Raw genomic sequence first — 114,537 nt, 5'->3', positions numbered from 1 at the left:
GTGTGATCTCGGCTCACTACAACCTCTGCCTCCCAGGTTCAAGCGATTCTCTTGCCTCAGCCTCCCAAGTAGCTAGGACTACAGGCACCTGCCACCACGTCTGGCTGATTTTTGTATCTTTAGTAGAGATGGGGTTTCACCATGTTGTCTCGAACTCCTGGCCTCAAGTGATCCACCTGCCTCGGCCTTCCAAAGTGCTGGGATTACATGGATGAGCCACTGTTCCCAGCCAGCATGAGCATCCTTGATTCAGCAAAATGAGCAAGTGCAAGCCTTCCTTGGGTTGCTAGATATTTTCGTAGAAGAGCCCAGCAAGATCATCACATTTTAGTAGGCCTAGTTAGTAAGTGGTGATCAGAGCCAATGGAGTCCCTCTTGGATAGAAATAGCCATAAGGTCAGATAGCTGTTTCTCAAACTAAACTTTTGGAGGATGTGGGGGGTTGAGGAGACATAGTTTCGCTCTATTGCTCAGGCTGGAGTGCTGGGAGTGCTGTGGTATGATCCTGGCTCATTGCAGCCTTGACCTCCCAGGCTTCTAAAGTTCTGGGATTACAGGCATCGATCACTGTGCCCAACCTAGAGGCTTCTGCTTGTAGCTAACAGCACTTTTGTTTTTGTTTTTGTTTTTGAGACGGAGTCTCCCTCAGTTGCCCAGGCTGGAGTGCAGTGGTGCGATCTCGGCTCTCGGCAAGCTCTGCCTCCCGGGTTCACGCCATTTTCCTGCCTCAGCCTCCTGAGTAGCTGGGACTGCAGGCGCCCGCCACTACACCCTGCTAATTTTTTTGTGTTTTTAGTAGAGACGGGGTTTCACCGTGTTAGCCAGGATGGTCTCGATCTCCTGACCTCGTGATCCCCCTGTCTCGGCCTCCCAAAGTGCTGGGATTACAGGCGTGAGCCACCGCGCCCAGCTGCTAACAGCATTTTTTAAAGTTTCCCATTGTTTTAGTGACAGGAAGTATACTGTTCCCCCTTCCCCTCATTTTGTAGACTGACCACAAGTCAGAGATTATTTTACCAGAAACTTTTTTTGGGGGGTTATTTTTTTTTTTGACACGGTCTCACCCAGTCACCCAAGCTGGAGTGCAGTGGCATGATCACGGCTCACCACAGCCTCAGCCTCCCATGTCAGCCTCCCAAGTAGCTGGGACTGTAGGCCTGCGCCATCACACCCAGCTAATTTTTGTGTTTTTTTTGTAGAGATGGGGTTTTGCCTTGTTGCCCAGGCTGATCTGAAACTCCTGGGCTTCTAAAGTGCTAGGATTACAGGCATGAGCCACTGGGCCGGGCCCTTTTTTTATTTTTTTAAAGGAAAAATGACTGAGAAGGATGGCTTGTGCTTGTGAGGAGGAAGGGGATGCATTCATGGAATTCCCCAGCTCAGGAACTATTTCCAATCAATTTCCTGGTAGTTAAAACACTTCCTTGGCACCCCTGTTGTCATCTGTTGAAGAAATGTGGGCCAGAGGACACACTAGAGATGCTGGAATCGGGTGTCCAGAAAGGACACAAAACTGCCCTGTGGCAATGACACAATTTTTGTCAACTTTGGTTTCTTATCTATCTCAAAGTATTATAGTGAGGATTCCAGGAGAGACACCCAGAGGATCATGTGGTGGGCCTTAGATTTCATTCGTGTAATGAGTATTGAGCAACAGCTATTGGGTGGCGTGACTGACTGGATGGATGAATAAGGTGAAGATCTGGGCGCCAGGACTGGCTTTCTCAGGCAATTCCGTGATGAGGGGGCGGGTCTCGAGGTAGGTACCACGTGCACCTACTCGAGATTCTGCACCTACCCGGGGTTTTGACTGCCGGCCACGCGAGTTTGGCACGCCGGATGTGACGTCACCACCCGGTGGTTCCCGGAACCTGGCGGTGGGACCGGAAATCAAGTCTACAAGGCGGGGGAGTGCACAGATGACCGGAAGCGTGCCCTGGCGGCGCTGCCAGCCCCAGCTGGGAGCTGGTAGGGGAGTGCGAGGAAGGCGGGACGCAGGGCGGAGCCGCTGCAGGGGCGGGGCCTGCGGACAGGAGCCGGGGTTTGGGGCGGGAACCCCTCGTCCCCTGCAGACCCCGCCTGCTCGGGCGCGGGCGGCGGCGCGGCCATGAAGCTGAAGCTGAAGAACGTGTTTCTCGCCTACTTCCTGGTGTCGATCGCCGGCCTCCTCTACGCGCTGGTACAGCTCGGTGAGCGGGGCGGGGCGGGGGTGCGGCGGGCTGGCCCGAGGGCGCCCGCCGCCGTGCATCCCGCCCTGGGGATGAACCCCCGGCAAACACCATTCATCCGCTCGGCCCTCCGGACAGCTCTGCGGCCTCAGGCGCACTGCCCTCTATAGAACGCACCGCGGCTACCCGCCGCACCTCGGATGAAATCCAGACTCCTTCCCAGAGCCTGCAAGGCCCCGCATGATCCTGCTGCCGTCCGCCTCTCCCAACCCCATTTCCACCCCTCTCCCTCGCTCTGCTGCAGCCAGACTGGCTTGCTGACAGTTTCTCGAAAACCCCACGCTCATTACTCTCTCAAGCACTTAACTTGTTCCCTCTGCTTGGGGTGCTTTGCTTCCAGCGTTTCCCGGGCTGCCTCTTTCTCATCCTTCAGGTCTTAGCTCAAATGTCACCTCCTCAGAGAGGCCTTCCCTGACCACCATAGCTAAAGTTACCATTCTTAATTCCATTCCCTTTTATTCTCTATCCGGATTATTTTCTTCATGGCCCCATCACAGTTTGTAATAATGTTATTAATTTGTTTCTTTGCTTAGTGTCTGCTTCCTCCACTAAACAGAAAGCTCGATGAGGGCAGGGACTGTGTCTGTTTTGTTCCCTGCTGTATCCCCAGCACCTAAGGCAGTGCCTCCTAGGAAGAGTATTCAATAAATATTTATCCTACGATGGAATCAATGAATTTAACAATGAGTCTTTGGTCACCTAGCCAAGGGAATGGATCGAACCCTGCCCCTTATGCAAAGATTTAGGGACAGTGCCACTGCGTTATCCTCAGGTATTTGAAAGACCGTCCAAAAGGGGTTCCATAGTGTAATGGTTAGTTGGCACCTTGGACTCTGAAAAGACTGTCCTGTTTAAGGACATGAGCTTGTTAGAAGCCCAGAAGGCAAAATTAGGACCAGCAGGTAGAAAAGATGGAATCAGCTCAATATCCAACATAAAATTGTAACAATGGAATTTATTAAAGTTGGAGAGGGTCTGCTGCTTGAGGCAGTGAGTTTCCCACACGAGAGGTATAGAAAAGGCTACTAGGGAAGTCATAAGGGGATACCTGCATTGGTTAGGAATTAATGAGACGATTACGGCCCTTTGGGATGCTGAACATTCTGCGGTTCTCTGTCCCCACCTTCTTTCCCCATTAATGCTTCCTGGGACCAGGCCAGCCATGTGACTGCCTTCCTCCCCTGCGGGCAGCAGCCGAGCAGCTACGGCAGAAGGATCTGAGGATTTCCCAGCTGCAAGCGGAACTCCAACGGCCACCCCCTGCCCCTGCCCAGCCCCCTGAACCCGAGGCCCTGCCTACTATCTATGTTGTTACCCCCACCTATGCCAGGTATGGGCTCTGGTGCACTCAAGAGGTCTGCGTTGTCCAAGAAGTTGGAGTTGATGATGAGGAGTTTGGGGAGGCACTGGGCTAGGAGTTGTTCCTCAAACTAGGGCATGCCAAAGACAGGATAAATGAACCACATTTATACTCAAATATTTGTGGGAAAATAGTTCTTTTTCAGGCTGGGTGTGGTGGCTCATGCCTGTAATCCCAGCACTTTGGGAGGCCGAGGCGGGTGGATCACCTGAGGTCGGGAGTTCGAGACCAGCCTGGCCAACATGGCAAAACCCCGTCTCTACTAAAAATACAAAATTAGCCAGGCGTGGTGGCGCATGCCTATAATCCCAGCTACTGGGGAGGCTGAGGCAGGAGAATCCCTTGAACCTGAGAGGCGGAGGTTGCAGTGAGCTGAGAGTGCGCTATTGCACTCCAGCCTGGGCAACAAGAGTGAAACTCCATCTCAAAAACAAAACAAAACAAAAGAAAAAAGAAAAAAAAATAGTTCTTTTTCTAGAAGGAAAATACAAAATTTCTACCAAATTATAAGATAGAACAATAACATTTCAAAGAAATTTTGAGCTTGGCAGTGAATTAACTCTCTCTCCTTAGGGACCGTTTGGCAAGAAAGTTAAAACCCCCTGATTAAAGTTGAAAGGGCTTGTCTGGGCGCAGTGGCTCACGCCTGTAATCCCAGCACTTTGGGAGCCCGAGGCTGGCGGATCGCCTGAGCTCAGGAGTTTGAGACCAGCCTGGGCAACATGGTGAAACTCTCGTCTCTGCAAAAAAAAAAAAAAAATACAAAAGTTAGCTAGGCGTGATGGTGCATGCCTGTAATCTCAGCTACTCTGGAGGCTGAGGTGGGAAGATTGCTTGATCCTGGGCGGCGGAGGTTGCAGTGAGTGGAGATCATGCAGCCTGGGCGACAGAGCCCATTTCAAAAAAAAAAAAAAGTTGAAAGTGCTTGGCCTGATAGTCATACTAGGGTCCAGAAATAGTTATACCAGCTGTTACTTATAGTGTGTTTACTCTCTAGCAGGCACTGTATTTAGTGATTTACATTTGCTTTTGTTTTAAATCAAATGTAATTGGTTTTACTAATAAAACCAATTGGGGAATGTGGTTTCGGATCTGTAGCCATAAGGGTGTTAATACATCTTCTGGGAATCAGATGGCTGTCCCATTCACGCATAGGAAGCTCTAGACCCCACCTGCGACATGCACACATACATGCACACACAACCAGCCCTGGGACAGGCAGGTAGATCTGAAGGATAAAGAAGTACAGAAGAGGCCAAGCCCCACGTTCCACATTCCTGGTTTGTTCCTTTTTTTTTTTTCTTCCCCCTGCCTCCCCGCAACACCGAGATGGAGTCTTGCTCTGTTGCCCAGGCTGGAGTGCAGTGGTGTGATCTTGGCTCACTGCAACCTCCACCTCCCGGGTTCAAGCGATTCTCCTGCCTCAGCCTCCCGAGTAGCTGGGATTACAGGCGTGCACCACCACGCCAGGCTAATTTTTTTTTTTTTTTTTCGAGATGGAGTCTCACTCTGTCGCCCAGGCTGGAGTGCAATGGCACGATCTCGGCTCACTGCAACCTCCACCTCCCGGATTGAAGCAATTCTCCTGCCTCAGCCCCCCGAGTAGCTGGGGTTACAAGCATGCACCACCACACCCGGCTAATTTTTTGTATCTTTAGTAGAGATGGGGTTTCACCATGTTGGCCAGGCTGGTCTGGAACTCCTGACTTCGTGTTCCGCCTGCTTCGGCCTCTCAAAGTGCTGGGATTACAGGCGTGAGCCACCATGCCTGGCCAGTAATTTTTTGTATTTTACTTTTGTATTTTTTTTTTTTTTGAGATGGAGTCTTGCTCTGTCATCTAGGCTGGAGTGCAATGGCGTGATCTTGGCTCACTGCAAGCTCTGCCTCCCGGGTTCACGCCATTCTCCTGCCTCAGCCTCCCAAGTAGCTGGGACTACAGGTGCCCACCACCACACCCAGCTAATTTTTTATATTTTTAGTAGAGATGGGGTTTCACCGTGTTAGCCAGGATGGTCTCGATCTCCTGACCTCATGATCCACCTGCCTCGGCTTCCCAAAGTGCTGGGATTACAGGTGTGAGCCACCATCCCCAGCTCTTATTTAATCTTTAAAACAACATTGTTATAAAGTACTGTTATTCCCATTTTACAGTTGAGGAAACTGAGGCTTAGGGAGATTGAGCCATTTTCCCAAATTGTCTCACATAATAAGTTACAAAACTGGATTTCAAACCCAGATCTACCTGATCCCAAAGCCTGTGCCCTTAATTTGTTTTTGTTTTTTTTTTTTGAGACAGAGTTTCGCTCTTGTCGCTCAGGCTGGAGCGCAGTGGCACAATCTCGGCTCACTGCAACCTCCGCCTCCCGGGTTCAAGCGATTCTTCTGCCTCAGCCACCCGAGTAGCTAGGATTACAGGTGACTGCCACCATGCCTGGGTAATTTTTTGTATTTTTAATAGAGACGGGGTTTCGCCATGTTGGGCAGGCTGGTCTCGAACTCCTAACCTCAGGTGATCCGCCCACCTCGGCCTCCTAAAGTGCTGGGATTATAGGCGTGAGCCAACATGCCTGGCCTTTTTTTTTTTTTTTTTTTTTTTGAGATGGAGTTTTGCTGTTATCACTGAGGCTGGAGTGAAATGGTGCGATCTCAGCTCACTCTAACCTCCTCCTTCCAGGTTCAAGCGATTCTCCTGCCTCAGCCTCCCAAGTAGCTGAGATTACAGGCATGTGCCACTACACCCAGCAAATTTTTGTATTTTTTTAGTAGAGATGGGGTTTCACCATATTGGCCAGGCTGGTCTGGAACTCCAGACCTCAGGTAATTCACCTGCCTCAGCCTCCCAAAGTGTTATTATAGGTGTGAGCCACCATGCCTGGCCCTGTGCCCTTAATTTATAGTTTCCCACAGCCTGAGCTCTGGAGTTGAGGTGGGTGATGGACATGGACCGGAAGAACAGGGCAGGTGAGTGTTAGCATGAAGTTGACAGGCAAGAAAGAGGGAGTTTAGGCATTGGTTGGGAAGGGCCACAGGAGACGCAGGCAGTGGCCCAGGAGAAGCTGTCTGCCCTGGCTGGAGCGGGCAAATGGTGCCTGCCCCTTTTCCTTGTGCTGCATCTCTCCCCTGCAGGCTGGTACAGAAGGCAGAGCTGGTACGACTGTCCCAGACACTGAGCCTGGTGCCCCGGCTGCATTGGCTGCTGGTGGAGGATGCTGAGGGTCCCACCCCGCTGGTCTCAGGGCTGCTGGCTGCCTCTGGCCTCCTCTTCACACACCTAGTGGTCCTCACGCCCAAAGCCCAGCGGCTTCGGGAGGGCGAGCCTGGCTGGGTTCATCCCCGTGGTGTCGAGCAGCGGAACAAGGCCCTGGACTGGCTCCGGGGCAGAGGGGGTGCTGTGGGTGGGGAGAAGGACCCACCACCACCAGGGACCCAAGGAGTCGTCTACTTTGCTGACGATGACAACACCTACAGCCGGGAGCTGTTTGAGGAGGTGAGCACCAGGATGGGGATGGGCAAGAGACCAGGTGCGGCCAGCTTCATTCATTACCTTGGTTAGCAGTGTTGCCGTTGGCTGCTGGGTGAGGGGCTGGAAGCAGTGGGGCAGAGTGAGCCAGGTGGCTCTTTCTGCTGCTCCCTTCCCCGGACCACCCCTCTGTTTCTTCTCTCCCGACCTCCGTTAGATGCGCTGGACCCGTGGTGTCTCAGTGTGGCCTGTGGGGCTGGTGGGCGGCCTGCGATTCGAGGGCCCTCAGGTACAGGATGGCCGGGTAGTGGGCTTCCACACAGCATGGGAGCCCAACAGGCCCTTTCCTGTGGATATGGCTGGATTTGCTGTGGCCCTGCCCTTGCTGTTAGATAAGCCCAATGCCCAATTTGATTCCACCGCTCCCCGGGGCCACCTGGAGAGCAGTCTTCTGAGCCACCTTGTGGATCCCAAGGACCTGGAGCCACGGGCTGCCAACTGCACTCGGGTAAGGGAATGGAGATGGGCATAGAAACCTGGCTCTGGGATGGACAGGTGATGGGGGAGGTACAGTGAGACCCTGGGAATGGGTGGTTTAACCAGGAGGGACTCTCCAGATCTCTGATCAGCCTTGCTGACTCTACTGAAGGGGAAGCTGGGAACTAGCGGGGGAAAGTGGTCTCCTGCCACTCTGCCCCGAGTTCTGGGAACCCATGTGGCACAGAGAGGATGAAGGAATAAGGCCCTGTTTGTTGTTTTTTTTTTTTTTTTGAGACAGAGTCTCGCTGTGTCACCCAGGCTGGAGTGCAGTAGCGCAATCTTGGCTTACTGCAAGCTCCGCCTCCCGAGTTCACACCATTCTCCTGCCTCAGCCTTCCAAGTAGCTGGGACTACAGGCGCCCGCCACCACGCCCGGCTAATTTTTTTGTGTTTTTGGTAGTGACGGGGTTTCACGGTGTTAGCCAGGATGGTCTCAATCTCCTGACCTCGTGATCTGCCTTCCTCGGCCTCCCAAAGTGTTGGGGTTAAAGGCGTGAGCCACATGCCCGGCCAAGGCCTGGTTTTAGAGGCACTAAGTCTTCCTCCACCCTGCCCTTTACACTTTGAAGCCTATACTGTATATGTCGATAGGGTTAGAGAATCCATTCCAGGCTCGGGGACCCAGAGGCCTGGCTGCAGCTGGGCCTGGCTCTCACTGCATCCCTCCTGGCACAGGTACTGGTGTGGCATACACGGACAGAGAAGCCCAAGATGAAGCAGGAGGAGCAGCTGCAGCGGCAGGGCCGGGGCTCAGACCCAGCAATTGAGGTGTGATGGCGGCCCCACCCCAACTACCACCTCTTTTCAGGCACAGACCTTGTGGGACTGGGCCCCAGGCCTGCCCAGGATGTGGTTTTCCAAGTCCTGACCCTTGGAGCCAGAAGTGGCCCCTCTGCCCCTCCAGGCCCAGGGCATGGTCCTGCTGCTTCATCCCTCCCCTAGCCTGCCGTGTGGCACTGCCCACAGGCTGGGGACAAGCAGCCCTTGTATTGAGTCAGGTTGGCCCTGTCTAGGGTGGAACAGAAGGACAGATGGACCCAGGAGGGAGGGCAGCTGAGTAACTGGGTAACTTATTGGGGCTGGGCATGCACTGGGGGGCTGGAGGAGCTGGGCTGGACCCTCCCCACCTGAGCATGCTGACCCCCTTCCTACCTCCAGAATAAAGAATCTCAACCTGGAGGGGCCTCTTGTTTTCCTTTGCTTCTTACATTGGGTTCTTGCTTTCTGATCCTTACAGATGTGGGCTCCTGTTGCTGCACAGGTCGAGCCAGGGTCCAAACTTTGGAGTCCTGGCTGCTCCATCAGACAGAAATCAGTTCTCCCAGGCCCCCATCCCCTTGACAAGAAAAAGCAATTGCTTCCATCCAAAAACTTTATTGAGTCTATATCAGAATCAGCCTCCAGGCCTTCTCATGTCACTTTCCCATCACTCTGTTCTTTGCTGTTCCCTGGTGGTTCTGACTACAAGGGCTAGGCCCTAGGACATCCGGTTTTCTTTCTTACCCCAGTCCAGCTCGCTGACTATCCTTAGGCCCTCTAATCCTACGATCCCCCCAACCTGGAGCCTTGGTAAGGAGTTGTGAGGTTTTCAGACTTGTCCATCCCTCCCTCTTCCTCACCCCAAGCTCCAGGCCTCTAGGCCTCAGATAGATCCTCCTTGGGAGGTGCTTCTGCTGGTGGGGCCTCCTCAGGTGCTGGCCTGCAGGCAACCCCTCCCTGTAGCCATGCTGTTTTCAGCATATCTTTCAGCCCACTGGGAAAGAGATAGCCCTGGGTCTCTCCTCCCGCATCAATGACCCCTCCAAGCCCCTCCAGTGCTGTTTGCAGGTACCGCAGGCCAAGGAGCACCAGAGCCTATGGGGGAAGCAAGGGGAAAGAGTCAGGGAGAGTCAGCGGTTCCAAGAGGCCCAGGGTTGGAGGCAGGGAGGAGTCCCGGGTGGAAGGAGGTGTCAGATGCTTTGCTGACTCACCTGCAGTAGGAAGGTGACAGCCAGCATGCTACCCAGTGTGCCTGCCAAGTCCTGCAAGTGCTCCAGCAGCACCTCATGGCACCCTTGGGCCCAGAGGTTTTGGTTGGGTTGTCGGGGATCGAACAGGGGGTGGGCGTAGGAGTCTGAAAGACGGTTTTGCAGGCAAGGCCGGGGTGAGTGGGGGTTGCAACAGGAGAAAGGGACCCCATCAGTCAGGTATAGGCCTTCTACATTGCTCTGGATCCGGCTGCAAAGGGAGGGACAGAGGGGTTAGGATGTCTGGAGATAGAGGCCTGGGGGAGGGACTGAAGGGCACAGGTGTTCAGAAGGGAAAAAGAATAGTAAAACATTTACTGACTGCTGTACTATGTGCCAGCCAAGCATAATTCACATCTTCACAACAACTCTATCAGATAAGTACTATTATTTCCATTTTACAGGTGAAGGAATGGGCCCAGGGTGGTTTGGTAACATGCCCTGGGTTTCACAGCTAATAAATGGCAGAGCTGTAACCAGTCTCTCAGCCACTGTGTTCTACTTATTGCCCCTCTGAGCGAGGTGGGGATTCAAGGCAGCAGGAGGGAGCCTGTCCAGGGAGGAGGAGGAGGAGGAAGGGAGACGCAAATCACTCACTCAGCCACATCCCGGTCACCGGGGTCCAGGTAACGGCTGCTGACCCACTGGACCCCAAACCAATCCTTGTACCCGTGGCGCCCGCAGCAGTGGTACCTCAGTTGCAGCTCATCCACCAGCCTTTTGGCCTGACAGTGCCCAGGCACCTCTGTGTCCTTGTAGTGAGCCAAGGCAGTCACCAGGCCCTCCTCCAGCGCCTCATCCAGACTCCCAGGCAAAGCCAGGGCTAGCCCGAGGGCGACGACCAGGAGCCCCCCCCCACCAGCCGTGCCAGCCACCAGCAGCGGGCCCAGGACCCCTCGCCAGGGAGGGTATAGAGCTGCATTCAGACTTGCCCGGCTGGCTCCTACACCCACTAGTCCTGTGCCCAGAGCCACCGCGCCCGCTGCCAGGGCAGCCTGGGGCAGGACAGGGAACTGACAGGAGGGAGCCAGGAAGGTGCCAAGGTGCCTTAGCTGGACCAGGAGGTGCCCACTACAGAGGAGGATGACGCCACCAGCCAGCGCCAGCAGCCAGGAGAGGAGCCAGAGCCCTTGTGCCAGGCGGATGCGGGGCTGCAGGGGCAGCACCAGGGGCAACACCGGCGCCATCTCCCATCTCTGCCCAAGGGAGTGCAGAGGTGTCAGGGATGGAAGCTGGCTGGGGCAGGATGCTGAGTCAGCCCGGCCCGGCTTGAGCTGGGCTAATGCCACCCTGACCCCAATACCCTGAGCATCCTCCCATCCTCAGCCCTAATAACCCGCCGCCCTGTCAGCCCCAATACAAGATGCCTTGGCCTTGCCCCTTAGGAGAAACTCCGCCCCTAGGCCGAGGGCCCGTTTTGTGACCCCGCCCCTGCCCCTCGCGGAAGTGGTGGGGTTGGTCCGCTCAACCCTGAGGGGTTAGGGGCTGGGGGGCGGAGATCTCGGGGCGGGCGCTCCCTTCCCCGTCCCCTGGGAATCCGGGGGCGGGGATCCGGGAAGGGCCTGGAGCCGGAGGCCGGGAGTAGGCCAGGGGGTCAGCCGGCTAGCCCCGCCCCCGTACTGAGCGGCGAGGCCCGGACAGGGAGGGGTTACCAAGCGGCCCGGCCCCCCCTCGGGCCCGCCCCCCCTCCCGCGCTTCCTGGCGGCTCCGCGTCCGGCGCCTGTTTGTGCTGCGGCGCTGTGGCACCGGACGGCCCTGCCACCCCACCCCCGGGAGCCGAGAGCGGCCCCGGGAGAGTCCGAGGGCCCGGGGGGGTCTGGAGACTGCGGCCCCGGGCCCACAGCGCCCCCTCCAGGCCCCTTCCCCGCGCCCGACAGCGCCCCCTCGGGGTGGTGGTACGGCGCCCTTCGCGCGCGCCCCGGGGTGCTTCCCCTTCCCCTCTCCCCGGCCGTGGCCCCCGCGGCTTAGACGCCTCCTCCGCCGCCGCCGCTCGGAGCAACCCGGGGGCCGGATGGACGGGGCCGCGGGGCCCGGTGAGTACGGGGCGGGGCGGGCAGCGTGCCCCTTCCCGGAGCGCCCGGCTCGTCGGGTTATGCCAGAGCTGGACGGCTGTCTGGAGGCGTCCCCGCGTGCTCCTCCGCCCCAGGGGCTCCGAGCATCCTCCACAGTTCCTCCGGTCGCCCTCCCTAGTTGCTTGGGTCTTGCTGTCACTTCGGGCTTCCCCAGCGTCATTCTACGCCCCACGTAACTCCGGGCCCCTAGATGTTTCCCTGCCCCCTGCGTTACTCCGGGCCTCTTCTCGTGGTATTTCAGGTCTTTTTCCTTCTGACCCCCACTGCCCCCTGAGACCTTCACTGTGACTCTGCTCACCACCCCACACTCTCTCCTGTCACTCTGGATCTCTTTTCCTGTACTCTGGGTCCTCAGTATGACTCCATTCCCGCACTCCGTCCTCTCTCCTGGTGTTCCCCCGGCTCAGTTACTCAGCTTTCGCTGGAGACCTGAGCTTGCTGGGGGCCCGTGGGGAGGGCTGCGGTCCCTCCCCTCACCAGTGCGGCGCCTCTCTCTGTGGCTCCCACGTTCCTCGGCAGTTCTCCATATTTCCCCCCCGGTACTCCATGGTACTCCCAGTCTTTGCGGAGGCTGAGACGGCAGCAGGAAGGGAGCTTTGCCAGGTTTCTCGCCTGCCCTGCCAGAAGGAGGCCCTTGATCCTTTACCACCGTCTCCTCCCCTCTGGACGAGCATTCAAGCCTGGGGCTGCCTGAAAGGGGCAGTCCTACCGGACACATGTAAAGTTGTGGGGAGACAGAATCCCCTCTACGCTTTCTTCAGGTGATGGGTACATTCTGAGTACCTCTTGCCCTTTTCTCAGGTGACGGCCCTGCTCGGGAGGCCCTCCAGTCTCTGAGCCAGCGGCTTCGGGTGCAGGAGCAGGAGATGGAACTGGTAAAGGCAGCCCTGGCAGAAGCCCTTCGCCTGCTGCGGCTGCAGGTGCCCCCTTCCTCCCTGCAGGGCTCTGGCACACCAGCTCCTCCGGGGGACAGGTATGCATGTCATCACACCCCATTTTTCCTCATCCTTGGGGCCTCTGGGGCTTCAGGTTAATTCAACATCTCTCCAGCAGTCTTGCAGCCCCCCCAGGACTGCCACCCACGTGCACCCCTTCCTTGGTGAGCCGAGGCACCCAGACGGAGACAGAGGTGGAGCTCAAGTCATCCCCTGGACCCCCTGGCCTGAGCAATGGACCCCCAGCCCCTCAGGGGGCCAGCGAAGAGCCTAGTGGGACCCAATCTGAAGGAGGGGGCAGCAGCAGCAGTGGTGCTGGCTCCCCTGGCCCCCCGGGGATCCTCAGGCCCCTGCAGCCCCCACAGCGTGCTGACACGTAGGTGTCCTGTGGCCCTGTGGCGGAAGCTGGGAGGGGTGGTAGGATTGCAGAGTACATTTGGAGGGAATGACCTTCACTATGCCCCCACCAGGCCGCGAAGAAATTCTTCCTCCTCCTCATCCCCCTCAGAGCGGCCTCGGCAGAAGCTCTCCAGGAAGGCAATCTCCTCCGCCAACCTGTTAGTGCGGTCCGGGAGCACAGAGAGGTGGGTGAGGCTTCCCCTCAACCCACCCCGCCCCAGGCGCAGGCTCTCGACTTTCCATATCCCTCACCTCACATCCCTGGTTGGGGTGGGGGGACCTGATTGCCCAACAGGAATAAAGAAACAAACACTCCTGGGGCGCCTGCTGTGTACCGGGCACTGTGCTAAACCCTCGACCTCCTCCATCTCAGTCAGTCCCCACAACATCCTTGGGGGTTAGGTGGTCTCATGCTGCTCATTGCACAGGTGAGGAAGCAGGCTCAGAGAGGGTAAGTCATTTGCCTGGGGTCACACAGCTAGAGTCAGGATTTGAACCTAACTCTTCCTGACTCCAGTTCCCCTACCCTTTCCACTACATCACAGCACACCTTCTGCGATCCCAAGAGGCTTTTCTAGAAGCTTCCATGGCTTTCATGGACGGCTGTCCCTAGAGCTTCAGCCCTCTTTCCGCTGGATCTACCAACTACCAATCTATTAATACTTACTTCTAGAGGGCAAGGGGACATCCTAGTGGCCGGATGTAGTTGCCTCAGAGTATGTATGGGCCCCAGGACACCCGGATGTTCATTCTAGCCCTGTCCTTGGCCTGTGCTTTATTCTCTGAAGAGACAGTATCACCTTACTGTTATCTAACGACAGGAATCTCTGGAGAGATGTGGACTTTCTTGCTTGCCTCCCGGATCCCTGAGAGGCGGAGCTGGTGTACATTCTCGACTCCCTTTGGTCCCATTTTACGGATGGGGAAATGAAAAGGTCAATAGCGAGGCCTAGTGGCGCATACGTGTAATCCCAGCAGGAGAATTGCTTGAACCCAGGAGGCGGAGGTTGCAGTGAGCTGAGGTCGCACCACTGCACTCCACTCCAGCCTGGGTGACAGAGCGAGACTGAGGCCTGGTGGTCTGGAGGAGAGAAAGGGCTCTGGCACCCTGCACTGCCTCTTCCAAGCTTTGTGGCCTTGTGCTGTGCGCTCAGCCCCTTCAGCTTCAATCTTTTTATCTCTTAAATGGAACTAAAAGTACTCCATCTACTCACGAAGCAAACTACAGGCTTGCAGAAGTGACTGTGGTTTCTGCAGTGACCTCTTTTCTTGTGTCCTGCCCCTCCCCGCTTAGGTCTTGGGACCTGACCCCAATCCCTGTGCTTTCTGTCTTCCCAACAGCCGTGGGGGAAAAGACCCCCTCTCCAGCCCTGGGGGCCCTGGATCTCGGAGGAGCAATTACAATTTGGGTATGTAAAGAGGGACAGAGAGGAAAACTTGGATGGCAGGGTTAGGATTTGGGCTGTAGCCCCAGGAGCTATTTTGGGTAGGTGTGGTGGGTAGGGTTCTGCTCTGTCTTTCCTGGAAGGGGGTAGTTGACACCACCCCTTTTCTCTGTAGAAGGCATCTCAGTGAAGATGTTCCTTCGAGGGCGCCCCATTACCATGTACATCCCGTCTGGCATCCGCAGCCTTGAGGAGCTGCCGAGTGGCCCACCGCCAGAGACCCTCAGCCTTGACTGGGTGTATCCTGCCCCCTCCAGTCCCATGAGAACCACCTTTCTCACCTTGGGACCCCTCTTACCTTTACAGTTTTCTCCTGGGTCTATGGGGACAAGGAGCCTTCTAGATCCTCTCCTACCATCATTCTGCTCTAGGCCCTGCCAGCCAGAAGCTCTGTCTTTCTCCCCTCTTCCTCCTCCTACCCTTGATCTAACCCTTTCCTTGACCGTGATCTCCACCCCAGTTATGGGTACAGGGGTCGTGACTCCCGCTCTAATCTGTTTGTGCTGCGCTCTGGGGAGGTGGTCTACTTTATCGCCTGTGTGGTGGTGCTGTACCGGCCTGGAGGAGGCCCAGGGGGTCCTGGAGGTGGCGGCCAGAGACATTACCGGGGGCACACAGACTGCGTTCGATGGTGAGGAGTCCGGGGCTGGTGGGCTTGGCAGGAAGAGGGTCTGGGGGGATGGAGAAGCAGGAGAAAAGAGTTGCCTTGCTGCTCTGCAAGCTTGGAGAAGGTGTCTTGGATGGTCTTGAGAGACCCTTTCCCTAGAGTGTCTTCCCCCTGCCTTAGCCTTGCTGTTCACCCTGATGGTGTTCGGGTAGCCTCGGGACAGACAGCTGGAGTGGATAAGGATGGAAAGGTAAGGCCAAAGTCAGGGAGCAGGCAGACATGCTGTAATTGCACTCCAATTTTGCTTCACACTTGTGACTCTTCCTCCACCAGCCCCTGCAGCCTGTGGTTCACATCTGGGACTCAGAGACGCTGTTGAAACTGCAGGAGATTGGACTGGGGGCCTTCGAGCGGGGTGTTGGGGCCCTGGCCTTTTCAGCTGCGGTGAGCTGGCCCTGAAGCCTCTAGACCCCCATTCTTGCCTAGGAACCCCACTCTTGCATGTCACCAGGAAGCCTTGGAAGTTCTGGCCTTCCTGAACCCCACCCAGCTGGTTCTCTTGAGAAAGGGCCATGTGTGTCAACTTCTTCTGCCCTCTCCATCTGTGATGGTACCTCCTAACCTAATGACCATGAACCCCTGGACCTCCAGGGTTCACTCTGCACCTCCTATGTGTCACCCTTCTTCAGGATCAGGGTGCCTTTCTTTGTGTGGTGGATGATTCCAATGAGCACATGCTGTCGGTGTGGGACTGCAGCCGGGGAATGAAGCTGGCTGAGATCAAGGTGAGGAGTCCATGTGGCTTGGAGGGGCTCTGAGGTTGGGGGTGGGAGTGGTGGAGTGCAGGGAGCTCCAGACTCACCCATACATTTCCTTCCTTTTTGGCTGGGTCACATGGGGCAAATCTCCTAGCTTCTCTGACCCTTAGTTTCTTCATTTGTGACATGGGTTCTGACCTTATGAGGGATAATGTGTTAGGTATTAGGGTGATTAATTATGATTGATAGGGAATAGTGCTCTTAGGGGACCAGGGTTTTGAAAGAAGGGTTGTCCTGGGGTTTCTGGACCTCTGCCAGCCAGCTGTCATGATGCAAATTGAGGAGAGTCAAGTAGAATGAAGGTACCCAGGGCTTGGGGTGGCTGAATCTAGTGTCTTCCCTTCAGAGTACAAATGACTCAGTCCTGGCCGTTGGCTTCAACCCTCGTGACAGCAGCTGCATCGTCACCAGTGGGAAATCTCACGTCCACTTCTGGAATTGGAGTGGTGGAGTAGGGGTTCCTGGGAATGGGACCCTTACCCGGAAACAGGGTGTCTTTGGGGTGAGGCATGGATAAGTGGAAAGTGATGGGGAGGGCAGAGTGGAAGAGGAAGCACTGGGCTGAGTACTATGGACCCTGAGGTTCCCTAACCCCCACCTGCCCCTGTGACCTTTTTTTTTTTTTCTTTTGAGACGGAGTCTTGCTCTTGTCACCCAGGCCAGAGTGCAATGGCAAGATCTCGGCTCACTGCAACCTCCGCCTCCTGGGTTCGAGCAATTCTCCTGCCTCAGCCTCCCGGAGTAGCTGGGATTACAGATGCGCGCCGGCTGATTTTTGTATTTTTAATAGAGATACAGTTTCATCATGTTGGCCATCGTGCCCGTTTTTTTTTTTGTTGTTTTTTTTGTTTTTGAGACAGTGCCTTGCTCTATCACCCAGGCTGGAGTGCAGTGCGGGATTTCACCATATTGGCCAGGCTGGTCACAAACTCCTGGCCTCAGGTGACCCGCCCGCCTTGGCCTCCCAAAGTGCTGGGATTACAGGCATGAGCCACTGCACCTGGCCTGCCCTGCAACTTTTAATCTTTGCCCTTCCCTTTGACCTCTACTGTCTGCTCTCCCCTCCCACTAGAAATACAAGAAACCCAAGTTTATCCCTTGCTTTGTGTTCCTTCCGGATGGAGACATTCTCACTGGAGACTCAGAGGGGAACATTCTCACCTGGGGGCGGAGCCCTTCAGATTCCAAGACCCCAGGCAGGGGTGGCGCCAAAGGTATGTGGCTGGGAGGGGCATCTGGGAAGTGTAGTACTCCAGAGGTTCTGTGGGAACAGAGGAAAGGGTTTCCCATTCCCATCTTTTTTTTTTTTTTTTTTTGAGATGAGGTCTTACTCTGTTGCCCAGGCTGGATTGCAGTGGCACGATCTTGGTTCACTGCAATCTCTGCCTCCCAGGTTCAAGTGATCCTCCTTCCTCAGTCTCCCAAGTAGCTGGAAGTACAGGCGCACGCCACCACGCCCAGCTAATTTTTGTATTTTTAGTAGAGATGGGGTTTTGCCATGTTGGCCAGGCTGGTCTCGAATTCCTGACCTCAGGTGATCCGCCCGCCTTGGCCTCCCAAAGTGCTGGGATTACAGGCGTGAGCCACGGCGCCCAGCCAGGTTTCCCACCTTTTTACCTTGAGAGTTGATAGTTCTCTTGGGGGCTAGTCTAGAAGCATGTGGGCAACACAGCAAAGGAGAAACGGCTGGAGCTTTGTGTTTGCCAGATCGCAGGTTCAGATTCCAGTTTTGCTATTAGTTGCCTTGCCTTTAGGAAGTTATCTCATTTCTGTGAGTCTCAGTTGTCCTGTTTGTAAAATGGGGAGAATAACAGATGTGTTGGCAGTATGAGGATGAGACATAGTAGTCAGTGCATGCAATGGCTGGGAGTTCTTACTGTATTGCGACAGCCAAGCTGGCCCTGTTTCTCACTCCCCTGCACCCCCAAAACATGATCTATCTGGGGCTTTGCCAACAGAGACCTATGGGATTGTGGCCCAGGCTCACGCTCATGAAGGTTCTATCTTCGCCTTGTGTCTCCGGAGGGACGGGACAGTGCTGAGTGGTGGCGGGCGGGACCGCCGGCTGGTACAGTGGGGGCCCGGGTTGGTGGCCCTCCAGGAGACTGAGGTGAGGGCTGGGCTGGGGTCAAGGGAGCGAGGGAGAAGAGCAATAGTCAGTGGGCTCTTGACATTCTGCTACCACTCTGCAGATTCCCGAGCACTTTGGGGCCGTGCGAGCCATTGCTGAAGGGCTTGGCTCTGAGCTGCTGGTGGGAACCACGAAGAATGCATTGCTGAGGGGAGATCTGGCCCAGGGCTTCTCCCCTGTAATCCAGGTTGGGAGTTAAGGGCTCAGGGGAGGAAGGGACAAAGGGGTGTGAGAGAGGGGCAGGAGTGACAGTCATGCTGTGCTGCAGGGCCACACTGATGAGCTCTGGGGGCTCTGCACACACCCCTCCCAGAACCGCTTCCTCACCTGCGGCCACGACCGGCAGCTCTGCCTGTGGGATGGGGAGAGCCATGCACTGGCCTGGAGCATCGACCTCAAGGTAGAGCCCTGTGCCCCTGGATCCCCCATGCCACACCCACCAGGACACCTGTGGCCACCACGCCTTCCCCAGCACCTTGCCTTCTGCCTCCCAGAGGTGGCCAGTTTGTACTGGTATGGCTGCACTGGCTACTCAAATATTATTTTTTCTGTACTGATTGGTAAAAGCTGATGCTTCTAGTACCACCTGGGCACTCCCTGCCGCCCCCAGAACCCCTCAGACTTCCTCTTGGTCCAGCACCTAAATGGTTAATCTCCAGCACAGCTATTGGCATCAGTTCTGTGGTTAAATATTTTGGTATCACTCCCTGTTCAGGCTCCAGTGATACCCGGGTATCCCTTCCCTCTCTTCCCATCTTCTCCTTGGGAGTAAGTGGCTTTGAAGTTAGGAGGACAAGGGGTTCACTCTGGTTCCCTCACTAGAAAGACATCATCTTGAATTCACCTTCTCCCCTCTCCCAGGAGACTGGTCTCTGTGCTGACTTCCACCCGAGTGGGGCAGTTGTGGCCGTAGGACTGAACACGGGGAGGTGAGAGAGAGCCAGGACTCCCAGGAGGGAAAGCAGGGAGGTCTGGGAAGGGTTCCTGGTACTGGGGGAGTGGGCGAGAGTGACCACCTCTACCCAGGAGCCACCTGCGCCTTGGCACTTCTCTGTGCCTCTCCCTGCAGCCCCTGCCACCCGGGCTCCCCTCCTCTTCTGTGGTAACCGTTTCTCCCCCTCCCCCAACCAGTGTCTCCTCCAAGCCTGGGAGTGGAGGAGGCAGCAGCCCAGGATAGAGAAACAGTGGGAATGGGAGGGGCATAGACAAACACAGGGAAGTGACAGGCTTCCAGCTTGCACAGTGCCTTTGTAGTCGGCCCCTGGTCTGTAGTTTCAGATTCCTTTTTCAGACGACATCAGAAGCCCCTCAGCCTTTATCCACACTTAGCTCCTTCCCATTTCTCAGCATAAGAATGCAGTGGTGGCCAGGTGCGGTGGCTCACGCCTGTAATCCTAGCGCTTTGGGAGCTGAGGCGGGTGGATCACTTGAGGTCAGGAGTTCAAGACCAGCCTGGCCAACATGGTGAAACCTCGTCTCCACTAAAAATACAAAAATTAGACGGGCATGGTGGTACGCACCTGTAATTCTAGCTACTCAGGAGGCTGAGGCATGAGAATCACTTGAACCCAGGAGGTGGAGGTTGCGGTGAGATCTTGCCACTGCACTCCAGCCTGGGTGACAGAGTGAGACTCTGTCTCAAAACAACAACAACAACAACAACAAACTAAAAAAGAAGAATGCAGTTGTGACCTGTCTTCTACATCAGAGCCTTTCTGTGTGTGTCTCTGAGCTTCTCTTATTTGCCATCCCCAAGCCTACCCAGGGTGGCCTCCCTGAGGGTCTCCTTACATCCTGCCTTTTCGTCTTCCTATCTGCCTCCACTTCCCTCCCTTCCAGGTGGTTGGTTTTGGACACAGAGACCAGAGAGATCGTGTCTGATGTCATTGATGGCAATGAGCAGCTCTCAGTGGTCCGGTACAGCCCAGGTGGGAGCCACCCCAACCCTGGACTCACATGCGTCCCTGGCCCTTCCCTCTCTGAGTGACTGTATTTGCAGATGGGTTGTACCTGGCCATTGGTTCCCATGACAACGTGATCTACATCTATAGTGTTTCCAGTGATGGTGCCAAATCCAGCCGCTTTGGCCGCTGTATGGTGAGGAAGTTGGGGCGTGTGGTGGGGCATGATAACAGCTGCGAAACTCAGGGAGACCCCTGATGCATCAAGGGGGCTCTGGGGATGGGAAATGGATGGGATACTTTAAAACTCTTGACCTTTGCTCCCAGGGTCACTCCAGCTTCATCACTCATCTTGACTGGTCCAAGGATGGGAATTTCATCATGTCCAATTCTGGGGACTATGAGATTCTTTACTGTGAGTGGCAGTGGAGCAGGACATGGGGAGAGGGTAATTGGAGTGGGTTTTGTGTAGGGGGGGCTGTTAGAGGTGTTGTTAGATAAGGAAGTGGAGATGGGGTTAAAGTGGAGTTGGAATTATATGTAGGAGAAATTTTGTGATTTGGAAACAACTAGTTTCATACCATGTCTTGTTGACTTCAGGGAGTTCAAAAATGCACTAAGAAAAGATTGGGAAAAGTTTCTCAGGGCAAGTGTGGAGCACTTGACTTATCTAGGGAGGAGGAACTCATGGAAGCTGTTAGAACTTCAGCCAGAGCTCAGGACAGGACGCACACAGGGTGGGTTTCACAGGGGGAGGAGGTGATGCTACTACGGTGACCAGATCACATGCCATCGCCGGGTTTCATGCCAGTCTTTCTAGTCTGGCTTTCCCTGGCATCTTCCCTACTGAGGGCAGGGTGAGAGCTGAGCTGGGCGGGCTCCTTCTCCCCAGGGGACGTGGCTGGAGGCTGCAAGCAGCTGAAGAATCGCTATGAGAGCCGAGACCGGGAATGGGCTACCTACACCTGTGTGCTGGGTTTTCACGTCTACGGTGAGCAGGGGCGTGGAACCCTGCTGGAAGGGTGGGGGACAAGGTGGAGCCCAGTTTGGGCTTGGAACGCTGGGCGTGTGTCGTTGGGTGAGAGTCCAGAAACCTGAAGATCCAGCCCAGGAGGCCCCTCCGGCCCTCGGGACCGGGAAGGCTTGCCTGGAACGCGGCAGTGGGTGGCCGCGGCTGCCGGAGCGCCTGAAATGGTGTAGCTCTGGGCCGTGGGTGGCGGTGGGTAGGAGGTCGGGCTGAGGCCGGCCGCTGTGCTAGGCGTCTGGCCGGACGGCTCCGATGGGACCGACATCAACTCCCTGTGCCGCTCCCACAACGAGCGCGTGGTGGCGGTGGCCGACGACTTCTGCAAAGTGCATCTCTTCCAGTACCCGTGCGCTCGTGCCAAGGTGAGGCCGCGGGGATCGCCGGGGTGGGACCGGTGGGCCCGAGGGCTCAGCCGCCACCGCAACTCTTCCCTCCGGCCCAGGCGCCGAGCCGCATGTACGGGGGCCACGGCAGCCACGTGACCAGCGTCCGATTCACGCACGACGACTCGCACCTCGTCTCGCTGGGCGGCAAGGACGCCAGCATCTTCCAGTGGCGAGTGCTGGGCGCTGGGGGCGCGGGGCCGGCGCCCGCCACGCCCTCTCGAACCCCCTCCCTGTCCCCCGCCTCCTCCCTCGACGTTTGATCGCTGCCTGGCGGGACCGACTGGCCCGGCGGCGTGGCCCCGCCCCGCCCCGCCCTGCCCTTCCCTGCCCTAATCCCCCACGACTAGGGGCCGACTCTTTCCTCGACTGACTTCGAGACATTCCCGATCGCGCATTTCCCTGGAGGGCGCGAACGGCGCCCCTGCACACACTGTTTAGACCCGCTGGCTGAGCCGGGCAGCCCCAGCCTAGGCCTTGACTCCCGCTGCCTGCTGAGGGGCAATAAACCAGAACCAAAGTCGCCTCCCGGTGCTTTTGTGGGGCGCTGCCGGGCGCCTCCGGGGCCCTGTGGGGTGGGGACGAAGGAAAAGAGGCGTGCGGAAAGGGTAAGGGAGCGTAGATCATTTATGCAAATGACAGGCAAAGCCGCTTGCAAATAACCTGGCGAAGCGCTAAGGCGCGCGAGTCTTTGGGGCGGGAGGAGGAGCTGCAGGGCTGCAGCGAGGACAGAGTTAAGCCCGACTCCTCTCCCACCCTCGGAAAAGGGGGTGGGGCCGAGCTGCGAAGGAAATAGCCGAGCGGTTGCCCGACAGGAGCCGAACTTCTTCCGGAAGTAGCCGATCTGCGGGGTCTCGCTCTCCGGCCTGAGCCGAGCAGTGGGCCTTGTTCTCCGGATCGGCCGAAGGTGTTCCGGAAGGAGGCGAACCCTGAGGCGGGCCCGGCAAGCCTTCCCTGCGGCCGGCAGAGCCCAACGACTAGTGGGACTCCGCGGGGGCGGGGGTAGCTGGAGCCTGGCTCTGGCCTGGCAGGAGCCGAGCTCGTTCCGGAAGAAGCCGAGCGGACGGGGGCCAGCCTCAGCGTCCCGGGAGTGAGGCGATAGCTGCGGCGGCGACAGCGCGGGCCGGGATGAACCGCGACGGCTGAGGCAGCGGAGGTGCCGGCTGCGCGGGCCCCAGTGAGACTCTCTCGAAGCGCCAGCCCACCGTTCGGGGCTTTGCCTCGAGCCGAGCCCTGCCCCCGCGAGCCTCCCGGACCCCTTTGTGCGGCCGGAGGCGGCGGCGGGAACGGCCATGGCGGCCAACATGTACCGGGTGGGAGGTGAGTACCGGGCGCAGGGGTACGGGGCCCAGGGCGGGAGAGGTTGGGGTCGGGACCTGAGGGGCTCGGCACCGGGTGGCGCGAGGCGCAGCGTATGGGGCAGCGTGGACCGGAGCGCGGACCGGAACCGGAACCGGGAGACGAGGAGAGAGGGTGCGGGGAACCGCGACGCGGCAGGGCTCCGAGACTCCCAGAGAGAAGCTGCGGGCAGCCCCGACGGCACTTTCGGGGCTGCGTCGGGGGCTCCCCGGGGCACGGAGTGGCCTTCGGAAACCGGTTCCGAAGGAGCTGACAGGGTAGGGAGGGAACGCGAGGGGCTGGGGCGACGGCTTTGCCACCGCGGGGGAGCCGCCCGGAGGTTTCCTCTTCCCAGGCGTTATTGTGCGCCTCGGTTCGAAAAGGTAGGGGCCCTGCGCTAGAGCGAACAATTACTTCGCCGCGACTGGGGTGCAACTCATCGCTGAGTTGTGGGGACTGCAGGGGAACCCCTGCTTCTTGCCTCTTCCTTAAGGCTCTCTTTTGAGTAAAGGATCTAATTTTAGAACTAGGTGCGGTGGGGATGGGGGACATCCTTATTTTCTCTTAGTCTGTCCACTTTCACATCTCAGCGCCCTTTCTACCTGAATCCTTATCTCCTTTTGATCCACTCAGGCCAACTTTCTCTCCTACCCTGGTGCTCTTCGTCTCCCATCTCCTCTGATCTTCGTGGTTCTCCCCCCTCCCTTCCCTTACAGATTACGTCTATTTTGAGAACTCTTCCAGCAATCCTTACCTGGTTAGACGGATTGAGGAGCTCAACAAGGTGAGTGGAGCAGAATCCCTCTCCCTCCCTCCCGCAGTGGTCTCTTCCGAGGTTTCTAACTTCTGGTGGAAGAGAGGATCCTATACTAAGTACCCATTCATATTCGTTCATTCATTCATTGGATGTATTCAGGAAAGGCTATTGAGAGGTTAGCAGGAACTTTACTATTCTGTCTCTTGGGGGCAAAGGAAAGGGATTTGGAAGTCTATCCTTGAATGTAAGTCTTTACTTATATTTTCTTGGGCTTTTTAATTTAGGTCCCTCTGAAACTTACTGTTATTTGTCTCTTTGTGCATTTCTGTTCCCAGATGATCAATTTCCACTGCTACGTTGTTTTGTTTTTGTTTTTTTCCTCCCCTTAGACTGCAAATGGAAATGTGGAGGCAAAGGTTGTCTGTCTTTTCCGGCGCAGGGACATTTCTAGTAGCCTCAACAGCCTGGCTGATAGTAATGCCAGTGAGTATCTTCCTCCCTTTCTTTTTCTCCTACCCATGATCTGAGGCCTGGGCATGTCCCTGCAGGTATTTCCCCTGGTAGCATGCCCAAGGCAGAGGTGTGAGTTTGGGGGTGGGAAATGCCTGGCCTGAGGAGGGAGGCCTGTTTTTACATGTTGGGGTTGGAAGCAGGGTGGAGAGATTGTGATAAGGAAAGCGATAATATGGTTTGTATATGAGAGTAAGAGAGAGATGATAACGTTTAGAGTATGAGGACGAGCTTTAGAGAAACAATGGTTTTCTAAAGGGGGGCAGTTTGGGGTACATTGAGACAGTAGGTGATGACTGAAGGTCAACGTGAAGAGGAAGACATTGTACTGAGAAGCCTGCGTAACAGAGAAGCAGGCTTATTTTGTAATCACAAGGTGATGAGAGTACCTGGAAGTTAGAAGATGGCTGGAAGTTTTCTTGCGCTTTTTAATTTCTCACCTCGCCCATTTCCCCGCCCGCCCCCCTCCATTTTACATCTTTCCCTTTTCATTTTTCCCTATCTTCATTCTCTTTAAGGTCTCATCTTTTTTTAAAAAACATATTTTCCTTAGCTTCTTTTTCCTTTCCTGCTTTGGTTTTCTTTTTCCTTCCTTTTGTTCCACCTTTCTAAATTATTTTCCTTTTTCAGACTGCTCTGGGTGAGAAGGGGTTAAAGAGGAGCCCGGCTTACCAAGTTCCTTGGCCCTTTAGGGTTTCCAGCCCCATCTGGCAGGGGCTGACCTTGGCCTTGTCCAATCAGAAGGGGTGTTGGGGGTGTGGTCCCCCTTGCCTCAGCACAGGGTTTCCGGAGCACACAAGCGAGGGGTGGAGCCTACTGCACAACCCCCCCTTCTCCCTGAGGTTGGGAACAATACACCAATGAGCCTGGGGCTGAGGCTCTTCTGCCCCCTCCCACTTTGGTTGGCGCCTAGCCAGGTTAACCCCTTCCGCTAGGTTTCAGGGCAAGCTGCAGCTCCTTGGGGAGGAAGGTGTTGGCACTGGCTTGAGAGGTGTTGTCCTTGGAAACCCCAGGAACTATTATTAGCCAAGTAGAAAATGAGGGATAGTTAGGGCTGCATGTGATGTTTTAGAGCAAAGAGTCTCCTGAAATTGAAAAGAACTGGTAAACACAGTCTTGTGTGATATTTTTTCATCTTGAGTTCCTGGACCTCAGGCTGGTTTAGCAAGAAAGAGACAAGTGTGATGTTCTTGCTGGCCCGTTGTGGACTTTGGTGTCTGAGTACTGGCAGCTGGGTAGCGATGTATTTCTAGAGCATTCTTCGTACTCTCAGCAGTTCTTCTCTAAAAGCATTACTGATAGAGTTGGGAGCATCTATGATGGGGCATAGAGCTAAGAAGGAAAGCTGGTAGGGTAAGGGTATAGAAGGCAGACGCCTGGGAAATGTGAGAAAAAAACAGCCAAGATAGGAAATATTTTCCCTGAGTTAGAGTTTCCCGGGTGGTGTTTTGCTGGATCCATTTCTGACTTGGTTTCTTCCTCCTTAATCTCCCAGGGGAGTTTGAAGAGGAATCAAAGCAGCCAGGGGTGTCTGAGCAGCAGCGCCATCAACTGAAGCACCGGGAACTTTTTCTTTCTCGGCAATTTGAATCATTACCAGCCACCCACATACGGTACAGGACAACTGGGGCCAGCATAGCCTGCATGCACTTACGTAGAAGATGGAGAGAAGGAGGTGGTATTGAGAGATGCTGTGGGGAGGGAGAGTGGGGCTCACCGGGGTTTTCCAATCTCTCTCCTATAGGGGGAAATGCAGTGTGACCCTCTTGAATGAGACAGATATCTTGAGCCAGTACCTGGAAAAGGAGGTGAGAAAGAGATGTTGAGAGAAGAGCGAGGGGAATGGGTATTGCCCACAAAAGGGAGGGGGAAAGGAGCACAATGATGAGGTACAGGGTTGCCAGACTGCCAGTCATGGAAACTCAGATACACCTCCCTCCCCGCCGCCTATGTGGATTGCTGCCTTGCTTACCTTGTCTCTCCCCAACTCCAGGACTGCTTTTTTTACTCACTGGTGTTTGACCCCGTGCAGAAGACACTTCTCGCTGATCAGGGCGAGATTAGAGTTGGTTGCAAATACCAAGCTGAGATCCCAGATCGCCTAGTAGAGGGTAAGCAACAGGACAAGACTGTACGGCTACCAGGTTGTCTAATTCCAAGGGGCACTTTAACATTATAGTCTCTGTGAATGGCGTCACCTGGGGTTGTGCAGTGCACTGTCTGCAGGGCTCTCTGCCATGACCCTGACAGAATGGGCCTGTAGGAACCTGAAAAGGGAAAATGGGAACAGTTGGGAAGAGAAGTCGGAGAGTTGATAGAATCCAAGCAGAAGAAGAGAAGGAGGAGGTGCTATTGTGAATGAAAAGACACCAACTATTTCCCCCTGCCCTCTCCCTGTTGATGCCATTGTTCTCTTCTCCAGGAGAATCTGATAATCGGAACCAGCAGAAGATGGAGATGAAGGTCTGGGACCCAGACAACCCTCTCACAGACCGGCAGATTGACCAGTTTCTTGTGGTGGCCCGGTGAGGGGTGGGTGGATAGGGAAGATGGGCTGGGGGAGGTGTGGACATTGTTCTGAGTCCCATGGTTCTTAGAGATGGACTTTATTTCTTTCATTGCCAAGGATGTTTTCCTTCTTTCTCCTTTGGCTTAATTTCCCAGCCCACTTGGGCTTTTGAATTTTCTTTCGCTTTTGACTTCTCAATTTCTCCCTTAGAGCTGTGGGAACCTTTGCAAGAGCCCTAGATTGCAGCAGCTCCATTCGGCAGCCAAGCTTGCACATGAGTGCAGCTGCTGCCTCCCGAGATATCACCCTGGTGAGCAGAAGTTGGTGGGTAGTTGGGCAGGCTGGGTTTTCTGGGGACTTGCAGAGCCTGGGGACAGAAGAGGAGGGTATCTCTGAGGGAGTGGGAGTGTTTTTTTTTGTTTTTTTGTTTTGTTTTGAGAGGAGTCTTGCTCTGTCACCCAGGCTGGAGTGCAGTGGCGCAATCTCAGCTCACTGCAAGCTCCGCCTCCCGGGTTCACACCATTCTCCTGCCTCAGCCTCCCGAATAGCTGGGACTACAGGCACCTGCCACCATGCCTGGCTAATTTTTTTGTATTTTTAGTAGAGACGGGGTATCACCGTTTTAGCCAGGATGATCTCGATCTCCTGACCTCATGATCTGCCCGCCTCCGCTTCCCAAAGTGCTGGGATTATGGGTGTGAGCCACCGCGCCCGGCCGGGAGTGGGAGTGTTAAGGAGCAGGAAGGGAGTGGTGCCAAAAGTTTCAGGTCCTCAGTTGCTCTCCGTCTTCCCCGTAGTTTCACGCCATGGATACCTTGCAAAGGAACGGCTACGACCTGGCTAAGGCCATGTCGACCCTGGTACCCCAGGGAGGCCCGGTGCTGTGTCGGGATGAGATGGAGGAATGGTCAGCCTCAGAGGCCATGCTATTTGAGGAGGCCCTAGAGAAGTATGGGAAGGACTTCAATGATATTCGCCAGGATTTTGTAAGTGAATGGCACTAGGAGGAGAAGTGGGAGAGATGACAGGTGAGGGAACCAGGACCTGGGGCCAGATGCCAGCTCATTCTTCCTCCCTCTGCCCCCCTTAGCTACCCTGGAAGTCACTTGCCAGCATAGTCCAGTTTTATTACATGTGGAAAACCACAGACCGGTATATTCAGCAGGTATCATCTGGGCTGGGGAGAGTGGACCATAGGCTACCTGCTGACCTCTGCCTTTGAAGTTGATGACATTCTCCCTGCTATGAGGCTCTGATCCTTCTCTTTCTTTTTATCTTCTTACAGAAAAGGTTGAAAGCTGCTGAAGCAGACAGCAAACTGAAACAGGTCTACATCCCCACCTAGTAAGTGTGGTGGGTAGGGGAGACCAGAGTGTTTTCCTTCCCTTCCCCTAACTTGTGCCTTCCTCAGTGATTGGGGGTGGGCAGGAGGTAGGGGCACACTGAGAGTGGAAATTGATTCTTTTCCTTGACCACTTTCTTGTTTTTTTCCCTTCTCCTCGCCTTCCCCGTTAGCACTAAGCCAAACCCTAACCAGATCATTTCTGTGGGTTCAAAACCTGGCATGAATGGGGCTGGATTTCAGAAGGGCCTGACTTGTGAGAGTTGCCACAGTGAGTTACGGGGGCACCGGGATGGTGGGGATGGGTGGAAGGCCTGCTGTGGCTCAAGAATCTGAGGGGCTTAGGTAGTATGCTTCTTCCCTGTCCCCCTCCTCTCCGTACTCTACAGCCACACAGTCTGCTCAGTGGTATGCCTGGGGCCCACCTAACATGCAGTGCCGCCTCTGTGCTTCCTGTTGGATCTACTGGAAGAAGTATGGGGGACTGAAGACCCCAACTCAGCTTGAGGGGGCCACTCGGGGCACCACGGTAAGGATCACTGGGAAGAAAAGCAGGGGAGAGCAGTAAGCATATTGATGTGAGCTTAGGTGAAGGCCAGAATATTCAACTCTTTATATGGTGATGGTTTGATGGACGGGGTGCTTGATGCTGGTTGGGGAGACACATAGGCCAAGAGGTCAGTAAAGAGATTAGACAGGAATAAATTGTCCCCTGCAGGGAATGGAAGAAAGAAGGGAGCCTCAGTGCTGATTTCTGCTCTCTCTCTTTCCTATGCTCTTCTTCTAGGAGCCGCACTCAAGGGGTCATTTATCCAGACCTGAAGCTCAAAGTCTCTCTCCTTACACAACCAGCGCCAACAGGGCCAAGCTACTGGCTAAGAACAGACAAACTTTCCTGCTTCAGACCACAAAGCTGACCCGTCTTGCCAGACGCATGTGCAGGGACCTATTACAGCCAAGGAGGGCTGCCCGACGGCCTTATGCTCCTATCAATGCCAATGCCATCAAAGCAGAGTGTAAGGGCAGGGAGTGGTGGGACTGGTGGTGGGTTTCGGATTGCTCTGCCCAGAGACCGTTGTTTCTCTGGATGTCTAATAACAGGAGGGATAGTAGGCCACAGATAATTTTTTTAAGATTAGAGTTGGCTTCTGGCCTCAGAGGAGACCTGAATGGTGAAGCCCTTCAGAAGCTTTCTTCTTTGTTCTCCAGGCTCCATTCGACTTCCTAAGGCCGCCAAGACTCCATTGAAGATTCACCCTCTGGTGCGGCTGCCCCTGGCAACTATCGTCAAAGATCTGGGTATGGGATGGGGACCAGTGAGGTTGGCGTCAGGCTCCCAGTCCTTTCCCTGTCTGACATCTCTCCCCTTGCTTTATTTCTTCCTCATAGTGTCCTCAGAGATTTAGTCTAACAAACTGTACTTTTGTTGTTTAATAATTTTTTTTGTAAACTATTCAGTATTACTGTACTGATTTGATAAGGTCATACTGATATTTGAAATACTAGTGATAGCTTGCTAGAACATTCCCCCATTGCTACTTTTGGGGATGCCCAGGTAAACTGCTGGTCCAGGGAAGAGAGATGGAAGTAACAAAGGGGAACTGCGTGGGAAGAAAAGGTGCAAAAGTTTTCTGTTTTTTTCCAGTGGCCCAGGCACCCCTGAAACCAAAAACACCTCGGGGTACCAAGACACCGATCAACAGAAACCAGCTGTCCCAGAACCGGGGACTGGGGGGCATTATGGTGAAACGGGCCTATGAGACTGTGAGTTGACAGAAAGGGGTGGGCCAGATTGAGTTGGGTGGGCTTTTGTCTCTCATAGGAGTCTGAGAGGGTCCCTTCCCTCATTGTGCCATCCTACCCCTTTTCTAGATGGCAGGGGCAGGGGTTCCTTTCTCTGCCAATGGAAGGCCTCTGGCTTCAGGGATTCGTTCAAGCTCACAGCCAGCAGCCAAGCGTCAGAAACTAAACCCAGCTGATGCCCCCAATCCTGTGGTGTTTGTGGCCACAAAGGATACCAGGTAGGGCGTCTACCATGGGAGGGGCTGAGAGGGACAGTCCAGGCTGGTGAGTGTGGGGAGTAGGAGTATCAGAGCAAGAGCTCCAGGAAAGTTGTGGATGCAGGGTGGGGATGCCAGAAAAGAATGGGCCAGAAGGCATAATTGCAGTGTGGGGCTTCACCTGGAGGTCTTAATGTTCTCTAAGCCTTTTCTGTTTCCCACTTGCTCTTTCTGGCCAGGGCCCTACGGAAGGCTCTGACCCATCTGGAAATGCGGCGAGCTGCTCGCCGACCCAACTTGCCCCTGAAGGTGAAGCCAACGCTGATTGCAGTGCGGCCCCCTGTCCCTCTACCTGCACCCTCACATCCTGCCAGCACCAATGAGCCTATTGTCCTGGAGGACTGAGCACCTGTGGGGAAGGGAGGTGGGCTGAGAGGTAGAGGTGGATGCCCAGGGCACCCAAACCTCCCTTCCCTTTCGTGTCGAAGGGAGTGAGGAGTGAATTAAGGAAGAGAGCAAGTGAGTGTGTGTCCCTGGAGGGGTTGGGCGCCCTCTGGTGTTACCACCTCGAGACTTGTCTCATGCCTCCATGCTTGCCGATGGAGGACAGACTGCAGGAACTTGGCCCATGTGGGAACCTAGCCTGTTTTGGGGGGTAGGACCCACAGATGTCTTGGACAGTTTTGGGGGGAGGGTTTTTTAATTTTTTAAAAATTTTGCCTCCCTTTGTGAAAGGGGATGGGGAGGGGAAGAGTAAACAGGTAACAGGTGGTGGTACCTGGTTGGGGGAGGGGGGCGTGCACTGCCATGTCTTTTTTTTTTTTTTTTTTTCCTAATTGGGGGTTTCTCTTTCTGTCCGGTGTCCGGACTTTCCTAATTGGAGTTTGAGGCCCCTAAGCTGGCATCAACCCCAGGCCACGCTCGCTCTTTCCTTCCCTCCCCTCCCCCTCTGCCTTTTGTACGCCAGTTCTCAGAAATAAAGATCTTTTGTCCGTTTTTTTAACCTCGGATTCTGTAATTGGTTCTTATAGTAACAAATAAAAAGCTGTTTTCTTCAGCTTCTCCTGGCTCAGCTGTTCTTTGCCATGGGTGTGTGTTGTGTGTGTGTTGGGGGTGTCTTTGAGAGGGAAAATAAAGGACAAAGGACAACGAAGGAGGTACAGATGGTTCTTGCCCTGGGAACAGCTTTATGAGATAGGCAGCCTGGACCCAGGCGGCTTGCTCCAGCTAGCCTTCTTGTGGGACCCAAACTGCTCCCCAGCTCCCAGTGGTGCTGGAGCTCAAGAACCATCTTGGCCCAGATTCATTCAAAGGAGTTGAGATGAGCTTTCTGGATGACTGGTGGCCTCCATAGGAAAGGGGAATGGGGGTGTTTCTTCCTCTGTTTCCCACCTCTTACTCCCCTCTCCCTTTTGTTTAAGGAATTCTGGAAGTTGCTAGCAGCCAGGGTAACATGTATACCCCCTTGGGGGTGGTGGTGGGGTTATAGGAGGATCCCCTCACCTAGCTGTGTGGTGTATTTGGCAGACGAGAATTCTACCACTGAACCACCCTAGCACCTCTGGGTGTATGTGTACAGCCTGCTGCTTCAGGATCCTCAAGGCCAGTCTCAGCAACTGCCTTGATATCCCGATCCACTGTAGCACTGTTTCCTGCCTTAAAGGTTTGGGACACTGAGATTAGATGCCTGAGCTGGGCCCATTAGAAGGAACACCTTAGGATAGAGAACAAGAAGTTCAGCCTGCTATGTGCTCCTTGGGCACTTCCTTTAGAGATGGGAAACAGCCTCAACAGTTGTGACTTGCTCAAGGTCAAAGACCTTGGTGTCTGCCTTAGGTCCACTGCTCTTTGCGCCATTCAAAGCTGTGGGCTGATAACCACAGCACAAGCTGCTGAGCCCATCTGATAGTCCTCTCCACCTCGTTATGGTCCCTGTCCCTAGGGCATCCCCAGCTCCCAGTAGTCCCTCCCTGTCCTGAGCCTACACCTCGGCGGTGTTGGGATGAACTGACAATTATACCAGGAGGGGGTTGACAGCATTCGCCCCCTCCAGTGTCTAAACTCAGTTACTGGCACTCGGTTTTGTCTTGTCGCACTGCTCTGAGGTGCGCCAGTGGCTCTGGCGCCTCCGGCGTACACCACGCAGCCCACTACTGCGGAAGGAATGGGCCTGGCTCCAGGGACCTCGTGGAGTCCGGAAGGTGCCCGGTGGTGGCAGAGCTCCCCAACCAGGGCTAGAAGCCGTCGCAGAACACCCGTTTTGCGGGAGGACAGGGGGCGGAGGGAGGGAGTAACAGCCCTGAAAAGGTTGGAAGTCCAGGGACAGCCCTGGGCTCCGTGGGGCAAAGAATTGGAAGCCGCCGATCCTCCGCCTTTATTCGTCGGGTAAATAAGGGTCGAGGGTACAGACGCACGGGTGTCTACTGCGGGGTGAAGGAGCTGCCGCAAGATGCCACCCGGCGCCGGCCTTTGTGGCTGCTGTCATGAATATTCACGATGCTTTGGGCCAATCAACGTCTGAACAGCTTAAAGCACACCAATCGGCTTACCGCATGCAGATAAGCATCGTAACGCGCGGCTTTTCCTAAAACGGGCGGGGACTGGACAGCGGCTAGAAACGGAACCCAGAGTCGAAGGAGCTTGCTTTCCGGAGGAGTGTGTCCGCGCAATTGAACGACTTTATGTCACTTCCTATCGGACCGGCGGAAGTTGCTTCCGAGCGCGTTGAGCTTTGGCGAAGTGGGTTCCGGCGGTGGCAGAGGTGCTTGTGTTTTTGTCGGTACAGGAGAGTCGCTATGGCGGCGGTGGATTCGGATGTCGAATCGCTGCCGCGTGGGGGGTTCCGCTGCTGCCTCTGCCACGTTACTACAGCCAACCGTAAGCGGTGGCTAGTGAGGGACCCGGGGGTGGTTGCGGGCTTTCGTCTTTTGATCCTGGCGAAAGTTAGGGTTATAGGTGGTCAGTCGTTCTTGTCAAGTTGATTGGTAGGGTCTCTCACCTCCGTTTTTCTCTGCAAGTCCGAGAGGATTTGGAGAGTCGGGAAAGTCCCACCACATTACACTCCTCAGTATATGAAATCTCCACAACGCAAGTTTAATTGTTTTATTACTTCTTTAACCATCATCTATTGGACATATGCTCTGTGCCTGGTATTCTGCTGATCTTTAGGTGGGGGAGGGGGGTTCAGAGATGAAGGAGCTCACCGTCTAGAGAATGAGAAAGTTTCAATGCTTTATAGATATGTTCGGAGAACTGTGGGACCACAGAGAATCAGTAACTAAATCAGAGAAGCCCTACAGAGGACCTACTCAAAGGAGGGGATGGATGAAATAGGTGTGGCATGAATGACTAGACCATAAGGTACCAGTGAGGAAGAGACAGAAGATGGGTTTGGAAAAATAGACAAGGTTCTTGTATGACAGACAAGGGGTTCACTGTAACTTCAAATTCCACTTTTTTTTTTTTTTTTTTTTGAGACAAGGTCTTGCTCTGTCACCCAGGCTGCAGTGCGGTGGTGTGATCTTGGCTCACTGCAGCCTCAACCTCCCGGGCTCAAACCATACCCCTGGCTAGCCTCCCAAGTAGTTGAGTCTACAGGTGTGCACCACCATACTTGGCTAATTTCTTTTTTTCTTTTTTTCTTTTTTTTTTGAGACAGAGTCTCACTCTGTCACCCAGGCTGGAGTGCAGTGGCACGATCTTGGCTCACTGCAAGCTCCACCTCCTGGGTTCACCCCATTCTCCTGCCTCAGCCTCCCATGTAGCCGGGACTACAGGCACCCGCCACCACGCCTGGCTAATTTTTTGTATTTTTTAGTAGAGACGAGGTTTCACCATGTTAGTCAGGATGGTCTCGATCTCCTGACCTCGTGACCCGCCCGCCTCGGCCTCCCAAAGTGCCGGGATTACAGGCCTGAGCCACCGCGCCCGGCCTACTTGGCAAATTTTTTAGTTTTTTGTAGAGATGGGTTTTCACCATGTTGCCTAGGCTGGTCTCCAATTCCTGGCCTCAAGCGATCTTCCCATCTTGGCCTCCCAAAGTGCTGGGATTACAGGCGTGAGCCAATGTGCCCAGCCCTACTTTTGAAGTCTGGAATCACAGTGTTCCCTAAACAGGGTTTACTTCCATTCTTCCTTTTCACTGTGAATGGCACTATCACTGTTCATCCAGTAAGCCAAGCCAGAAACCTAGGAGTCTTCTTTGGCCCCACATTTACTTTGGTGACATCAAGCAGCTAACTCAATAAAATAATAGCAATGGCTAGTTTTTCAACATTTATCGTGTACCAGACTCTCTCTGCCAAGTGATATATCTGAATAATACCTGTGTGTGAGGTGCTAGGTACTGTTATTTCCATTTTATATCTGAGGAAGTTGATGCACAGTGAGGCTTCATAACTTGACCAAGGTCTCACACAGCTTGACAGAGCTGGGATTTGAACTTGGGCAATGTAATTTCAGATCCTGCCTTTGACATCACTATATTATACCATGTCCAAAGATGATCCACAAAGTATTCCAGGATCCAAATTTTTTTAGTTCTTGTGTAGATGACCTGGATAAGTTACCTGTTAATTTGTTTCCAACTCTACCTAGCACAAATAGGTGGTTTAAGAAATACTTTACTATCACACTGTTCTTTAAGTAAAAATAAACAAAATACTTGTAGTGTAGCCAGTTCTCCTGGGAACCCTCGTCTCTACTAAAAATACAAAAATTAGCCGGGTGTGGTGACACGCGCCTGTAGTCCCACCTACTCATGAGGCTGAGGCAGGAGAATTTCTTGAACCTGGGAGGCAGACGTTGCAGTGAGTGGAGACTGCGCCACTGAACTCCAGCGGGGGCGACAGTGAGACTCTGTTTAAAAAAAATAAATTAAAAAAAAAAGAATGTACTATTTAGACAAATGTATAAGAGAGGAAGGTGAAAGGAGCCAGGACTTTGTTTATTCAAAGGTCACAGTTTCTGTGGCTTGGAAGGATCAGTAAGATTTAGGTATGCAGAGAGCAAAGGCAGACACGTCGAAGAGTGCTTTGCATGTTTTTGTCTCACACTTGTCTTTGCAGGACCCAGCCTTGATGCCCACTTGGGAGGCAGAAAGCACCGGCACCTGGTAGAACTACGAGCTGCGAGAAAGGCCCAGGGACTTCGAAGTGTGTTTGTCAGTGGCTTTCCCAGGGATGTGGATTCTGCTCAGCTCTCTGAGTACTTCCTAGCATTTGGACCTGTGGCCAGTGTTGTCATGGACAAGGACAAGGTAAAGTGAATGGCTCTCGGGTTAAAGAATGAATCAGTGCTGGGCGCGATGGCTCACGCCTGTAATCCCATCACTTTGGGAGGCTGAGGCAGGCGGATTACCTGAGGTTAGGAGTTTGAGACCAGCCTGGCCAACATGGTGAAACCCCATCTCTACTAAAAATAAAAAATTAGCTGGGCGTGATGGCGCATGCCTGTAGTCCCAGCTACTTGGGATGCTGAGGCAGGAGAATCGCTTGAACCCGGGAGGTGGAGGTTGCAGCGAGCTGAGATCGTGCCACTGTGCTCCAGCCTGGATTACAGAGCGAGACTCCGTCTTAAGAAAAAAAAGAATGAATCAGATGTGCTGTGTACCAAAGAGACGAGAGAGAAACCAACAGCCTCTTTGAGCTGGTTCCTAATGTGGCTTATTCTTGATGGACATCACAGTACTTGGGCTAGACCAGCTTTGGGAGCTTCTCACACCTCCCCCACCCCTTGAATTTTTATTTTTATTATTATATTTTTGAGTGCAGTGGCACAATCTCAGCTCACTGTGACGTCTACCTCCTGGGTTCCAGCAATTCTCACACCTTAGCCACCCAAGCAACTGAGATTACGGGCGCGTGCCCCCACGCCCAGCTAATTTTTGTATTTTTAGTAGAGACAGGGTTTCACCATGTTGGCCAGGCTGGTCTCGAACTCCTGACCTCAGGTGATCCGTGCACCTCAACCTCCCCAAATGCTGGGATTACGGGCGTGAGCCACTGCTCCCAGTCCCACCCTTTGGATTTTATCACTTCACCAGAGTTAGTCACTGGGGGATTTTTTTGTGTGTGTCATCTATTGATTCAGTGAATTCTTTGCCAAATATTTATTCACAGCTAACTTTGTACTAGGCGCTATGCTTAGGGCTGCATTCTGAGTAGTGAATGGGATAGATATGGTCCCTGCTCTCACAGAGCCTATAGTCTAGAGGAGAAAGTAAACAATTAAGTAATTATAGTGAAAGTTGGTGCTTAAAGACAACATACCATTGGATCAACTCCACAAGAACCTGGTTGATAAACCAGTTAGCAGTTTATTAACTTACACTGAGGGTACTAAGGTTGTTTGGTTAGAACACCCTGTCCTTTGGAGAGTGTTAGATAAACAAGCTTGTGCTTTTTGTGTTGCTTCCCTGTAGGTTTTGGTCCCTTGAAAAAAGTTCACTGTTGAGGTGCTGTGTTCCTTGGTCATACTGTGGTTCTGAGGCTGTACTCTTGTTATGTAGGCATGGCTTAGGTGATCCAAAATATCCCTTTGCAGCCCAGGTTATCTTTTAGAATGGGATGGAGCCTGTGTTTGTTAGGGATTGCATTCAGCAACCAAACTACAAATGGCTTAAACAATAGGAATTTAGTTTTTCTCATGTAACAAGAAGTCCAGACCTGGACAGTTCAGGGCTTTGCTGTTTTCCTGCTCTGCCATTATTGGTATGTGGCTCTTCATAGTTACGATACTGCTGCCCCATATCTTCAGAAAAGAAGAAGGGGCAGGTTGTAGGGCAGAGTATAAAAGGTTAGTGTCGGCCAGGTCCAGTGGCTCACGCCTGTAATCCCAGCACTTGGGTAGGCTGGGGCGGGTGGATCATGTGAGGTCGGGAGTTCGAGATCAGCCTGACCAACATGGAGAAACCCCGTCTCTACTAAAAATACAAAATTAGCGGGGCGTGGTGGCACATGCCTGTAATCCCAGCTACTCGGGAGGCTGAGGCAGGAGAATTGCTTGAACCCGGGAGGCGGAGGCTGCCTTGAGCCGACATCGGGCCATTGCATTCCAGCCTGGGCAACAAGAGCGAAACTCCATCTCATAAAAAAAGGTTAGTGTCAGCTGAGTTTGAGTCCCCTCCTCTATTTTTTTTCCTTTTATTCTGAGAAAAATGCCTTTTCTTTTTCCTTTTTTTTTTTTTTTTTTTTGAGAGGGAGTTTTTTTGTGGTAGAATTCTGGCCACTGAGATATAAGTAGAAGTTTACTGAGGAGGCCTTTAGAAAAAGTACTTCTCTCGACTGGGCACAGTGGCTTACACCTGTAATCCCAGCACTTTGGGAGACTGAGGTGGGAGGATCACCTAAGGTCAGGAGTTCGAGACCAGCCTGGCCAACATGGCGAAACCCCATCTCTACTAAAAATACAAAAATTAGCTGGGTGTGGTGGCAGGCGCCTGTAATCCCAGCAAGCGATTCTCCCGCCTCAGCCTCCCGAGTAGCTGGGACTGCAGGCGCGTGCCACCACACCCGGCTAATTTTTGTATTTTTAGTAGAGACCAGGTTTCACCATGTTCACCAGGCTGGTCTCGAACTTCTGACCTCAGGTGATCCGCCTACCTCGGCCTCTCAAAGTGCTGGGATTACAGGTGTGAACTACTGTGCCTGGCCTAATTTTTTGTATTTTTAGTAGAGACAGGATTTCTCCATGTTGGCCATGCTGGTCTTGAACTCCTGGCCTCAAGTGATCCGCCCACCTCAGCCACACAAACTGCTGGGATTACAGGCATAAGCCACTGTGCTCCGCCTAATGATTAACATTTTTATTGAGGAACTACTGTGCATCAATTGTGTGCTAAGCACATTATGTACACTTGCATCTGATCTCCACAACATTCCCTTAAGGGAAATGGTCAGTAGGCAGTTGGAGATTTGGGAGTTTAAGACACTGCTTGTGAGGCAGTTACAAGTTACTTAACCTCTTTGAGTTTCAGTTTCTTAATTTGTAAAATGGAAATAATAATACATACTTCGTAGGTGTCTTATGAGCCTCAGACATCGTTTGTGTGAACTGCTTAGTTTATAATAAGCCCTCAACAAATAGTAACTCTAGCTATGGATGGTGGTGTTGAGAGGACAAAAATGGCAAGGACACGGGCTCCTTATTTTTATTTATTTATTTATTTGAGAAGGAGTTTTGCCCTTGTTGCCCAGGCTGGAATGCAGTGGCGCGAACTTGGCTTGGGGCGATCTCAGCTCACCGCAACCTCTGGCTCCCGGGTTCAAGTGATTCTCCTGCCTCAGCCTCCCGAGTAGCTGGGATTACAGGCATGCGCCACCGCGCCTGGCTAATTTTGTATTTTTAGTAGAGATGGGGTTTCTCCATGTTGCTGGTCTGGAATTCCCGACCTCAGGTGATCCGCCTGCCTCGGCCTCCCAAAGTGCTGGGATTACAGGCTGGGATTACAGGCGTGAGCCACCGTGCCCGGCCTGTTTATTTATTTTTGAGGTGGAGTCTCATTCTGTCTCCCAGGCTGGAGTGCAGTGGCGCAATCTTGGCTCACTGCAACCTCTGCCTCCTGAGTAGCTGGGTTTACAGGCGCCTGCCACCATGCCCGGCTAATTTTTGTATTTTTAGTAGAGACGGGTTTCACCATGTTGGCCAGGCTGGTCTGGAACTCCTGGCGTCACATGATCTGCCCGCCTTAGCCTCCCAGGGTGCTGGGATTACATGCATGAGCTACCACGCCCAGCTGACACAGTCTTCTGAATCTGCCAGTCCTGCCCTCCCTGATGCCTTCTGTGAGGTTTTGGAGAAAAATAGGAGCACAGACAGGCCCAGTGAAAGAGACTCTTAATTTCCATCTGGGGCTTTGGTTACAAACTTGGTGGTGTACTGCAGTCTGGTAAACTGTGGTTTATTAGAGTCAGAAGACTGGCCTGGGCAGGTCCAAGTAGCTACCTTTGTCCTTGGTCTCACTTCAGTTCTTTGCTGTGTTTGGCATAGGGGTAAAAGTAAGTCTGCGCATGGTGGTGCGCCCCTATCATCCCAGCTACTGAGGAGGCTGAGGCGGGAGGTTCGCTTGAGCCCAGGAATTCAAAGCTACAGTGAGCTATAATCACATCACTGCACTCCAGTCTTGGTGACAGAGCAAAATCCTGTCTTTAAAAAAAGAAGGGTGTGGCCGGGCCAGGTGGCTCACACCTGTAATCCCAGCACTTTGGGAGGCTGAGGTGGGTAGATCACCTGAGGTCAGGAGTTTGAGACCAGCCTAGCCAACATGGTGAAACTGTCTCTACTAAAAATACAAAAAAATTAGCTGGGCGTAGTGGCAGATTCCTGTAATCCCAGCTACTCGGGAGACTGAGGCAGGAGAATTGCTTGAACCCGAGAGGCGGAGGTTGGAGTGAGCCGAGATCGTGCCACTGCACTCCAGCCTGGGCAACAGAGCGAGACTCCTTCTCAAAAAAAAAAAGTAAAATAAAATAAATAGTATACAATTCATTGGTTGGTTATTTACTATTGGGTAAAAAAATAAATAAACAAAAAGTATACAATTGGCTGGGCATGGTGGCTCATGGCCTGTAATCCCAGCACTTTGGGAGGCCGAGGCAGGTGGATCACCTAAGGTTAGGAGTTGGAGACCAGCCTGGCCAACATGGTGAAACCCCATCTCTACTAAAAATACAAAAAATTACCTGGGTGTGGTGGTGGGCACCTATAATCCTAGCTACTCGGGAGGCAGAAAGCAGGAGAATCACTTGAACCTGGGAGGCAGAGGTTGCTGTGAGCCAAGATCGTGCCACTGCACTCCAGCCTGGGTGACAGAGCGAAACTCCATCTCAAAAAAAAAAAAAAAAAGTATACAATTTAGGGGTGGGTGTGGTGGCTGATACCTGTAATCCCAGCCCTCTGGGAGGCCGAGGTGGGAGGATCACTTGAGATCAGGAGTTTGAGACCAGCCTGGCTAACGTGGTGAAACCACATCTCTATTAAAAATACAAAAATTAGCCAGGTGTAGTGGTGCGTGTCTTTGATTCCAGCTACTAGGGAGGCTGAGGTAGGATAATTGCTTGAACCCCAGGAGGCAGAGGTAATAATGAGCCGAGAGTGTGCCACTGTACTCAAGTCTGAGCGACAGAGACACTCTGTCTCAAAAAAAAAAAAAAAAAAATACAATTCACTGAGTGTTAGTATATTCACAGGGTTCTTCAACCCTCATGACTGATTCCAGAATGTTTTCACCACTCCAAAAAGAAACGCCTTATCCTTTCTTGGTTACTTCCCATTTGTGATTTAGGCCTGTGTACTGGTGAAGCCATCCTCCTGGTTGAGTTAATTGTTATGTATGGTGTGAGGTAAAGGTTCAACATCATTGTTTTGCATGTGGCTATCCAGTTGTCCCAGCACAATTTGTTGACAAGACTGTTCTTTCCCCATTGAATCTTCTTGACACCGTTGTTCAAAATCAGTTGACCAAAGATGTGTGAGTTTCTTTCAGGGTCTCAATTCCATTCCCTTCATCTGAATGTCTATCTTTATGCTAGCACCACTCTGTCTTGGTGCTACCTTACTGTAGCAGGAACCCTTTCATAAACAAGATGAGGGTCCAGCTTTACCATTGGAGGATATAAAAGAATATGGACTTTTTTCCCTAAAGCAGTCCTGTTTTTCCTCTTCTTTTTTTTTCTTTTTGAGACGGAGATTCGCTCTTGTTGTCCAGACTGGACAGACTGGAGTACAATGCACAATCTCGGCTCACAGTAACCTCCGCCTCCCGGGTTCAAGCAATTGCCTCCTGAGTAGCTGGGATTACAGGCATGTACCACCATATCTGGCTGATTTTGTATTTTTAGTGGAGATGGGGTTTTGCCATGTTGGTCAGGCTGGTTTTGAACTCCTGACCTCAAGTGATCCACCCGCCTAGGCCTCCCAAAGTGTTGAGATTAGGCGTGAGCTACTGTGCCCGGCGTTTTTCCTCTTCTTGCTAATATTTTACCTTTAAAAAAATATGGCCAGTGAATATCATTGAACTCACCAACTTACAACAATATAGTTGTTCTATTGCTGTTATTCCTAGATAGTGAGTTCTTGAAGACAGGGTTTATGAGTTTGTATTTATGCCTCGCACAGTGTTTATTACATGAATTGATTTTTTTTTTTTTTTTTTTTTGGAGACAGAGTCTCCCACTGTCACCCAGGCTGGAGTGCAGTGGCGCCATCTCAGCTCACTGCAAGCTCCGCCTCCTGGGTTCATGCCATTCTCCTGCCTTAGCCTCCCTAGTAGCTGGGACTACAGGCGCCCACCACCACGCCTGGCTAATTTTTTGTATTTTTAGTAGAGACGGGGTTTCACCATGTTAGCCAGGATGGTCTCTATCTCCTGACCTCGTGATCCACCCACCTCGGCCTCCTAAAGTGCTGGGATTACAGGCGTGAGCCACTGCACCCAGCTGCATGAATTGATTTTTTAAAAGATTTTTAAAGTGGACTCATTCTGTTACATGGATCCTTAATAAATGTTTAAAAAAATTCTAATTATATCAGGAAAAGTTATAGGGTGGGTCATAGTGTAATCACATCACTGGGAAGAGTAGGGGACAAATAATGTAGATAAAATGAGGTTTTTAGAGGCAGACTGGGGTGAGAGTAAAATGTGTGGAATAGGAGTGAGGGAAAGAATTGTTTTTCTACTTTTTTTTGAGACAGGGTCTCGCTGTCTCTCAGGCTGGTGTGTAGTGGTGCAATCACAATCACAGCTCACTGCAGCCTCAACATCCTGGGCCCAAGTGATGCTCTTACCATAGCCTCCCAAGTAATTGGAACTACAGGTGTGTGCTGCCATGCCTGGCTAATTTTCTTTTTCTTTTCTTTTTTTTTTTTTTTTGAGACAGGGTGTGGTTGTGTCACCCAGACTGGAGTGCAGCGGTGTGATCTTGGCTCATTGCAATCTCAGCCCCCGGGCTCAAGCAATCCTCCCATCTCTTCCTCTCCAGTAGCTGGGATTACCTGGCTAATTTAAAAAAATTGTACTGGCCAGGTGCAGTGGCTCACACCTGTAATCCCAGCACTTTAGGAGGCCGAGTTTAGGAGTTTAGGAATTAGAGACCAGCCTAGCCAACATGGTGAAACCCCATTTTTACTGAAAATACAAAAATTAGCTGGGCATGGTGGCATGTGCCTGTATGTAATCCCAGCTACTAGGGAGGCTGAGGCAGGAGAATCGCTGGAACCTGGGAGGCAGAGGTTGCAGTGAGCCGAGATCACCCCGCTGCACTCCAGCCTGGGTGACAGAGTAAGACTCCATCTCAAAAAAAAAAAAATTGTTTGTAGAGATGGGATCTCACTATGTTGCCCTGGTTGGTCTCCAACTCCTGGGCTCAAGCAGTTCTCCTGCCTCAGCCTCCCAAAGTGCTGGGATTACAGGCATGAGTCACTGCACCTGGCTGAAAATTGCTTTTCTAGATATGTCCCCTGTTATTATGAAAACAGCAAGCAAATATTCTCAATTTATGGGATAGTCTCCATTTCAAATATTCTCATCCACTGTAGATCACGTGCTTAGATTCTTGGTTCCAAAATCATCATCTCTGCCCCTGTTGTTTACCAGGGAGTGTTTGCCATTGTGGAGATGGGGGACGTGGGTGCTCGAGAGGCTGTCTTGTCACAGTCCCAGCACAGCCTGGGAGGACATCGCCTGCGTGTCCGCCCACGGGAGCAGAAGGAGTTCCAGAGCCCGGCCTCCAAATCCCCCAAAGGAGTGGCCCCCGACAGTCACCAGCTGGCCAAAGCGCTAGCTGAGGCTGCAGACGTGGGGGCACAAATGATAAAGCTTGTGGGGCTGAGGGAGTTGTCCGAGGCTGAGCGGCAGCTTCGCAGCCTAGTGGTGGCCCTGATGCAGGAGGTCTTCACAGAGTTCTTCCCTGGTAAGTTACCTCCCCTACTATGTCTGAGCCCTCCCTGGCCTTTGCTCTCCTGTGTCTGTATCCTCAGTCCTTCCTCCGCTAGAGGTGTTTGGTTGCTCTTCCATCTTTGTGCTCTGTTTTGTTCTTCCCCCTGCTCCTCCCTAACTTCTCTTGACCTTTCTTCTCTGCTCGGCACCCAGGCTGTGTGGTCCACCCTTTTGGCTCTTCCATAAATAGCTTCGATGTCCATGGCTGTGATCTTGACCTCTTCTTGGATCTGGGTGACTTGGAAGAGCCCCAGGTGAGTGAGTGTCCCAGGGAGGCAGCTGGGAAAAGTCCATGAGAATGGCCATGTGACTGTGGGCAAGTCCTTTAGCTCTCCATGTCTTAGTTCCTCATCTACAATGCAGATTATAGGACCTACCTGAAAGAGTTTATTGTAATTGGAGAGATGTGAATATGGATGAGTATTAGATAGGATGAAGATGAACTGACAGGGCCAGGCGCAGTGGCTCGCGCCTGTAATCCCAGCACTTTGGGAGGCTGAGGTAGGTGGATCACCTGAGGTCAGGAGTTCAAGACCAGCCTGGCCAACATATAGTGAAACCCCCATCTCTACTAAAAAAAAATACAAAAATTAGCTGGGTGTGGTGGTGTACACCTGTAGTCCCAGCTACTTGGGAGGCCGAGGCAGGAGAATCACTTGAACCCGGGAGGCAGAGGTTGCAGTGAGCCGAGATTGTGCCACTGCACTCCAGCCTGGGCGACAGAGGGAGACTCCTCAAAAAAAAAAAAAAAAAAAAAAAAAAAAAAAGAATTGACATGGATACCTGGCAGTCATAACAAAAAAAAAAATTTCAAAATGGTGTGTGCAATATGATCTTATTTTGGAAAAAATATATTTAAAATTATACAATAAGGTCCTTTTAGTTTTGCTTATGTGTATTTTCTTTTTTTTTTTTTTTTGAGAGACAGTCTAACTCTGTCACCCAAAATGGAGTACAGTGCTGTGATCTCGGCTCACTGCAACCTCCACCTCCTGGGTTCAAGTGATTCTCGTGCCTCAGCCTCCCAAGTAGCTCGGAATACAGGCACACGCCACCATGCCTGGCTAATTTTTTGTATTTTTAGTAGAGATGGGATTTCTTCATGTAGGCCAGACTGGTCTTGGACTCCTGGCCTCAAGTGATCCACCCACCTTGGCCTCCCAAAGTGCTGGGATTACAGGAATGAGCTACCATGCCCGGCCACTTACCTGTATTTTCTAACATCTAATGTACAGATTCTTTTTAGGAAAGGATTATTATTATTACTTAGAAATAGGGTCTCACTATGTTTCCCAGGCTGGTCTCGAACTCCTGGGCTCAAGGAATCCTCCTGCCTCATTCTCCCAAATTGTTGGGATTACAGGTATAAGCCCCCATGCCCAGCCTATTATTATTTTCAAAAAATAGACTTGGCCGGGCGCAGTGGTTCACGCCTGTGTAATGCCAGCACTTTGGGAGGCCAAGGCAGGTGGATCACCTGAGGTCAGGAGTTTGAGACCAGTCTGGCCAACATGGTGAAATGCTGTCTCTACTAAAAATACAAAAATCAGCCGGGTATGGTGGCACGCACCTGTAATCCCAGCTACTCAGGAGGCTGAGGCAGGAGAGACAGCTTGAACCCAGGAGGCGGAGGTTGCAGTGAGCCGAGATCGCGCCACTGCACTCCAGCCTGGATGACAGATTGAGACTCCATCTCAAAAAAAAAAAAAAAAAAAAAATAGACTTTATTTTTTAGAGCAGTGTTAGATTCACAGCAAAAGTGAGCAGAAAGTAGTTTCTATATGCCTGCTGCCCCCGCAACAGGAGTTTTAAAATGTTTTATCATTCTTTTTATCTTTCTCTACACACACACTCTCTATTTATATTTTCTGAATCATCTGAGAGAAGGTTGCATGTATCACATTCCTTTACCCCTCAATACTTCAATGTGTGTTATGCAAGAACAAAGGTATTCTAGTGTAAAGGTATTCTAGTGTATAACCACAGTACCATTATCAAGTTGAGGAAATGTTACACTGACACAGATGTAAACCTTTACAGACTTTACAGTCCATACTCTAATTTGGTCAGCTGTCCTGTCAATGGACTGTTACAGTTTCTCTTTAGTCTGTAATAGTTCCTCTGTTTTTGTCTTTCACGACAATGACATTTTTTGCAGAGGTAGACCTTTTATTTTATAGAATTAAAAGGTTATCTTTAAAAAAAAAAAAAGGGTTCCTGTGAAGATTAAATGAGTTAATATGTATAAAGACCTTAGAATAGAGCTGAATAAGCTGGAAGTAATATTATCTTGAGAGATCCCTGCTTAGGGAACAGCAGAAACATTTCACTCAGTTCATTTCTGTCCACAGCCAGTCCCAAAGGCTCCAGAATCTCCATCGCTGGACTCGGCCCTGGCTTCCCCACTGGACCCTCAAGCCCTGGCCTGCACCCCAGCTTCCCCTCCAGATTCACAACCTCCTGCTTCTCCCCAGGATTCTGAAGCCCTGGACTTTGAAACCCCTTCCTCCTCCCTGGCGCCCCAAACTCCGGACTCTGCCTTGGCCTCCGAGACCCTTGCTTCTCCCCAGTCTCTGCCTCCAGCTTCACCACTGCTAGAGGACAGGGAAGAGGGGGACCTGGGGAAGGCCCCGGAACTAGCAGAGACCCCAAAGGAGGAGAAAGCAGAGGGGGCAGCAATGCTGGAGCTGGTGGGATCCATTCTCCGGGGCTGTGTCCCTGGGGTGTATCGAGTCCAAACTGTGCCCTCTGCCCGGCGCCCTGTGGTCAAGTTCTGTCATCGGCCTTCAGGTCTCCACGGTGACGTCTCCCTCAGTAACCGGTACCTTTCTTTTTTTTGAGACGACATTTCACTCGTTGCCCAGGCTGGAGTACAATGGTGCCATCTTGGCTCTCCGCAACCTCTGCCTCCCAGGTTGAAGTGATTCTCCTGCCTCAGCCTCCCAAGTAGCTGGGATTACAGGCATGCGCCACCACGCCGGGCTAATTTTGTATTTTTAGTAGAGACGGGGTTTCTCCATGTTGGTCAGGCTGGTCTCGAACTCCCGACCTCAGGTGATCACCTGCCTCGGCCTCCCAAAGTGCTGGGACTACAGGCTTGAGGCACCGTACCTTTCTTTGGGGCAGGCCAGCTGAGAATTCTGGGATGGGCCAGGAGAGTCTGGCTTGGGAAACTCCTGCACCTGCCAAGTCTCAAGTTTGTCCTTGTTTGGGACCATCCCTCTTTCTGTCCCTTATCTCCTCCTGCCTGGCTTCCATTTCAGTGTTTGTAAAGTGTGTTCCTTAGAATACTACTTTTTTTTTTTTGTAAGACGGAGATTTACTCTTGTTGCCCAGGCTGGAGTGCAATGGCGCGATCTCAGCTCACTGGATCCTCCGCCTCCCAGGTTCAAGCAATTCTCCTGCCTCAGCCTCCCGAGTAGCTGGGATTACAGGCATGTGCCACCACACCCGGCTAATTTTGTATTTTTAGTAGAGATGGGATTTCGCTGTGTTGCCCAGGCTGATCTCGAACTCTTGACCTCAGGTGATCTGCCCGCCTCGGCCTCCCAAAGTGCTGGGATTACAGGCGTGAGGCACCGCGCCCTAGAATACTACTTTCAAGGGATGTAGAAAAGAGCTCTGCGTTGAATAAATTTGGGAAATTCAAAATTAGATGCAAAAAGGTTTCTCCATTTCCTCCCTTCGCCCCTTGCCCTCTCTCCTTTCCTTCCTTCCTCTCTCTTTTCCTGTCTTTGTTTCTTTGCATAGTAAAGGCTCTGGGCAGTCTTTTTTTTTTTTTTTTTTTTCTGACATGGGATGTTGCTCTGTCACCCAGGCTGGAGTGCAGTGGTGTGACCATGGCTCATGAACAGTCTTATAATAATGTGCTGTGAATGTCCAGGATGGGCGTACAGGATGAAGTGTTTCCCGAACTCCTTTGTCCTTTCGCACACTGTCTCACAAGATCAGTGAGCAACATTTGGGGAAACTGTTCTGGCCTTATTCCAGCTGGCCCCAGTTATGCAAGTCTGGAATGAAAGCTGGGGGTGGTAGGTTCTGACATCCCCAAGCCCTAACACCCTTGTCCCTGCTTTGTCCCAGGCTGGCCCTGCATAACTCCCGTTTCCTGAGTCTCTGCTCTGAGCTGGATGGTCGAGTCCGGCCCCTCGTGTACACCCTCCGCTGCTGGGCTCAGGGTCGGGGGCTGTCAGGTGAGAATGGATCAGGACAGACTTGGGGCTGAGTTGGTCTCAGGACAAAGGTAGGGATTCAGAGAGAGAAGGGAGGTCAGAATGGGCACCGGGGTTGAGAAAACTGCCAGTGAGGGGATTAGAAGCACCTCTGATCTAACCGGAATTATTGCTTATTTACCCAGGGAGTGGCCCCCTTCTCAGTAACTACGCCCTGACCTTGCTGGTGATCTATTTTCTTCAGACCAGGGACCCTCCTGTGTTGCCCACTGTGTCCCAGCTCACCCAGAAAGCAGGTACTCGGCCTAGCCTCCACCCTCTCCATCTTGTTAGTTTCCTCTCTCTTCTTCATCACACTTAGATACACAAAGCAGCTCTGTGAATGAGATCTCTCTACCCCCACCCTCAATCTCCTTGCTTCCAGACTGACTCTCACCTTATTTACTTTCACAGGAGAGGGGGAACAGGTGGAAGTCGATGGCTGGGACTGCAGTTTCCCCAGGGATGCCTCAAGACTGGAGCCCAGCACAAATGTGGAGCCCCTCAGTGAGTTTGGGGAGCCTGGTAGAGGGCTAGTAATGATATTCATCAACAGTAGGTAACATATATCACACTAACTGTGTGCCAGGCATGGTTCTCACAGAAAGCCTGTGAGATACCTAATATTATTACTGCTATTTTACAGATGAAGAAACCATGTTTGGGAGCAATTAAGTGACTTGCCCAAGGTTACACTGGCTAGCAAGGAGCAGCAGCATCTGGGCAAGGACATCATGTGGGGGCAGGGAGAGAGGTTTGACCTCTTGTTTATAGGGATCAGAGAAGCCTAGCTTCCTGGGACTCTGCTGAGCCCCTTGGAAGGGAAAAAGTCCTGCTAAGGAAATGGCTCTGGTGCAGGACCTGTATCAGTTCTGGCCTCTAAGTGACCCCCCTTTCCCCACTCTTCCTCCTCCTCCAGGTTCCCTGCTAGCCCAGTTCTTCTCCTGTGTATCTTGTTGGGATCTTCGTGGCTCCCTGCTGTCCCTGCGGGAGGGTCAGGCACTGCCTGTGGCAGGGGGCCTGCCTTCTAATCTCTGGGAGGGTCTGCGCCTTGGCCCCCTGAATCTCCAGGACCCTTTTGACCTGAGTCACAATGTCGCAGCCAATGTGACCAGCCGGGTGGCTGGGCGCCTACAGAACTGCTGCCGAGCAGCAGCCAATTACTGCCGAAGCCTCCAGTACCAGCGCCGTTCCTCCCGGGGTCGGGACTGGGGGCTGCTCCCTCTTCTGCAGCCCAGCTCCCCCAGCTCCCTGCTCTCTGCTACGCCGATCCCTTTACCCCTTGCACCCTTCACCCAGCTCACTGCTGCCCTGGTGCAGGTATTCAGGGAAGCACTGGGGTGCCATATAGAACAGGGAACCAAGAGAACGCGGTCAGAAGGAGGTGGAACTGGGGAGTCCTCTCAGGGAGGGACAAGCAAAAGACTCAAAGTAGATGGACAGAAAAACTGCTGTGAGGAGGGGAAAGAGGAGCAGCAGGGATGTGCAGGGGACGGTGGGGAAGACAGGGTAGAAGAGATGGTTATAGAGGTTGGAGAGATGGTGCAGGACTGGGCCATGCAGAGCCCTGGGCAGCCAGGGGACCTGCCCCTGACCACTGGAAAGCATGGAGCCCCTGGAGAAGAGGGGCAGCCCAGCCACGCAGCCCTGGCAGAGCGGGGGCCCAAGGGACATGAGGCAGCCCAAGAATGGTCTCAGGGTGAGGCAGGGAAGGGGGCATCCCTGCCCTCCTCAGCGAGCTGGCGCTGTGCCTTGTGGCACCGAGTGTGGCAAGGGCGGCGGCGAGCCCGTAGACGCTTGCAGCAGCAAACCAAGGAAGGAGCTGGAGGTGGCGCTGGCACAAGAGCAGGGTGGCTGGCGACTGAGGCTCAGGTCACCCAGGAACTGAAAGGACTGAGTGGTGGCGAAGAGAGGCCAGAAACTGAGCCCCTGCTGAGCTTTGTGGCGTCTGTCTCCCCGGCTGACCGAATGCTCACTGTGACCCCGCTCCAGGATCCCCAAGGCCTGTTCCCTGATCTCCATCATTTCTTACAGGTTTTCCTCCCTCAAGCAATTCGACATCTCAAGTGAAGACATGGCCCCTGAAGGGCAATAAAGCTGCTAGTTTATTAATACAGTCTCCCGTTTCCTTTCATTTCCATCTGGTCATAATCCTCCTTCCCCTCCCCCAGAACTTCCTGCAGCTGCTCCTGTCTGACCCCGAACATGGGTCTCTCCCTGTTGCTCTCCACCCCACCAGCTTCTCCTTCCTACAGTTCGCACAGCTCGAGGGGAGTGCGGGGGCAGCACCGCGCGTGGCACCTGGCACCCGCGCAGAGTTCCTGAATGGCAGAGCGGTGGGTGGCTTCAGCAGTACTGAGAAGAGCCAGGTTTGCCTCCACATTCTTCCTGTCGCCTCAGATTTATGCGCACAAGGACGGAGATTTGCGTTCAGGGTTCTTCATTCTCTCCTTTAAACGAGGAGAGTTCATCCCGTCCTTAAACTGGGTAAGAGATTTCAAACCTGAACATCGGTCAAAAGCCATGAACATCAGAAGCGACGATGTCAGGTCTTCCAGCGTCAGCCCCTCCAGGGGCCGAGTCCGGAGGAGGTGGGAGGGACAGGGCGCGTTCTCCCTCATGTCCCTGCCCTGCTTCGGGCCGGAGGGCCGGTGCCCTGCTCGCAGTAACAGCACCCTGGAGCTGTCAGGGGTTGGATGTGAGCAAACCTCACTTTGGCAGGCGGGTTCAGACCGGGGCCCCTGTTAGACGCTCATCCCTTTCTGGAGGAAAAGCAGAGCAGGAACTAAAGGGATTTAGCACACACACTGCCACCTCCGCGCAGCAGCTGTTCCTCGCTCCCATGAGTTTCATAGAATCATGTGAGGGGCTTGGCAAAATCTACCATCAAGTCACTTGTCCCTGGGCGGGCCAGAGAGGGACGCCCCCAGTAGCACCGGCCGCGCCGGGCCAACAACCGCGCCACGTAGCCAAGAACTCGCGGCTTTTCCAGCGGGTTCTCACAACTTCCCCGCCCTCCACGCTGTCTACCTCCACGTCTAGACTCCGATTGGCCCGCTGCACCTGAGGGGCGGGCCAGTCAAGAGCTCCAATGCGCAGGCCCGAGCTGTTTCCGCGCTGGCCAGCAGGCCCCACCCACCCAGTTCTTTTTCCAATTCAGCGCCACTGGATACCGAACTGTCGTACGTATGTCTTCTGTTTCGTCCTCGCTTTCCGGCTGCTGTTTCTCCACGGCTCTCCTCTTTCCCCCTCCCTTCTCTCCCGGGCGGCTTACTTTGCGGCAGCGCCGAGAACCCCACCCCCTTTCTTTGCGGAATCACCATGGCGGCTGGGGTAAGTTTGCTGGCTCTGGTGGTTCGGGTCATCCTATCCACCGCCATCCTTTGCCCGAGTGGGGCCAGTCGGCGCCAGAGGAGTTCTGAGGCTGAGTGGGGAACTGATTCGGGGGTCTACAGACTGTACTGCTGGAGAGTAGGGTTCCTAGGGCCTGGAGGGGAACTGAGGCTGGGGCTCTCGGAGGCCAGAGGTGGAAGGGTCTGGGGAAGAGGAGAAAAGAGATGCCGGGTCTGGGCCGTCCGAAGCCTGAGAAAGGGGTTCGGCTCTGTTGCCGCTTTGAGGCGTGGTATCTGGGCAGGTTGACGAACTTCTGTGTCCGTTTTGTGGACTAACACTGGGGACAGGTTGAAGAGGAGGGTCTTTGTAGGCAGGTCCGGCTGGCACGGTTAAAGGTCGTCTCTCAGGGAGGTTTGGGAGCGAGAGGATTCTCCGGACAGTGAAGTCAGACCAATTGGACTCCGCTGGCCGGCATAATAGAGAAGCCAACGCCGGGGAACTCAATGCGGGACAGGACCGGAGGGATGATATGCGCGACACGGAAATAAAGGCTTTTGAGAGAGAGGAGTTGATTTAAGAAGACGGCATGCCATCCCCTATCTCTGGCTAGTCTGAGGGGAACTAGAAATCTCTCGATCGTCGTGCGTGCCTTAGAGACAGGACGATGCTTTTGAAGCGGTGAGCAGCTGAGCAGTAGAGTAGGCAGGCGCTCGGAACCATCAATGAATGAAACGAGGGCTCCGGGAAGGGAGGGGAGTATGTTTGTAGGCAGATGGAGTCTGATGGAGCTAGAAGTTCTGGATTTCTTGGAGATAGATTTGAGGGGAAGAGAATACTTCTAGAGGTGTCCTTAGGGAAGGTCAAATCTGTCAACAAGCTTTATTTAGCAGTTGGCGTGTAGTTCTGTTCTTGGTATTTCGGAGGATTCTGATTACATATGACAAGTACTAAAGGACTTGGTTCACCAGAGGAAGTAAAAGGGTGAGTTGAATACACTGGGATTATTCAGGAAAGTCATCCTGGAGAGTGGCATTAAGGACTGGGACCTTTCTACTCATTAATTTTGTCCCTCTCTTTCTCCCATAGACCCTGTACACGTATCCTGAAAACTGGAGGGCCTTCAAGGCTCTCATCGCTGCTCAGTACAGCGGGGCTCAGGTCCGCGTGCTCTCCGCACCACCCCACTTCCATTTTGGCCAAACCAACCGCACCCCTGAATTTCTCCGCAAATTTCCTGCCGGCAAGGTGAGTTGGGAGATGGGGAGCATCCTTCCGTTCTGAGAAACCAAGGCCCTGCGATTCTGTCACTCTGGAGATGGCCCCCATCTCTAAAAGGGAGCTTCCCATGTTGTTTTCTTCAATTTCGGTGATTTTATTTTGAGATAAATATAGATTTACATGTAGTTGTGAAAAAAAATACAGAGCTATTCTGTGACTTTATAAAATTCACGAGTTTACTTTGTGGGAAAGAGAATGAGTTTTGACTAAGCATTTTCAGTGCAAATATATCAGGTATCTGTTATGAGCAGGATTCTTACCCCAAGGGGTTTATAGAGATAGGTGAAGAAACATGCTAAGAATGGAGGAGATGAAGTGCTGTGTGGGTCTGGGTCACACACTAATACTTTAACTGATACAGACATTGATACAGGAGTTGCTTTTGGCCTTCTGCTTGTTTGATCCAGAGGTTTCATACAAATATCCTGTAATATTCAAATCTATTGGGCTTCCTAGTTAACATTGTGAATTCAGATTGCAAAGGAGGCCAAGTTCTTGAAGTATTTATTTATGGTTCTTGAGTATCAAGAGTTTGGATAGTGAGGATCATCAGCCTTATGTAAGTATTTTCAAAGCAGTTTGGCTCCTGGTATTGGTTAGGAAGAAATTTTGTGTGTTTTACCTTATCTTTTCACTGCTTTGTCCCCAGGTCCCAGCATTTGAGGGTGATGATGGATTCTGTGTGTTTGAGAGCAACGCCATTGCCTACTATGGTAATTTGCAGGGGTATATGGGAATGGGAGAATTTGGAGGTGAGGGTGTAGGAGAGGATAAGCGTGAGCGGGGGTGGATATGAAGGAATTCTCCAGGACCTGGACTGGTGTTGGCATTCCCCCAGAGTTCTGACCTTTGTGTTCTGCCTCTGCAGTGAGCAATGAGGAGCTGCGGGGAAGTACTCCAGAGGCAGCAGCCCAAGTGGTGCAGTGGGTGAGCTTTGCTGATTCCGATATAGTGCCCCCAGCCAGTACCTGGGTGTTCCCCACCTTGGGCATCATGCACCACAACAAACAGGTGAGCCTTGGAACTTTGAGAGAAGCCAGGGGCAGGGGTGGCATCAGCTCCTGGGTGTTGGGAGTAAGAAATAAAATAGGTTGAAAAAAAGATGCCAAGGATATGTAGGCAATGAGAAGACGTAATCTCTAGGGTACGAGTTTGAAGCAGTGGGCAGTTGATGGAGGAAGTGTCTGTCATGAGTGATCAGAAGAGGGATTGCTGCTGTGAAGAGATTATACCAAATGGTAAGGGGGTGGCTGGACCAGAGAACCTCTGAAGTTCATTGTTTGTAATACATTTAGAATGACCCTAGGATCTGCCTCCATTGAAAGAGAGTGAGGGTGAGCTCAGACTTCTAGGTGAAATAGCCCTCTTAGTTCTATTAATGGGGGAGGTGAGGGAAAGGGATTGGTACCCACTGATGAGTTTTATCATGTTGAATCACTAGGCCACTGAGAATGCAAAGGAGGAAGTGAGGCGAATTCTGGGGCTGCTGGATGCTTACTTGAAGACGAGGACTTTTCTGGTGGGCGAACGAGTGACATTGGCTGACATCACAGTTGTCTGCACCCTGTTGTGGCTCTATAAGCAGGTGAAGTTTATGGAAAATCCATTTGGCAGTGGGTAGATGGGGATTAGAAACAAAGTGACAAGGTATCTAGGTTACCCTGTATTCTGCTGAGGACTTGGAAAACAGCTAGAGGTGGGTGCAGTGGCTCATGCCTGTAATCCGAGCACACTGGGGGGCCGAGGTAGGCAGATCACCTGAGGTCAGGAGTTTGAGACCAGCCTGGCCAACATGGTAAAACCCTGTCTCTACTAAAAATACAAAAAATTAGCCAGGTGTGGTGGCGCACACCTATAGCCCCAGCTACTTGGGAGGCTGAGGCACAAGAATCACTTGAATCTGGGAGGTGGAGGTTGCAGTGAGCAGCGATCGCCCCACTGCACTCCAGCCTGGGTGAGAGTGAGACTTCGTGTCAAAACAAACAAAAAACAGCCAGGAATCCCAGGACTGAGTACCATCACTTGCTTTCCATTCTCTTAAGAAGCTGGGTAATGTCTTGCCTTTAGTTTCTGTTTGGCAGCTAAGATGTTTAGTTTGTTGCCATATTTCCTGGGAAGATTGGTTATTCTTAGTTGTGAAGACAGGGGTGATGATGGTAGCTTCAGCATTAAGATCTTTTTGGAGGCAGGCCAGGCACTGTGTCTAACACCTATAATCCCAGCACTTTGGGAGGCCTAGGCGGGTGGATCACTTGAGGTCAGGAGTTCGAGACCATCCTGGCCAGCATGGCGAAACCCTGTCTCTATTAAAAATATGAAAATTAGCCGGGCGTGGTGGTAGGAGCCTGTAATCCCAGCTACTTGGGAGGCTGAGGCAGGAGAATGGCTTGAACCCAGGAGGTGGAGGTAGCAGTGAGCCAAGATCCAGCTACTGCGCTCCAGCCTGGGGGACAAGAGCGAGACTCCATCTCAAAAAAAAAAAAAAAAAAAGCTCTTTTGGAGACAGATACAGGTTCAAGCCTTGGCTTCATTGTTTACCAATGTAGGTAAGGGGTTATATGTGGGTGAATTCCTTTAGTCCTGTTTTTTACTCTTTGCAATCTATAAAATCAGGGTAGTAATAATCACTGTCAAGGTTATTGGGTCAAAAAAGAATGACAAGTCACTGGTTTCCAAATAAAAGCTCTTGGACTCATGCTGGTCCAGAATAGTAATGTGATCATAGCAAAGGAAAAAACACTTACTGCATGCCAGACCCTGTGCCAGGGGCCTCATGGGGATCATCTTAGTGAGTGAATCTACTAAGTGGTAGAGTAGAATTTGAACCCAAGTACTGTGGAACCAGCACTCTGACTGCTGTGTTCTGTTTCCATGGCAAGATTTTTTTTCCTCTTCTGGTCTTTGCAAACTGAAAAATGACAACAGTTCTACCTGAAGCTTTGCAAACTAAAAAATGACAACAGTTCTACCTGAAGCTGTTTATTCTTATTTTTCTTTGACCATGCTTAATACACCAGACACTAAGTTTAATTTGAAGGACTGTCCATTATTTATTTATTTATTTTTTTTTTTTTGACAGAGTCTTGCTCTGTCACCCAGGCTGGAGTGCAGTGGCACGATCTTGGCTCATTGCAACCTCCACCTCCCAGGTTCAAGCGATTCTCCTGCCTCAGCCTCCCAAGTAGCTGGGATTACAGGCATGCGCCACCAAACCCAGCTAATTTTGTATTTTTAGCAGAGACAGGGTTTTGCCATGTTGGTCAGACTGGTCTTGATCTCCTGAGGACCTCAGGTGATCCACCCACCTCGGCCTCCCAAGTGCTGGGATTGCAGGGGTGAGCCACCACACCCAGCCAGGACTGTCCATTATTCTAAATGCGTTTGAATATTTTCTTTGAATATTCTTTACTTTCTGAAGTTTGATGGATGGGTGGGTGTGGGGTGTGTGTGTGTGTGTGTGTGTGTGTGTGTGTGTATGTGTATAGTATGGCCAATATAGATAGTAAATACCTATAGTGTTTAGATTTTATTTGGCAAAAAAGTCCTCGATAGCCCTCTGTGGGTCTCAATCTTTTTTTTTTTTTTGAGACGAAGTCTCGCTCTTGTCCCCCAGGCTGGAGTGCGATGGCGCGATCTCGGCTCACTGCAACTTCTGCCTCCCGGGTTCAAGTGATTCTCTTGCCTCAGCCTCCTGAGTAGCTGGGATTACGGGCATGTGCAACCATGCCTGGCTGATTTTTGTATTTTTAGGAGAGGCGGGGTTTTACCATGTTTGCCAGGCTGGTCTCGAACTCCTGACCTCAGGTGATCTGCCCGCCTCGGCCTCCCAAAGTGCTGGGATTATAGGCGTGAGCCACCGCTCCTGGCCGACGTTTGAAATTTAAAAGATTGAAAACAGTAGATCTGAAATAGTTTTGTAAAGGAGCAAGACAATTATTACTCCTACTCCTAAATGGAGGAGGGACCCAAGCATCCATCCATTAAACTGGACTACACTGAAAAAAAAGATTAGAAAAAGAAATGGAGGCCAGGTGTGGTGGCTCACACGGGTAATCCCAGCACTTTGGGAGGCCAGGGCAGGAGGATTGCTTGAGCATGCGAGTTCAAGATAAGCCTGGGCAACATAGTGAGACCCCATCTCTATTAAAATTTTTTTTTTTTTTTTTTTTTTTTTTTTTTTGAGACGGAGTCTCACTCTGTCACCCAAGCTGGAGTGCAGTGGCGTGATCTCGGTTCACTGCAACCTCCACTTCCTGGGTTTAAGTCAGTCTCCTGCCTCAGCCTGTGGAGTAGCTGGGACTACAGGCACGTGCCACCACGCCCAGCTAATTTTTTTTTTTTTGAGACAGAGTCTCACTCTGTCACCCAGGCTGGAATGCAGTGCCGCGATCTCCGCTCACTGCAAGCTCCGCCTCCCGGGTTCACGCCATTCTCCTGCCTTAGCGTCCCGAGTAGCTGGGACTACAGCTGCCCGCCATCACGCCCAGCTAATTTTTTTATTTTTAGGAGAGATGGGGGTTCACCGTGTTAGCCAGGATGGTCTCGATCTCCTGACCTCGTGATCCGCCCGCCTCGGCCTCCCAAACTGCTGGGATTACTGTAATCCCAGCAGTTTGGGAGGCCGAGGCGGGCGGATCACTTGAGGTCAGAGTTCGAGAGCAGCCTGGCCAACAGGGCGAAACCCCATCTCTACTAAAAGTACAAAAATTAGCTGGGTGTGGTGGCAGGCACCTGTAGTCCCAGCTACTCAGAAGGCTAAGGCATGGGAGGCTGAGGCATGAGAATCACTTGAACCCAGGAGATGGAGGCTGCAGTGAGCTGAGATCACGCCATTGCACCCCAGCCTGAGCGATAGAGTGAGACTCTGTCTCAAAAAAAAAAAAAAATTGAAAAAAATGAAGAAATGGGAAGTAATCCAGGGAAGGATGATGTTGTATGAAGCTATTGTCTATAGGGTTTGAAAAGAAGGTGAGCACTGGGACTTAGGTAGAGCAAGGACTCTTGCTGTGAACAGAACTCTTCAGGGCCTTTCCACTGACTTTGTTTACACCCTTATGTCCTGGCAGGTTCTGGAGCCTTCTTTCCGCCAGGCCTTTCCCAATACCAACCGCTGGTTCCTCACCTGCATTAACCAGCCCCAGTTCCGGGCTGTCTTGGGGGAAGTGAAACTGTGTGAGAAGATGGCCCAGTTTGATGGTGAGTCTGAGGAGATCGGGAGGCATATGGCCAGGATCAGGGTCTGGTTTGCTCTGCATCAACCCCTTGATTTCCTGTCTTGCTTTTGGGTTATGGGGACCTGCAGAATGTAGGGTGTCAATGTGGTAGCTAATATTATGTGCAGTTTGTTTCGTGTACACTCATACCCTGACTAATTTGTATTACTATATAGATTTGCGATATAAAGTATTTGTTGCTGAGTGTGTTGTTGCTGGAGGACATACAGTGAACTGATGAGCAGTCTGGGGCCTAAGTTCCTTACTTGTCCCATTCGTCAGTTTCCTCTGTTACCCTGCTTGCTCTGTGTGGTTTTGGAGGGGTGTGGAAAGAGGCAGAACATTCGTTCACTTTCCTGCCTTCCTCTGCACCAGCTAAAAAGTTTGCAGAGACCCAACCTAAAAAGGACACACCACGGAAAGAGAAGGGTTCACGGGAAGAGAAGCAGAAGCCCCAGGCTGAGCGGAAGGAGGAGAAAAAGGCGGCTGCCCCTGCTCCTGAGGAGGAGATGGATGAATGTGAGCAGGCGCTGGCTGCTGAGCCCAAGGCCAAGGACCCGTTCGCTCACCTGCCCAAGAGGTAAGGATATTGGAGGGTGGAGGGTGTGGGACCAAAGAAGGCCTGTTCTCACCTCTGTATGTCCCCCCTCACACACAGCTAGAGCCAGAATTTTAGGTTGTCCATATAAAGTTAAAGGTATATTTTAGTTGCAAATAAAGCAGCTTTCTGGCTGATCATCAGGAATTGGGCAAATTTTGATTGTGGAGAGCAAGTTTCAAGTACAGCCAGTACTGGGGAAGATTGAACTCCTATTCCAACAAAGACAGGAACAGATTTTGATATAGTGGTAAGTTGGTTTTGAGCAAGCTCATTTGACCATTTGAGAGCTCTGAGAACAAATACAGGGAGAGGCGTGGGGAGGAAGAAAGTGCAGAGAGCCTTGCGTTGCGCCACGCGCCCGGCTGTGCGGAGATAGTGGATGCCAGAGCAGGGTCCTTTGAGTTGTTTTGTTTTCTGTTTTGCTGAATCAGACTGTACAAAAATTGCTCACTAAGAAAAAGGATGAAGATCATAGCTAAGTAGTGTCTGTCTAGTTCATTGTTCCACAACCGAGTAAAGTCCCCAAGTAGAAGAAAGTAGGTGTCCTCTGTATCCTTTTTTCAGTTAAAGGTAGGGCTTCTTGGAAGAAATAATATAGTAAAAGCGAGATTTTGGCATGAAAAGTGTAGGACGCTGAGTGCTTGCCCAGTTCTCTGGGATGGAGTCTTTCTTCCATCACTGCTCCAAGTCATTTTATTGGGAGTTCAAGCAGTTTGAGAAATATATATTCTGTGGTTACTTTGCTTTGGAACTCCTCTTTCTGTGTACTTTTTCCACCCACTCACCCTGTCATTTCCAAAGCCGTTCATCTTTTCACTGCTTGGTCTGCTAGGGTTTACATTTCACCCTCTCCCATCTTGTAATGGCTTGGATACAGGGTGAACCAGCCTAAAGGAGCACCCACTGGTAGGGACACAGTAGCTGTGCATAGAATTGTGAATTACAAGCATTGCACTAATAGATGGGAGCAACTTGGGGTATAGCTGAAAGTTCTTACTCCCGGGTATTTTGTACAAGACCAGGAAGTCTCCATCCAGACACAGGCGCTCTTTAAAGATGAATTTCTTGAACTAGTGATTTGCCTTGAATTTAGCACAGGTGCAGGTCAAGAGTGAGCAGGATTTTTGGTGTGTGTAAATAGGTCATGATAATTAACCCAAATTACATATTGTGTTGTAACTCAGACGTTGTTAATTATTAGCTAGAGATTTTCACATATAATAGGTCAGTACTCTGGGCAGGAAATAAATGAGGCAGTAGTAAACTTAAAATCTTTATTTAATAAACTTTACATTTTCTTAACATGGTTTTGGGAATGTTTATTAATGTCTATTTATTGGGTTACCATGATGCCCTACAGGGCTGCCAGAAATGCTTTCCCCAAGGTTTTTTTTTTTTGAAACAGGGTTTTACTTTGTTGTCCAATCTGGAGTGCAGTAGCGTGATCACGGCTCACTGCAGTCTTGACCTCCTGTACTCAAGCGATCCTCCCACCTCAGCCTCTGGAGTAGCTGGGACAAAGGCACACACCACCACACCCAGCTAATTTTTTATTATTTGTAGAGACTAGGTCTCACTATGTTGCCCAGGCTGGTCACAAACTCCTGGGCTCAAGTGATCCTTGGCCTCTCAAAGTGCTGGAATTACAGGTGTGAGCCACTGTACCTGGCTCCTTTTTGTGTTTTTTGGTTTTTTTTGGTTTGTTTGTTTGGAGATGGAGTCTCACTCTGTCACCCAGGCTGGAGTGCAGTGGTGTGATCTCAGCTCACTGCAACCTCCGCCTCCCCAGTTCAAGCGATTCTCCTGCCTCAGCCTCCCGAGTAGCTGGGACTACAATGACAGGCGCGTGACACCACGGCTGGCAAATTTTTTGTATTTTTAGTAGAGACGGAGTTTCACCGTGTTAGCTAGGATGGTCTCAATCTCTTGACCTCGTGATCCACCCACCTCGGCCTCTCAAAGTGGTGGGATTACAGGTGTGAGCTACCGTGCCCGGCCCCCTTTTTTTTTTTTTTTTTTTTTTTTGAGATGGAGTCTGGCTCTGTTGCCCAGGCTGGTGTGTAGTGGTGCAATCTTGGCTCACTGCAACCTCCACCTGCCGGGTTCAAGCAGTTCTCCTGCTTCAGCCTCTTGAGTAGCTGGGACTACAGGCACGCACCACCATGCCCGGCTAGTTTTTTGTATTTTTAGCAGAGACAGGGTTTCACCATGCTGGGCAGGCTGGTCTCGAACTCCTGACCTCATGATCCTCCGCCTCCGCCTCCCAAAGTGCTGGGATTACAGATATGAGCCACTGCTCCCAGCCTTTTTTTTTTTTTTTGTGAGACAGAGTCTCACTCTGTTGCCCAGGTTGAAGTGCAGTGGTGTGATCTCGGCTCACTGCAATCTCCGCCTCCTGGGTTGAAGCAATTCTCCTGCCTCAGCCTCCCGAGTAGCTGGGATTGCAGGTGCGTGCCACCATGCCCGGCTAATTTTTGTATTTTTAGTAGAGATGGGGTTTCACCATGTTGGTCAGGCTGGTCTCAAACTCCTGACCTCAGGCAATCCGCCTGCCTTGGCCTCCCAAAATGCTGGGATTACAGGCGTGAGCCACCGCCCCTGGCTCCCCCAACATTTTTAATGTCATAAAAGTGATATCCTAAAAGACCAAGACTATTAATGTCCAGATTTTAATTCTAGTTCTTTTAAGACCCAGCTAGGTCAAGTGCGGTGGCTCACACTACTTGGCAGGCTGAGGTGAGAGGGTCACTTGAGTCCAGCAGGTTGAGGCTGCAGTGAGCCATGATCGTGCCCCTGCACTTGGGTGACTGAGCAAGACCCTGTCTCAAAACAAATAGCTTGAACAGTTCAGGAGGGTGTGAAAAAATTCCCAGCCCCAGTTTTGGTGTGGTTGAGGTTTTAAGGCTCCTCAGATGAGGTCTCTTATGCATTTGGAAAGGAACCTGGGACCTAGGGTTAAAGGACAGATCCTCTGCTTTGCTACAGTGTAATCTTGAACAGGTCATTCTACTTGGTCTCATCTGTAAAGAGAGGGGAGGGTCAGGGTAACAGTTGGTAACTCATGGGTTATAAGGATTGAGTGAAATTGGAATACTCATGGCAATATTTATGCTATGAACAATAGAACCAACTAAACATTCAGTTTAATATTCAGTGTTTAGTAGATTTATGGCACAATCCTGCATTAGAAGATTGTTTGGCCATTAAAATGTTTGCAAAGAATTCTGTTTTTGAGGTAGGGTCTTGCTATGTTGCTTAGTCCGGTGTCCAACTCCTGATCTCAGGTGGTCCTTCTACCTCAGCCTCTTGAGTAGCTGGGACTGCTAGTGCAAAAAATTGTTTTGTTTTAGGCCGGGCGCGGTGGCTCACGCCTGTGATCCCAGCACTTTGGGAGGCTGAGGCGGGTGGATCACGAGGTCAGGAGATTGAAACCATCCTGGCTAACATGGTAAAAATACCGTCTCTACTAAAAATACAAAAAATACAAAAAATTAGCCGGGGGCAGTAGCAGGCGCCTGTAGTCCCAGCTACTCAGGAGGCTGAGGCAGGAGAATGGCGTGAACCCAGGAGGCGGAGCTTGCAGTGAGCCGAGATTGCACCACTGCACTGCAGCCTGGGCAACAGAGCTAGACTCCGTCTCAAGGAAAAAAAAAAAAAAAGATTGTTTTGTTTTTTTGACAGGGTCTTGCTCTTCTCCCAGGCTGGAGTGCAGTGGTGTGATCTCGGCTCACTGCAACCTCTGCCTCCCGGACTCAAGCAATTCTCTTGCCTCAGCCTTCTGAGTAGCTGGGATTACAGGCGTGAGCCATGGTGCCCAGCTCCCAGCTAATTTTTAAATTTTTTTGTAGAGACAGTGTCTCGCTATATTTCCCAGGCTGAAAGAATTCTTAACAGCATGGATAGGATGTCCTTTAAGAACAAAGTATAAGCACAAAACTGCATATGTCATGGCTACATCTTTGAAAAATCAAAGGCTGTAGGAAAATACATAAAAGATTATCCTGGGCTGGGCGCAGTGGCTCATGCCTGTAATCCCAGCACTTTGGGAGGCCGAGGCGGGCAGATCACGGGGTCAAGAGTTCAAGACCAGCCTGGCCAACATAGTGAAACCCCATCTCTACTAGAAATACAAAAATTAGCTGGGCGTAGTGGCACGTGCCTGTAATCCCACTACTTGGGAGGCTGAGGCAGGAGAATCGCTTGAACCCGGTAGGTAGAGGTTGCAGTGAGCCGAGATCGCACCACTGCATTCCAGCCTGGGTGACGGCGAGACTCCATCTCAAAAAAAACAAAACAAAACAAAAAAAAGATTATCCTGTTTGTTGGCATTATAGGTGATTTTCTTCAGTCAGCATATATATATATATGTGTATGTATATGCACACACACACATATATACACACACATGTTGTACCTGAGCGAGTTAGAGAAAACGCCACACTTTGAGACGAATTAAGAGTCCTTTATTAGCCGGTAACCAAGAGATGGCTAACGCTCAAAATTCTCTCGGCCCTGAGGAAGGGGCTTGATTAACTTTTATACCTTGGTTTAGGAAGGGGAGGGGAACTCAAATGCAATGATTTTACAGAGGTAAAAACATGCAAGAATCAAAAGAAGCAAAATGGTTACAGAGAGATAAACAATTTAAAAGACAAATGGTTACAAAAAGCAACCGTACCAGGTGCAGGGCTCTAAATCCTTCATTATAATTAGATATGGGGCTATGCGGGACACGAACTCAAGGCTTTATGTTGTTATCACTTTGAGAAAAATCCTGGGAACTTCATACATTGTTTGTGCCAGTACCTTATCAGTTAATTGGGCTCCTTTGAAATGCTGAGGATCTGCTTAACACAGGTCAACTCCTTGTGGAAGGGGGTTGGGTGAGGAGCCCTTAGTGTCTTGTAAATTAAGGGGTCAATTGGAGTTTGTCCGGCTTTCCCAGCTAGAGAGAGTCTTTATTTACATGAGAAGCAAGGCTAGGTGGTTAAAGAGACAAACAGGGAAGATTCAAAGTAGTGAGAGTAAAAACAAGGTTAGGCATTTAACACATGTATGCACACACACATATATGTGTTTTTTGATTTTTGGTGTTTGTTTTTGTTTGTTTTTGTTTTTTTTTTTTTTTTGAGACGGAGTCTCGCTCTGTCGCCCAGGCGGGAGTGCAATTTCGGCTCACTGCAGCCTCTGTCTCCTGGGTTCGAGCAAGTCTCCTGTCCCTGCCTCCCGAGTAGCTGGGACTACAGGTGTGTGCCACCAATTTTTTTTTTTTTTTTTTTTTTTTTAGTAGAGATAGGTTTTCACCATGTTGGCCAGGATGGTCTTGATCTCTTGACCTCGTGATCCGCCCGCCTCGGCCTCCCAAAGTGTTGGGATTACAGGTGTGAGCCACCCTGCCTGGCCTTTTTTTTCCCCCCAGACAGGACTCTTCCTCTATCGCCCAGGCTGGAGTGCAGTGGCGCGATCTCTGCTCACTGCAACCTCTGCCTCTTGGGTTCAAGCTATTCTCCTGTCTCAGCCTGCCACCACGCCCAGCTAATTTTTGTATTTTTAGTAGAAACGCGGTTTCACCTTGTTGGTCAGGCTGGACTTGAACTCCTGACCTGAGGTGATCCACCTGCCTTGGCCTCCCAAAGTGCTGGGATTACAGGCGTGAGCCACCGCGTCTGGCCAGTGTATATGTTTATAACTGGAAAGAAAGAAAACAGAGCACCAACCGTGGAGGGAGTGACCTCTGCTATATTGATGCTGGCATTCTTGGCTCAGTATGCCAGATTGCTTTTAAGATAACCTGAACCTAAGGGCTTTCCAGCATCGGAAAACCTTGGAAAAGACTAAAGCTTGTTTATAGGCAGAGACGGACTAAAGGACATGGGTGTAAGATTTGGGGTGGAGGCCCTTTGAGAATGTTCACTGCTTACATTCCTGTTACAGCTTGTGTAACCTGAAGAGGCCTGTATGGTGGGAGGGAAGAGACTTGGGTGAGTCAGTGACTTAGTGTGGTTCATGGAAAACAGCCTGGGGAGGGCCTGAACAGGGAAAAAGAAGTCCTCACTCTGTCTCCACCTGGGGGCAGCAGTTAGCCATGCCCTTCCTGGGGCAGGTCTCAGAGTCCCACTTTGAGTTCCACCCTCCACATGCCTTGCATACTTATGCAGAGGAGTGTCCTAGGCCCCTGTTCAAACCCCTTGAGCTTACTTCCCTCATAAGGTCATACACATCTGCCAGCGCAATGACCATTTCCTTTATATTAGTAAATTTTAAGTGAAAGCACCCTTCACTTCTCTTAGCCTGGCAACCTTCCTCCTTATTGATTGACCCCTGTGCTTTCTTCCTCTTAGTACCTTTGTGTTGGATGAATTTAAGCGCAAGTACTCCAATGAGGACACACTCTCTGTGGCACTGCCATATTTCTGGGAGCACTTTGATAAGGACGGCTGGTCCCTGTGGTACTCAGAGTATCGCTTCCCTGAAGAACTCACTCAGACCTTCATGAGCTGCAATCTCATCACTGGTAAGAGAGTGGGTCTGAGAAGGAAGGAGAACAAGGTGTAGCAAGTGCTGTGATTCCAAAGGCTGAATGTTCTCCCTTGCCGCTTCAGGAATGTTCCAGCGACTGGACAAGCTGAGGAAGAATGCCTTCGCCAGTGTCATCCTTTTTGGAACCAACAATAGCAGCTCCATTTCTGGAGTCTGGGTCTTCCGAGGCCAGGAGCTTGCCTTTCTGGTGAGGAAGGTGGAGGAGAGGAGTCTCTTTAGGGTGGGGCAGGGATATAAGAAGCACTGTGTTTTATTTCTGAGTTGATGGATGTTTAGGAGGGTTCAGGAATGCTTACAGGAAGGAGCAGTTCATGTTCACAGGAGACCTGGGGTCTGATGACATGTGTTTGAGCTGGAAGTAACACAGGTGTGGGGTGGTGTCTCATAACTTGACCACATGCTGGCTTTTTATCCCCAGCTGAGTCCAGATTGGCAGGTGGACTACGAGTCATACACATGGCGGAAACTGGATCCTGGCAGCGAGGAGACCCAGACGCTGGTTCGAGAGTACTTTTCCTGGGAGGGGGCCTTCCAGCATGTGGGCAAAGCCTTCAATCAGGGCAAGATCTTCAAGTGAACATCTCTTGCCATCACCTAGCTGCCTGCACCTGCCCTTCAGGGAGATGGGGGGTCATTAAAGGAAACTGAACATTGAACCCTTTCCTGTCCTGCCTCCTTTGTGAGTGGTGGCGTCTTCAAGGGGAGTAGATATGTTGAAGCAGGGTACTTTCTGTGTTCGCAGTACCTCGATATGCAGGAGAGAAGACTTCAGAAGAACAGAAATAGAGGCCTGTGTTCACTTGTGATTTTAATTACCCTGCCTCCTACGGTGATGACTGTCTTCTAGCTGGGAAAGAGCGGAAGCAGTTGGGGCGGGTAGTGACATGGGGCTTTGTGACTACCTAATTCTTAGGGATCAGATTCCAGGCCTTTCCCAGTGAAGGGAGAGAATAGCTGCTAATAACAAGAGCTAACGTGTATAATTCACAGAGTGCAAAGGAACTTTACATTATTTCCTGTAACTGTCCTGTGAGGTAGGTAGCTGGCAATATGCAAGGGTTGTAGTTTTTTTTTCTTTCTTTTTTTTTTTTTTCAGACAAGGTCTGGCTCTGTTGCCCAGGCTGGAGTGTAGTGGTGCAGTCTCAGCTCAACCTCTGTCTCCCAGGCTCAAGCCATCCTCCCACCTTAGCCTCCTGAGTAGCTGGGACTATAGGTGTGCACCACCATGCCCGGCTAATTTTCGTGGTGGTTTTTTTTTTTTTTTTTGTAGAGGTAGGGTTTCGCCACATTGCCGAGGCTGTTCTCAAACTCCTGACCTCCAGCGGTCGTCCCGCCTTGGTCTCCCAAAGTGGTGGGATTGCAGGCATGCATCACCATGCCTGCCCTAGGGCTGTGGTTCAAATGCCTCAAACCTGCAGGACAAGGCACAGACTACTCAGAACAGACACTGGCCTGGCCCGTTGGCCCATTCCTGGCTGTGTTATCAGTCTGGTGGTGGTATCCCTGATTTCTAATGGGAAGCATAGGGATTTACAGATTTCACTAACTTGACGGTGATCACACATTTTAAGTGGTAGAGGCAGAGTTTTGAACCCAGTGGGTGTCACTTTTTTTTTTAATTTAAAATTTTTTTGGTAGAACTGGGTCAGGAAAATGTTTTAAATTTTATTTATTTGAGAGCTGGGGTTCTTGCTATGTTGCTAAGGCTGGAGTGCAGTGGCTGGCTGTACAAAGGCTCAATCGTGCTATAGTTTTTTTTCTTTGAGACGGGAGTCTCGCTCTGTCGCCCAGGATGGAGTACAGTGGTGCAATCTTGGCTCACTGCAAGCTCCGCCTCCCGGGTTAACGCCATTTTCCTGCCTCAGCCTCCTGAGTAGCTGGGACTACAGGCACCTGCCACCGCGCCAGGCTGGTTTTTTGTATTTTTAGTAGAGACGGGGTTTCACCGTGGTCTCGATCTCCTGACCTCGTGATCCGCCCACCTCGGCCTCTCAAAGCGCTGGGATTACAGGCGTGAGCCACCAATCGTGCTACAGTTTTGAAGTCCTGGCCTCAAGTGATCCTCCCGCCTCAGCCCCCTTAGTAGGTGGGATTATAGGTGCATGCCATCACGCCTCACTTGGGTGTGACTTTTTTTTTTTTTTGAGACAGTTTCACTCTTGTTGCCCAGGCTGGAGTGCAATGGTGTGATCTCGGCTCACCACAACCTCCACCTCCTGAGTTCTGGTTCAAGCAGTTCTCCTGCCTCAGCCTCCTGAGTAGCTGGGATTACAGGCACGTGCCACCATGCCCAGCTAATTTTTGTATTTTCAGTAGAGACGGGGTTTTATCATGTTGGCCAGGCTGGTCTCGAACTCCTGACCTCATGATTTGCCCACCTTGGCCTCCCAAAGTGTTTGGATTACAGGCGTGAGCCACCACGCCCAGTGGGTGTCACTTTGAAGCCTGTGTCCACACCCTGCTGCCTCCTAGAAGGTAGAGTAGTTGTAATTGTCAGCTAATATCCTGCTCAGGCCAAAGGTTACTATTTTTTCCCCTTTGAGCTTAATTTTTATTATATCCTTTTCAGATTTTCTTGCTCTTCTGTCTTTTCTGAAGATCATCGAAGATCTTCCTGTAAATTTAACAGCTCAGGTGAAACTGGAAACCTCTAGATTGAGTCACATTTTGAGGCATATGCAGAAACGGTTGACTGCCTTTGGTCCCCAGCTTATGATTTTCTGTGTGGTTTTTTCATTCTGTTTCTTAGTCCAGGCACAGAAGAGGGCTCTTGGCTTGAATGGGGAAACCAGGTACATACAATGGGCTGGTAGTTGGGAGGGGATAGGGCTGTCATCTGCAGCTGAGCACTTTGACCTGCAGTTGGAGTGGGCAGAAAAGAGTTGTGGTTTAGAATCCATATGGGTGGAGATGGGCTGATGCTTGCTCAGACTGCTCCCTGGCTGCTCATCTTGAGCTGGGTCCAAACTTGATAACCTTTCTTCTGAGCCTCCTGAGCTCTTGTTAGCTAGGATCTGAAAATGCTAGGTGCAGCTGGTGCATTGACATGTTCCTGTAGTCTTGGCTACTTGGGTGGGGGGATGGCTGAGGCCAGGAGTTGGAGGCCTTAGTAGTGCTTGCCATGATTGCAACTGAACAGCCAATGCACTCCAGCCTGGGCAACACAGACCCCCATCTCAAAAATAAAGTGCTAGATGCAGGCTTGGGGTGTGCCTTTTAGCTTGTTGCTGGGGCCTCACTGAAGCTGTCAGACTCTTCCCAAATTCTGTTTCAAATCACACCTCCTTCTGTGGTTGTGGGACCTTCACCACCTTCCTGGTGTTTGCTTACTGTAACCTCCTGTGGCTGAAGCCTCAGGCAGGAGGGACCAAGTTGGAAGAGTAGTTTAGGTTTTAGAGGGCGGCTTGAAAGGCTCAGGAGGGAAGCCCAACTGTGAAGTGGGTCGGGGGTTCTGGGTGGGCCATGGGCAGCAGCGGGCCTGGCAGCCCACATGGACTAGGTGGTCTGCGCTGGGGCAGAGACCCCTACCTCAGCCTTCCTCTGCCTGCAGGAAGAGTGAGTCATCTGCACATCCTGCCTCCAGCCCTCGCCACGCGTGCAGAGTAAGGGTGGCCAGGTTGTTTGAAGCAGTGCTTGCACTTGGGCTAGGGCCAGTACCCACAAGCAGGAGGAGGAGCCTCAAGACGAGAGGGTTGTGGCCCCAGGAAGGCTGGGCCGTTGGCCTCTAGATGGGGGTGGGATGCGAGGGCTTCTCTGCTGTGGTGGGTAGGGGAGAGGTTAACAGTGGAAGTTTCTAACGGCAGATGTGAGGCAGGAAAGGGGAAGCACATCTGGAGTTCTTTCTGTCCCCCGCCCTGCCCCAGGGAGGCCTGAGTCACTGCAGCAAGGGCTCTTGCCCTTCCCATCCCGGCTGGGCTCTCCATGGCTTGCTGGATCCTTCCTTTTCCTTGCTTTTGCTGTGGGCAGCCAATCAGAGCCTGTGCCTGTGGAAGTCTGTGGTTGCTGGGCAGTTTTCTCTTGGTGCTAGGGAGTCTCATGCCACCCAAACACCACATAGAGCTGGCGACCCGACTCCATGGTCCAGCACATGGCACAGAGACTGGGGTGAGGAGCAGAAAGGGAAGGGGGTGTTTGAATGGATCAGGGGCTGAGGGCAGGGCATGATCTTAGAAAACTAGGGTAGAATGAGGGAAGGGGGAGGCTCTTTTATCCACTTACTGGGCAAAATCTCAGAACCTCCACAGAGGGAGGGTGAGAGAAACTGGAGAAGGGGTCGGGGCTCAGGGTTGCAGTTGACTCAGATAAAATCTTTACAGAGCCCGGAGTGTGAATGGGAGGGGCTGAGAGAGACTTGGTTAGTTTGTAGATAAACCAGTAGATACTGGTTATAAGCAGCTATTTATCTTAGCTTTGTTGGCACTTCTGCTTAAGTCACTTATTAAAAAGTTAAAAACCTTTAAAGTTCTTCCAAGAAAGACTTATATTGTTTCCTTTTTTTCGTGCCCTGCTTTGAGCTGGAGCTGGACAGCTGCTGCTCTCACTGGGTCGGACCCATCCCACCAGCTGCCCACATGCCCCAAATGTGCCACTTCCCCTTTTGAAAGGTGGGGGAAGCCTAGAATGTTGAAGGGAGGGGAATGAAGTGCTTTGGAGGCTCCACCCAGTCATTTCTGAAATTAATACTGTGGTTTTCATGGCAACGGGCACTCTTTGTTGTCAACTCAGAACTTTCCCTCCACACATCAAATGGATTTTTCTGGGTGCTGTAGCTTCCCCAGCTCCTCCAACCAGTGTACCTATAGGGCACTGCAGGGCACTGACTTTCCCCACTTGCTGTGTTCCTGTGTTTTTTTGTTTTTTTTTTTCCAGACAGAGTCTCTCTTTGTTGGCCAGGCTGGAGGGGCAGTGGCATGATCTCGGCTCACTGCAGCCTCTGTCTCCCGGGCTCAGGCAATTCTCCCACCTCAGCCTCCCAAGTAGCTGGGATTACAGGTGTGTGCCACCATGCCTGTTAATTTTTTTGTGTATTTTTAGCAGAGATGGGGTTTCACCATGTTAGCCAGGCTGGACTCGAACTCCTGACCTCAGGTAATCCACCCGCCTTGGCCTCCTAAAGTGCTGGGATTACAGGCGTGAGCCACTGTGCCTGGCCTGCTCCTGTATGTTTGAATGTGATTCTGGGGTTCCCACCCTGTTCTCTTCCTCTAGTGCTGTGGAGCTCACATTGGTGCTCCTGAAAGGTTACAGAAACTGCCACCTGTTCCTGTCTGTTTGCTCCAGTCAGGCTGGCATGGCTCCCAGAGCAGGCTGTTGTTTTACTCCAGGGGAATTACTGGGGTGTCCCAGTGCCTCAGCACCCAAGGGATGGGTGGAGTAGGGTATGGTGGGGGGTGCTGGAGGGCAGCACTGCCATCAGTTGCATCTCCCATTAGAGGGAGAATACCTTGGGCTGGTGGTACTGGCTCAGTGGTGATGTCCTGGCGACCCCGTCTCAATGTTCCTGGGCTCTCTTCACTCCCCTAGGCCCCTCCCTTCTCCACCCCTCTTTGTTTTCTTGATTTCCTCAGGATTTTGAGGCAAGCCTATTGAATGGGCGATGTGCAGATCATTGGGGCAGATGGTCAGTTAGGGTTTGGGGCTATTTCTGATAGGATCTCCTGTGGAATGTGCCTCCACTCCCAGCTGCCCCCTCCCCTCTGCAGCAGGAACAGCTGTCATGTGAAGGCCTCTCTGCTGGCTCAGCCCTTTTGCAATCATCTGGCGGGCTCTGCTGGGATGGGGTGGATGGTGAGGATGGGCAGAGCCAAGGGGTGAAGGAGGGAATGTGGTAGGGCAGGGGGAGCTGTCAGAGGGTAAGGAGGGCTCTAGAGTTCAGGGCTGAGGGAAGAAGGGCTGCCAAGGTCAGGCAGGAGGGGTGGAAGCTGCTGAGCAGGCCAGGGAGGTGGAATGATGAGCTTACGGTATCCATCCTGGGAGACTTTCAAGGTGGAAGGGTAGTTGGTTATAGCGGGAACCCAGGCAGTCATCCTTCAGGGAGATCCGCATTTCCCCTGACTCACAGGGGACCCAGGGGGTGCTTTCCGGCTCTTCCTCCATGTGGGACCTGAGTCACCAAGACGCCTAGGGTGTTGGCTGCCCTATGGTGGCAGGTCCTGTGCCCAGCCCTGCCCTGCCCCACCCTACCCACTCCTACTGTTAGGACAGGGGTTAGCAAACACGCCCCTTTTATCCCACTCTTCAATAGTAATTACCCGTCTCTTTGACTCAGACATACAGAATGTACCTCTTGCAGGGACTGCCAGAGACCGTCTCTAATAACCCTTTATTTTACCAGTGGGGAAACTGGAGCCCAGAGAGTTGAAGTGACTTATCAAGGGTGCATCTGAGCTTTTCCACAATCCTTGCAGTCACTCACTGAGTCACTTCTGCTCCAAAGCTGAGCAGGAGGATGCTACCCTCAAATGCTGAGGGATAAGGGTGGTGGACGCAGCATACCAAGTGTGGAGGGGCAGGGAGAGCGAGGCATCTAAAGGCTTCCTGCACCCGTAGCTTGGTAAGGGTAGCTTGGTAAGGAGCGTGGAAGTGGAGCCAGCCCTGGGGCCAGGGTCAGATGTAGCGATCCAAGTCCTGGGGCGGGCACAGGGCACGGAGTGTAACAGAGGCGGGACTTCGAGTGACAGGAACCTCAACTATGTGGTGACTCAGGCTCTGGGCAGCCTAGGCCCTTCCTTCCCTGCTCAGCCTGATCTCCTTCAACTGGACTTAGGGAACTGTAAGCAGAGGAGAGAGGGAAACCCAGGCTGGTCTCTCTTTCCCCAGGAAGCTGCGGGAAAGGCAGAGGAAGTTGGAAAGGACAGGAGAAAAGCAGATTCCAAGAAAGGGGCGAGGAGGTGGTGTTCCCCGCTTCCTCAGCCCCTCCCTCCCTGCTCCCCGCTGGGGAGGGGAGCTGGCTGGGGCGTTGGCTGCTCCGTTTACTCCAACTCCCTCCCTCGGCTCCTGTTTACAACTCAGCCCGCCCAGTCCTTAGCTCAGTGCTGAGCTCTTCTGTTTTCTCTCTCTCCCTCCCTCCTTCCTTCATAGCCTCATGCAGTCATGTCTTGTCGCTTCTTTTCCTTAATCTCAGGTCTGCATCTCCTCTTATTGCCCCACAGCATTCCCACACCCCTAACTCTGCCTGAAATCCAGCCATGACCCATCGTGTCCACCTGCCCCACTCTCCCTGCCCAATTTCTTTCCCTTCCACCTGCCTGGACAGTCTTTCTTTGCCTTCTTTCCTCCCAGACGGTACTCTGGAGACAGCCTCATGTCTCTTGTTCTCTAACCAGCTTTAACTTGGGTTCTGGTTGGGCTTGAAGATTTCATTAGGACTGAGTGTAATTGGAGAGTTTCTGTGTATCAAAGCTCTCTGATCTAAGAAATTCAGGAACTCCTTATTTGAAGCTTGAAGTTTAAATACAGGCTGGGATTTGAATTGAGCTGGGGAAGGATGATTTTACTTGGCTTTATATTTTCGGGTAGGGTTAAGGGTTTGGGGCTTGAGAATTGCTTAGGAAATAATGTTTGGATTCCAGAATCACCAGATAGATTTGCTTTTGGGGGGTGGAGTGGACAATGACAGATTAGGAAGTGACGGAAGTGAATGGAGAAGGGCCTGTTTGGCAGGGATGCTAATCCCTGGGCTGGTGTGTGTATGGGGTGGAGGCGGGGTCTGGGAGATCCCAGATGGTGCTAAGAAGGGTTAACAGTCATTTCTTTGCTGCTGCTGCTGCTTTTTTTTTTTTTTTTGAGACAGAGTTTTGCTCTTCTTGCGCATGCTGGAGTGCAATGGCGCAATCTCGGCTCACTGTAACCTCCACCTCTCAGGTTCAAGCAATTCTTCTGCCTCAGCCTCCCGAGTAGCTGGGATTACAGGCGTGCACCACCACGTCCGGCTAATTTTGTATTTTTTGTAGAGATGGGGTTTCACCAGGTTGGTCAGGCTGGTCTCGAGCTGCTGACCTCAAGTGATCCACCCGCTTTGGCCTCCCAAAGTGCTGGGATTACAGGCGTGAGCCACCAGGCACAGCCCATTTTTCTGCTTCTAAGAATATCATGCAAAAGAACCTTCATGGGGGGGAAAAGTCTGCTTCTAAAGAGACTGCAAACAGACCACACACTTCATTTCCCTTCTGGGATCAGAAACTGAGATTACCCTTTGAGCAGTCAACCTCTTTTCTTCCTTGTAACATGCTGATTTCAGAAAAGGGGACTGTGGAGAGAAGGGAGGGGAAGGGGAATCCCCTGGCCAGGGGCCTGCCCACAGAGCTCCCCTTTGTGGTTACTATGGAAACAGGCATAATAGGAACAAAATAGAGGCAGGTTGCCTGGCAACAGAAGAGCCCAAGGTTCATTACAGACGCGCGCACACACACACAAACTGACATATACACACACACGCAAAACAGGTACATATCAGGGAACCTCCCCCACTCCCCAGGGAGGCAGTGTCACTTCTGGGGAAGCTGGGGTATCCCTGTGATGACAAGTCCTAGAGCTCATCCAGCTTTGGTAGTGCGTGTGGAGCACCGTGTTACCAGCTCCCTCTGAATGGTGGTGGAGCACTAGCGGCAGGGCTGACCTCCCTCTTATAAGAGGAAAGCCTTTACTTTATCTCACAGAGGAGTCTAAACCTTCGAGAAGATGGAGGTTTTCTTTGCAAAGTAGGGACCGAAGGAACTCCTTAATACTCCTTATAAAACATGGTGTGTAAAAACAAACAAAAAACAGGCCAGGTGTGGTGGCTCACGCTTGTAATCCCAGCACTTTGGGAGGCTGAGGCAAGCGGATCATGAGGTCAGGAGTTCGAGACCAGCCTGGCTAGCATGGTGAAACTCCGTCTCTACTAAAAATACAAAAATTAGCCAGGCGTGGTGGCGCGTGCCTATAATCCCAGCTACTCGGGAGGCTGAGGCAGGAGAATCGTTTGAACCCAGGAGGCAGAGGTTGCAGTGAGCCAAGATGAGCCAAGATCGTGTCACTGCACTCCAGCCTGGGCGACAGAGCTAGACTCCATCTCAAAACAACCACCACCACCACCACCACAACAACAAAACAACAAAAAACACCCAAAACATAGTGTGTCGGGGGGGTGCTGGCGGGGGAGTAGCTGTGTAAAATACCTGGTAGGAAAGATAACTCCAATTCTCTGGAGGCATAGGACCTCCAAGGAATTCAAAGGACAAGGTAAAGGGGTATCGGAGCCGTTTCCTCCTGGACTGAGCTTTTTGCTGGGATTCCATCTTGCCAAGGTCTCTATTGCTTCCACCACCACCACAGTTCCCCAACCCCATATTGGACACACAATAAATGTTTGGGTAGCTGCAAGAAAGACCCACAAGTAGAGGAATTGCTCCCTGGGGGCTGAGAGCCAGAGGAAGTTGTGATAGCCTGGGATGCAGGATGCTATCTATTGTAGAAAAGGCAAGGGCTTTGGAGCCAGTTATACCTGGAGTTCATTCATTCATTTGAAACATGCTCTTGAGTGATTGCTATGTGTCAGTCAGTGCTCTAGGCATGAGGGGCCGGGGTGCGGTGGCTCACACCTATAATCCCAGCACTTTGGGAGGCTGAGGTGGGAGGATTGCTCAAGCCCAGGAGTTCAAGACCAGCCTGGGCAACATAGTGAGACCCTATCTCTACCAAAAAAAAAAAAAAAAAATTAGCTGAGCATGATGGTGTGTGTCTGTAGTCCCAGCTACTTGGGAGACTAAGGTGGGAGGATCACTTGAGCTTGAGAGGTTGAGGCTGCAGTGAGCCATGAATGCTCCACTGCACTCCATCCTGGGCGACAGAGTGAGACTGTCTCAAAAAAAACAAGCAAAAAACCAAAACAAAACAAAAAATCAGTTAATCTAGGCACAAAGCATACAGCAGAGAAGAAAGAACCCTGTCCTCATGAGGCTTAAATGCTAGCGGAAGCTTTGACTCTTGCCTCTGTGAGTTGTGTGATTTTAGGTAAATCACGAACCCTTTCTGAGACCATTCCTCACTAAGTGCCTCCCTCCCAGGGTGTGCAAGGATTAAATGAGCTGACAGATGAAAGTAGCTCCTGACAAAGTGGCTCACGCCTGTAATCCCAGCGCTTTGGGAGGCTGAAGTGGGCAGGGATCACCTGAGATCAGGAGTTCGAGACCACCCTGGCCAACATGGTGAAACCCCATCTCTACTAAAAAATACAAAAATTAGCCAGGCATGGTGGCACACGACTGTAGTCCAGCTACTTGGGAGACTGAGGAAGGATAATCACTTGAACCCAGAGGTGGAGACTGCAGTGAGCCGAGATCACGCCACTGCAGTCCAGGCTTGGCAACAGAGCGAGACTCCCTCTCAAAAAACAAAACAAAACAAAACAAAACAAAACAAAAAAAACCAACGAAAGTAGCTGCTGCAGGATCAGACACAATCATATTAAGGTAGTTTTGGGAGGGGGTGTGGGGGAGGCTACACCAGCGGGCAGAAGGAGAAGAGTTGGCAGAAGTTTCTAAAAGTGTGCGTTTCTCCACTGAACACCACTGAAAACTTTTGAAAATATTCCCCTCCCCTGGGCTGAGGTGGCAGTCTTAGGAAACCCCAGCTCTGTTCCAGCCTGCAGGATCATTTTTTTTTTTTAGACAGAGTCTCGCTCTGTTGTCAGACTGGAGTGCAGTGGCACGATCTCAGCTTGCTGCAACCTCCACCTCCTGGGTTCAAGCGATTCTCCTGCCTCAGCCTCCCGAGTAGCTGGGACTACAGGCGCACACCACCATGCCCGGCTAATTTTTGTATTTTGAGTAGATACGGGGTTTCATCATGTTGCCCAGGCTGGTCTTGAACTCCTGACCTCAGGTGATCCGCCTGCCTCGGCCTCCCAATGTGCTAATTTTTATATTTTTAGGAAAGACGGGGTTTCACCATGTTGGCCAGGATGGTCTCGATCTCTTGACCTCATGATCTGTCCCCGCTCAGCCTCCCAAAGTGCTGAGATTACAAGCGTGAGCCACCGCCCCCGGTCAGGATCATGGTTTTTTAGAGGGTAGGGTTGAGGTTAAGCCTTCTCTAGCCCTCCAGTCTGGAATGGGACAAGAGCCAGTCCTCAGAACTACCCCCGCACCAGGTAATCTTGACATTCATATTCCTGAATGAAGTACCTGGACAGTGATCTCTGCTCTGGGGCTGCTTCAAAAACCAACCCCTCCCTCTTGCCTTCTTCCCTGTTGACCAAGAGGGTGGCCAGAACAAACAATGGAGCAGATAAGTTGGCTCTGAGCCTGGGACTCTGGCCTCTGCTGTTTGGATCCTGGGGGGCCGATCTAGCCCAGTCGAGGCGAAGACACAGCGTCCACGCCTTTCCGTGCTCTTCTTCCTTTTCTGCTCTAGCAGCCCCCCACGCCCCCTTAGCCCTTTTTGCAGATACCCTGTGTTTCCAACCTAGGTGTGAATCAACTCCTGTTTTAATATGCACTGGGAACATTCGCTCTTTCAAGGAACGAGATGATGATTCATTCCATAAAGTTAAAAATCCTTTGGTAAACTGTTAACAATGGTTACTTTTGGGAAGAGGGACTGTGATAGGGGAGGAGGGAGAAGTCTGTGTTTTATTGTACTTTTTTTTTTTTTTGAGATGGAGTCTTGCTCTGTCACCCAGGCTGGACTGCAGTGGCACGATCTTGGCTCACTGCAACCTCTGCCTCCCAAGTTTAAGGGATTCTCCTGCCTTAGCTTCCTGAGCAGCTGGGATTACAGGCTGCGCCACCATGCCCTGCTAATTTTTGTATTTTTAGTAGAGGCGGGGTTTCACTATGTTGGCCAGGCTGGTCTCGAACTCCTGAGCTCAAGTGATCCACCTGCCTTGGCTTCCCAAAGTGCTGGAATTACAGGTGTGAGGCATCGCGCCTGGCCTTGGTAATTTTTTTTTAAGTGTTCTATAGCTCAAAAGTTTTAGATTTGTTTTTTCTTTAAGGTAGGTGCTAGGAAAGGGGTGCAGAACAAAATGGGGGAGCAGGTGATTCTTGGGAAAGTGTGAGTCTGTGACTGTGTGCTTGGGATGTGTTGTGGCGAGGCTGCCTCTGCCATGGGGTTGAGTCATTATCTGGGCACCTGTGTGTGTGTATTAGAGAGAGCAAGAGAAAATGCTGGTGCCCAAGTCTCCGCTTTGTGTTTTCACATGTCTCTGCCTGTCTGGATGTCTGCACATGCGGCTCCACCTTTCTGTGTCCATTATATGAGTGCCCATGTCTGTGGTTCCTCTGGCTGTCTCTTCCCTCCCCCACGGCCTGTACTCTGTGCCGGTAACTGGACCTGGACACAGCCCCCAGGGCTGGCAGCAGAGTTGACTGCTGGGTATTTTTAGCCTGTAAACATGTTTGCCATTTCAGAGGACAGGGCCGAGCTGGTCTCAGCTCCAGCCCACTCATGATCTTGCAGCAAGGAGGGCGCTCCTGCCTTGGCCAGGTCTCCTTAGTTCCCCAGCCTGGGGTCTCTCTTTCCTAGCATTTGGGAAGGAGGGGAAACTGGCTTGGAGCGGGCAGTGGGTGGCCACCTAGGAGGGAGGATAAAAGGACTCATGAGGGAGAAGAGAAAGGGAGTGTGGAGGGGAGTGTGTAGCCACAAGGCCCCCGCACCCCATCATTAAACGTTTAATAAAATCTCGATGTAGTTAGAAGTGGCTGTGGGAAATCGCTGTAAATTAGGAGACTCAGCGTCCCGCAAGTGGGGAGGCGGGGGCGGCGCTCAGAGAAGGAATGGGAGGCAGAGGAAGCGCTGGGGCTCTGGCTCCTGGGGGCGGGAGTCTGGAGAGGAAGGTGGGCGTCGGGTCCGCTGTCCAACGCCCGGGGTCCTCACCCCCGTATGCCCGCGGCCTGCGCAGCACCGCGGTGCGCGAGGCACTGGTGACCCCGGCTCCTGGGGGGTGGAAATCCAAGCCAGTTCTGTGCGGATATGGACGGAGGGGCCCCCAGAAAGAGAGAACGCGAGAAATGGGCGCGGCAGCACGGAGCTTGGGAACCAAGCAAGGAGGCTGGGGCCTGGGATCTGAAGTGTAGTTGCCTAAGCTGAGAGAAAACTCAAAGGTCCGGAGCAGGCTGACGGTCGCGGCTGAATCACCCAGCCACCTTCAGAGCCCCCAGGCCCTTCCTGCAAAATAAGTTGATTCGCAGTTCCAGCTGTGAGGGTGAGCGCAGGGAGCCTGCAGGAGTTTCTTGCCAATGAAGCCACACAGTGCACATGTTGGAGAGCAGATCCAGGTCCGGGACAGGACAGGGGGCAGTGGATGCGGGGAGTGGGGGAAAGAATGTCCCCGCGTCCCCCAGCGGCCCCCCTCCCCAGCAGCCCACTCCCGGGTCCCTCCAGGGTCTGCCCCGCTCGCCAGTCCCAGCCCCGCTCCGGCCCCGCCCGGCCCCGCCCTCTCCCCACAGCTCCGGGCAGACCCGCCCGCCCGAGCCGGAGTTACAAGAGCCGCCTCCGCGCACGGGGGCCCGGCCACTCGGAGCTGCTCTGCCGCGGGGACTGCACCGCCCGCCCTGCCAGACCCGCCCGGAACGGGGCTCGTCGCCGCCAGTAGCCGCAGCACCGCAGCCTTGGGCCTCGCGCCGGCTATGGCCGTGCCCTGGGGCTGAGCCCTCAGGTAGGGGCGCCAGGCGCACCGTGGCGCCATCGGGGTCCGGGGCACCAAGGGCGGGTCGCGGGGAGGTGGGTTGCGGTGCTCCGGCAGGGCGCGTTGTTGGGGGTGTCACTGTGAGGATTCAAGCAGTTTGGAGCAAGCGGGGCCACCCGGGGCGGCGACGCGTCGCTCTCTGGGAGCGGAGTTCTGCCTCTGGAGTTGGGGCGCAAGTTGGTTAAAGTTGGAAAATCGCTCCGAAGTGCTTTGCTCCACTCTTTATTTCTCCGGAGGGCGGACTGTTGGCTCCACTGCAAGGCAGGGCGCCCCGTTCCGGGCCTGGTGGCCTCTGTCCCACCTCCTCTCCCTGCATGGGGCGGTGGCTCGGGGGCTGCTCCGTTCGTATCCCATGTTTACTGGAGGGGAAATTTCCGAGATCGCCTCCGCGGCCCCCAGCGCCTCCGCGCCTCCGCGACCCTGCACCGTGCGCCCCCTCGGCTGTCCTTCCGCGCTCCCTGCACCTCTGCCCCTAACCGCGTCCCGAGTCGTCCAGGCCCCACCCTGTTCTGTACCACCAGCCCCTCAGCCTCCTCCAGCCGCCCCGCCCTAGCCTTGCCTCTCCGTGTTCCCCGCTCCAGAAAACCTTCCTCTCGGGCCGCGGAACCTGGAAGTTTGCAATGCGCCTCCCAGCGGGATGGGTGGGGAGGGGGACAAAATTAGGGAGATTCCTATGCTGAGGTGGGCGAGGAGGGGGGTGCGCTGCGGCGGCCCAGTCCTCGGGACCGCCCCTTCCCCTCCGGAGGCGGCGCTTTCCCCCCACCCAACTCCCAAACCCGTCCGGGCGGGATGGCCCCCGCCCCAGAGCCTGGCCCGGCGCCAGCAGCCTGAGGAATGTGGTGGTTGGAGCCGGTGACTAATTCAAACCAGAACTCGGGGAGGAGTGGTGAGGGGCAAAGGGGAGGAGGAAGGGGCTGTGTGTGGGAGTTGGGGGCAGGAGCCGGGCTTGGCGTGGGAGGAGGGCTAAGCTGCGCTCGCTGGAACCCTGCGCTCCAGCGGTGCGCGCCAGGAGAGGGGGCCCGAAGCGAGGTCTCGCCTAGAGTTGGAAAGGCAGCGTGCTTAGGGTGTGTGCAGAGCTGTGTTATGTAAGACTTTCCCATGCAAGGGGAGGGGGTGTGTGTGTGCAGTGTGCGAGGGCCTGGGCCGCCCCTGGCAGGGCTGGTCGCCCCCCAGCAGTGCCCAGGCCGGGATGTGGGGGCGCAGCCCCTTGGCGGCGCTGACCATGAGGGACTCCAGGGGCCCAAACAGGGCTGGCTGTGCCCCTTGCTGGGAGGGGTGCGGAGGGGGCAGATGGGTGTTCTCAGCTGTAGCCGAGCCCCCACAACAAGGTGGGGAACGGCTCTGGCCCCTCTGCACAATGAGGTCACTGAGGGTTGTGTGCGATGTGTGTGCTTGCCGGTTTCGCAGGGTGTGGCTCCCGCCGCGGCGACCGTGGCAGTGAGGTGCTCCCAGGGAGCGTGCGGTCGCTGCAGAGTGCCCTGCTCTGTGGAGGGGATTTGTGGAAAGGCAGTGTGGGAGCCTCCCAAGTCAGTCAGGTCCTTAGAGAATGACCCGGAGTCTCCGGAGGAAAAGGGACCGAGATATCTACCTCTGTGTCTCCAGCACAGCGCTGGGCGCTCAGTAAATACTGGTTTCGAACCCGTCTTCATTAGAATCCAACCTCGGATTGCAGGGCTCCTGCTCTCTGCTTGCCCATCCCAGCACAGCCTAGCGCATGGTAGGTGTTGGGTTGATTTTGTGGAATACAGTGAGGGGCTGCAGCAGTGAAGCTGAGAGTGGGGGAAGGCATTTAAGGGCCCCTGCACCTATACTGGCTGTAATTCAGGGTAGAGATCTGGCTTTCATCCCCGCCCCGTGAGGGAAATCCCAGGGGCAGGGTGTGGCACTCACTTCCTTTCAGAAGCTGAATGTGGGGAAGCTTCCTTCTCCAGTCCTTAGGGACAGCGGGGCCACCCACCCCCCACCGCGTGGATAGTGGCCTGTGCAGAATGGGGAGGACAGGGGAGCCCCCAAGTTAGGGGCACCTCTTTGAGCTGTGAGCTTTGGGGTGAGGGAGGGTGGGAGAGGAGCTAGGAGGGTAAGAGTGGAGCTAGGAGAGGTCGCAGGGTTTGGGGGCTGTGGGAATGTGGGTTAGAGGGTGTCTGAGCCCCTCTCTAAAGCCTTTGTCCCTAAGAGGTTATGCACAGGGACACTGGTCAGAGAACAGGGACACATGGGGAGCCACATAAGTCATGCGGGCTGATATGGAGGCCCACAGCAGCGATTCAGGGGTCCTGGTCCGGGAACTCCTTGAGGAGCCAACCCCTCGGAGCTGAGGACTTGTGGCAGCCAGACATGGTCCAGGGCCAGGGGTGGGACACAGGGACCTGTTGAGGGAGAAGGTCCAGCGTCAGCCCAGGGTACGGAGTTGGCTGGGGGTCCCCGGAGTCATCTTAGCCCTCAGGAAGTCCTGGGGAAAGGTGGCGGTGCTGCCAGGCTGGATTCTTTTGCTCGACTTGGAATTGGCTGGTGGGTCCTGGCAGAGCCGGTCACCCTGAGCCTGAGGAGCTGGTTTGAAGGGTTGGGGCAAAGCCGTGGGGGCGGAGGGGTGTGTGGGGCTCTGGGGTGTGGTCACCACCTTCTTTAGAACTTGGGAACCGCCTGGAGACAGACAGAGAGACAGACCGGGAGAGCTAGTCCTACTCCTTATGGGAACAGTGTGGCTCTCTCCCCCACCATTCCGGAGGCCCCAAAGTTTCTCTCCCCGGAGCTGGGCTGGCCCCGTGCTGTGCACGCTTAGGTTTGAGGAAGGGTGATGGCCGCTGGGGAGGATTTAGAATGTGCTGCTTGGGCGGTGGCAGTGGCAGGGATCGAGGGCCTTCTGACTTCTCTTCGTCCCCCATCGATTCATCCAGGCTGGCATTTCCCTGGGCTCAGGCCATCCGGTGGGACTCCCAAGGCTTCCTAAGCACGAGCAATTTCCAGCGTTCCTGGGTGTGCCCGAGGGAGTGTGGGGGGCACGTGGGTGGGCCACAGGAGGATTCCGAAGGAATGAAGCCCCTTTTCCTCCCTGCTGGCCTCAGTTCCCACCAGGGCTGTGGCTGAGCTGTCGCTGGCAGTCTTAGGTAGGTCACTGATAGCATTGCAGGTGTCGTCCTACTGTGGCTTTAGGTCCTTGTGACCACCATGTCACAGCTTGTCTCTGAGTGAGGTGTGTGTCATTGCCTGTGAGAGAGTATCCCACTGGTTGTGAATGAAGGTCTTCCCCTTGTGGCGTGCCTGGATGTGTCACCTCTGCCTGCGTTGTCATCGGGCTTGGAGGCAGAGGATGGCAGTGGCATTCTGCTCTGGTGGTGGAGGTTTCCTGCGGGCCCGTAGGGGTTGTAGGTAAGGACTGAAGTGAGTTTCTCGGTCCTGGACATGTCCGCTCGTGCAGTTTGTGTCCAGAAGCCTTTGGGAGGTTGAGGACAGCCTTGGGGGTGCAGGCCCCAGCTGAGCAGGCTAAGCAAGGCACTGCACACGGCCTGTCAGGGAGGGGCATCCTGCCCGGTCCCCCGGGGGCTGGAGCGGAGGTTCTGGGGGAAGGGGAAGTGCCTGGAGCTGATCCCGTCTACAGCTACGTGTCCTGGCGGGGCTCGGGGGTAGCTCTTCAGCGACAGAGCCGGAGCGGCCTGGCCCCACGCCCCTGCAGTAGCGTGGTCCGACCGCTGGGGGGAGAGCAAGCAGCGCCCTCCCCAGATCCCGGCCTTGGGTGGGGCAGACAGGCAGCTTCCAAACTGTAATCTACCCCACAGGGCAAGACCAAGCGTTCTGCTCCACCCCCTCTCCTATAGGACGCCACCCTCAGAGTTGGTGTCTTAATCCCAGTGGTTCTGGGTAAAGGCCCACTCTTCCCTGCTTCTGTGTCCAGGTGTGGGGACTCCCCACTGGATCATAGGCTGTCCCCAGCCCCCTTTCACAAGGATTGCAGAGTCCCTCCTGGCCAGGGAGGGAAGAGGGAATCTCCCTCGCTGCTGGAAGTGAGAGCTTGGAGCTTCAGGGCTTCCAAGCTCACTGCAGCATGGGATGGGGCTGTGCGTGGCTGGGGTAGAGAGAGATGGAGAAAGGCGTCACAGCAGAGTCAGAAAGCAACCAGCTGGCTGAGGTTGGGGTGTAAGGGCTGCCCTGGAAGTCAGCATGATGTGAGGGGCCAGGGGAAGGGGGTGATGGGGAGGGGAGGGCTGGAATGACAAGGATGGAAAAACTTCCTCCTGGTGGGAGTTGTGGCTGGGCTGGCGCCTCCCTCTCCTAAGGGCAGGGAGCAGGGAGGAGGCCAGGCAGGTGCACACACACAGGGGGAGGTGCAGGCTCAAGGGACACAGGCGCCAGGTAAACAGGCGTAGGGACCTGCAGGACAACTGTCTATTGTGAGCCGGTGAAGGCTGGCTGGGGCTGCAGGCTGCCCTGGGCTGTGTAGAGTGGAGAATGGGACTGAGGGTCTCCGTGTACTAATGGTGTGTATGTGTGTGTGTGTGCTTGTGTGCCTTTCTTTGAAGGTGCCCAAGTTGCATGTGTTTTGCAACATGTTCATCTAATTCTTCCTGGTAATTCCACCTCCCTAACCTGCCCCTCCTCCCTGCACACTGCCCAGAATCAGCTAGGTGGGTTTGTAAAAGTTGTTAATGCCAGCTTAGACTCTGAGATGTCTGCACACTTCTGCTCCGGTTAGAATGTGGCATAATGTTTTTTCCTAAACAAGCCTGGCAGCTGCATCCTCGGGGGTCCATTCAGAGGGCCAGGCCCTGGAAGGGATGTCACCCCTGTTCCTTTGGAACAAGGGCCTTGGGGGTCAGAGACTCCTGGGCTTGCATTTCAACTCTGTCTCACACTTGGGCAAGTCATCTTATCTCTTGGGCCTGCTTTCACTTCTCTGAAATAAGGATATTAATTCTTTTGACATAGCATCATCATTTGGGAGTTGAATGAGACCCCAGGCATGGGATGTTGCCAACACAGTCCCTGGCACACCAGAGTGCTCTGCAGAATTCTCTTTCTACTTGTGTGTGGGGTTTTTTTTCTTTCAACATGGAACTTTCTGTTCCTCTTTGCCTCCTGTTGAGTGTTTATGAGAGCAGACCATACTGTCTTCTGGGTGTGTCTCTCTGAATAGCCTCCCTCTCCTCCTGGTTCCGAATGTTGGGGGCTTCCCCTCTGGTAGGGGTCTCTAACTCTGGGCATGAGTCATTTTGTTCCTGGGATGAGGACTGCTTCTCTTTGGCCTTGTGTGTGTGGTGGGTCGATTGGCCTATGTGCGTGCCGCCATGCTGGGCGGAAGTTTCACTGTGGCCGGTACTGTCCCTACCACGGATGGGGTGATTTTCTTCCCCTCGGAGGGTTGCCTCCTGTGTCCCGCCTGTGCTGGGTGGATGCACAGTCATGGGCCCCTGTGGTGTGTATCTTGTCCTCAGGTTTGGTGCATTTGGGCACTGAGGCCTGTGGACTGTCTCTGGGGGAGTGTGTGTATCAATTCCTGTCATCTCCACACTGACGCTGGCTGCAGGGCTGTCTCTAGCTGCTGCAGCAGTTGGCCCGGTTTCCATCCTGGCTGTCTTTATACTGGCTCCTCCGGGGAAGGGGCACTGTTCTCTGAGTGCAGTGGAGGAAGGAGGCTCCTCTGGAGGTCACCCCTGGCAGAGGCCATCTGCTGGGGTCAAGAATCTGCTTCCTGGAGTTCTGCGTCTACTTGGCGTTGTCCCCAGTTGCAGGGTATGGGCAGAGCCCTGCTGCTCGGCACATCCTCTTTGCAGTTTTGAAGTGACAGGATGGGCTGTTCTCTCGCTGCTTCTGGCCCGAATTACAGTCTGTCCCGCAGCGTCAGGCATACGTGCTCTCACCTTTGCAGCTGGAGCGGCCTCACCATCTCATTCTTTTCTGCCCTCCAAGCAGTCTTCTGCCTTAGGGGGTCTCCACTCTGGCCCTGCTCCTTCTTTTTTTATTAAAAAAAAATACATTTTTATTTTTTATAGAGATAGGGTTTTGCCATGTTGCCCAGGCTGGTCTCAAACTCCTGGGTTCAAGCGATCAGTGTGTCTTGGCCTCCCAAAGTTCTGGGATTACAGGCATGAGCCACCACGCCTAGCTCTGTCCCGCTTCTTGCTATCACGAGGGAGGCTGTTGGGTGGACCACTGGGCTGTGTGCTAGCAGGCTCTGGGACTAGGGTCCCAGCACACTCCCATTCTCTCACCTCTCTGGACCTTACTTTCTCCATCCTTAAGTAACAGGCAGTGCCATCCCATAAAACTCTCGGCAGTGGGGGAAGTGTTCTGTGTCCACGCTAATATAGTAGCCAGTAGCTACATGTGGCTGTTGAGCTCTTGAAATGTGGCTAGTGCAGCCAAAGCTAAAATTTTAATTTAACTGAATTTTAATTGATTAAGTTTAAATAGCCACATGCGGCTGCTGCGTTGGGTGGCACAACTCTAGGTCTCTCCTAGCTCTGAAGGCTTATGGCATTTGGCTGAATCGTGCAGAATTCCCCAAAGCTCCAAAGACCTTCTTTTGGCTAGCAACAGGGCAGAGCCCTCAGCCTCCGGGGAAAGCCTGACTTAACCTAACTTGTGTGGGAGGAGAAGAAAGGACCACTTGGGCTTGATACAGGCTCCAGAGGTGGAGGAGAGACTGAGGGCTGGGACCCAAATGCAGAGAATGGGAAACCTGGCTACACAGTATCCCACGCCCCTCCTTCAGTATTCCCTTCAGTATTTCCATGCCCTTCCACGGAACTGAATGGCCCAGGTCAGATGAGAGGGGAGTCCTTCCAGGCTGTGCCAGGACAGCAGGGCCACAGCCAGAGCAGGCAGGGTGGTTGGCAGCCCCACCTGGCTGGGAAGCCACTGGGTGCCCTGCCAGGGCCAACCTGCAGCTTCGGGTCCAATGGCTCCCGTCCTCACGGGCTATTAGATCGGTGTCTACTTAGGATGGTTTCTCCCCTCCTCAGGAACCACGTAGGTTGCGTCTGTCCTGGGCCTCAAAAGGGACTTCTGCCCTGGGACTCTGCCTGAGGCCCTGGCAGGGAAGCCGACTGCCTGTCTGCAGGGCAGCCCTGGTTCCTCTGGCACCTGGGGGTCTGGCCCAGGAGGCACTTTGTCCTTGGGGTTTTAGGCTCAACCCTTTGCAGGTCTGGAGCTGTTGCAGCCAGCTGCAGTGACTCACTGGGGCGGGAGGGTGGGGCCGAGGTGTGGGCGAGGGTGAGCTGGCCCAGCTAGCTCTTTCCCCCTCGCTGGCTGCTGGCACAGCACCAGGATGCTGGGGTGAGCAAAGGGGCCCTGCTCCAGGAGGAGGACAGGGGTGTCTGGGCGATCTGAAGGGGTGGCTTCAGTTCTGTCTGAGAGATGAAGTCTGGAATCTGTTTTCCTTCCCTGCCTCTGCCTGGCTCCTTTTCTGCAGGGCTGGCTGCTGAGCACTGGACAGTGGGAGAGAATGTGCCATTTAAGCCCCAGCTTTGCTGTTTCATGCTGGGAAGGGTCAGAGTGATTTCCTGTCGCAGCCTTCTCTGCAGCCGGAAGGGAGGAGGTGTTTTCGCCAGTTTGCACCTGAGCCCAGAGGCTCAGAGTCTTTGCTCACCTTGTAGCCAGCACCTGTGTTGACAAGGAGACACATTGTCCACACCGCATTGTCAAACGGGAGGATGGCTGTCGGGGGCTGGGGTCTGTGTTTCTCTTTCATCCGTGTTGTGATCTGCCTGAGATAGGAACTGCTAAGTGCCCACGAATTCCCAAGAGACATAGTCTCATCCTCAGAGGTCACCTGTAGCACCTTCAAGACCCCATGTATATTTCATTTCCCCTAGAAGGCTCCCAAGCCTTCTGGAATATTCTGCGGCAAAATCGGTCACAGCTAGTGCACCTTGCTCATCATATGTATCTGTGACAGGAACTGAGTCTTAAATCTCCCTGTCTGGCACATGGGTGCGTGAGTGATGTGAGGTCACCGTCTAACGCAGCGTGTAATTAGGTGCTGGGCCCAGCTGTGTCCATCCCTGGCTGGTTCCGTCTGTAGTGCAAAGTATAGTGTTGGGCATATGGAGGCAGCCGGTATACATGCATTGATTGACTGTTGATACTTTCCGGATGTAAATGGCTGTAGGCGGGGCTTTGGCTTAGGTTCCCCATGACTTATAGTGTCCCCCACACCATTTCAATTGGTGGCTGCTGCCGCCATTTTGTGCTGTGGCTGTAGTCCGTGGCCCTATGCAGAGTCCTGCCTGGTGTCTTTCTAGGGCACCTGCAGATGACAGCTCACCTTGTGGCTGGAGGGCGAATTTATTACTAAATGCTTGCACCTATAGGGGCCTGGCTCAGGGCCTGGTGTGGCAGCCGGGAGGCCTGAACTCACTGTGGGCCAAGGTGGGCTCAGCTGGGCTCTAACCTCTGGGGCTTGGGCGGTGCCTGGTGGGGCCGGGGCCTCCTTTGTTCAGGCAGCTGCCTGTGGCAGGGCTCCCAGAGCTGCCAGCTGGTGAGGCACCCCCCTGGTCCTGGGTACTGGGTGAGACTGGGTGGCCCAAGTCTCTGTCTCTGAGGGAGGTGGAACACTAACATTCTTGCTTGGAGGCAGACTCTGAGGAGGCTCCCACCTGTTACAAGCAGCAGACCTGGGGTGGAGTAGGCAAAAGACTTACAGACTCGGTCGGCCGGGTGCGGTGGTCACGCCCGTAATCCCAGCACTTTGGGAGGCCAAGGCGGGTGGATCACAGGGTCAGGAGTTCAAGACAAGCCTGGCTAAGATGGTGAAACCCCATCTCTACTAAAAATACAAAAATTAGCCGGGCATGGTGGCGGGCGCCTGTAATCCCAGCTACTCGGGAGGCTGAGGCAGGAGAATTGCTTGAACCTGGGAGGGGGAGGTTGCAGTGAGCTGAGATCGTGCCATTGCACACCAGTCTGGGCTACAAAGTGAGATTCCGTCTCAAAAAAACAAAAAGGAGTTACAGACTCGGGTCCAAGCCCAGCATAGTTGTGCTCTCATGTATACCCCGGGTAAGCTGTTCTCTCAGAGACTCAGTCTCTGTCTGTGAAATTGGCACAGTAACATCTCCCTCTTGAAGCTGTGGTTGAGAATGTGGGTAGATGCTGGGCGTGGTGGCTCCTGCTTATAGTCCCAGCACTTTGGGATTGTTTGAGCCCAGGAGTTCCGGACCAGCCTGGGCAACATGGCAAAACCCCATCTCTCCAAAAATACAAAAATTAGCCAGTTGTGGAGGCACGTGGCTGTGGTCCGAGCTACTTGGGTGGGTGAGGCAGGAGGATCACTTGAGCCCAGGAGGTCGAGGCTGCAGTGAGCCGTGATTGCGCCCCTGCACTCCAGCCTGTGTGACAGAGCCAGACCCTGTCTCAAAAAAATAAAAAGAGGCCAGGTGCGGTGGCTCACGCCTGTAATCCCAGCACTTTGGGAGGCTGAGGCGGGCAGATCATGCGGTCAGGAGATCGAGATCATCCTGGCTAACACAGTGAAACCCCATCTCTACTAAAAATACAAAAAATTAGCCGGGTGTGGTGCATGGTGGCGGGCGCCTGTAGTCCCAGCTACTCGGGAGGCTGAGGCAGGAGACTGGCGTGAACCCGGGAGGCGGAGCTTGCAGCGAGCCGAGATCCGCTATTGCACTCCAGCCTGGGCAACAGAACGAGACTCTGTCTCAAAAAAAATAAATAAATAAAATAAATAAAATACATAAATAAAAAGAATGTGGCAAGAGTGTGCATGTGAAGCGGCTCCTGCCGGCCAGTGCTCTATTTTTTCTCCTTTATTGCCTCCATTTTCACAGATGAGGAAATGGAGGTTCAGAAAACTGAAGTGTCTTGGCCAGGGTCCCACAGCTAGAAGGAGGCAGAGCCAGGATCTGACTGCAAGTCTGGCTCCTCTGAAGCCCCTTTCTGCTATGCCGGGCTGGAGAGTCATGGACGAGTGGAATTGACGGCGGTGGTGGGGGTCGGGTTCTGAGCTGGCCTGGGTAGCAGAGGACCTGGCTATCCCTTGGGTGGGGACTTGGAGCAAGCCGACTGCCGACCGGAGTGCGAGCATCATCGTGAACTTTTCCCTAGGTTGTGACCGAGATTCCCGACGAGAGAGACTGAGGGGAAGAGAGGAAGGAGGGGCGGGCTCCTGGCAAGGCATTTGCTCCTGAGCGGAATCCTGCAAAGGTCAGTAGGTGGGAGAGGCAGAGAGAGGCGGAGGTGATGGGATGTGGGGAGGGTGGGCCCTGTGTGGATGGGAGGCTGGGGCCGTGGGGGACAGGGATGAAGGGCCAGCTACCTCCGGGTCCAGTTGCCTCTGCTGTCTCCTTTCCATCTTCTTTGCTGTGCCTTGGGAGAACTTCCACAGTGGAAGGACGTGAGACGAATTACCCCACCCCCAACACCTCATCTGGCAGGTGAGCCGGCTGCAGGGGCAGGTGCATTGCTGAGGGCCCCACTCCCTGGAGTTCATAGCGCCAGAGATTGCTAGCTTTCCCATGCCCTCATGTCCTCCCACCCCCACTGACCCCAGTTCCATTTCCTCACCTCATTCCAGATGGAGAAGGAGGAGGAGACAACCCGGGAGCTGCTGCTGCCCAACTGGCAGGGTAGTGGCTCCCACGGGCTGACCATCGCCCAGAGGGACGACGGCGTCTTTGTGCAGGAGGTGACGCAGAACTCCCCTGCGGCCCGCACTGGGGTGGTCAAGGAGGGTGAGTCACCCCAGGGTGTGGACTGGGTGCTGGAGGTTGGGGGGTCGGTGGGGGTGTTGGAGGGAAGGGCAGGGAGCAGGCAGAAGTGGGTGAGTGGCTATCGAGGGCCCATTCCCAGTGGCATCAGGGTGGTTGGTACCCAAGCCTTGCCCTCCCTTGGCCACTCTGTGTCTGTCACTTGTGGTCCTCAGGGGAGGCAGCTGTGTGGGGTAGTGGACACCTGGTCCTCAGATCTGACTCCACCACCCACTAGCTCTGCAGATTTGGGCAAATGAGTTGGCCTTTTTTTTTTTTTTTAGATGGAGTTTTGTTCTTGTTGCCCAGGCTGGAGTGCAATGGCGCTATCTCAGCTCACTGCAACCTCCGCCTCTTGGGTTCAAGCGATTCTTATGCCTCAGCTTCCGGGGTAGCTGGGATTACAGGCATGCGCCACCACACCAGACTAATTTTGCATTTTTAGTAGAGACGGGGTTTTTCTATGTTGGTCAGGCTGGTCTCGAACTCCTGACCTCAGGCGATCCACCTGCCTCGGTCTCCCAAAGTGCTGAGATTACAGGTGTGAGCCACTGCACCTGGCCCCCACAAATTGGCCTTTCTAAGCCTCAGTTTCCGTGTCTGTACAATGGGTATTACCATGCCCACTTTGCAGGGTGGTCATGAGTTCAAGTCAGTTCAGTGCCCAGTGTGTGGTGGCTGTGTGCGGTTTCCCTGAGGCTCTTTGGGCCTTACCTGCTTCCTGCTCTTCCCTGCTCAGGGGACCAGATTGTGGGTGCCACCATCTACTTTGACAACCTGCAGTCGGGTGAGGTGACCCAGCTGCTGAACACCATGGGGCACCACACGGTGGGCCTGAAGCTGCACCGCAAGGGGGACCGCTCCCCCGAGCCTGGCCAGACCTGGACCCGTGAAGTCTTCAGCTCCCGCAGCTCTGAAGTGGTTCTGGTGAGTACCTCGCCGGCCCATCTGTGCCCTGAGCTCCCCCGGCCACGCCGGCCTGCTGACCCCACTCCTGAGCCTTCCATGTGCCTCCGGGCCCTCTCTTTTTGCTCCTTCTTCTCCTCTCACCTGTCTTCACTCTCTTGAGCCCTTGGCCACCCTGTTTCTTTCCGCTTTCGTGTGACATGTGGCTGTGCTCCCTCTAAATGTCTTCAATCAGTCTCTTCAGAGCGGCCACAGTATGGGAACTGACTTGTGCAGCCCGGCCCTAGATGCTAGGAGGAAGGTCAGCTGCTTTGCAAGAATCTTTGAAATGACTTCACAGGTGCCCAGCTCCACCTCACAGACACCATTTTTCTCTCTGCAGAGGCCTGATACATTCTCTGGGTCAGATGCTGGGCAGCAAAGTGCCTGTGGGGACATTGGTCCTTCTGATGGCTTGTTTATTTAACAAATAATGGGTCCTCAAAGTGAGACTGTTAACCCAAGCACAACCAGTCTCTTAGGCTCAACGAGTGCTTTCAGGGTACAAGGGCCTCTGAGAAGATTCCCCTCCTGATTAAACAAACAAGCCAGTGGCTTGAGAGTTGGGAGCTGAAGGGCCTGGTCTCTTGGGAGGTGTCCCTGGCACAGGCTGATTTGAATCTCTAACTGAATGGAAATCCTCCCAGTCCAAGAGTATACCTCCCACTCCCTCCCCACAGTTTTTGCTTAGCGGTATGACCTCCAGAGAATTTCTGATTTCCTCCTGTGATGTGGCTGTCAGCCCCTTTCTTCACTCCCCTGTGCTGTGCCCCAGGAGGCTCCATGGACCTCTGTTTTGGTCCCAGCTTCTCTGGGAAACAGGCAACGTGTTGTCGGCTGGGCTGTGGCCGGGCATCTGCTAACTCAGGCAGACTCTGCTGCAACCTCTGCCCGGCGTGTCTTTCTGCAGAGCGGGGATGATGAGGAGTACCAGCGCATCTATACCACGAAGATCAAGCCACGGCTGAAGTCGGAAGATGGAGTGGAAGGAGACCTCGGGGAGACCCAGAGCCGCACCATCACAGTGACCAGAAGGGTCACAGCCTACACTGTGGATGTGACTGGCCGGGAAGGAGCCAAGGACATAGACATCAGTAGCCCTGAATTCAAGATCAAGATTCCAAGACATGAACTGACTGAAATCTCCAATGTGGATGTGGAGACCCAGTCTGGGAAGACCATGATCAGACTGCCCTCGGGCTCGGGGGCAGCCTCTCCGACAGGCTCTGCTGTGGATATCCGAGCAGGGGCCATTTCTGCTTCAGGACCAGAGCTCCAAGGTGCTGGCCACTCGAAGCTCCAGGTCACCATGCCTGGGATAAAGGTGGGAGGCTTAGGTGTCAATGTCAATGCAGAGGGCTTGGACTTGGGTGGCAGAGGAGGGGTCCAAGTTCCAGCAGTGGACATTTCATCTTCTCTTGGGGGTAGGGCAGTAGAGGTACAGGGCCCATCTCTGGAGAGTGGTGATCATGGCAAAATTAAATTTCCCACCATGAAAGTGCCGAAATTTGGTGTCTCAACAGGGCGTGAGGGCCAGACACCAGAGGCAGGGCTGAGGGTTTCTGCACCTGAAGTCTCTGTGGGGCACAAGGGCGGCAAGCCAGGCTTGACTATCCAAGCCCCTCAGCTGGAAGTCAGTGTGCCCTCTGCCAATATTGAGGGCCTTGAGGGGAAGCTGAAGGGCCCCCAAATCACTGGGCCATCACTTGAGGGTGACCTAGGCCTGAAAGGTGCCAAGCCACAGGGGCACATTGGGGTGGACGCCTCTGCTCCCCAAATTGGGGGTAGCATCACTGGCCCCAGTGTGGAAGTTCAGGCCCCTGACATTGATGTTCAGGGGCCTGGGAGCAAACTGAATGTGCCCAAGATGAAAGTCCCCAAGTTCTCTGTATCAGGTGCAAAGGGAGAGGAAACTGGGATTGATGTGACACTGCCTACAGGTGAAGTGACTGTTCCTGGGGTCTCTGGGGATGTCAGCCTGCCTGAGATTGCTACTGGTGGGCTGGAAGGAAAGATGAAAGGTACTAAAGTGAAGACTCCTGAAATGATTATTCAGAAACCTAAAATCTCCATGCAGGATGTGGATCTGAGCCTTGGGTCTCCTAAACTGAAAGGAGATATTAAGGTTTCTGCTCCTGGGGTGCAAGGTGATGTTAAAGGCCCTCAAGTGGCACTTAAAGGCTCCAGAGTGGACATAGAGACACCAAACCTAGAGGGAACCTTGACAGGCCCTAGGCTTGGCAGTCCTTCCGGGAAAACCGGAACCTGTAGGATCTCTATGTCAGAAGTAGACTTAAATGTGGCCGCACCTAAAGTGAAAGGGGGTGTAGATGTCACACTCCCCAAAGTAGAAGGGAAAGTCAAAGTCCCTGAAGTTGATGTCAGAGGCCCCAAAGTGGATGTCAGTGCCCCAGATGTCGAAGCGCATGGCCCAGAATGGAACCTGAAAATGCCCAAGATGAAAATGCCCCCGTTCAGCACTCCAGGAGCCAAAGGGGAAGGTCCAGATGTGCATATGACTCTACCCAAAGGAGATATCAGTACTTCAGGGCCCAAGGTCAATGTGGAAGCCCCAGATGTCAACTTGGAGGGTCTGGGGGGAAAACTTAAAGGCCCCGATGTTAAGCTGCCTGATATGAGTGTCAAGACACCAAATATCTCCATGCCTGATGTAGATTTGCATGTGAAAGGTACAAAGGTGAAGGGAGAGTATGATGTAACTGTACCAAAGCTTGAAGGAGAACTCAAAGGCCCAAAAGTGGACATTGATGCCCCAGATGTGGATGTTCATGGCCCAGACTGGCACTTGAAGATGCCCAAGATGAAAATGCCCAAATTCAGTGTGCCAGGGTTCAAAGCAGAGGGCCCAGAAGTGGATGTGAACCTGCCCAAGGCTGATGTGGACATTTCCGGGCCCAAGATAGATGTTACTGCTCCTGATGTGAGCATTGAGGAACCAGAAGGGAAATTGAAAGGGCCCAAGTTTAAGATGCCTGAGATGAACATCAAAGTCCCCAAGATCTCCATGCCTGATGTGGACTTACATCTGAAAGGCCCTAACGTAAAGGGAGAATATGATGTCACAATGCCAAAGGTTGAAAGTGAGATTAAAGTTCCTGATGTTGAACTTAAAAGTGCCAAAATGGACATTGATGTCCCAGATGTGGAGGTTCAAGGCCCAGACTGGCACCTGAAGATGCCCAAGATGAAAATGCCCAAGTTCAGCATGCCTGGCTTCAAAGCAGAGGGCCCAGAAGTGGATGTGAACCTGCCCAAGGCTGACGTGGACATCTCAGGACCCAAGGTGGGTGTTGAAGTTCCAGATGTGAATATTGAAGGACCTGAAGGAAAGCTGAAGGGCCCCAAGTTCAAGATGCCAGAGATGAATATCAAGGCCCCCAAGATCTCCATGCCTGATGTGGACTTGCATATGAAAGGTCCTAAAGTAAAGGGAGAATATGATATGACAGTGCCAAAGCTGGAAGGGGACCTGAAAGGCCCAAAAGTAGATGTCAGTGCCCCAGATGTTGAAATGCAGGGTCCTGACTGGAACTTGAAGATGCCAAAGATTAAAATGCCCAAATTTAGCATGCCCAGCCTCAAAGGAGAGGGGCCAGAATTTGATGTGAACCTGTCCAAAGCGAATGTGGACATTTCTGCACCAAAAGTAGATACTAATGCTCCAGATCTGAGCCTTGAAGGACCTGAAGGGAAGTTGAAAGGCCCGAAGTTTAAGATGCCTGAGATGCACTTCAAAGCTCCTAAGATGTCTTTGCCAGATGTTGACCTGGATCTTAAAGGACCCAAAATGAAAGGAAATGTAGATATCTCTGCATCAAAGATAGAGGGTGAAATGCAGGTTCCAGATGTGGACATCAAAGGTCCCAAGGTAGATATTAAAGCACCAGATGTGGAAGGCCAAGGCCTGGACTGGAGCCTGAAAATACCCAAGATGAAAATGCCCAAGTTCAGCATGCCCAGCCTCAAAGGCGAGGGCCCAGAAGTGGATGTGAACTTGCCTAAGGCTGACGTTGTTGTCTCAGGACCCAAGGTGGACATTGAAGCCCCAGATGTGAGCCTCGAAGGTCCAGAAGGGAAGCTGAAGGGTCCCAAGTTTAAGATGCCTGAGATGCATTTCAAGACCCCCAAGATCTCCATGCCTGATGTGGACTTACACTTGAAAGGCCCCAAAGTCAAAGGGGATGTGGATGTGTCTGTGCCCAAGGTAGAAGGTGAAATGAAAGTGCCAGATGTTGAAATCAAAGGACCCAAAATGGACATTGATGCCCCAGATGTGGAGGTTCAAGGCCCAGACTGGCACCTGAAGATGCCCAAGATGAAAATGCCCAAGTTTAGCATGCCTGGCTTCAAAGGAGAGGGCCCAGAAGTGGATGTGAACCTGCCCAAGGCTGACATTGATGTCTCAGGACCCAAGGTGGATGTTGAAGTCCCAGATGTGAGCCTTGAGGGCCCGGAAGGAAAGCTGAAGGGCCCCAAGTTTAAGATGCCTGAGATGCACTTCAAGGCCCCCAAGATCTCCATGCCTGATGTGGACCTGAATCTTAAGGGGCCAAAATTGAAGGGAGATGTGGATGTGTCCTTGCCTGAGGTAGAAGGTGAAATGAAAGTGCCAGATGTTGACATTAAAGGGCCCAAAGTTGACATTAGTGCTCCAGATGTGGATGTTCATGGCCCAGATTGGCACCTGAAGATGCCCAAGGTGAAAATGCCCAAGTTCAGCATGCCCAGCTTCAAAGGAGAGGGCCCTGAAGTGGATGTGAAGCTGCCCAAAGCTGACGTTGATGTCTCAGGACCCAAAATGGATGCTGAAGTTCCAGATGTGAATATTGAAGGTCCAGACGCAAAACTAAAAGGTCCCAAATTCAAGATGCCAGAAATGAGTATAAAGCCTCAGAAGATATCCATACCAGATGTTGGTTTGCATTTGAAAGGTCCTAAAATGAAAGGAGATTATGATGTTACAGTTCCAAAAGTAGAAGGAGAGATAAAAGCTCCTGATGTTGACATCAAAGGCCCCAAAGTTGACATTAATGCACCAGATGTGGAGGTTCATGGCCCAGACTGGCACCTGAAGATGCCCAAGGTAAAAATGCCCAAGTTCAGCATGCCTGGCTTCAAAGGAGAGGGCCCAGATGTGGATATGAACCTGCCCAAGGCTGACCTTGGTGTTTCAGGACCCAAGGTGGACATTGATGTTCCAGATGTGAATCTTGAAGCTCCAGAGGGGAAACTAAAAGGCCCTAAGTTCAAGATGCCAAGCATGAATATACAGACGCACAAAATCTCTATGCCTGATGTTGGACTTAATTTGAAAGCCCCTAAACTGAAAACTGATGTAGATGTTTCCCTTCCCAAAGTGGAAGGAGACTTGAAGTGTCCTGAAATTGATGTGAAAGCCCCTAAGATGGATGTGAATGTTGGTGATATTGATATTGAAGGTCCAGAAGGGAAGTTGAAGGGCCCCAAGTTTAAGATGCCTGAGATGCATTTCAAGGCCCCCAAGATCTCCATGCCTGATGTGGACTTACACTTGAAAGGCCCCAAAGTCAAAGGGGATATGGATGTGTCTGTGCCCAAGGTAGAAGGTGAAATGAAAGTGCCAGATGTTGACATTAAAGGGCCCAAAGTGGACATTGATGCCCCAGATGTGGAGGTTCACGGCCCAGATTGGCACCTGAAAATGCCCAAGATGAAAATGCCCAAGTTCAGTATGCCTGGCTTCAAAGCAGAGGGCCCCGAAGTGGATGTGAATCTGCCAAAGGCTGACATTGATGTGTCTGGACCCAGTGTGGACATTGATGCTCCTGATTTGGATATTGAGGGACCAGAAGGAAAGTTGAAAGGCTCCAAATTTAAGATGCCCAAGTTGAATATAAAAGCTCCCAAGGTCTCCATGCCAGATGTGGACTTGAATTTGAAGGGACCCAAACTGAAGGGAGAGATAGATGCTTCTGTGCCGGAACTGGAAGGTGATCTCAGAGGGCCGCAAGTTGATGTCAAAGGTCCTTTTGTGGAAGCGGAGGTGCCTGATGTTGATCTGGAGTGTCCTGATGCAAAGTTGAAAGGGCCCAAGTTTAAGATGCCTGAGATGCACTTCAAGGCCCCCAAGATCTCCATGCCTGATGTGGACTTACACCTGAAAGGCCCCAAAGTCAAAGGGGATGCGGATGTGTCTTTGCCAAAATTGGAGGGAGATTTAACAGGCCCCATTGTGGATGTGGAGGTGCCTGATGTTGAGCTGGAGTGTCCTGATGCAAAGTTGAAAGGCCCTAAATTTAAGATGTCAGACATGCACTTCAAGGCCCCCAAGATCTCCATGCCTGATGTGGACTTACACCTGAAAGGCCCCAAAGTCAAAGGGGATGCGGATGTGTCTTTGCCAAAATTGGAGGGAGATTTAACAGGCCCCAGTGTGGGTGTGGAGGTGCCTGATGTTGATCTGGAGTGTCCTGATGCAAAGTTGAAAGGGCCCAAGTTTAAGATGCCTGAGATGCACTTCAAGACCCCCAAGATCTCCATGCCTGATGTGGACTTACACCTGAAAGGCCCCAAAGTCAAAGGGGATATGGATGTGTCTGTGCCCAAGGTAGAAGGTGAAATGAAAGTGCCAGATGTTTACATCAAAGGACCCAAAATGGACATTGATGCCCCAGATGTGGATGTTCTTGGCCCAGACTGGCACCTGAAGATGCCCAAGATGAAAATGCCCAAGTTCAGCATGCCTGGCTTCAAAGCAGAGGGCCCAGAAGTGGATGTGAACTTGCCCAAGGCTGATGTTGTTGTCTCAGGACCCAAGGTGGATGTTGAAGTCCCAGATGTGAGCCTTGAAGGTCCAGAAGGGAAGCTGAAGGGCCCCAAGTTTAAGATGCCTGAGATGCACTTCAAGGCCCCCAAGATCTCCATGCCTGATGTGGACTTACACTTGAAAGGCCCCAAAGTCAAAGGGGATGTGGATGTGTCGGTGCCAAAATTGGAGGGAGATTTAACAGGCCCCAGTGTGGATGTGGAGGTGCCTGATGTTGAGCTGGAGTGTCCTGATGCAAAGTTGAAAGGGCCCAAGTTTAAGATGCCTGAGATGCACTTCAAGACCCCCAAGATCTCCATGCCTGATGTGAACTTAAACTTGAAAGGCCCCAAAGTCAAAGGGGATATGGATGTGTCTGTTCCCAAGGTAGAAGGTGAAATGAAAGTGCCAGATGTTGACATCAAAGGGCCCAAAGTGGACATTGATGCCCCAGATGTGGATGTTCATGGCCCAGACTGGCACCTGAAGATGCCTAAGATGAAAATGCCTAAGTTCAGCATGCCTGGCTTCAAAGGAGAGGGCCCAGAAGTGGATGTGAACTTGCCCAAGGCTGACGTTGATGTCTCAGGACCCAAGGTGGACGTTGAAGTCCCAGATGTGAGCCTTGAAGGTCCAGAAGGGAAGCTGAAGGGCCCCAAGTTTAAGATGCCTGAGATGCACTTCAAGACCCCCAAGATCTCCATGCCTGATGTTGATTTCAATTTAAAGGGACCCAAAATCAAAGGAGATGTTGATGTTTCTGCCCCAAAGCTGGAGGGAGACTTAAAAGGTCCAGAATTGGATGTCAAAGGTCCCAAATTAGATGCTGACATGCCAGAAGTAGCTGTGGAAGGCCCAAATGGCAAGTGGAAAACTCCTAAGTTCAAGATGCCAGATATGCACTTTAAAGCTCCCAAAATCTCTATGCCAGACCTCGATCTACACTTGAAGAGCCCCAAGGCAAAAGGAGAGGTGGATGTAGATGTTCCCAAATTGGAAGGGGACCTTAAAGGGCCACGTGTGGATGTCAGTGGGCCAGACATTGACATTGAGGGACCAGAGGGCAAATTGAAAGGCCCTAAGTTCAAGATGCCTGATATGCATTTCAAAGCCCCCAATATTTCTATGCCTGATGTTGACCTAAATCTCAAAGGACCCAAAATCAAGGGGGATGTGGATGTGTCTGTGCCTGAGGTAGAAGGTAAACTTGAAGTACCAGATATGAACATCAGGGGCCCCAAAGTTGATGTAAATGCCCCCGATGTCCAAGGTCCAGACTGGCACCTGAAGATGCCCAAGATGAAAATGCCCAAGTTCAGCATGCCTGGCTTCAAAGCAGAGGGCCCTGAAGTAGACGTCAACTTGCCTAAGGCTGACGTTGACATCTCAGGACCCAAGGTGGACATTGAAGGCCCTGATGTTAATATTGAAGGACCAGAGGGAAAGTTGAAAGGGCCTAAGTTAAAGATGCCAGAGATGAACATCAAAGCCCCCAAGATCTCCATGCCTGACTTTGATTTGCATCTGAAAGGTCCCAAGGTGAAGGGCGATGTGGATGTTTCTCTGCCCAAAGTGGAAGGTGACCTCAAGGGCCCCGAAGTTGACATCAAGGGGCCCAAAGTGGATATTAATGCCCCAGATGTGGGTGTTCAAGGCCCCGACTGGCACCTGAAGATGCCCAAGATGAAAATGCCAAAGTTCAGCATGCCTGGCTTCAAAGGAGAGGGCCCAGATGTGGATGTGAAGCTGCCCAAGGCTGACATTGATGTCTCAGGACCCAAAGTGGACATTGAAGGCCCTGATGTTAACATTGAAGGACCAGAGGGAAAGTTGAAAGGGCCTAAGTTCAAGATGCCAGAGATGAATATCAAAGCCCCCAAGATCTCCATGCCTGATATTGACTTAAACCTGAAAGGACCCAAAGTGAAGGGTGATGTGGATGTTTCCCTTCCTAAAGTGGAAGGTGACCTCAAGGGCCCAGAAGTTGACATCAAGGGCCCAAAAGTGGACATTGACGCACCTGATGTTGATGTTCATGGCCCAGACTGGCACCTAAAGATGCCCAAGATAAAAATGCCCAAGATCAGCATGCCTGGCTTCAAAGGAGAAGGTCCAGATGTGGACGTGAACCTGCCCAAGGCTGACATTGATGTCTCAGGACCGAAAGTGGATGTTGAATGTCCCGATGTGAATATCGAAGGACCTGAAGGAAAGTGGAAAAGTCCAAAGTTTAAGATGCCAGAGATGCATTTTAAGACTCCAAAGATATCCATGCCAGATATTGACCTGAATCTCACAGGTCCAAAAATAAAAGGAGATGTGGATGTTACAGGCCCTAAGGTAGAGGGAGATCTGAAAGGTCCTGAAGTTGACCTCAAAGGCCCCAAAGTGGACATTGATGTCCCAGATGTTAATGTTCAGGGTCCAGACTGGCACCTGAAGATGCCCAAGATGAAAATGCCCAAGTTCAGCATGGCTGGCTTCAAAGCAGAGGGCCCTGAAGTGGATGTGAACCTGCCCAAGGCTGACATTGATGTCTCAGGCCCCAAAGTGGATGTTGAAGGCCCTGATGTTAACATTGAAGGACCAGAGGGAAAGTTGAAAGGGCCTAAGTTCAAGATGCCAGAGATGAATATCAAAGCCCCCAAGATCCCCATGCCTGACTTTGATTTGCATCTGAAAGGTCCCAAGGTGAAGGGCGATGTGGATGTTTCTCTGCCCAAAGTGGAGGGTGACCTCAAGGGCCCTGAAGTTGACATCAGGGGTCCCAAAGTGGACATTGATGTCCCGGATGTGGACGTTCAAGGCCCAGACTGGCACCTAAAAATGCCCAAAGTGAAAATGCCCAAATTCAGCATGCCTGGCTTCAAAGGAGAGGGCCCAGATGTGGATGTGAACCTGCCCAAGGCTGACCTTGATGTCTCAGGACCCAAGGTGGACATTGATGTTCCAGATGTGAATATCGAAGGCCCAGAGGGAAAGTTGAAAGGTCCCAAATTCAAAATGCCTGAGATGAACATCAAAGCCCCCAAGATCTCCATGCCTGACATTGATCTTAACCTGAAAGGTCCCAAAGTGAAGGGTGACATGGATGTGTCTCTGCCAAAAGTGGAAGGTGACATGAAAGTTCCTGACGTGGATATTAAAGGCCCCAAAGTGGATATTAATGCCCCAGATGTGGATGTTCGAGGCCCAGACTGGCACCTGAAGATGCCTAAAATAAAAATGCCCAAGATCAGCATGCCTGGCTTCAAAGGAGAAGGTCCAGAAGTGGATGTGAACCTGCCCAAGGCTGACCTTGACGTCTCAGGACCCAAGGTGGACGTTGATGTTCCAGATGTGAATATTGAAGGTCCAGATGCGAAACTGAAGGGCCCTAAATTCAAGATGCCAGAGATGAACATCAAAGCTCCTAAAATATCAATGCCTGATTTGGACCTCAATCTTAAAGGCCCTAAAATGAAAGGAGAGGTGGATGTTTCACTTCCAAATGTAGAAGGTGATTTGAAAGGACCTGCTCTTGACATAAAAGGCCCAAAGATAGATGTAGATGCTCCAGATATTGACATTCATGGCCCAGATGCCAAATTAAAAGGTCCAAAACTGAAGATGCCTGACATGCATGTAAACATGCCCAAGATCTCCATGCCAGAAATTGACTTGAATTTGAAAGGCTCAAAGCTTAAGGGAGATGTTGATGTCTCTGGGCCCAAGTTGGAAGGTGACATTAAAGCTCCCAGTTTGGATATAAAGGGCCCAGAAGTGGACGTTTCCGGTCCTAAGCTTAATATTGAAGGCAAGTCAAAGAAATCTCGTTTTAAGCTTCCCAAATTTAATTTTTCGGGCTCCAAAGTTCAGACACCTGAAGTGGATGTCAAAGGTAAAAAGCCAGATATTGACATAACAGGTCCAAAAGTTGATATTAATGCCCCTGATGTCGAGGTCCAAGGAAAAGTGAAAGGATCCAAGTTTAAAATGCCTTTCCTGAGTATTTCATCTCCCAAAGTTTCTATGCCTGACGTGGAGCTAAATTTGAAAGGTCCCAAAGTCAAAGGAGACTTAGATATTGCAGGTCCCAATTTAGAAGGTGACTTTAAAGGCCCCAAAGTGGATATTAAGGCACCAGAAGTCAATCTTAATGCACCTGATGTGGATGTTCATGGTCCAGACTGGAATCTGAAAATGCCCAAGATGAAAATGCCCAAATTCAGTGTGCCTGGCTTAAAAGCAGAAGGGCCAGATGTAGCTGTGGATCTACCAAAAGGAGACATCAACATAGAGGGCCCAAGTATGAACATTGAGGGCCCAGATCTCAATGTGGAAGGTCCGGAGGGAGGCTTGAAAGGTCCCAAATTCAAGATGCCTGACATGAATATCAAAGCTCCCAAGATCTCCATGCCTGACATTGACTTAAACTTGAAAGGCCCCAAGGTGAAAGGTGATGTGGATATTTCTCTTCCCAAACTTGAAGGGGATCTGAAAGGGCCAGAGGTTGATATCAAAGGCCCTAAAGTGGACATCAATGCCCCAGATGTGGATGTTCATGGTCCAGACTGGCATCTGAAGATGCCCAAAGTGAAAATGCCCAAGTTCAGCATGCCTGGCTTCAAAGGAGAAGGCCCTGAAGTCGATGTTACCCTCCCTAAAGCTGACATTGACATTTCTGGTCCCAATGTAGACGTTGATGTTCCAGACGTGAATATTGAAGGTCCAGATGCAAAGCTGAAGGGCCCCAAGTTCAAGATGCCTGAGATGAACATCAAAGCCCCCAAGATCTCCATGCCTGACTTTGACCTGAACTTGAAGGGACCCAAAATGAAGGGTGATGTGGATGTGTCTTTGCCCAAAGTGGAAGGTGATCTAAAAGGCCCTGAGGTGGACATCAAGGGCCCCAAAGTGGACATTGACACTCCTGACATTAACATCGAAGGCCCAGAGGGTAAATTCAAGGGACCCAAATTTAAGATACCAGAGATGCACCTGAAGGCTCCCAAAATATCGATGCCTGACATTGATTTAAACCTGAAGGGCCCCAAAGTCAAGGGCGATGTGGATGTTTCTCTGCCCAAAATGGAAGGTGACCTCAAGGGTCCTGAAGTTGACATCAAGGGCCCCAAAGTGGACATTAATGCTCCAGATGTTGATGTTCAAGGCCCAGACTGGCACCTGAAGATGCCCAAGGTGAAAATGCCCAAGTTCAGCATGCCTGGCTTCAAAGGAGAGGGCCCAGATGTGGATGTGAACCTGCCCAAGGCTGACCTTGATGTCTCAGGACCCAAGGTGGACATTGATGTTCCAGATGTGAATATCGAAGGCCCAGAGGGAAAGTTGAAAGGTCCCAAATTCAAGATGCCTGAGATGAACATCAAAGCCCCCAAGATCTCCATGCCTGACATTGATCTTAACCTGAAAGGACCCAAAGTGAAGGGTGATATGGATGTGTCTCTGCCAAAAGTGGAAGGTGACATGAAAGTTCCTGACGTGGATATTAAAGGCCCCAAAGTGGATATTAATGCCCCAGATGTGGATGTTCGAGGCCCAGACTGGCACCTGAAGATGCCTAAGATAAAAATGCCCAAGATCAGCATGCCTGGCTTCAAAGGAGAAGGTCCAGAGGTGGACGTGAACCTGCCCAAGGCTGACCTTGACGTCTCAGGACCCAAGGTGGACGTTGATGTTCCAGATGTGAATATTGAAGGTCCAGATGCAAAACTGAAGGGCCCTAAATTCAAGATGCCAGAGATGAACATCAAAGCCCCCAAGATCTCCATGCCTGACTTTGATTTGCATCTGAAAGGCCCTAAGGTGAAAGGAGATGTGGATGTTTCTCTGCCTAAGATGGAAGGTGATCTAAAGGCCCCTGAAGTTGACATCAAGGGCCCCAAAGTGGACATTGATGCCCCAGATGTGGATGTTCATGGCCCAGACTGGCACCTGAAGATGCCCAAGGTGAAAATGCCCAAATTCAGCATGCCGGGATTTAAAGGAGAGGGCCCAGAAGTGGATGTTAATTTGCCCAAAGCTGACATTGATGTCTCAGGACCCAAAGTGGACATTGACACTCCTGATATTGATATTCATGGTCCAGAAGGGAAACTGAAGGGCCCCAAATTTAAAATGCCTGACCTGCACCTCAAGGCACCAAAGATCTCTATGCCTGAAGTTGACCTGAATCTGAAAGGTCCAAAGATGAAGGGCAACGTGGACGTTTCTCTGCCCAAAGTGGAAGGCGACCTCAAGGGCCCTGAAGTGGACATCAAGGGCCCCAAAGTGGACATTGATGTCCCAGATGTGGACGTTCAAGGCCCAGACTGGCACTTAAAAATGCCCAAAGTGAAAATGCCCAAGTTCAGCATGCCTGGCTTCAAAGGAGAGGGCCCAGATGTGGATGTGAACCTGCCCAAGGCTGACCTTGACGTCTCAGGACCCAAGATGGACATTGATGTTCCTGATGTGAATATCGAAGGTCCAGATGCGAAACTAAAGGGCCCTAAATTCAAGATGCCTGAGATGAACATCAAAGCCCCCAAGATCTCCATGCCTGACTTTGATTTGCATCTGAAAGGTCCCAAGGTGAAGGGTGATGTGGATGTTTCCCTTCCTAAAGTGGAAGGTGACCTCAAGGGCCCAGAAGTTGACATCAAGGGCCCCAAAGTGGACATCAATGCCCCTGATGTGGATGTTCATGGCCCAGACTGGCACCTGAAGATGCCCAAGGTGAAAATGCCCAAATTCAGCATGCCAGGATTCAAAGGAGAGGGCCCAGATGTGGATGTTACCCTTCCTAAGGCTGACATTGAGATTTCTGGCCCCAAAGTGGACATTGATGCCCCTGATGTCAGTATCGAAGGTCCAGATGCAAAACTCAAGGGTCCGAAGTTCAAGATGCCAGAGATGAACATCAAGGCCCCCAAAATCTCCATGCCTGACATTGACTTTAACTTGAAGGGTCCCAAAGTGAAGGGTGATGTGGATGTCTCTCTGCCCAAAGTGGAAGGTGATCTCAAGGGCCCTGAAATTGACATAAAAGGCCCCAGTTTGGACATTGACACGCCTGATGTCAATATTGAAGGTCCAGAAGGAAAATTGAAGGGGCCCAAATTTAAGATGCCTGAGATGAACATCAAAGCTCCCAAAATCTCTATGCCTGACTTTGATTTGCACCTGAAAGGTCCCAAGGTGAAGGGTGATGTGGATGTTTCACTACCTAAGGTGGAAGGTGATCTGAAAGGGCCAGAGGTAGACATTGAAGGTCCTGAAGGGAAGCTCAAAGGTCCCAAGTTTAAGATGCCTGATGTACATTTCAAAACCCCACAAATCTCCATGAGTGACATTGATTTGAATTTGAAAGGACCTAAGATAAAAGGAGATATGGACATTTCCGTTCCTAAACTGGAGGGAGATCTGAAAGGTCCCAAAGTGGATGTCAAAGGCCCTAAAGTGGACATTGACACTCCTGATATTGACATTCATGGTCCAGAAGGGAAACTGAAGGGCCCCAAATTTAAAATGCCTGACTTACACCTCAAGGCACCGAAGATCTCTATGCCTGAAGTTGACCTGAATCTGAAAGGTCCAAAGGTGAAGGGCGACATGGACATTTCTCTGCCCAAAGTGGAAGGCGACCTCAAGGGCCCCGAAGTTGACATCAGGGGCCCCAAAGTGGACATTGATGTCCCAGATGTGGACGTTCAAGGCCCAGACTGGCACCTAAAAATGCCCAAAGTGAAAATGCCCAAGTTCAGCATGCCTGGCTTCAAAGGAGAGTGCCCAGAAGTGGATATGAACCTGCCCAAGGCTGACATTGATGTCTCAGGACCCAAGGTGGACATTGATGTTCCTGATGTGAATATCGAAGGTCCAGATGCGAAACTAAAGGGCCCCAAGTTCAAGATGCCTGAGATGAACATCAAAGCCCCCAAGATCTCCATGCCTGATATTGACTTAAACCTGAAAGGACCCAAAGTGAAGGGCGATGTGGATGTTACCCTTCCTAAAGTGGAAGGTGACCTCAAGGGCCCAGAAGCTGACATCAAGGGCCCAAAAGTGGACATCAACACCCCTGATGTGGATGTTCATGGCCCAGACTGGCACCTGAAGATGCCCAAGGTGAAAATGCCTAAATTCAGCATGCCTGGCTTTAAAGGAGAAGGTCCAGATGTGGATATGAGCCTGCCCAAGGCCGATATCGATGTCTCGGGACCCAAGGTGGACGTTGATGTTCCAAATGTGAATATCGAAGGTCCAGACGCAAAACTGAAGGGCCCCAAGTTCAAGATGCCTGAAATAAATATCAAAGCTCCCAAGATCTCCATACCTGATGTTGACCTGGATTTGAAAGGACCCAAAGTAAAAGGAGATTTTGATGTGTCTGTCCCTAAGGTTGAAGGGACTTTGAAAGGCCCAGAAGTAGATCTTAAAGGTCCACGTCTGGATTTCGAAGGCCCTGATGCCAAACTCAGTGGCCCATCTTTGAAGATGCCATCGCTGGAGATATCTGCTCCTAAAGTAACTGCTCCTGATGTTGATTTGCATCTCAAGGCACCAAAAATTGGATTTTCAGGTCCGAAGTTAGAAGGTGGTGAAGTGGACCTCAAGGGACCCAAAGTTGAAGCTCCAAGCTTAGATGTACACATGGACAGCCCAGATATTAACATCGAAGGGCCAGATGTTAAAATCCCCAAATTTAAGAAACCCAAGTTTGGATTTGGGGCAAAAAGCCCCAAAGCTGACATCAAGTCACCTTCACTGGATGTCACTGTTCCTGAGGCAGAGCTGAACCTTGAGACTCCTGAAATTAGTGTTGGTGGCAAGGGCAAGAAAAGTAAGTTTAAAATGCCTAAAATTCATATGAGTGGTCCTAAAATTAAGGCCAAAAAACAGGGATTTGACCTGAATGTTCCTGGGGGTGAAATTGATGCCAGCCTCAAGGCTCCGGATGTAGATGTCAACATCGCAGGGCCGGATGCTGCACTCAAAGTCGACGTGAAATCGCCCAAAACCAAGAAAACGATGTTTGGAAAAATGTACTTCCCAGATGTAGAGTTTGACATTAAATCACCTAAATTTAAAGCTGAGGCCCCTCTCCCTAGCCCCAAACTGGAGGGTGAACTCCAGGCACCTGATCTGGAACTTTCTTCGCCAGCGATTCACGTCGAAGGTCTTGACATCAAGGCGAAGGCTCCCAAGGTCAAGATGCCAGATGTGGACATCTCAGTGCCAAAAATAGAGGGTGACCTGAAAGGCCCCAAAGTGCAGGCAAACTTGGGTGCACCTGACATCAACATCGAAGGCCTAGATGCTAAAGTCAAAACACCGTCCTTCGGCATTTCTGCCCCTCAAGTCTCCATCCCTGATGTGAATGTAAACTTGAAAGGACCAAAGATAAAGGGTGATGTCCCCAGCGTGGGACTGGAAGGACCAGATGTAGATCTGCAAGGTCCAGAAGCAAAAATTAAGTTCCCCAAGTTTTCCATGCCCAAGATCGGCATCCCAGGTGTGAAAATGGAGGGTGGGGGAGCCGAGGTCCATGCCCAGCTACCCTCTCTTGAAGGAGACTTGAGAGGACCAGATGTTAAGCTCGAAGGGCCCGATGTTTCTCTAAAGGGGCCAGGAGTAGACTTGCCTTCAGTGAACCTCTCTATGCCAAAAGTCTCTGGGCCTGACCTTGATCTGAACTTGAAAGGACCAAGTTTGAAGGGAGACCTGGATGCATCTGTTCCCAGCATGAAGGTGCATGCTCCAGGGCTCAACCTCAGCGGTGTCGGTGGCAAAATGCAGGTGGGAGGAGACGGTGTGAAAGTGCCAGGGATCGATGCCACAACAAAGCTTAACATTGGGGCACCAGATGTGACACTGAGGGGACCAAGCCTGCAGGGAGATCTGGCTGTCTCTGGTGACATCAAATGCCCTAAAGTATCCATAGGAGCTCCTGATCTAAGCTTGGAGGCATCCGAAGGCAGCATTAAACTTCCCAAAATGAAGCTGCCCCAATTTGGCATCTCTACTCCGGGGTCCGACTCGCACGTCAGTGCCAAGGGGCCACAGGTTTCTGGCGAGCTGAAGGGGCCAGGTGTGGATGTGAACCTGAAAGGGCCTCAGATTTCAGCACCGAATGTGGACTTTAACTTGGAAGGACCAAAAGTGAAAGGGAGCCTTGGGGCCACTGGTGAGATCAAAGGCCCCACTGTTGGAGGAGGTCTTCCAGGCATCAGTGTTCAAGGCCTAGAAGGAAACCTCCAGGTGCCTGGAATTAAGTCCTCTGGATGTGATGTGAACCTGCCAGGCGTGAATGTGAAACTCCCAACTGGGCAGATTTCTGGGCCTGAAATCAAAGGTGGTCTGAAAGGTTCAGAAGTAGGTTTCCATGGGGCTGCTCCTGATATCAGTGTGAAGGGGCCTTCCTTTAATATGGCATCTCCTGAGTCAGATTTTGGCATCAACTTGAAGGGCCCAAAAATCAAAGGAGGTGCGGATGTTTCAGGGGGTGTCAGTGCCCCAGACATCAGCCTTGGTGAAGGGCATTTGAGTGTTAAAGGTTCCGGGGGTGAGTGGAAGGGACCCCAAGTCTCCTCTGCTCTCAACTTGGACACATCTAAGTTTGCTGGGGGCCTTCATTTCTCAGGACCAAAGGTGGAGGGAGGTGTGAAAGGAGGTCAGATTGGACTCCAGGCTCCTGGGCTGAGTGTGTCTGGGCCTCAAGGTCACTTGGAAAGTGGATCTGGAAAAGTAACATTCCCTAAAATGAAGATCCCCAAATTTACCTTCTCTGGCCGTGAGCTGGTTGGCAGAGAAGTGGGGGTGGATGTTCACTTCCCTAAAGCAGAGGCCAGCATCCAAGCTGGTGCCGGAGACGGCGAGTGGGAAGAGTCTGAAGTCAAACTGAAAAAGTCCAAGATCAAAATGCCCAAGTTTAATTTTTCCAAACCTAAAGGGAAAGGTGGTGTCACTGGCTCACCAGAAGCATCCATTTCTGGGTCCAAAGGTGACCTGAAAAGTTCAAAGGCCAGCCTGGGCTCTCTGGAAGGAGAGGCAGAGGCCGAAGCCTCTTCACCGAAAGGAAAATTCTCCTTATTTAAAAGTAAGAAGCCACGGCACCGCTCAAATTCATTCAGTGATGAAAGAGAGTTCTCTGGACCTTCCACCCCGACGGGGACGCTGGAGTTTGAAGGTGGGGAAGTGTCGCTGGAAGGTGGGAAAGTTAAAGGGAAACACGGGAAGCTGAAATTCGGTACCTTTGGTGGATTGGGGTCAAAGAGCAAAGGTCATTATGAGGTGACTGGGAGCGATGATGAGACAGGCAAGTTACAGGGGAGTGGGGTGTCCCTGGCCTCTAAGAAGTCCCGACTGTCCTCCTCTTCTAGCAATGACAGTGGGAATAAGGTTGGCATCCAGCTTCCCGAGGTGGAGCTGTCAGTTTCCACAAAGAAAGAGTAGCAGGCCTTTGTATGTGTGTACATATATATATATAACAAAACATCAGCCTTGGGTGGTGTGTTCCTATATAAACTCCAAAGGGAAACACACCGACTGCCTCAGCAATCATGCAAAGACCTTGCCTGGCCCGGTGGCAAGCGCTGAAAAACCGACCGCCTGTAGGCTCCTGGAACTATACAGATAGGTAAAGAGTTCCAAGTTCGTCCAGCCCATGTGCAAAGTCAACAGTATTTGCCTTAAGATTTCATATATATATATTTTTTTGCATTGACTGCTGAGAGCTCCTGTTTACTAAGCAAGCTTTTGTGTTTATTATCCTCATTTTTACTGAACATTGTTAGTTTTGGGGTAATGGAAACCCACTTTTTCATTGTAATGACTTTGGGGGCTTTTGTTAGTAAGGGTGGGTGGGGTGATGGGTTGCAGACGGAGGTCAGGTCTTCCTCTTTCCTGAGACTGGATCTGTTCAAACAGCAAACGCCCACAGATGGCCCAGAGGTGGTGGTAGTCAGGGTGTGTGGGTGTTTTTAGGGTTCTTTAGTGTTGCTTCTTTCACCCAGGGATGGTGGTCCCAGCCAGTTTGGTGCTGACGGTGAGAGGAAATTAGAATCTGTTTGCAAATTGTCCAACCCACCCCCTCAACATGAGGGGCTTCCATTTTCTGTGTTTTGTAAGGGAACTGTTTCCTTCATGCCGCCATGTTCCTGATATTAGTTCTGATTTCTTTTTAATAAATGTTATCATGATTAAGAAAATTTCCAGCACTTTAATGGCCAATTAACTGAGAATGTAAGAAAATTGATGCTGTACAAGGCAAATAAAGCTGTTTATTAACCTTGATGTCTTGTGCCTTTGCATTCTGTGTTGTGGGGGCGTGAAACCTGGGGAAGCTGCACAGCCAGCTTTGAGTGTTCAGACCGGATCCATCTGGTGGCATTGCTAGTTTCATCAGTGACTTTAAGACAGTGACCTTCGGGAGGTAGTGGGAGAAAATCTTTGCTTCTTGATTCTCATGGTGAGGCTGGTTGTGCCATTGCTGAGAAATCAAGAAGAGGCTTGGCCTCGGGACCCACTCACCTACTTTGCATCCTCACATATGAATATACAATTCAGAACTGGTTCTAAATGGGTTACAGATGTGAACAGTTAAAAGGCCTCCTGGAATTACCGAAAGGGCTCTGCTTGTGAATCACCGCTCTGCCATTTATTCCTGACATGGCTGCAGGTTTGCTGAGTAACCGCTGTCGCCCAGGCTGGAGTGCAGTGGCACAATCTTGGCTCACTGCAACCTCCTCCTCCTGGGTTCAAGCGATTTTCCTGCCTCAGCCTCCCGAGTAGCTGGGATTACAGGCCCCTGCCTCTACGCCTGGCTAATTTTTGTATTTAGTAGAGACGAAGTTTCACCATGTTGGCCAGGCTGGTCTCAAACTCCTGACCTCCAGTGATCCACCCGCCTCGGCCTCCCAAAGTACTGGGATTACAGGCATGAGCCACTGCGCCCAGCCAGGGTGCTGATCTTGTGTAAGTTATCTTTGTGGTTCTTTCTAGTCCATTTTAGGGCTAAACATTATGGAAAATTCTTCTGACCAAAGTCCCCTTTTGATTTCCAGCTCTGTTGACAATATGTGGGGGTGGGGGAGGAGTGGTTCTAGTCACTGACTCCTAATGTTGGTCATTGCTGGGCAGAGGGTGATGCTGTCTTGTACTTGGACCAAGCTTGTCCCCCTCGCCATTCCTTAGAGATGCCCCATTTCTGCCAGTGGAGGCAGCTCTGCACCTCTCTGGATCCCCCCAGAACAGAGATAAAATAGCTCCCACCCCATCCTTCCCTGTTTAGTACCAGCTTGTCAGTGGGATCTCATGCCTTCCCTAGCTTCATCCGTCCTCACCGTGGCCAGCAGAGCCAGAGTGAATGATGTGATGGGTGTGAAAAACTGGAATGCCTTGAGCCCTGGCAATAAACCCGTGGAAATCATGCATGTACCAGGGACGGCGAGGCCAGTGATCTCATTGGGTGGGACAGTCAGTGGGTGGTGGGTAGGATGGAGAAGGGACAAGGCAACTAGCTGTACAAACTTGAGAGTCTTCTAGCCACCTTCTTCTCAATGTCAGGTCTGGGCTGGAGGCAGTGGCCACAGAACACGAATGCTGCTTCCCGCAGTGATGGTTACCACAGCAGCGACGGCATGGGAGGAGACACGGGCTTATGTGGTGTGTGGAGGGCGCACCCCAGCTCCCTCGCCCTGCCCATGCTCCTTACCCCTGCCCTCCCTCAGTTCCTGATGGGGTGGTCCAAGTTATCCCCTAAAGTCTTTTTTTTTTTTTTTTTGAGACAGAGTCTCACGCTTGTTGCCCAGGCTGGAGTGCAATGGTGTGATCTTGGCTCACTGCAAACTCTGCCTCCCGGGTTCAAGAGATTCTTCTGCCTCAGCCTCCTGAGTAGCTGGGATTAAAGGCGCCTGCCACCATACCTGGCTAATTTTTGTATTTTTAGTAGAGATGGGGTTTTGCCATGTTGGCCATGCTGGTCTCGAACTCCTGACCTCATAATCTGCCTACCTTGGTCTCCCAAAGTGTTGGGATTACAGGCGTGAGCCACGGCACCCGGCCTATCCCCTAAAGTCTTGCAGGAACCAGCCTTGCAAGGTCTGACACTCTAAGGTCCTGGTTCCTGCACTCGAGGGTGAGAGCAGCGTCAGGAGACTGGGAAGGGGCTGGACTCTGTGATGTTCTTTCCCAGAGTTCAGCAGGGAGCAATTGCAAGGACTGCAGTCTCAAGGTCAGCCTCGCTTTAGGCAGTGTGACTGTGTGTGGACAGTGGTGTAGTTAAGGGGGCATCTGGGAAAACAGAATTATTTTGAAATACACCATGGGCTCACAAATGGCAGGGAATAGTGAACAGTTCCTCCCTTCCTTCCTTCCTCCCTCCCTCCCTCCCTTCCTTCCTTCCTCCCTTGCCTCCTTCCTTCCCTTCCTCCCTCCCTCCCTCCCTCCCTTCCTTCTTCCTAACAGGATCTTGCTCTGTCACCCAGGCTGGAGTGCAGTGGCACGATCTCAGCTCATTGCAACCTCCACCTCTCAAGCTCAACTACCACGCCGGGCTAATTTTTGTATTTTTTGTAGAGACGGGGTTTCACCATGTTGCCCAGGCTAGTCTCAAACTCCTGAGCTCAATCAATCACTCCCTCCTTGGCCTCCCAAAGTGCTGGGATTACAAGCATGAGCCACCGCGCTTAGCCCAGGGAATAATTTTCATAAACTCACACTCATTTCTCTATCTGTCAGGTTCCCTCTCGCAAACTTAGTTCCATTTGAAGATAGTTCAATCAGAGAGACTTAATAAAGAGACAGTTTATGGAGTAGTGGGCAGGGGCAAAGGAGGCCACAAGGGGTGGTGAGACCCCCAGGGGCAGTAGGAAGCTGGTACTATCCCTGGCCCTGAAGGATATGAGGAAGAAGTGGTGTTCCTGAAGTCCAGCGTGCACTGGAGGTAGAGGAGGAATCCTCAGTGGGGACTATAGCCATAGAGGACCAGCATCTGCCAGAACTGCCTGCCGTGTGAAGCAGGGAGGAACACCCTGACCCCTCTCTCCACTGGAGGGCACGGGAGCCCAGGTGTTGCAGCTGATCCACCTCCTGGGGCACAGAGTCGGGCAGAGAAGCAGGAGCAGGGGTCTGAAGGTGGAGGGAACAGATAGAGAATAACCAGGACAAGGCCAGGTGCAGTGGCTCACGCCTGTAATCCTAACACTTTGGGAGGCCGAGGCAGGTGGATTGCCTGGGCTCGGGAGTTTGAGACCAGCCTGGGCAACATGGTGAAATCCCATCTCTACTAAAATACAAAACTAGCTGGGCGTGGTAGTGCGCACCTGTAATCCCAGTTACTTGGGAGGCTGAGGCAGGAGAATTGGTTGAACCTGGGAGGTGGAGGTTGCAGTGAACCAAGATTGTGCCACGGCACTCCAGCCTGGGTGACAGAGCAAGACTCCATCTCAGAAAAGAAACAAACTAGCCCGGTGTGGCACTCGCCTGTAGTCCCAGCTACTCAGGAGGCCGAGGCAGGAGAATCACTTGAGCCTGCATTCCAGCCTGGCAGACAAAGCAAGACTCTGTCTCTCGTTTTTTCTGTTTGATAAGTTTGAATTTTTATACATTGAGGTTTCTTAAACTAGAATTTAAGTTATGATCATAAAGTAATGCTACAGTTTTTTCTTAAAGAAGCACACATATGTCCCAATGGCAATTCTGCTTTCAGTGGTCACCTCGGGAAGCTCTACACTTACTTCTGTAAAAAATCTACTGCTGGGCCGGACGCGGTGGCTCATGCCTATAATCCCAGCACTTTGGGAGGTCGAGGTGGGTGGATCACTTGAGGTCAGGAGTTTGAGACCAGCCTGGCCAACATGGCGATACCCCGTCTCTACTAAAATATATATATAAAAATTAGCTGGACGTGGTGGCACATGCCTGTAATTCCAGCTACTCTGGTGGCTGAGGCAAGAGAATCATTTGAACCTGGGAGGCAGAGGCTGCAGTGAGCTGAGATCATGCTACTGCACTCCAGCCTGGGGGACAGAGCGAGACTCGTCTCAAAAGAAACAAACAAGCAAAAAAAAAAAAAAAAAAAACAAGCCTGGTTAATTAGGTGGGTGGGTGGGTTGTTTGGGGTCAAAAGCAAGGCGTGATTAAGTGTGTGACTAACTTTCCTGTGTGGTTGGGAAGTTGTCTCAAATGTTTTGAGCAAAGGCTGCACTGTTGAAATATTGCTATGTCTCCAGCACCCCAAAGCAAAAGTGCATCACCCATGAGGACTTTGCATGTTGCTTATATACATGTCCTGCTTCAGAGTGCCACCTTAGCTCTTTGGTATTTTGCATTAGCTGTGACATTAAAAAACATTATGTGGGAGATGCAGCTAATTGTGTACCTGAAATTTCTTTTTTTTTTAAAGTGTATTTATTTTGAATGCAAATCTACCGAGAAGTTGCAAGAATAATACAATGAATATTCACATAGCTTTCAGTTGGATTCACCAATTGCTAACATTTACTTTGTTTGCTTTAATCTCTCTCTGTCTCTCTACATATATATATATATATATATATATATATATATATGGTTTTTTTGTTTGTTTGTTTGGGACAGAATCTCATTCTGTTGCCCAGGCTGGAGTGAAGTGGCGTACTCTTGGCTCACCACAACCTCCACCTCCTGGGCTCAAGCAATTCTCCTGTCTCAGCCTCCCAAGTAGCTGGGATTACAGGTTTGTGCCATCATGCCTGCCTAATTTTTGTATTTTTAGTAGAGACAGGGTTTCACCATGTTAGCCAGGCTGGACTCGAACTCCTGACCTCAGGTAATCCACCTGCCTTGGCCTCCCAAAGTGCTGGGATTACAGGCATGAGCCACCGCACCTGGCTCATATAGGTGTTATCATTACTTTTGCTGAATCATTTGAGAGTAAATTACAGACATCATGATCCTTTACCCATAAATACTTCAGCATGTATGGGCATTCTTTTATATAACTCCAATACAGGGCGGGCGCGGTGGCTCACGCCTGTAATTCCAGCACTTTGGGAGGCTGAGGCGGGTGGATCTTGAGGTCAGGAAGTTCCAGACCAGCCTGGCCAACATAGTGAAACCCCATCTCTACTAAAAATACAAAAAATTAGCCAGGTGTGGTGGCGGGCGCCTGTAATCCCAGCTACTCAGGAGGCTGAGGCAGGAGAATTTCTTGAACCCGGGGGAGGTGGAGGTTGCAGTGAGCTGAGACTGTGCCATTGCACTCCAGGCCGGGCGACAGAGTGAGACTCCGTCTCAAACAAACAAACAAACAAACAAACAAACAAACAAACAAAACTCCAATACAATAATTAAATTCAGGAAACAAAACATTGACATATTATCTAATATGTAGTATATCTTTAAATTTCACCAGTTGCCCCAGTAACTGTCTTTACAGTAATGTCTTTTTTTGTTTGTTTTGAGTCAGAGTCTTGCTCTGTCTGCCAGGTTGGAGTGTAGTGGTGCGATCTTAGCTCACTGCAACCTCCACCTCCTAGGTTCAGGCGATTCTCCTGTTTTAGCCTCCTGAGTGGCTGGGATTACTAGCGCCCGCCACCACACCTGGCTAATTTTTGTATTTTTTAGTAGAGACGGGGTTTCGCCATGTTGGCCAGGCTGGTCTTGAGCTCCTGGCCTCAAGGGACCTGCCTGCCTCAGCCTCCCAAAGTGCTGGGATTTGCGACCATGCCTGGCGACAATGTCTTTTTTTCCTCTTTGGGCTTCAATTGTTGATGACCTCACATGATGTTTAGTTGTCTTGGTCTCTTTCTTTCTTTTTTTTTTTTTGAGACGGAGTTTCACTCTTGTCACCCAGGCTGGAGTGCAATGGTGTGATCTCGACTCACTGCAACCTCTGCCTCCCGAGTTCAAGTGATTCTCCTGCCTCAGCCTCCTGAATAGCTGGGATTACAGGCACCTGCCACCACACCCAGCTAATTTTTTGTATTTTTAGTAGAGACAGGGGTCTACCATGTTGGCCAGGCTGGTCTCGAACTCCTGACCTCAAGTGATCCACCCACCTTGGCCTCCCAAAGTGCTGGAATTACAGGCGTGAGCCACCGTGCCCGGCTCTTTATTTCTTTAATCTGTAATAGTTTCTCAGTTTTTTGTTGTCATGCATGGCACTGATATTTTTGAAGTGTGTGGGACCAGTTTTCTAGAAACGTCCCTCAATCTGGGTTTGTCTGATGATATTTCCTCATGATTGGGTTCAGGTTATGCATTTTGGGGCAGGAATTCCACAGAAGTGATATTGGGTCCTTTTTGGTGCCTCGTGTCAGGAGGCACATGATGGGTATGTTAATTTCAATTCCTTGGTTAAGTAGGAGATTGCTAAGTTTCTCCATTGTAACGTTGCCATGACTCCTCATTGGAATTAACAAGGAAACCCAAGTTTTCAAGAAAAAAGTCCAAGTTTGGGCAAGTTTATCTCACAAGCACACTTTAAGGGGTTGGTGGCATGCTTAGCCTTGGCGTGATCTCGGGCTGGGAGTTTTGAAAGTGGAGTTCTGGCTTTGAGCTTTGCAGCACAGAGCAGC

At 52.0% G+C, this 114,537-nt stretch overlaps 7 protein-coding genes across 22 annotated transcripts; 6 read left to right on the top strand and 1 right to left on the bottom strand.

The window, feature by feature from the left end:
* Positions 1-1,891: 1,891 nt before the first annotated feature.
* On the top strand, positions 1,892-10,075 carry B3GAT3 (beta-1,3-glucuronyltransferase 3). Of its 3 annotated transcripts, none has more exons than XM_034932795.3 (6): positions 1,892-2,189; positions 3,384-3,558; positions 6,716-7,076; positions 7,267-7,557; positions 8,265-8,357; positions 8,827-10,075. In XM_034932795.3, the coding sequence occupies exons 1-6, from the start codon at positions 2,108-2,110 to the stop codon at positions 9,061-9,063; spliced, it is 1,239 nt and encodes a 412-aa protein (XP_034788686.3). In that variant the 5' UTR covers positions 1,892-2,107; the 3' UTR covers positions 9,064-10,075. The 3 variants fall into 3 exon arrangements, with proteins under 3 accessions (XP_034788686.3, XP_034788687.3, XP_034788688.3); XM_034932797.3 differs by lacking the exon at positions 8,827-10,075 and adding an exon at position 8,181 and having other exon boundaries at positions 2,093-2,189; positions 8,265-8,356; XM_034932796.3 differs by lacking the exon at positions 8,827-10,075 and having other exon boundaries at positions 1,899-2,189; positions 8,265-8,768.
* ROM1 (retinal outer segment membrane protein 1) lies at positions 8,948-11,258 on the bottom strand. Its single transcript, XM_003828493.5, has 3 exons — positions 10,193-11,258; positions 9,560-9,806; positions 8,948-9,443 (listed from the first exon to the last, which is right to left on the bottom strand). Exons 1-3 carry the CDS (start codon positions 10,780-10,782, stop codon positions 9,225-9,227), a joined length of 1,056 nt encoding a protein of 351 aa, XP_003828541.1. The 5' UTR covers positions 10,783-11,258; the 3' UTR covers positions 8,948-9,224.
* A 4-nt stretch (positions 11,259-11,262) lies between these two features.
* Positions 11,263-21,838, top strand: EML3 (EMAP like 3). 8 transcript variants are annotated; one of them, XM_055094414.3, is made up of 22 exons: positions 11,263-11,628; positions 12,469-12,640; positions 12,718-12,978; positions 13,073-13,186; positions 14,343-14,410; positions 14,562-14,685; positions 14,907-15,077; positions 15,234-15,303; positions 15,387-15,497; positions 15,743-15,838; positions 16,218-16,373; positions 16,944-17,085; positions 17,830-17,981; positions 18,064-18,189; positions 18,271-18,402; positions 18,864-18,931; positions 19,842-19,930; positions 20,002-20,099; positions 20,231-20,318; positions 20,796-20,894; positions 21,162-21,292; positions 21,373-21,838. In XM_055094414.3, the coding sequence occupies exons 1-22, from the start codon at positions 11,607-11,609 to the stop codon at positions 21,574-21,576; spliced, it is 2,694 nt and encodes an 897-aa protein (XP_054950389.1). In that variant the 5' UTR covers positions 11,263-11,606; the 3' UTR covers positions 21,577-21,838. The 8 variants fall into 8 exon arrangements, with proteins under 8 accessions (XP_054950389.1, XP_063464587.1, XP_014202330.2 ...); XM_063608517.1 differs by having other exon boundaries at positions 11,274-11,628; positions 12,721-12,978; positions 21,272-21,292; XM_014346844.5 differs by having other exon boundaries at positions 11,274-11,628; positions 12,721-12,978.
* Positions 21,549-30,826, top strand: MTA2 (metastasis associated 1 family member 2). 2 transcript variants are annotated; one of them, XM_003828487.7, is made up of 18 exons: positions 21,549-22,633; positions 23,368-23,435; positions 23,798-23,891; positions 25,414-25,531; positions 25,663-25,726; positions 25,912-26,029; positions 26,341-26,443; positions 26,638-26,737; positions 27,225-27,413; positions 27,518-27,592; positions 27,713-27,771; positions 27,943-28,040; positions 28,159-28,298; positions 28,557-28,785; positions 28,979-29,068; positions 29,415-29,533; positions 29,642-29,790; positions 30,009-30,826. In XM_003828487.7, the coding sequence occupies exons 1-18, from the start codon at positions 22,606-22,608 to the stop codon at positions 30,172-30,174; spliced, it is 2,007 nt and encodes a 668-aa protein (XP_003828535.1). In that variant the 5' UTR covers positions 21,549-22,605; the 3' UTR covers positions 30,175-30,826. The 2 variants fall into 2 exon arrangements, with proteins under 2 accessions (XP_003828535.1, XP_024786415.1); XM_024930647.4 differs by lacking the exon at positions 21,549-22,633 and adding an exon at positions 22,893-23,034.
* Positions 30,827-32,194: 1,368 nt separating this feature from the next.
* TUT1 (terminal uridylyl transferase 1, U6 snRNA-specific) lies at positions 32,195-49,370 on the top strand. 5 transcript variants are annotated; one of them, XM_055094415.1, is made up of 9 exons: positions 32,195-32,646; positions 34,836-35,026; positions 42,362-42,677; positions 42,857-42,957; positions 45,055-45,524; positions 46,787-46,896; positions 47,061-47,171; positions 47,329-47,421; positions 48,949-49,370. In XM_055094415.1, the coding sequence occupies exons 1-9, from the start codon at positions 32,451-32,453 to the stop codon at positions 49,368-49,370; spliced, it is 2,010 nt and encodes a 669-aa protein (XP_054950390.1). In that variant the 5' UTR covers positions 32,195-32,450. The 5 variants fall into 5 exon arrangements, with proteins under 5 accessions (XP_054950390.1, XP_034788685.1, XP_003828536.1 ...); XM_034932794.3 differs by having other exon boundaries at positions 47,120-47,171; positions 47,834-49,026; XM_003828488.4 differs by having other exon boundaries at positions 47,834-49,026.
* A 745-nt stretch (positions 49,371-50,115) lies between these two features.
* On the top strand, positions 50,116-64,535 carry EEF1G (eukaryotic translation elongation factor 1 gamma). The gene is made up of 10 exons (XM_003828489.4): positions 50,116-50,247; positions 51,334-51,492; positions 52,175-52,238; positions 52,394-52,536; positions 52,967-53,110; positions 56,592-56,721; positions 57,114-57,318; positions 63,681-63,853; positions 63,942-64,066; positions 64,298-64,535. Exons 1-10 carry the CDS (start codon positions 50,236-50,238, stop codon positions 64,454-64,456), a joined length of 1,314 nt encoding a protein of 437 aa, XP_003828537.1. The 5' UTR covers positions 50,116-50,235; the 3' UTR covers positions 64,457-64,535.
* Positions 64,536-76,806: 12,271 nt separating this feature from the next.
* Positions 76,807-108,271, top strand: AHNAK (AHNAK nucleoprotein). 2 transcript variants are annotated; one of them, XM_034932788.3, is made up of 5 exons: positions 76,807-77,518; positions 87,605-87,703; positions 88,074-88,230; positions 88,985-89,172; positions 90,101-108,271. In XM_034932788.3, the coding sequence occupies exons 3-5, from the start codon at positions 88,074-88,076 to the stop codon at positions 107,429-107,431; spliced, it is 17,676 nt and encodes a 5,891-aa protein (XP_034788679.2). In that variant the 5' UTR covers positions 76,807-77,518; positions 87,605-87,703; the 3' UTR covers positions 107,432-108,271. The 2 variants fall into 2 exon arrangements, with proteins under 2 accessions (XP_034788679.2, XP_063464584.1); XM_063608514.1 differs by lacking the exon at positions 76,807-77,518 and adding an exon at positions 78,472-78,612.
* Positions 108,272-114,537: the final 6,266 nt, after the last annotated feature.

Source organism: Pan paniscus, chromosome 9 (assembly GCF_029289425.2).
Source record: "Pan paniscus chromosome 9, NHGRI_mPanPan1-v2.0_pri, whole genome shotgun sequence".
Lineage (NCBI taxonomy): Eukaryota > Metazoa > Chordata > Mammalia > Primates > Hominidae > Pan > Pan paniscus.
The sequence above is the reverse complement of the archived record's forward strand: the minus strand, read 5'-3'. Positions and strand labels throughout refer to the sequence as shown.

Excerpts from the sequence above, each read along its gene's own strand:
- B3GAT3 (XM_034932795.3), top strand. The coding sequence starts at position 2,108 with ATGAAGCTGAAGCTGAAGAACGTGTTTCTCGCCTACTTCCTGGTGTCG. Across the intron at positions 7,558-8,264 it reads GGGCTGCCAACTGCACTCGG|GTACTGGTGTGGCATACACG; the intron begins GTAAGGGAATGG and ends CTCCTGGCACAG. Across the intron at positions 8,358-8,826 it reads GCTCAGACCCAGCAATTGAG|ATGTGGGCTCCTGTTGCTGC; the intron begins GTGTGATGGCGG and ends TGATCCTTACAG.
- ROM1 (XM_003828493.5), bottom strand. The coding sequence starts at position 10,782 with ATGGCGCCGGTGTTGCCCCTGGTGCTGCCCCTGCAGCCCCGCATCCGC. Across the intron at positions 9,807-10,192 it reads GGTGACCGGGATGTGGCTGA|CCGGATCCAGAGCAATGTAG; the intron begins GTGAGTGATTTG and ends CTCCCTTTGCAG. Across the intron at positions 9,444-9,559 it reads CTGTCACCTTCCTACTGCAG|GCTCTGGTGCTCCTTGGCCT; the intron begins GTGAGTCAGCAA and ends CTTCCCCCATAG.
- EML3 (XM_055094413.2), top strand. The coding sequence starts at position 12,214 with ATGGTACTCCCAGTCTTTGCGGAGGCTGAGACGGCAGCAGGAAGGGAG. Across the intron at positions 12,979-13,072 it reads CCCCCACAGCGTGCTGACAC|GCCGCGAAGAAATTCTTCCT; the intron begins GTAGGTGTCCTG and ends TGCCCCCACCAG. Across the intron at positions 18,932-19,841 it reads GTAGGACTGAACACGGGGAG|GTGGTTGGTTTTGGACACAG; the intron begins GTGAGAGAGAGC and ends CCTCCCTTCCAG.
- MTA2 (XM_003828487.7), top strand. The coding sequence starts at position 22,606 with ATGGCGGCCAACATGTACCGGGTGGGAG. Across the intron at positions 28,786-28,978 it reads CAATGCCATCAAAGCAGAGT|GCTCCATTCGACTTCCTAAG; the intron begins GTAAGGGCAGGG and ends TTTGTTCTCCAG. Across the intron at positions 29,534-29,641 it reads TGAAACGGGCCTATGAGACT|ATGGCAGGGGCAGGGGTTCC; the intron begins GTGAGTTGACAG and ends CCCCTTTTCTAG.
- TUT1 (XM_003828488.4), top strand. The coding sequence starts at position 32,451 with ATGTCACTTCCTATCGGACCGGCGGAAGTTGCTTCCGAGCGCGTTGAG. Across the intron at positions 35,027-42,361 it reads TTGTCATGGACAAGGACAAG|GGAGTGTTTGCCATTGTGGA; the intron begins GTAAAGTGAATG and ends GTTGTTTACCAG. Across the intron at positions 42,678-42,856 it reads CTTCACAGAGTTCTTCCCTG|GCTGTGTGGTCCACCCTTTT; the intron begins GTAAGTTACCTC and ends CTCGGCACCCAG.
- EEF1G (XM_003828489.4), top strand. Across the intron at positions 52,537-52,966 it reads TCATGCACCACAACAAACAG|GCCACTGAGAATGCAAAGGA; the intron begins GTGAGCCTTGGA and ends TTGAATCACTAG. Across the intron at positions 63,854-63,941 it reads GAGCTGCAATCTCATCACTG|GAATGTTCCAGCGACTGGAC; the intron begins GTAAGAGAGTGG and ends TTGCCGCTTCAG.
- AHNAK (XM_034932788.3), top strand. The coding sequence starts at position 88,074 with ATGGAGAAGGAGGAGGAGACAACCCGGGAGCTGCTGCTGCCCAACTGG. Across the intron at positions 88,231-88,984 it reads CACTGGGGTGGTCAAGGAGG|GGGACCAGATTGTGGGTGCC; the intron begins GTGAGTCACCCC and ends TTCCCTGCTCAG. Across the intron at positions 89,173-90,100 it reads GCAGCTCTGAAGTGGTTCTG|AGCGGGGATGATGAGGAGTA; the intron begins GTGAGTACCTCG and ends GTCTTTCTGCAG.